Genomic DNA, 144,179 nt, shown 5'->3' with positions numbered 1-144,179 from the left:
CGTCTGATTTTGTCTACTAATGGTTTGATCTCCATTTCAACTTTATTCTAAAATGCTTCTGTTAAACTAAGCAAAGACGCCGTCTTAGGTTTCTTCTCCACATGTTTTAAAACTTTCACTATGTTTGAGTCTGATGAGGTCAGCAGATATACATACAGTCGCTCAAAATTGTAGATCTTTACATGAAGTCAGTTTCATGGTGGCCTATCCTTGTCAAATTTTGATATACATTGTTTTTATATATCATTTGATAAACATAAAGCATTTTATATGCTTTTCTGCCCAATTGAGTCAACACTTTTTGGAGCCTCTCAATCACAACAAAGCTGTAAGTTAGAAATGGAAGACGAACTTGATTTATTGCCTGGATTTTATTCCTGAATGTCAATGCAGCTTTTAATATTAACTTTAGAATTCTGAAGTATTCCTTACCATGCTTTATTCTCATCTGTTCATGTTATATTGCCAACCCTTCATCTATTCCCATATATTTATACACTCCTGCATGCCCAAGTTCCTTTAGATCACATTCCTGTCCTGGGTTAATATTTTCCTGGTGCTGCAACTTTCCTTTATGACATATTGCTTTCTACACATTTATCATGATCAAATGTTAATTTTATATTATCTGGGAAAGTGTTAACTTTGTAGTTGTGCTTTCAACTCCTCATCTGATGAGCTATGCAATGTTTAGTCATCCACAAAAAGCAGATAAGAAGTCTTTAAACAAGGTTGGTTTCTATGAGTTAAACTTGTAACCATAGACCAATCTGTTAATGGGTTAAGAGCATGACAAAACAGCAGTGGTGGCAAAGAATTCCCCTGGTATAATACACCTTTTATTTTTTATTCCTGGGATAAGGGCAGCCACCATGGTGCAGCGGTTAGCATTGCCGCCTCACAGCAAGAGGTTTTCCAGTTCGATTCTTGGCTGGGGTGCCTTCTGTGCAGAGTCTGCATGTCCTCCCTGTGGTTGCGTGGGTTTTCTCCGGGTGCTCTGGTTTCCTCCCAAAGACATGCAGTAGGTGGATTGGACACTCTAAAATGGCCCTAGGTGTGAGTGTGTGAATGTGTGTGCCTTCTGTGGAAGGTTGGGTGCCGAGCTGCCAACTCGACACTGTAAAACTCAACTGCCAATCATGAGCAGGTGATCTGCTATGGCAACCCCTAACCAGGAAAAAGCTGAAAGAAGAAGATTTTTTTATTCCTGGGATAATAATTTTCTCTCACGAATAACTTAGCTGCAAAGTAGTTTGGTACCATTTCATAGTCACTATAATGTAATTGATCAGTATAGGTTGTATTTTATGTATCCATAAGCATTATATTATCCATAAATATGGATGCTGTCAAGTGCTGTTTTTGTACTCTATCCATGCCATACTTGGATTCTTCCCCTTTTTATAATTTCAATTATGGCTTTGTTTAAACAAATAATGCTTTATTCCATATTACTTTCTTTTATTACCTTTTTGTTCTATTGCCACAACTGAATTTTTCTCTAAATGACTATAAACTCATTCAGCATCAATCCCATTTACCCTGGAATATTGGCCTTTGAATTTTTATCCCTAGGATAATAATTTAATTTTTGTAATAACTTAGATATAAAGTGGTTTGCCACTGTTTCAAATTCACTGCAATGTAATTAATTAGTGTGGAGTGTATCTCGTACATCTGTAAGTATTCCATTTTCCATGAATTTGGCAAGCTGTCAAATGCTTTCTGTAATCTACCCATGCCAGAGTTAGATTCTTCCATTTTTATAATGGTCTATTATGGCTTTGTTTAACTACAAATGACAATTTGTTCCATATGACTTTTAATTACCTCTTTGTTCTATTACCACAATTGTTTTTTTTTTTTCTAGATGACAATAAACTTTATCTGCATCAATTCAAGTATATAATTTGTATATTGTCAGAAGACATGTCATTGCACTACTGCTCTTAGGATGGCTTGCAGGTTCATTCTTGTTTTTCCTGCTGTTAACCAGGATGGTGTCTGCTCATGATGTGCATATAAATGATTTTTACTCAGGGCTACTTCTTTGTGTAAAGATGTTAACATCTTTAGCCAGAAGTTAGATACTGTGTCTGGGCATAGGGTTTTCGTTTTGGAGATTTGCTTAATTTTGTTCTCATTTTCTCAAGCAGTTACTTCATCCCATTTCATATCCCCTATATTAGAACTCCTTATGTTTGCTTTCATTCTTCTCTGCATTTGGAATCTTTTTTACATTCAACAGGATCTTCATAAATACTTCTCCAAAATGCACGGATTTCTTCTTCTTTTTTTTTGAAATGTTTCTATTCCTTTTACTTTGTTTTCCAATTGTCTACGAAGCCTTTTCGGATCATCAGTGAATGGCTGATTTGTACTTTTTCTTTATATTTGTCTGCATACCGTCCAAGATTTTCTGCTTTTGCTGTTATTTTTAGTTTATTATTGGGCATAGTGTGTGATAAATCCTGTTTTGTTTTAATACTGTGGATTGGTTTCACCACATCTATCTTTTTAAGCATTTTGATTATCTATTAGTTTTTTTCTATATTCTTCTAACAATATTTCTCATCTTAACTGATTTATAGTTTTCACAGTTTGATGCATCCATGGTGGCAAATTACTTGTTCCCTTTTGTTCCCTTTCATTTGTTACTCTATGTTTTCGTGGTAATACTTTATCCATTATTATGTTAGCTGCATAATATGTAACCTATATATTTCTGTCATCACATCATTTTCTCTTAATATTCCTGATTACTGTGTTCATCTGTTTTACCAGTCTTCTAGGATGTTAAATGTTATTTATTTTCTGTAATCTAGTTCTTTTATCTGTCTTAATGGGTCTATATTATGTTGCCGAAATGGCAAAACAGCGAATGCCACTTCAGCGACACATAAACAGTGAAATACCACTAACGCGAACAGCCAGGTCAGCGATTTTTTCCTAGGGAAAAATTCGGTAGACCAACCAGACACGACACACCATCTAAATCATTACAAAGTGGGAGGGTTTGCCCCCACACTCCTCAACTAAATATACAAACTCCGAGATCGCACTACAGTGGGATAAAGGGTAATTTCATGGTGACGGCCAAGTGATTTTTTTTCCCTAGGAAAAAAATCGGTGGCCTGGCTATTCGCGTTAGTGGTATTTCACTGTTTATGTGTCACTGAAATAGCATTCGCTGTTTTGATGTTGGCAGCATAACATAGACCCGTCTTAATATATCTATCCATTTCTATTAAATCAAGCAAGTCTTCACAAAGATCATTTTTTACTGGTAGGAAAATATCATTATTCTCTGTTTCCTGTGAGTTTTCTATAGAAAGTTCCAGAACACTAGACTATCATGTTGCAAAAGTTTCCATGTGCTGAGGAGTCTACGTTGCCTTTTTTTTTTGCTGGTCCTGACACTGCTGCATACTCCAGCAATGGACATTTGTTTATCTCAGAACCTGATCACCCGGTCTTCTTTTTTTGTTTTTGACCTACCTTTACCCATATAAAATATATTTTACATATATGTGCTGTCTTCATGAGATTTTGTACAAACAGGGTCCACCACATGAAGTCGTTCAACAAGACTTTGCAGATAAATTCACTTTCAGTAATAATACTGTCCTTTTCTTGCTTATTTCATCTCCATTTGGTCCAATTTATCATTTGTAATTTCTCAAAGTGTTTTAGGTTTCTAATACCATGACAGGAATGTACCCTTTTACTAATCAAGGTACAATTAGAGCTCATGAAATTAGTATTTATTTTAGTCTTTGATATTACCCAGGAGTGCTCTTTTCAGCACTCGCAATGCACCCAGAATCCCTTTCTTCTGCAATTCATAGGGAGTTTCATGCATTAGTAGCATATGTAAGTATGATTGTAAAGTATTTTTTTTATTAGTCCTGTTGCACCTATTATTATTGGAACTGTCTGGGTATCCTTCTTCCACATCACTCTTGTTTCTGCCTGCAAATCCTGGTATTTTACACTTTAAAGTTTAGCTCCAATGAAATGTATACAAACATGGGATTTCATAGAGAAATCACATGGATATAAATACATGCATGAGTTTAAAGTGTAGTTATTTTTATTTAGACAGTGCTCATTAATCATGCTGTGAAGTAATTCACAATACCAAACTGTAACTGGGTAATTTAGAAAAACAAGCTTCTTATTATTTCTGTGGCATGCCTTCTGTACCCCTGTACTTCTCAGCTACTTGACCTGAATTATTACTATCCTAATTCTTCAAGAATCTCAATGCATAAAGTCTGTGATAAGATGTAGATGATTCCACAATCTGAAGACACGGCTAAAATATACAGGCAGATGACTGGCAACATGAAGCAGCTTATGCCTAATCAGTGTCTTCATCAATGTTTACTTGCTTCTCCCAACAGGAAGTCAAATGCTTCTCTCAGTCCTGCATTTTCTGAAAATCCACAATTTGTCACAGCGGGTTATGGTCCCAGCACTGTTGCCTTTTTTTGTATTAATTGTGTTGTGAAGCTATATTTGATGGAAGTATGCAACACTGTATATTAATAACTATATGTAATAGTATTTTTTCCAACTTCACAAAAGAAATTAAGATCTTTGCAGATGGTAAGTTATTTATTTAATTTCATAAACTTAGATTAGGCATTGCATGAAAGTGTTACTTTTGACAGTTGTCATTCGTTCCATCATATCATATCACCTTTATCTACGATCACATGCACACTTCTCAGTCCATTTTAGGCCCTTACATTTTTTTCCACAGTGATACTTCTTAATTTATTTATTTATTTATTTGCAGTTGGTTAACCAGGATAGTCCATTGGGCCAGAAGAGCCTGTTTTCAATGGAGTCCTGGGGAGAAAAGCTCCAACATAAAGATTACACAAAAGATAGCAACAATTTACAATTTACTATTCTAGTTCTAAGAGATAACTAAAGTTACTGTGGTTAAATAGACAAAATTTTTTTTTTTTTTTTTTAGAACACTGTACTAGTAAGTCCATGTTTTCAGAAGTTAAAAATAGTAGGATTAGATGAAAGTGGGAGGTTGAATTGATGTAGGTAGGAAGTAGATAGTTGGGAATAGGATGTTGGTTACTAGATGTGAGAAAAAATGGAAGTTGGTGTTTGAAGTAAGTGAAGTGGAAGACAGAAGGGGATGGAAAATAAGTTAAGAGGGGTGGGAGCAGGAACATTAAGGAATAATAACATATGCATATTCTTCTAGCCATGCAGTTTATAGCACAGATATTTCATAGATCTTGAATTAATGGTAAGTGCACATAAATCACCCCAGTACTTATTATTTACCCCAAAGGAATTATCTGGATGCCCTAGTTTGTTAGTATATATATATATATATATATATATATATATATATATATATATATATATATATATATATATATATATATAAAAATGCTTCACTTTTACATTGACAATAAATATGTTTTTTTTAAGGTTCATTTCTGTACGGTTTGGGTAACTTACCTCAGGTATATTTTCATATTATGACTATGACAAAGCAACAGCAAATATATAATGATTTCAAACATGGCCAAGATTCACACACATTTAGCACAATGCATAGCACACATTAGCCTAGGTAGAAACAAAGTACATGCTGTGAGAGATTCAGAGGTACATACTGTATATCATAACTACTCAGACTGAAGAAAAAAACATGGCATATAGTCCATGCAAATGACAACATGGTGATAGGGAAATGAGAATCCCTATACAAGAGGTATATTGATTATGCAAATGCAAAATCAAAGATAAAGGAGAAATTCAGAGATTTATAATGCAGAAGCATTGCAGCACAGTACAGACCTATTCCCAATGCCAGACATTTTTGTGTATGGTATTATAAATATTCTAGTAGTAGCTGTAGCTACTGTTGAACAGCATGTTTTAGTTGGCCAACATCAGAGCCACTGCCCACAATGCTGTGTACCATGGTCATCCAATCCATCACAGAGGGTACTTTCAGCACTGTACATATACTTAACTCGCAGACCAACAGATAGTGGACTGACAACATACGGACAGAGAGACCACAGGAGAGCTAGTCAAACTGTGTCATTCCCCAAACTGAATCTAAAGGGGATATATGGATTGCCCATCATAGCAGACCAAATGGTATGTGTAGTATTAACCATCTGACTTACAGGGACCCTATAGTAAACCAGAGGTCATGTCCCAGGCATTAGCCTCCTATATTCTACACCAGTTCCCTTATATAATGCTGCAGCATGTGCAGCAGCATATTTCCTTCCCCAGGACTGAAGAGGAGAGGCCCCACCAGTATGCAGCTATGTTACAGCATAGTCCATTTTCCTAAGGTCCTGAGAGCCGCAGAATGCATAGACATTTCCATTAAGTCTCCACCTTGTTTATTGTGTTACATTGATAAGAAAAGCTTCAACTTCCTTAATGTCAGGTGGTCTATAATGTCCAGGGCATTATATATAATGTATCTATGTGCTATGCAAACAGATCCCTTGATCCACTCATACTGCACATATCTGGCCTATACAACCAGTTCATGTGGGGAGAACTTCCCACATGGCAATCTAGTTGGTAAGTACTCACAATGATGGGTTACACAGGGCAGTGTACAAACTTGTCATGCAATCAGGAAGCTGGGCCCAGAATATGGTGATATGCTTGTTTGTTGTAGGTGATGCCAGATATACTTTTGGAGTTGGGGATGATGATCATTCTTCAGCAGCCTCCAGAGCATGACACAGATGAAACACTACCCATGTAGAAACAAGTTGCCTTGATACATCAGGTGGGACACTGCAATATGCACAGAACACCATCAGCAACATGTTTATGATTTGCTCCATGTTGCATAACATAGCACCGTGCAGGTAGCTAAGCAGCAAGGAAGCATCCCAACAGGGCTCAGCATAGATCAGTAATGGATGTGCAGGCTGTCGACTCTGGAGATAAAGTGCCACAAGTGGGCACAGTACATTGTGACACTGGCAAAGAGGTAGTGTCCGGTCCACAGTCACGGGATATGATAAAGACAACACAGAATAAAATGAAAGCAGTGCATGGCGTGCTTCAGACAAAACCATAACCATACAGGTTAATGACAGATAGGGCACAGTCATCATCATTTACACAGGTGGGTGGTGGGACACACTGACAGCTGCAACCCACACTATTACATGAGATAGAGCCATGATAAGGAATGTGGTAGCCACATGCTCTATTTGCAGGTTGTAGGCAGTCAGGGGTCATATACTCCAGTGGTGGGGCTGAACTGCTATGTCATAAGCATTATTGATTTCCACTATGGTGGTCTGCTGTTTCAGGAGTTGATGTGGTCTGTGACTGGGATAATGCAGAACTATACAATCAATTGCTTGCACTCTGATAGGGTGCCCTGTGTTAGGATCCTGCAGATATTCATCATCCATGATCTCGCTAAGAGCTACAAATACCCTTGGCACTTTCTTTGTTACTTTGTAGTACAAGCTTTTTTTTTTACTCTTGGTTTGAAGAGCTGAAGGGCTGTGGGTCTACTGTAGGAAGTCATTTTTTTACAAATATACCTATCTGCTTTAAGTTTTTTTTTTTTTTTGAAGAAGAAGGGGGCCATGGATTGGCTGTAGGAAGTGGGATGCTGATTGGTACAAATGTACCACTGTACCAAATGGCTTTTTTTTATCTTAACCAATGAGCTAAGGAGACATAGGTCTGCAGTAGGAGTTGATTGGTCTGAAGGTGCCAATCAGCTTTGTACAGAGTAAAAAGAACTCTGTTTTGGCTATATTGAGAATATTAGGAATGGGCACCAGGTGTTAGATGAGAGAGCTATGCCTCTGGTCACAAGTGAAAACAAAGGAGCAAAACTATGACAGCATTTGTGAATAGCCTGGTAAGCATACCTCTCAACTGTCCAGATTTTTGCGTCTTATTTGTGGTTTTCTGGAAAATTACTGTGGATTGAAGTCAGTAAATAAAGACACACATTTGCATGTCAAACTTTATATCCTTCAGAAAATGCAGGCTAACAAAAAAATGTTTATAATAGCAACTTTCTTATTTTGTAAGAGCAATATGTAATATCTGTCCCTATCTTTGCCCACCCCCCCCCACCCCCATTATTTAGGCTTTGTTCAGATTTCTTGCACTAAAAAGTTGAGTGGTTTGCTGCTAAGGAGTCCCAGGTGTTGAGCCTGAGGAACATCACTGTCCATCATCATGAGACCATTAACAGCTGAGATTAGCATGCCACTTCATATCCATTCCCTCCCATGGCCACATAATGTACAAGCATCTGTATAAGCAGATCAGAGGGCATTTGCCATGTGTCTCAGTGAAATACATATCAATAACCACATTTGCCACCAAAGCCCAGAGCACTAGAATTTGCCCCCCGCCACTATACTTCATGTCACTGTGCAGCTGTTGCATGTCATAACACAAAGCTATGGAGCACACTCACAGTCTCCACAATGGTAGCAGCTGTCTGTGTCTTGATCACAAACCTGCAAATATGTTGATTTTTCTAAATATTGCTCCCAGAGCAGGATTAATCTAGAGTCATGGTTGTGACATGATCCCCTCTTGCCTCTCCCTTATGGGGTGTAACACATTTTAGATGCAGTACAAATGTCAGAGGTTTTGTGGGCTGAGGACTTATGGGGGTTCTGGACAGGACTCACAGTTACAGGAGAGCCACCTTGCAATAGTGATATTATGATTTCAGCCTGTACCTCTAGAGTGACCTGTGATGTTGGGGATGTGGATGAGCCTTCTCTTAGCAGTATTGTAGAGAGTGAAACTGTGTCAACAGACTGTGTCATGTGCATTTTGCAATCACTGCTAGCTAAGGAGACCTGTTGACTAGTGGTAGTCCTTCCATTAACAGATCTTGTGAAAGCCTGACCAAATGATTCCTGTGGTAGCACTCACACATATGCCCCCCACCCCCTTTTGTCAAGCATAATGGTAAATGACTCTATATGTATATAGCATATGTAAACATACATGCCTTCAAATGTGGATTACTGCATCTGCAATCCAAGAGAACCTGAAAGCACAGCTATGCAGAAGGTGTCCTGTGCCATGTCTTTCGCTTGGAGAATCAGACCAGTTATCCATCACCTCACCTGCTGCGGAAATCTATTATAGCTGCCCACAGCATCCAAGTCCTGCACCACTCCCTTTTATACCTGGTCCCAGTACAACTTGTCTGTGGCACCTTTGCCCAAGATATGTACACCATGCGTGCAGAGGACCTACAGTAGCACCTCTGTCTTCTGGATGGTGAACTTTTTTGGCTTTTACCTCCTCCCTTTGTCTCTTCCTGAAATGTTCCTCTCTATTTACTTCACTATGCATCTTTCTTTCTATATTGAAAATGGGTGCCTCTACCCCCCAAAAAGATTGCTTTTCCTCAGCCCCATCTGCTGTATCCTGTGGTACTCTAATATATTTCCTCTGCTTGCTCTGTTCCCATTTCCTATTTCCCCTTTTACCCCATTTCTGTTATGATTTGAATTAGTATTTTGCTTTATTGGCAAGCTGTAGGGTAACTGGAGTGGCCAATATACAATGCTTGAACTGTGCTGTGTTGTGCTAGCCTGCCCTGGTACTGACATCTGGGATCCATTCACTGTATGTTAATGCTATGCTCACCCTATTACAAATCTGATTAGCTCTTTGATGTATGGCACTACCTACTTTACACAATTTGGCACTCCATGAATCCCAGCCAATATCTTTACTAGAGTAGATTCGTGGTTGAACAACTGCTGAAGTCATTAGTTATACTTAAGAATCACGTTAAGAATCATTTGTTGATACTGAAACAAAGATAACACTATAGCTATGAACGGGAAGGGTTCACAAGGCAGGATTTTGTAACAGAAATCTCCTGTGTTTCTGAAGGATAGTAACAGTTTTGGAAACATTAAAACAAATATAGCTGAAATGATGTTAGTCAGAGTGGATACTTAGTCACAAAAAAAACGAACCTGCATCTGATTCTGTGAATTAAAATGCACCAAATGGATGTAGAAATAGTCAATAGCTTCCACAAAAATAAGGACATAACTGGTAATTTTCAGTTTTAAATATTGTATCAGGCTCTGAGAGTTCTCATTTATATTCAATCTCTCTTATCTTCTACATAATAATAAAATTCTGCCTTTTGCTGAAATGTTGAGCCTGTCAGCCTTGTAGGTAAAGGTTACTGTTAAATTACGCTTTCCTCTTTCCATACCCTGGTCATTAAAACAACATGCTTTCTTTTAATCATGCATACACATTTTGCTACAGCTACAAAACCTGGCATTTTCTTCCATTACAAGGTGAAGCTGGAGGAAGATTGCTCTTAACTATTCCATGTCCTAAAAGGTATTGGAGTCAAACTCTTCTCCTTGGTCAATGACTATTCATTCCTCCATTTAGGCAGGGTTACTATTGCATGCAGGATTATAGAGAGTATGTGATACAGCTGCTGCATAGACAAGAGACCCTTTTAACTTACTGAACTCTCAACACAGAATAATATCACAAAGTTTGCAGGATATTATTGCACTGACTATAACATCAGAATTAACAAACATTGTCAAGAACACATCAAACAGAATATACAGTTATTATAAATAATGAGAAAGCAATCATTCTCACTTTGTTATAAAGCTGTTCTTACATCTGGGCCTGTAGGCATTGTTTCTTCCAATCATGATGCAATGTTTATCATTTGTTTTTCCTCTTTTGTTAGAAAAAAACTCATATATGTGATCCCACTAAAAAGTCATTAGCCCTAAAACTTTTAATCCTGTTTAACATCAGAAAAAGCACATCCAAGAACATTATGTTTGTTTATAGACTTTGTGGATTGTTCCACAGGAAAATTCAGTGACTAGCCCAAGAGCATGTTGTGAGAACAGAACATTCTCTTGTTCTTGTCTTTTTGAAGGGGTTTATTGACTGCATAGGACTGTATTTGGAAATCGTTGCCTGTTTAACTATCTGTGCTTATGGCTGCTTTATAGCTATGATCTTATCAGTTAATAACCAGGCAAAAATAAAGACAGATAAGCATCAGTTTAAGAGCATGTTGAACATATCCAGCATTTAAATTTATGCTTACCTCCCTTTTCTCATGGAGGAATGGGAAAAAAAATACAGTACGATTACACAAATGAATTCTCGCACAGTAAAAAGGGCACCATCCTGGCGCCATCCTGAAAGATGTGACTTATCTGTTTTTGATAAATCTGTTTCACCACCCTCTGAAATAGCATTGCATTTTTGTTTTTTTTTTCCTTATGTTATGACAGAAATCTGCCCCTCTTTAAAAATGTTTTTATAATATTTCTTCACTACTATCCATTACTGCATGTGCTATAACATTATTCAGTACTGTTGATGGCTTCAGTGTACTTTTTTATTTTGTAACTAAATGGTAACACAAGTATTGTTAAGTTGGTATGTTCAGTAAATAATTCCACTTCACATTAAAATGAACTTGATTTGCGTCTCCAGTTTGAGACTGAATACCACCAATAATACTGAGTTTACGGCAGTGGTCACTGGATTGTGCATGTAAGAATGAATTACACTTCAGATGATAATGACAGGGAGATGCTAGCTTGTGAAAAAGGCTGATACCATTTCCTTAAAGTATTATGCTTTGTTCTGAAGTTTCAGAAGCACATTTTAAATAGGTAATACATTTACAAAATAGCCTTATTGGATGATTTTAGCACACTTTCCCCAGCACACTAAGCAAAAACACACCTTCCCTGATTTTTTCCTTGGTGCTGTTTAGTTACAAACTATTGTATTCTGCATGGAATTTATGCAAGTCTAGGATTAGGAGAGATCATATAAATTATTAAAGACCAAGCATTTGTCCGATCCTTTTCTACACCTCCTTCTGTATGAAACAGTATACTGTCCTTAGATATATCACAGGTTCATATGTTTATAGGTTCATAGTGTATGCTAGGCTAACAACCACTGGGGCCTTTATAAGCCTACAATCCAAATGTATCCCATGAGTTATTGTGCCTTAGAGGTTATTTTAAGGGGTGTGTATTAGTTATGACATGATTTTAACAGCTGCCTATGTCCACCAGAGACAGGGGTCAGACCGGGGTAAATTTTTGATTTCCAATCCACGGGCCCAGGTTGGCTTGAATAGGGTTAGGGAAAGGTTTTGTTTCACATAGATGGGAACCCTGTTTCAGAGAATGGGGTTTCTCTGAGATAAATACCTGTCCCTCCAGCATGTCCTACGTAAGTTGCAAGCAAAGTTTAAAGTCTTAGATCTAGTAGTTCTGGTGCTGATCAACAGTCTGTAAGAAACAGAATACAGAGATGGGGCTTTGAGGCAATCTTAACAGTACATTATGTTCATGCCCTCTATTCTTTCTGTGAGGAACCTCTGTGGACATTCCAGTTGTTGCATTTGCCTGGTCAGGTGCATACCGAAGGTGGCATTATACTCGGCTCTATATTACGTGATCAAAGCTTTAGTTAGTCGAGTAACTAAAGCTCGATCACTAAATGTCGAAAACACAAAACCATGAATGGCAGTTTCCATGCAGGGAAACAATTTGTTTGGCCATTACGCAGATTTTACCCTTTCTACAATGTGCAGCAATCTTGGGGTTGGTATATTTAGTTAGGGGGGGGGCACAGTTCCCCACATTGGGGGGCATGGGGGTGAACCCCCCACTTAATTTGTGTTCAATGTCTTTGTTTTTTCTGTTGGGACTATGGCATTGTTTCCCTGCATGGAAAATGTCGTTCGCGGTTTTGCATTTTCGATATTTAGTGATAGAGTTTTAGTTACTCTACTAACTAAAGCTCTGATCACATAATATAGACACTTATATTCAATGATGGGTTGATGAAGGCTAAGTACAGTTGCACAATGACTTCCCTGAACCTAGATGCCATGCTCTTACTTATAAGTTGAGTGACTTAGAAAGATTTTTTTACAACCTTAGACACATGTAGGTCTAATGCTAGATTACTACCTACATGAATCCCCAAATTCCTAACTACTGTGTCTACTTCTAGGGGTGTTTTATCAATGTGTTAGCTTCTCTGGGTGGCTGATTTCCAAAAGGTACTAGCATACATTTCTTGGCACTGGTGGGACCAGTCATTTGTCTGTATTAGACCTGCCTGTAAGATGCAAGTATCTTGATGAAGTTTCTGTGTTACTCCTAACCTGCAATCATCTGAAAACTTGGTTAGCCAGAGGACCTTGACATTGGCCTTGACTTTACAAAAAATATATGCCAAAAAGAAACATAATCAGCACAGAGACCTGGTAGACTCTATTGGCAACTGGCCTCTTTGCGGAGGTGGTCTGTTCAATCCTATCTTCCTGGGTCCTTCCTGTGAGCCAGCTGGCTCTCCAGCAAGATTATATAGGGGTTTGTGCCTAATTCTATGAGTTTGTTTACAATGCCTAAGAGGAGTATTGTCTCAAATGCCTTAGCTAGGTCAAGGTAGGCAGCATGCACCATTTATGTCCTCATCCATTGCCTTGGTGACCTTCTCAAAGAAGTCCACCAGGTTCAGTAGACATGACGTTCCTTTGACAAAACCAAAGTGGGTTGGGCCCAATGTCTGAAAGTTTCCTATATCATTGCTAATTATTTCGGCAGTAATTCATAACATGGCTTTGCATATGAGACTAGTTAAACTAATGGATCTGTAATTCCTGGGATCTGTTGATGGTCTGCCTTTATGCAAAGAGATGGCCATTGCAGTCTTCCATTTTCATGGTAAAAAGCCTATGTGGAGGCTATGGTTGAAAAGTGGCTGTAATAAGTCATATTTCAGGCTGTTTAGGAGGTATTCTGGCATACTATCAGGGCCCATAAAATCTGAGTTCTTGGGCTTAGACAGCACGTCTAAAACCTCCTCATACTGATAGTTGGAGAGATGATGTCAGATGGTATTTCACGGGGAGCAGCTGGGGGTGACAGGGGGATAAAGTTTAAGTGAAATTTGTCAGCCACAAGACTTGCTATATCTCATTGTTCTATGAATGTGATTACATTTGCCAACACTTTAGCACAGTATTGTGTGTGTGTTGCTGTTGAGGTTTCAGACATAGCTAAAGAAGGCCTCATGGTTGCCCTAGCCTGGGGTGCTATCTTTACCTCAAAATTTGCTTTTTAGGACTTAATTAGTGCTTTTAGTTGTTTGTTCAGTTTGACGAGAGTTTTTATTTTTCTGGTGTTAAACTTCCTAATTTTTGTTGTGCAACCTGTTTAATTTTGGATTCCACCATGGTGGTTTGTTTTTTGAGTTAGTTTGGGGCTTACTTCTGGTAGGCACAGCAGCTCCTATGCAGTCATTGACATGATACTAAAGAGCTTCTGTGAATAATTCCACATAAGCTGCTGTGTTATCTGGGTTTGGAGGGGCTTGAAATTTGACAGGTTATCACTTAATAAAAGGCAGTTTGCCTTAGAGTAGTTGTTAACTGTTACAGAATTTGCAGTTGTTGCAGATCTGATTCTTATTTTGAAGGAGACTGTTTTGTAGTCTAGAGGGGGTTGAACTCTTTTCCCATATCTGTAAATAACAGGTCCAGTATTTTTGTATCTGTAGTAGATGTATGCAATAACTGCTTCAGGGTGTTTGCGTTTACAAGGGATAGGAATCTCTGTGCCTGAAAAATAAGGGTCATGTATGATTCCTAGTTTATTGAGGGATAAATACAGTTCCCCATGAGTATGTATTTGGTTGAATGGTCATCAATAGGTCTAAAATGAGCTATGTGTTTCATGCGACATAGAGGGTGACCTTTTGCTTGATATGATATGGTATAGGACATTGTCTATGGTATTCTGGACACAGAGGAACTCCAGTGTGTCATCTTGTTTAAACAACTAAGAGGTATGCTTGTTACTGATGTATATCGAGACACCTCCACCTTTAGTCCCTACCTGTGCAGTTGCTAGTCTAAATGTATAGAAGGCACTGAACCCTTGCTCTGCAGGGGTGCTCTCGGTGGCTTTAAAGCATGTCTCAGTAACTGCATAGATGCCCACATTCTCCAAAGTGAGGAGAGCTGGGAGGGAGTGGAGCTTCTTATTTAGACTCATGGCATTGAGCTTTAACACCATTAGATTTCCTTGGGTAGATTTTCCTATGTTGGAAGGTTTGACAATTTGGCATTGAATAAAAAAGGCTCTCTGGGGGAGGGCAACATTTTAGACAATATTTTAAAGTCTAAAGGGGACAGGTGCAGACCATCATTGGCAAAGGAACATGATTTGTTACCCACATCCTCCCAAGCTGACATATATTGTATCCCCCTAGAATGACACTAAAACCTAACCCAGTTATTAAAGTCACTCATGGGAATTCAGTAAAGCTAATATGATTTTTTTTTACTGTGTGCACATTGTGCCACAATGCATACATGGGCATAAACAGTTTTATATTCAGTAAACCCATGTAGTGGTATACAAGCACACGCAAACAGGGGAAACTTCCGTGCAATGCAAATTTTGGCTTAAGTAGCTGAATTTCATGCAAATTAGCCAGGTGGAACAATCCAACAAGATGTAATGCATTTGTGTAGAATCTGTGTCTATGTCAGTAGTGTATGCAGAAATTTTCCATGTACAGGAGTCTACACTGAAGGAACGGGATATAAAAGCCCACAAATAGGGACATAATTCCTCTGAAAAGGTAAGAGAACATACATAAATGTGCAAAACATACATTGTGGATGTCTGAAAACAGTAGGGATTATGTGAAATTAATATATTTTTTTAATAAGTTCCACATGTTTGTGCTATGTGCTGCATTGTGAAAACATGCTTAACATAAAAATAAAAAAAAATTGTAAAATAACACTTATAATGTACTTCAGACAAATTTATTGTAAGACCTTGCACTGGGTCTTTACAATGGTGCATCCGTGCTGGTACTCAGCTTACACAGCTATGAACCATGTAGTTTCCAGTCTGTCAGTATGAATATTATGCAAATGAGGGTAAATGCCCTAGATTTGTTGAACTGCTAAAGGGAGCAACCATCTCCGCATATCCACATTGTGTAGGCTCCTACACGGTATTCATATTCCCAGTGAGTGTGGATGAAATCGGGGGGGGGGGTGTCATGTTACTTTTAGGATTTTTTTTTTTGTGCTCAATGCACGTGTTTGTGCAACACGCCATTTGCTAAAAACAATTTGGGCATAGCTTAGCATGTTTGCGTCACCAGACCACCCACGTCACAGTCATGATGTAGCCAGCTATGAATGAAAAATGGATATATTTAATTGATAATATATAGTTTTGTATAAGCTAAGCTGCATGATGCTGAGCATAGTGCCATGTTGCTCAATAAAGTAGGGCCTTTAAATCACATCAATTATATCTTAAGTAGGGGAAATGCATCATAATTAGCCAATCCCACATAATGGACCTACATCAGAACTGTATAAAGAATGCACCCTGCATTCTGATTTTCCCTCAATACTCTGAATGATTGGAGTATAGACTTAGAAATTTTAACTGAGATAATGCTAGGGGCTGCTGCAGCTATTCTACATCTGCATATGCTAGATGCTGAAGCCAGTGCTACTGGTGCTGCAGACAATAGGCCTAGATCAAGGAGGAGAAGAGTGTTCAGGCCCAGGGTAAACTTTCAGGACATACATGAGCTGAAGATTGTAGAGTGCTACAGGGTGGACAGGGACATATTACAAGAACTCAGCGAGCTCTGTTGCCCTCAACTCAGAGCCAGAGCAAACAGAGGGGCACCCATCCCAGTGGAAACTAAGGTATGTGTATCCCTTGGAATTCTAGCTACAGGTACTTTTCAAAGACCAACTGGGGACATGATGAGGGTGTCACATTCATCTGCATCCAGGATACTCCACCAATGCTCCACCATGCTGCCACATGCCAGTGAGCACATATATTTTCTCCTTTCCCATGAGGTGAGGGCCAGGAATATGCAACCCTTCTACCATATAGCACACTACCCTGAAGTACTGGGTGCCATAGATTGCACTCATGTACACATCAAGACACCACCTAGTGACCAGGGTAGAATTTATGTTAACCACAAGGGATTCCACTCCGACTGCCAAGTTGTGTGCAATGTTCAGGGGATTATCATGAATGTGTGTGCTGGCAACCCTGACAGTTATCACAACTCCCATACCTGGCACACATCACAGCTGTACCAGATGTTTGCTAGAGGGAACATGCCAGAGGGCCATTTACTGGGGAATGCTACTACGCCCTGGAACCATGGCTGATGACACCCATCAGAAATGTACACACATCCACAGACGAATGCTATAATGAGGCACATGCACAAACTAAGAACATCACAGAGCATGGGTTTGGGCTTCTGAAGCCATGGTTCCTGTGCCTCGATATACCTGGTGGAGCCCTGCAGTATACTCCAGCCACATGTGCACAGATATTCTCAGTATGTGCTGTCTACACAATCTGATCCTGCAGAAACAGCTGCAGCAGGATCACAGAAAGGAAGGGATACACAGCCCCCCACCAGTGCCTAGGTTACCACAACCACAGTCACAGGAGGACTCAGAGGAGGAACCCCCTGTTGATGACCCTGTAGGCAGACATATACATGCTCTGTACACCCTGGCTTTGGCTAAGAGAAACCACATAGCACATTCACTGACAACCTAGGGACTAACACCTTATTCCTACTCACATACATTAAAATTGTTGCCAGCCAACTCACACATCCTGTACCTATCCACGCATTAGCTGTGTACTGCTTGGATCAAAGTCAGCCCTGAACTACACTTGTGTCAACTGCTGCATTTGCAAGGTAAGTCTGTTAGCTACACAGTAGTCTAGTGGATTATTATGATATGTCATTGTAGCTATGGACCGGGTACATTATGGAAGTAACTATAGTGGGCTATTGGGACAGAAATTACATCCACATGGGACTAGAGACACCCATTCTACTATCATGCCACCATTTGAAATCCGTAGGCCTCATGCATGGAATATTCATGCAGTCTACTCCAACAGATTACTGACACATCATTCAAGGGAGATGTTAGAAAGTGAGGTTAAATGATACTTAGACTAGTGTGTATCCTAGCAGAATATAGTTTTTTTGTTCCCCCACCCCTCAAAACAGCACTGTCCCCTTGTAACTGCTATAACAGTAACTCATCTATTCTATATGAGCATTTCACACAGTTAGTATGCCACACAGTAAAAGCACAGTAATGTACAATTTGAACTTACATTGTATGTGTTAGGTAACTGAGGAATAGAAATATACATAGTTATGCAGTGATTGCGTGATGAATGATCCCTTTTCTGTCAAGCAGCTTCTGTGGCTCAAAGGACTAAAGCAGTATACTTGTGTGATGGTGTTTTGGCCTCTAATCCTAAGATATCCAGATATTTTACATGTGAAGTAGTAATACGTATTGTTTTACAGACTGTGACTGTGTGTCTTATACTAGTATTAATCTTGTTCACATATTAATTACACATTTGGGTGCTGCGCCTCATATCTACGATTTAAAAAGTCTTGGCCAATTTGCGCAAAGTGCAGCAGTGCAGAAATGGGCTCAGAGGTCACACCATGTAACACACATAATCTCAGTCTGGAGTACAGAGAGGTGTGCTAAATTCAGTTTATGGAACAATAAGCAGTGCTCTCTCATGTGCACACTGCTTAGTAATGTGCAAACAATACAAAAATGCCACCACGCATACCCATACACTTAGTTAAACAGAGCTCAAATCCATTGCTCCTCGTGCAATTTATTTTAAAAAATTATGTGTGTGTGTGTGCGTGTGTGTGTGTGTGTGTGTGTGTGTGTGTGTGTGTGTGTGTGTGTGTGTGTGTGTGTGTGTGTGTGTGTGTGTGCCTACCTCTCTCTCTCTCTCTCTATATATATATATATATATATATATATAGTGCAAGTGTGAGAAGAGGGAGGTACAGGTAAGAATAATAGTTCAAGACTGAAGATAATGGTAGAGAGGTGTGAGGGAGTGTGGGGTTGGGGATGAGGTTTACTGAGTAGAGAGTAAAGTGGAAAAGAGTGTGGTGAGAGTAAACCTGCACTACAACACAAATAATGTTGAACACAGGATCAAAAGTAAGGAGTCAACATTAGATAATGCACTTTCAAAAATGTGGAAGTGCATAGAGTAACACGTGTTGCATTTGGAGGACTATGGCGACATCTGAAGTTCAGATTTCTTGCCGTCTTCTCTCATGTCATGTGTAAATGATAATACATTTGACAGAAAACCACAATTTAGTGTGAAACATACATAAATATGAGTCAAACTTGTGTACTTGCTTCAAACATCTGGACAGTGGTGAGTCACACCATGTCCCCTAAGGCAGCATGTGGAAAGCTTGAAAATGTATGGCACAGTATATGAATATGCACATATATTGTGAAGCCAAATGTTTGTATCTATGGCAGCAACAACACCCACATTCACTACAGCCCCCTGTGTCTGCTGGATTTCACCACACATACATCAGCAACTGAACAAGTTGTGTAATGTATTATGTTGTGCGCTCACTCATTGACAGGTCTAACTGAGTTTGGCCACAGGCTTGCCCATCCAAATGCAAAGAGATGCATATCCCTAAAATGGGTACTGTTGTTACATAGCTAGGCTATAAAACATTTTTCTGACTGCTAGGCTACTACCTGCAGATGAAGGTAAGAAGCAATTTGACTCTGCAAGCCTCCCAAGCTGTTCAACACAGGGCTTGTTTATGTCCTCTAGGATTAGTTCACCTGCAGTCATTTACAAAGCAGACTTGAGCTGTGGTGTGTGTGTTAAGTACTGTGATCTGCAGTGTGTAAAACTAGATGGGTAGGGGTCTTAATCTCATTCCAGACCAGTTTGTGTGTTCGTGTGTTCATGTGTGTGTGTGCTATGCAGTGTTACATAAACATAGATAGGTAGTGGTACTATTGTCACTGCAGCTAACTTGGTGTGTGTGGATGTTAATCAGAGCATTTTACATCAGCCTATGGGATCATGGTATCATAGGATCATAGGATCTTAGGATCATATGAAGTTAATAGGCTAATGGGTCTTACAATCCTAGTCAAGTTCTTAAACTTATTTCCATGATCAGCACCTATTGCCCCTGTCCAGGAGAGAAACAGGTGCAACACACAGGGTGAATTTACAGTCACCCATCCAATCATCCAGATTGCATTTGAAGTGGGCCAATGAGGTGGTCTGTTTGACATGAAGTGGGACTCTGTTCCAAAGGTGTGCTAACCTCTTGGAGACAAATCTGTTCCTCCAGCAGGTTGTATTACCATCACATACCAGGCTAAGGTCTTTAGAGTGAGGTATCTACGTACCATTTGACTTATGGACATGCAGCATTTCCAATAAACCAGGGTCAGAGATTGCCTCTATGCAATGCAAAGATCCCCCCTGGGAGTCTGTATGAAACAGAATAAAGTGACAGTAATTTTAGATGGTCCTCATAGGACAGATGCTGAAGACCTTGAATTTTTCTTGTGAGGAACCTTTGTGGTCTCTCCAATTGCTGCAGGTACTTGGAAAGTTACATACCAAAATATGTGTTGTACTCAATTATTGGCCTGATGAGGGAAGAGTACACAGAGGATATAACTTTGTTTTTTTCTGGAGACAATGCCCTTAACTATGACATGAGCAAGATAGAATGCCCTTCTTACCACTATGGAGACATGGTGGTATAAGGTAAGGTAGCTGTCAACCTCTGTGCCAAGGTCTGTCACCACTGAGTGTGTACTTAAGGTGCTGCAAATGATGTGATAGTTAGCAGTAACATCACTTTTACTGAAAGGAATGATAATAAATTTTTTGCATTGAGTTCAAGGCCATGCCTTTGGCACCAATCATTTGTTTGTGTAAGACCCTCTTGTAGGATGCTGACATTATTTAGAGATTCTATGACAGCTCCCAGTTTGCAGTCATCGGAAAACTTTGTCAGCCACAGACCTTTAGTTTTTGCTAGTACTTCCGAGAAATAGATTCCAAATAGTACAGGTCCCAGGACTGAACCCTGTGCAACACCACTGGTTACAGGTCTGCTGTTGGAGATGTATTCCCCTATTTTGACTATATGAGTTCTGCCAGTGAGCCAGTTAGTAACCCATCTAATTATATAATGGTTGATGCCTAGTTGGGTGAGTTTGTCACTGATGCCTGAGTGAGGGATAGTGTCAAACACCTTGGCTAAGTCCAGGTAAGCTGTATGCACAGATTTCCCCTCATCTAGCGCTTTTGTGACTGTCTCAAAGAAGTCCGCCAGGTTTAACAGGCATAATCCCCCTTTGACAAATCCAAACTGAGTAGGGTCAAGTGTTTTGAGATTACCTATATCTTTGTTGATAAGGTCCATGATGATTCACTCCATGGCCTTGCAGACAAGGCTAGTTAGGCTAATAGATCTATAGTTCCCAGGATCAGTGTGGCTGTTTTCCATTCAGCTGGTACGAAGCTGATGCTTAGACTATGATTGAAAAGAGTACCCAGTGTTACTTTGATTATGGCTACTGGCCAATGCTCTTGCCACCCCCCCCCCACAGTGCCCTTTTTAACCAGTGTCTCAAGGACAAAATTTCAAGTGTAAAAAAACCCATCTGAAAATGACCGCAAGGTTATGCTGCTAAATGCTAGCAGTCTCAGTATGAAACTGCATTCACTGCAAGCTGTCCTCACCCTGGAAGACACAGACATCTGTGCAGTCACAGAGACCTGGTGTGGAGAGCACTCCAGCCATACCAGGTTACACCTCCTTTCACATGTTCAGGCCTTAAACTGAAGGAGTGAAAACTAAAAGAGGCGGTGATTCAATATTTAATAAAGAAAAATACACATCCAGATTGGTTAAACAGTATGATTCCCTGGAGACACTTCAATTAGCTGTTTGTTGGGCACCTATTCAAGTCATTGCCAGCTACAGGACATCCTGCATGAATCAGGATACCCATTCTGCTTATTTGCATCTACTTTATTCTATCAAGATACATATGAAAACCATAGTTTTGGGCAACTTTAACTACCCATCCATTGACTGGATAAATTACTCATGATCAACCTCACTTCTTCAAAGGTTACTCAACTTCATTAATGCAATGGCATGGACCATCTGGTTAACACCCCCACAAGGGGAGCCAGCATCCTGGATCTGGTACTTAACAATACAAGGGACCACTTTAGCACCCCTCACTGTTAGATCTTCCCTGGTGAGATCTGACCACAAATCTGTCTCATTCAAAGTAACTATTATACCTGCACCCCCCCCCCAACAGCAACTAAACTAAAAAACTTCTCAAAAGCAGATTATATACTCTTACGGGATGGTATAAATAGCTTCACTGCACCTTCTCCCTCAGATGGAACTGGCAGCTATGCCAACCTCTACACCAAAGCTTCATACAAACATCTGTTTAACTGCATTGACTCAGCTGTACCTGATAGGACCAAAACAAGCTCCACAAGGAAGAGCAAAACCTGCCTGGTAGATAACTGTCATTAACAAGCTTTACAATAAGAGGAAGAAATTGCTGTCTAAGAGTAAGAGGGAGTGAGCCTTAAACTGGAAACACTCCCTCCTCAGCTTAAATGCGCCAATAAGACTTCTTAGTCCTCAAAGGCAAACTAGGAATCCAAATTGGATTTCTCAACTAAGGGCAACCATAAGGCATCCTTTAGTTACATCTGTTACCTAAAATGACAGGCCCATATTTGTGCCAAACTGGTAGTTAATGATACCACATATACTGAGCCTGTAGACATAGCTAACCTGTTAGCTGACAGGTTCTGTGAAAACTTCAGTCCCATTTCCCTGCCACATGTACCCCATGACAACCCTACCACCTACCCCCTACCTTGTATCTCTAATAGTGCCTTTTTTAGGTAAGGCTCAAAAGACGAACCCACCTCCTTAGAAAACAAAAATGGAAAAAAATTAAGGGTGATGCTGATCAATGCCAGAAGTCTAAATCTCAAGATGCAGACTCTCGAAGCACTCCTCAGTATGGAGAACATCGATGTCTGCGCTGTAACCGAGACATGGTTCAAGGCTCCTGAGAGCACCCCAGCGCTACCAGGCTTTACCTCATATCATGCTTTTTGGCCCCAAAACCCGGGCCGAAACACAAAGGGAGGGGGAGTGTCCATATTCATCAAGGATACCCACACCTCCAGGTTAGTGGCAACTCATGAAACATCGGAGACCATCCAGGTGCAGCTAACCGTAGACAAAACTGCTATACAACTGGTTGCATGTTACAGACCACCCTCCCAATCTCAAGAACCCCACTCAGACTTCCTGAAGACATTAGAAGATATGAATGTCTCACCAAATACCATCATATTGGGAGACTTCAACTACCCTAACATAGACTGGGTGCACTATTCTAGCCCTAACACCTTAGCCTAAAGGTTCCTGGAATTCATAAACTCAAATGCAATGGAACAGCTAGTCACCTCTCCCACAAGGGGGATAATATGCTAGACCTGATCATCACAAACTTGGGGACAAAAATGCTCCACACCGGAAGTATTCCCCTCACCGGTGAGATCTGACCACAAACTAATCACCCTGGATATACATTTACCACCTCCACCCCCAGCACAAAAGACTACAGTGAGAAACTTTTCAAAAGCCAACTTTACACTTCTCAAGACTGAGATGGTATCATTTAAGCCCACAGGGCCAATGGAAACCACATCCCACAATGCTGAATCCTACACAAATGCTTTCTACGGACATCTCCAAGAATGCATGGATCGTGCAATCCCAAATAAAACCAAGACCCTCTCCACCAAAGGAAAGCATCCTGTCTGGTGGACCCCAGCCATAAACAAATTGTATAACAAAAGAAGGAAGCTACTGCAAGACAGAGCAAAATCCCATAAAGGGAAGGCATCTCTGATCAGCACTAGTAGAAAGCTACGTTCTCTCATAAAAACATCCAAGGCCAACTTTGAGAGAAAAATCGCCAAGGACACTAAAGATAACCACAAGGCATTCTTCAGTTATGTTAGAAACCTGGGCAGAAACCCTCAGATATGCTCAGAGTTAGTACACAACAACAAAAATTTTACAGAAACCACAGATATTGCCAACATTCTGGCAGACAGGTTCAGTGCAAATTTCTCCCCTCCCTCACCTCCAAAAGAAGAAATACTCATCCCAGCTGAATGTAAACTCCCTGTCATCTCTGATGTCCAGGTGAGAACTGCCCTCAGCAAAGCAAAAAATACAGCATCTATGGGACACGATGGTATCCCCAGCTGCGTGATACGTAAACTCCAAGAGGAGGTAAACCCGCATATAAAAATGTTATTTAACCTTAGCCTTACTACAGGTTATGTACCTGAACACTGGCGTACAGAAACAGTGGTCCCACTCCACAAGGGAGGCTCAACTACAGACCCTGGGAACTACCGCCCCATAAGCTTGACCAGCCTGGTTTGCAAAGCTATGGAAAGAATTATTATGGAACTCATAAACAACAACATTGGGGACCTACAGACACTTGATCTCACCCAGTTCGGCTTTGTAAAGGGCAGATCCTGCCTTTTGAACCTGGTTGACTTTTTTGAAACAGTCACTAGAGCCATTGATGAGGGCAAGGCAGTCCATACAGCCTACCTGGACTTGGCTAAAGCCTTCTACACAATACCCCACTCGGGGATCATAGATAAGCTAAACAGCTTAAATGTAAATCCATATGTCACAAGATGGGTTGCAAACTTGCTAAAGAACAGAACCCATAAAGTCAAGATTGCGAGAGCCATGTCAGACTCAAAGCCAGTCACAAGTGGTGTCCCACAGGGCTCTGTCCTGGGACCCCTCTTGTTCGGCATTTACTTCTCAGATGTGAAAGTAAACATGGGAGGGTTGTGGCTGACAAAGTTCGCAGATGACTGCAAACTAGGCGCCATAGTCGATACACCAGCTGACACATACATCCTACAGAAAGGCCTCACTGAAACAGACAACTGGTGCCGGAATCATGGCCTTAAACTGAATGCCAAGAAATGTATAGTCATCCCCTTTGGGAAAAACAAAGTACCCACAAATTATCACAAAGACAGTAACCCACTGAGTACTGAAAAAGTAATCAGAGACCTGGGGACCCAAGTTGATAGTAACCTCTCATTTGACACCCACATTGCCAAAGTGGTTAGAAAGACTTTCTACCTTGCCCACCTTATCATGAAGGGGTTCACATCCAGATCAAAGGAGGTCATCATGCCCCTGTACTCCTCCCTTATCAGGCCCATGATTGAGTACAATGCCCCATTTGGTATGTACCTCACCCGGCACTTACAACAGCTGGAGAGACCCCAGAAGTACCTCACCAAGAGGATCGAGGGTCTCCAACATATGTCATATGCTACCAGGCTAAAGAAACTCCAGCTCTATTCAGTAGCATACCGCCTGCTCAGAGGTGATCTGTGCATGACGTACAAGGCCATGTCCAACCAGGAATTGATGGACATGCTCCACCTCAAAAAATCCAAATCCATAAGAACCACGAGAGCCAAAGATTTAAACCTCAGTACAAACATGAATAGAACATGCTGGAGGGACAGATTAATAACTCAGAGGCTTCCCATACTCTGGAACAGAATCCCAGTTCATGTTAGGCAGAGCCCCTCACTGACTCTCTTCAAGAGAAATCTTGACGAGTGGATGGGAGATCGTAGGTTTACCCCGGGGGGTCACCCCTGTGTCGCTACTTGACAGAGGCACAGTAAACTAATTTTAATAAGTAAGGGGGTCTTCAATGTGTCACTACTAGACAAAGGCACAGTATTCTAAATTTATTCTATACACCTTAGTACCACTACATGGGGTGGCAAAAGCCACATCTCTAGGGCTAGGCTTGCAAATGCCCCAGGGCAGATAGCCTAGTACTAAACTATGAAACTATAAAACTATAAAGTCCAAGTAGTAAACACCCTCTCTAAGGCAAAAAACACAGCATCTATGGGACATGATAAAATCCCAGGTTGCATCCTACATGGGCTCCAAAAAGAATTAGCAACACCATTGGGTATTCTTTTCATTCATAGTCTAAGCACTGGCTTCGTACTAGATGAATGGAAAATGGCCACCATTATTCACTTGCACAAAGGTGGTTCTTTCACTGATCCCAGGAACTATATACCTATTAGCATGACTAGCCTTATCTGTAAGGCCATAGGGCAAATCATCATGGACCTTATTAACAAAGATATAGGTAAGCTCCAAACACTTTCCCCTACTCAGTTTGGATTTGTCAAAGGGAGATAATGCCTGTAAAACATTGTGGATTTCTTTGAGGCAGTCACCAAGGCCCTAGATGATGGGACATCTGTGCATACAACCTACCTAGACTTAGCCAAGGCATTTGACACTATCCCCACTCAAGCATCATTAACAAACCCACCCAGCTAGGTATCAGCTCTTATATAGTTAGATGGTTCACTAAGTGACTCACTGATAGAACCCATATAGTTGAAATAGAGGAATCCACCTCCAATAGCAGACTTGTAACCAGTGGTGTTCCACAGGGATCTGTCCTGGCACCTCTACTGTTTGAAACCTAGTTCTCCAAAGTAGAAGCTAAAATTAAAGATATGTGGCTGACAGATTTGCTGATGGCTGCAAACTGGGAGTGGTCATAGAATCTCTAAACTATGCCAACATCCTACAGGAAGGTCTTACACACACAAATGACTGATGCCAAAGTCATGGTGTCAACCTCAATGCAAAAAATGTATTATCATCCCTCTCAGTACGTGCAATGTTCCTGCAAAATATCACATCAATAACAAAACCCTAAGCATGCAGTCACTGGGAAGAGACCTGAACACACAGACTGACAGAAACATTACCTTTGATCACCGTTTCTCTGCACTGGTAAGATGGGCATTCTATATTGCTCATCTCATAAGCAAGGTCATTGCTTCCAGAAAATAAAAGAAGTTATAACCTCTCTGTGCTCTTCCCTCGTCAAGCTAATAATGTAATACAACAGCTCTTTTGGTATGCACCTTTCAAAACACCCACAGCAATTGGAGAGGGCACAAAGGTTCCTCACAAGGATAATTCAAGGTCTTCAGCATCTGTCCTATGTAGATCATCTGAAATCACTATCACTTCATTCTGTTTCCTACAGACTACTCAGAGGCAATCTATGCCTTGCATATGAGGCAATCTTTGACCATGCTTTATTGGAAATGCTGCATATCCAGAAATCGAATGGTCCACAGGCTACTCCTTCTAAAGACATTAACTTGGTATGTGACAGTAATAGAATATTCTGGAGGGTGAGATTTGTCTCCCAGAGGTTACCACACCTTTGGAATGGACTCCCACTTCAAGTCAAACAGTGCACCTCATTGGCCTCTGCAAACGCAGTGTGGGCGATTGGATGTGTAAACATAAGTTCACTTTGGGGTTCCACCTGTGTCCCTCTTGAACTGGGGCAATTGGTGCTAATCATGGAAATAACAGTAGAACTTGGCTAGGCTTGTAAGGGCCCTAGGCCCATTAGCCTTGTAAATTCCCATGATATGACAGTGTCATAGTCCATGTGGGAGTCCATGACATACGACATACCTCCCTGGACTATAATTAGAGATACTTGTTTGAGCACTCGGAACACATCTGTGTGGTCACTGGCACATGACTTAAAGCCATGAAGAGCACACCAACAGTGCAAGGTAATTATGCCTTCCACACATTTAGACCAGCTAATTCATAGGTAGGGAATAAAGGTGGAGGTGTCTCTATGTACATCAAAACTGAAGATACTTCAAGGCTGGTCAAACAGGACAATGCACTTGAGCTGCTCCAGGTTCAATTCACAATAATCAAAATCCAATATAACTTCCATGCAAGCTATTGCCCCCCCCGTATGATCCAGGACATCAATACCATGCATGCAAACTTACTAGAAACCCTAACCATCCAACCCGATACCATATTCATGGGTGACTTTCATTAGCCCACTATTACCTGGGAATCCTATACGACAACAAACATACAGGCACAGAGATTCCTGGCTTTTGTAAACACAAACTTCCTGGACCAGATAGTCAATATACCAACCAGGGATACAGCCATAGTGGATCAGGTCCTCACCAATATGTGAGAGTCATGCACAAACCCATGCTGTAACATTTTCCCTGGTAAGGTTCAAACAGAAATCGGTCCCTTTGAAGTAAAAATAAAACATAGACCCCTGAGGTAGACATGGAATATTCAGGATCTACTCTAAGGCTAACCTCCAGCTATTAGATGATAAACTGGCCAAATCACAAGCCCCCATAAACACTGAGAACACTCCGGCCTGTGCAGAAGTGTTCACAGAAACTCTGCACAAGTATGTTAATAGCTGCATAGAAGCAGCTGTATCCACCAGGGAGAAGTGCAGAACTAACTCAAAATCAAGCCACCCTAGTGGAATCACAGAATCAATAGGCCGCATAATAGAAGGAAGAAACTCATAGCAAAACTTAGGAAGTTCAACACACAGCAGGATAAAAGCACTGTCAAAGTAAATAAAAAAATCAGAGGACAAATGAAGTCTATCAAAGCCAGATTTGAGGTAAGTTCTAGCTCCTAGGCCAAGGACTACCACAAAGCATACTTTAACAATGGCGGCAACCTCAAAGGCAAGACACAATTGTGTGCACATCTCATTGTAAATAGAACCACCTTTAATGAGGCAGAAGATAGAGCAAACTTCCTGGATGATAAATTGAGCCCCAACTTTACCCTTCTCTCCCCCTCAACCTTCCCTCAGGAAATACCATCAAATATAAGTACCTCTACTATCACTAAGGAACGGGTCATTAATGGTCTCTCTAAGACCAAGTAGACTGCATCAATGAGCCCAGACAATATCCCAGCATGCCTTCTAAATAGCATGAAACATGACCTTTCAGGACCTCTGGAATTAATATTTCAATGTAGCCACGAAACAGGCTTTGTGCCTCATGAATGGAGAACAGCAACAGTCATCTTTCTGCACAAAGGTGGGCCATCTACCGACCCTGGAACTATAGTCCCAGAAGTATCACTAGTCTGATATGTAAAACCATGAAAAGAATTATCATGGAAATGATTAGTAGAGATGTAGTACACCTCCAGACACTAGGCCAAGCCCAGTTTGGTTTCATTAAGGGAAGATCATGCCTACCCAACCTGGTGGACCTATTTGAGAAGGTAACCAAAGCAATGGATGAGGGGAAAAATGGTTCATACTGCCTACCATGGCCTGACAAGGCATGTGACACTATCTCCATCAGGCATTGTTGACAAACTCATGATGTTAGGTACAAACTAGTATCAGTTGGTGGATAGCCAAGTGTCTCAAAGACAGGACCCAGGAAGTTAGCAATGGGTAGTCCACCTCTACAAACAGGCTAGTCATAAGTGGACTCCCTCATGAATAATTCCTCGGACCACTCCTTTTAGGCATTCACCTGTATGATGTCAGGGCCATTGCCAGTGGTCTACGGAAGACTAAGTTTGCAGATGATTGCATATTAGGAGCTTTCATTGAATCCCACACTGGCACAAATGTTCTCCAGGAGGGGCTGACACAGAAATACAACTGGTGTCAAAACAATGGAGTAAAACTAAATGACAAAAAATTCACAATACTATGCTTTGGGAAGTCATCCACTCTTGGTAACTATCATATTGACAGCACACCTCTATCAGTTGACCCAGTAGTCAAGGACTTTGGGATACACATAGATAGTAATCTAGCTTTTGACTGTCATGTGTCTACAGTATTGGAGAAATCATTCTCTGCTGCGCAACTTATAAACAAAGGTATGGCATGTAGTCCAAGAAAGTCATTGTTCCACTGTACTTGGCATTCATCAGCCCTACCATTGTGTGCAATGCCACCTTTTGTATGCACCTAACCAGGCATATCCGACAACTGGAACATCCATAGAGGTTCCTCACTAAACCAATACAGGGCATATGTAAAATGTCCTATGCAGACAGCATCAAGGCCCTTCACTGTATTCTGTGCCCTAAAGCCTTTGTAGAACAGATGTATGCCTGCCATACAGGGCATTGTCAGACCCCCTGTGAACCTCCTGCATATCCATGAAACAGCTAGCATCAGAATTCTCTGTTCTACAAACCCACACCTTGCCTGTGGAATAAATAGGAAGTGCTGGAGAGACAGCCATGTGTCCCAGAGACTACACCCTATATGGAAGAGCATCCCCAACCATGTGAAGCAGAGTTCCGCCCCAATTCAAATAAAGTGCAAGTTACACAATTGGATGGGGAACAGGACAATCATCCGTGGTTTTGGACCTATGTCTCTAATGGACACAGGGAAACTGTAAATGGTTCATCTCCCAGACACATGCTTGTAAATATTTCAACTCCCAAAACAATGATTACACTCATCAAGGGCATCAGACCTTATCAGAGATTTGGGATGCATGGCTATGCTTAAAGAAGCTCTGTTCATTGACCTAGTAAACACCTATGAACCTATGAAACAATGAGCCTATATTGTATTACCTTTCTGATGATATTTCTCTCCTCTGCTGATATTCTGTCCTGTGCTCTGACATTGATAGATTAATTGTAGATGTGTACCCATAGGTGTGTCCAACATAATCCTGAAAGTGAAACATAAACATTTTCATGAGACATATTTCATTATGTGACTCCACAGCCCTTACAACAGCATCCATTGTAACGTACACATTATGCTATACACATTATAAATGGCAAAGTACAAGTTCTGTAAATGACCAGTACAAGTAGCATGTCAACAGCAACAATGGATGAAACAAATTCATATTAATGTAGATAGTCACCCTGTGCATCAGACACATAGTTTTATCTCCCTGCATACATGAAAAGGATGATAGGGATGTGGCAGAGTTATCATCACTTGCACAGGGTGGTGTGTAGGGGTGCAGTAGGCCTAGGCTGACCCAATAGGTTGGCAAGTATGTGTGTGAATCAGGAAAGGAAGCAAGCAAGATGGACCATGTAAATGTTGCATTTGTGTCTGTAGGTGCCCTCAATGTGAAAGTGATGTGTGAGTGTCTGCATGAACACAGCCAATCTCAGTGCTAGCTCTTTGTGTCTGTATGTTGGATGGCTGTCAACCGTGCATGGTAGATCTAACAGTTCATTGTCTCCACCCTCAAACATGAGAACTGGCTCTTCCAGGAGTTGCACTGGCATCACCACACCCAAGGTCAGATGGTGTGCTACTACCTAAGGGTGACTGATGTCTGCTGGATCCTGTCCTCCATGGGAGTGCCCAGGACCACTAGTCCATGGCATGCTATATCTTGGTGTGGATGTACTCCCACTATGGGAGCATGATTGTGCACAGCTACATTGACTCTCTGCAGATGTAGTTGCTGATCTACACCCATGAGGCCAACCTCAACTCCAGTCAGATATTCCATCACAGACAACATGCATTCCAGGACAGATAGTATGCAATCTGTCTCAGCCCTTCCTCTTTCAACTGTGTCAAGTCAACAGTTCCAGGGTATCAACAACACAGTAGAGGCAGTCATGGATGTCAGATTGTGCTGCAAGCATAACACTGGGCATTCATCAGGAGTTCCTTTCTAAATGTGTCTGTACCTCCATGATGGCCCTAAACTTATGCCAAGTGGTATGTTATCAGATAGCTGTGACAGGAGGGATAGCAGGCCTCCTACGAGCACCCCTATCAATCTGTCTGTGTGGAACCTCACCAACTGTTTGGCTATGGCCAGTGTCAGTCACTGAAGCCACAGTAGTCACACTTCCCTGTTCAATGTCCCCACCCTCTGACTGTCCAATATCTGTGGCCTCAGGAGACTCTGGCTGGGTACAGTGATAATGAGGGTGGATGAGGGATGTCAACCTCTGTGTCTGTTTCAGCCTCTGCAACCCCCAGTTGTGCCTCAATTTGGCCACCATCCTTATCAGAGTCTGGAGAGACACTGATGATATCAGGTTGTAAAGGGGACAAAGACCAACCATCATGGTCACCTGTGATAAAAAGGAAAAAGCAATGCATTAATACCTGCACTTCTATGCTCTGCAGTACTATTGTGCAGTATATGTTAAGCTGTATAACTGCTGTCACTTTTAGTCTTGTATAACCCCCAGCCTCACATAGGAGGACATGAGGATATTATTTTCTAACACCAATCTGTGATTATTTGGAAATAACTATTCATTAAACAAGAATCTCATGAGCAAAACATAAATTATGTATACAGCTAACATCCTGCAATAATCTGCACACTTGACAGTTATGGTGATCTGTAATGTCCTGACAATACTGTCAAGTCAATCACTATGGTCACACCTACATGGCAGAGGTATGACTCTAAATTGTGGACATTCAGAAAATATCTGTCCATTTGGCAATCATGCAGACAGTACATCAATCCAGCCAGCAGGCCTGGGATGACACTTTAGTGAATACATTGTACTATATCTATATCTCTGACAAAACAGTTTTGTGCTTGCCAGCAGCAGGAGCACAGCCTGTTCCATTTCCTGATGGTCCTGAAAAAATTTGAGGGAGAAGTAATGGCAACAGCACCACATGTTACAGTATAACAGGGGGAATACTTCTAAATATCTCACATTTACAGTAGCAGCTATGTTAACAGGTATGTGGGTCACAATCTCTAAATTAGCTTAAAACTCAGCTAACCCCCCCCCCCAATAAAACACCTGACACCCATGTAAAAACTATATACACCCTTGACACGCTGAATGCAATAGTATGCCAATGCTGATCTAACTAAGCATACCTGGATCCTCCTCTTGAGAGGAATGGGTGGCAGCCACATCTACAACATATTGGCTGATGGATGCCTGGGAGCTGTCCTGTGTTGCAAGGTTTGCTAGGAATTCATCTGTGACTGAGAGAGGTTGTTCTGCTGCAGGCCCACCACCAGTGACCTGACAATTCCTGGCCACGTCAGCTGCTGAATTTATCATATCCATGGTACAGTGTCACACCTGCTTGTAGGTATGATTCTGGTGACCCATAGCATTGAAGTTATCCACCAGTTCATCCCTCAGGGCTGCACGCTCTGGCCTATTTGCCCTCCCTCTGGACAGCAGGACCTGGTAATGTTGGCACAAACTGAAAAAATGCCAGCACAAATCTCAGTATATATCAGCAACAAAACTACAGCAACACTAAGGTAAAACGTAAGTGTTTTAATACATATCGAACAATTGAATAATCCAGACCGGTTTCAGACTAACATGGCTTTCCTCAGTGGAACAAAAAAGTACTTTTTTTGTTCCACTGAGGAAAGCCATGTTAGGCTGAAACTGGTCTGGATTATTGAATTGTTCGATATGTACTAAAACACTTAAGTTTTACGTTAGTGTTGCTGTAGTTTTGTTGATGATATATACTGAGTTTTGTGCTGGCATTTTTTCAGTTACTGATAGTTTGTTTTGCCTTGCACTTGGATCCAACTTGCAGGGCTTTTCTCTTTTTCCAATGTTGGCACAAAGCCTCAATGATGAGGTCATTTTCCACCTCAGTAAATGGTGCCCTGCAACGTGCATGCATGATATTTCCTGAAATACAAATAAATGCAAGCACATGTCAGGATCACATATGTGGGAGTACAGTATGTAGAGATACAGCAATAAAGGAAGGCTATCAATATTCACTTCTTGATTATACATCATATTCAACAGTGTCAGAAACATGCAAAGGGTGTGGATGCAACTAGGATAGCATCAATAGTGATATATTCCTGCTTGTGCCATGACATATACACACATATGATCATACAGCCAGCACAAGAGTCCATTGTGGTGTGCCCCATTGCAGGAAAAAAACACCCACTATAAAATATGAACAGTGTGAACAAAAAAGCAGTGTACTATTACAACTGCTATCAGAGGAAGTAGCCAGGAGACCTGTGTACCTAGTTATCTGACAGTATTATATCCTTGCTGTATTCTACATCCTCTGTATATGTAACATGGCTGGAGATCAATGCCAAGTCATCAGTACAGTTCTAACAAAGACTTAGTGATGTAATCCCCATTCTCCCTAAGTATATTCAAACATATGCATCATGTAGGAAACAAAATGGTTACATGCCTAATGGAGTACAATTCTCCTCTGTTGAAAGATACTACTATATAAGTAATGTGTCAACGAGTTAACCATATGAGCTAATTCTCATACAATGGTTCTCATTAACAGGTGATTGCCTCTGAACCAATCTGTGGTTCAGAAATGCTACATGCAGCCTACACAGCTGACTAGCAGTATAATCAGCTAATCCCATACAACTATCAAGAAGATATAAGGCCTCAATGTAGATTCCATCCCCTTCCTCATATGTGGGGGTGGAAATTACTGGGGTACGGATACATCAGCACAGAGAGAGAATGTTTGTAGCAGCTACTTTTTACATGCAGAAGTGTGTGCTACAGGCTGAAGCTGCTGCTGCTGCAAGCAATAGCCATAGACAGAGAGGCTGAAGACTGTTCAGGATGACAGCACTTAAGAGCATCTGTGGAACCTGTGGCAGCCTTAATGAGCACCCAGAGCCAGACTGAGGGAACTCATCCCACTGGAAATTAAGGTATGTGTTTAAGGTAAGTATGTTAGCCAAAGGTGTCATTAAAAAGAGTAAAAGGCAACATGTTTAGTGTGTCCTAGAACAAGGTAGGGGGTACATCAACCATTATGTCAACCAGCTAGACAACTGCCAAGTCATGTTTTATGTCATGGTAGTCATCTGGAATGTGTGCTGGCAACCCTTGCTTCTAGCATGACCTCCATATATGCATGTATGTTACTCGTGCAACTGTGGATGTCTGTGATATCACTAGAAAATCATTGTGGACAGCAGTTTGATATTACTGGGCCACATTTGAATTACATACTTCAAAATACTTTGGGAATTCATGCTAATGCATAACCTGATATTATATGCACTTTCTAGGGTTGTAATGGGAATAGTCAAAATGTAGTCCTATCTGTAGGCCTTTAACTTCCATTGTTTATAAGCAGACATTCCATCTGTACTGCTTTAGGTGGATAAACAGATGATGAGACAGTCACACATATCACACTTTACAATGGTGATGTACACATACATGTATTTTAAATGCTAGGCAAGCTGTATTTGAACTCAGGACCATGTAGACCAAAAATTTATATTTTTAAAGCATTTAACAGATTGAGCTACAGAGTCACTATTACAGCAGCTGTATTTTTACATGTTGCAGATATAATTGTACACTTAACTGCTGTTACATGACACACTTACATCTATTAGTATGTGTATGGCTTTATAATAATGTATTTTTCTACCAGATTCCCAGTTAAACTCCTATTTTTCCATTATTTTTTTAGCAGATTGCTGCACCACATCGCATAAACACACTTAATGATGACAAAATGACAATTACTATGTTTTGTCATATCTACTTAATTTAAAAAAAAATTGACTGCTAATTGCATACTCCTCCTTGTACTTGTTCTCAAATTATATGTATTTCTATGATATATGTATATATATATATATATATATATATATATATATATATATATATATGTATATATAATATATAAAATTAACAATTAGCATTTTTACTGTACTGTATGTTATCTAATTAATACCCTTACTGTGTTATTCTTGTAGGAATTACTTTTCTCCTTGGGTCTCCACTTCAAATGAGCATGTGCTCAGTTGCACCGACCTGGTTAACAAATGTGAAATAAAATAAATAAATCAATAAATAAATACATTTTGCTTAAAACACCACTGCTAATTGACTGGCTATGTGGTTTGGCAGGTTGATGCACTTTTGTTCAAATAAAATGGTATTGGGTTTGAAGGAGGGTGCACGTATACTTTTTGAATGTGATTAGTATGCCTTCAAATACATGTAGTAATACACTACCATTTAGCATCTCACAATAATTCTTTAAAGAAAAGAAAATGAGGGAGATAGTACAGTGATGAAATGGGGTGCAAGTAGGGGGAAAACATAGTGAAAGGCAGGTAGGGATGTGCAGGAATGGTGTAGGAAAGAGCCATAGCTATCCATTTCTTGTACATCAACAAGAGTGCATTTGCAAAGATTTTACCCGAATTTGGACTGTAACCTCCAGAGAGAGCGGTGCTGACAACGTAAGTGCATTGTCAGGGCAATTAGACATAATTAAGTGTGTCCAGTGGACACATGCAAAATGGAGAGCTATGTATGGGATGCATTTTTTTTGGGTGGACAAGTGCCCTTTTTCTTTAAGGAGAGAGTGGAATGTTGAGGAAGGAACATAGATATGTATGGGAAAGGTATGTTGGGAAGGTCAGGAAGCATTTGCAGACAGAAAAGACAGCAGACAGGGTTGGTGAGGGACACAAGACTGGGGTGAACACCTTGGTTGGGGAAGGTGTTGGAGAATCCAGGTCCAATGGACATCAGACACGGTAGTAGTAGTGTGACTTAAGTCCTCACCCATGGTACTGTCAGCACTGCACCTTCCCTTCTCTTGTGGAGGCAGTGGTTGATGCTAGCACCTGGGGACAGAATACCCCACCAGGATGGACAGCAAGATCTCCATCTGGCATAGGCACACCAACAGTTTGGCGCACAACCCTATGCAGCATGCATTGCAGTTGATTTTGGGCAACAAACACATCCCTTTCACCTCCACACCCAGAGGGGGACACACCCCAGCTTGTGGGGTGGAACTACCTGAAGGAGCAGGTAGTTCAGGAGCAGGAGGGGGTGCCACCAGGTTGCAGCCTAGAAGTGCTGGGAACTGGCCTATCTTGATGTACTGTGATAAATAAAACATAAACATAAAGGAAAAATAAACATAACTCAAACAAATGTAATTAATAACAAGAGAAAACAATAATGAGTAATGGAAACAAACTGAAAAATATAATGAGGAACACAACAATAAATAATGTAAATTAATTTTTTTTAACAGCAAAGCAATATTAAATTATATATAAGACCAACATAAGAGGTAATAAATAATATGATAATATAGGTTCATAGGTTCATAGGTAGGTACTAGGCTATTGGCCCTAGGGCTTATATAAGCCTAGCCAAATGGTACCCTGGCTTTTGCCACCCAAGAAAATTATTTTCCTGTGCCCCTGTCAAGCAGAACCACATAACTGATCCCTGGGGTGAATTTACTATCTCCCATCCAATCATCAAGATTTTTCTTGAAGAGTGCTAATGAGGAGCTTTGTTTGATACAGATAGGTAGTTTGTTCCAAAGTATGGGAAGTCTCTGAGATAGGAATCTATCCCTCCAGCATGTTCTGTTTATTGTGGTGACAAGGTTTAGGTCCCTAGAGCGTGTAGCTCGGAGGGAATGGGATTTCTTTACGTGGAGCATGTCCCAACAGCTCTGGGTTTGACATAGCTTTGTATGTTAGGCAGAGATTGCCTCTGAGTAGGCAATATGCGACAGAGTAAAGCTGGAGTTTTTTGAGACGGCCTGCGTAGGGCATCTGTTTGAGGCCGGTAATCCTATTTGTGAGGTATTTCTGTGGCCTTTCCAGTTGTTGTAGATGTCTTGTGAGGTACATACCAAATGATAATACTAAATATATTGATTAAATAAATAAAAGAAGAGAAGGGGAGAGGTGAGAGAAAAAAGAAGAACATTAGTAAATTAACAGATAATATAACTAAACATTCTACAACTACATACTTCTAGATATGTTAGATTTCACTTATGAGACCACTGACTGCTATGCCATTTATTATTTGAAATGCTATCTTGTTCCTTACACATACTATAGTACAGATCATACTGCATCCAGTAATCATTCAGTGTTGCTTATATTGTATGTACGATGTTCCACGTACATACCCCTCAACCTCTTAGCATGGGAAATAATGAGCCAAGCCATACATTATGTTGGTACAAAGGCACAATGACAGAGAACATTCTTACATAGTGCAGTCTTACAATAGTGGCAAGGTATTCTGTTAACAGATTTGCCATTAATTTGCATTTTGAGTGATGTCATATATCTGTAAATCAGAGGAGTGAGATTTTTTTCTGACAATGATCCCCAGCAATGTGGCAGAGACTGGCTAGTAAAACAAGATCATACACCAAACAGACCAGACATGTGGGGCAATATTCAGTACATTCTGCAAAAACCATGACAGTTGAGAGGTATGTTCATGTACACATGCAAGTATGGTTACATTTTATTTATGACATGCTAAAACAGTATAGAATACTGCACAATTTTTCAGTTGGCTGTTGTGGGATTAGAACCCACAAGCAGTGATTACAGTAATACTGAACATTTTATTTGTAAAAATAAATTATCAGAGCACCATCTCCTTTTATACTTTATTGATTCATGTTGTTTCAAATCTTGCATTTACACACATGGATAGCTGTCTAGGACTTCTGTTAACTTACACATTTATCCTATTCATTTATTGACTGCAATCTACAGCATATTTCAGATAATGTGCAGACCACAACACTGACTATTAATCTAGGTATTCCACAACGTTTATTTATGATATGCTAAAACAGTATTGAATACTGCACAATTTCTCAGTTGGCTGGTGCAGAATTAGAACCCATAAACAGTGAATACAGTAATGCTGAACATTTTATTTGAAAAAATAAATTATCAGAGCACAATCTCTTTTTACATTGTATTGATTCATATTGTTTCACATTTTGCATTTAAACATATAGATACCTGTCTGTCAACTTACACATTTACCATATGCATTTATTGACTGCAGTCTACAACATATTTTAGACAATGATAGATCACAACATTGTCTCTTAATTTGGATAGACTACAACATTAATTAATGGTTGGAAGCTATGCTACACAATACTGCATGCTTACTTGATTTAACTTGATTTACCAGTTCAGATATGTACTGACACATTAATGAAAGTCTATGATGCCTCAGGTCTTTCATACATGACTGTTAAAACTGCAATATCTGTATTTACTTTAGTTTATTTTTTAAGTTATGCATTAATTTATTACTTTATTGATTTACTTATATACCACACGCTTGCCTCATCCTGGCCAAATGCCTTGCATGAGACTGGACATTGCAAGCCCTCTCTTCTGCAGCTGTGGTAAGAGAAGAAAACCATTATGCATACCAGTTTTGAGCAGATTCAGTTTGTATATTTATAAATTACTAGAACACATGCTTACATATCTGTGGGGTGTTCCCATCCCATGCCTCTTGGATCCAGGTATACAAAGTTCCCCTCTTCCTTTGATAGAGGTCATCATAATGGTGAGGACACTGCTCACCAGTGCGGGGGATACCAGCTGCACTGGTCAGGTCCCTGGCCAAGCTATTCCAGGCCTTAGACTTACACTCTGATTAGCTTCCCTGAAGCAACCGGGGTCCATTGCAGTCTACCAGGAGTGCAAGGAAAATCCTAGACTTCTGCACACTCCACTATTGTGTCCTAAAGTGCACACCTTCCCCTAAGAAAGCAGCCATATCCACATTCAAGGTCAGGCTCCAAGGAATAATGTGAAATTCCCTATTGCCCTTTAAATAGGCTGCATTCCCACCATTGCACATCATACGGTAACTTTCAAAAACACACCACATCACCTAGCATCGCACAAGCACAACCCATGTTTAAGTGAAGCTTAGCAACACGCAAACATGAAAAGATGTTTAGCAACCCACACCTTTTTTAAATTTAACAATTGCTGAATTTAAAGTCAACCAATGTTTCAGTCACTTGGCACAGTTTCACAGCAGTATATGCAAAAGGTATTACTGCCCAAGACTGATACACAGGACATACTACACTGTAGGTCATGACTCAACCTATCTAGCCGCTGGGATAGTGAAGGGAACTTATGTATCTTTAGATATACTGCAAAGGTGCCTGTAAGCATAGCGCAGTTTCACTGTGCAAATTTGTGCGGTGCTAAGCACCACAGAACTACAACAATTAAATGCATCCAGTGTTTATTTTTAGATGTCTATTGTATGTTTAATGCATAAGTGTGCAGCACTAAGCATAGCTAAATAATGTGGTGCATTGCATAAACAAGCACATAAAAATAAAAAAAAATAGAAATAGAACACATCCGGTTTCTATTTTTAAATGTCTAGCACATATCTGATGTATGGTTGCACAGAGCTAAACATAGCTAAATAAAAGTGGGCATCATACAAACAAGCACTTAACTGTAAAAAAAAAATTAAAATAAATCCAACTTGGTGAAATAAAATGTCTTGTAGACCTTTCAGTCAAGGTTAATGGGCTGAAAGTTATGTGGGTGTGCCGTCGGTCTTACAGAAATATAATATCCATGTTGTTCTGACTTCCCTTATGCATGCACCACAATTAATATGCATTGCATGCTGCTGAGGGAGAATCATGACCGTGTACACAGATACATTCAATGTAGGCTCTACACAGAGCCTGCATGGACTTTATTGCATTCTGGGGAATCATCTTTTGTTCATACTGTGGCATCATCCTTGGTGAAGGTAGAATGCTGCTCAAATATAAACACATACCAGCCTGTGGCCCATAGTCTGAGAGCTCCATAATGTTTCTCTTCATATAGACTAGGGAGGTACACCTCAGGTCATTTACACCTACATGGGCTATGACTGCTGAATCACACTGGTACCTGTGGTGCAATGACTTGAGTGCATGCATAACTTGGCAGATCCTGGCCCCGGATAGGCAACTGACCATTATTTTCTCCTTGTTCAGCCTGATGAATGAGGCATCAGTATGTAGTCACCCATGGATAGAGTGATCTATTTTCAAAGAAGACAAACTTAAAATCCCGAATTTCATAATACTGAGACCACAATTTCAAATACTTATAATACTAAAACATTAAAATGTCAAGTGTTATAAGACTGAAACTTAAAATGCCAACATACAGAATGCTAGCAACAATGCAGGAAATAGTAATTAAATCTTTGTAAATACAGGTATGCCTCATTAAATTTTTGTACTAAGTATCTGAAAAAATTGGTAGATGCTTCGTAGGATGCTCCCAACAGTATAGGAAGTGTTTACACTACAATAAGGTCATAGAAAGGTATATGCCCTTCCCCCGCTGTAGTACAATCCTAGAGTTGGTATATATAGTTAGGGGGGTGAGGGGGGCACAGCCCTCCACATCTTGGATGTGAGAGATGTAGCTCCCCACCTTTAGTGGGTTTCTGCAGAACTAAGGTAAGTACATAGCTCCTGAATTTGTGCAAGCTATACCAAGTGTTTTGAAAATGTGAATTCTGTAAAGTTGAAGAGGATTTTTTAGATTACTAATCACATTTTTGTTTGAAGAATTTGCAGTTACTTCATGAAGCAATAGTCATTGTTCTCAGAAGTATACAGTTTTGTTTTATTATAATACTGCTCTAGTGAACGGAGTTAAATATTATGTCTGCATGTTTCAATTCAGTATTTTGAACATCAGCATTTTAGTGTTTCAGTCTTGTAACACTCAGCATTGTAATGTTTCAGTGTTATAAGACTTCAGAATTGTGGTCTTGGTATTATAAAATTTGGGATTTTAGGGGGGGGGGTTTGTTTAAAAGTAGATCCGAATAAAGTCTTGGGTAGTGCACTGGCTTACCCTATAGGCTTGGTAGTTAAGGCTCCACTGGGTATCATTGTATGTGCAGTGTTAGGTGTTGTTTCTGTTGAGTGTTTCTGGATTTGTTGAGGATAAATTTTGCAGATGGAATGTTTGCCAGGTCTTTGGGGTTTAGAAATATTGCATTTTACTGTCTCAGCACAAGTAGGTCCTTGTGTGGGGTGCATACTATGTGTGGTAGGTATAGCATGTGTATCTTTGACAACGAGATTGTTATTGTAAGTGTATCCAAGAGTTTTGCTTCCAAAGACATTGTGTAAATACATCTCTTGCATACTGTATTTGTTTCATTTAATGGTTGCCAGTAACATTAGACAATTGTTACATTGTCTCAATATACCCATAGTCACCAAAATGGCTTTGGGAAAGTGCATATCCATGATGTCAGGTATTCTATTGGGTGAGTGACAAGGGTACAGTGCATGAAAGGTTAATGGTGGGAGGACTAATGGTGATTTACCACAAAACAACTTAAAACTAACTACTTGGATAATGCAGTTTCAAGTGTCAGGGACTTCTAAAATTCTTTAAACTACAAAATCAACAAATAAAGCAAACATAAAGCAGTAACACTCTGAAACATCTAACTAAAGTGTAAAATAATAAAACAAATCTCTTATCAGTCAAAGGTGGATTAGGATTGATTCCGGACCTTCTCTGAGTATGGTGAGGGCATTAAATAGATGGGAGCTGTGAGAAAATGAGAAGGACCCAATTTGTAGCAAAAGAGGTTTATTCAAGAGCAATACTGATTTGCTAAGTAGGCATTCAATATTATGGAGCTATGGAAAACAATGGGTTGGTAAAGTACCCAAACAGCTTACATAACGGACAATGGCAATGAAAGGGGGGAGGGGGAGACTTTTGAAGTCAGATTACCATAAGGGGTGGAGGCCAGAGACACCACCTTTTAAAACAACAACAGGAAAAGGATGGGAATTTTGGGGAAACAATCAAGCTATAATATGCAGGCTTGCTAGAGAGAGACCTAATTAAATTAAGCTAATATTGAAATCTAGTCCTATGACTCTGAGCTACAGGTTAATAACCCCAGGTAGGTTAGAATTTCAAAAACTTTAGCTTAATGTCTCAGTGGGGGGTGGGACAGACACAAAGAACATGTTAACAGAATGGCACTGGAATGCCATGTTAAGCAGGTAAATGAATATAAAACTATAGTAGCAAAACTGGAATATATACTGCCATAAAAGCACTGAAGCACCAATCCTGGGGCATTATTTAGAAAACTCCCACTACTGCAGTTCTACCACAGTCTAAGGTACCAGACTATGCAGATATTTACCAGGAACACTGTTTATAATAAATGCAGCAATAAATAACTCATTGAGGCTCAGACTCCAGCCCCTCTTGCCTATTTTCTGAACCACTACTTGTAGTCATCGCTACTGACAAAATCTCCTTTCTTCGTGCCCATGCTGACTTGGTTCTTAATATATGTACTGCTACTTTATGACTATAATATTCTGTATAGTATTTACTATTCTCCTTAAGGATGTGCATCCAAAATCCTACTGTCTCTCTGCTTTATTCCTTAAACCACCCCCCCCCGCTTCATCATCACCCTTTTTCACTTTGAATTATAATCTTCTGCTTGTGTTATGTATATGAGCCTTAAGTGTATAGTTGTAAAATGTTGTTTGTCTTGTCTTTTCGGCTTTTCCCGGTAAGGGATCACCACAGTTGAACTCCGGTCCGCTAATGATTGGCAGTAGGTTTTATGGTGCCGAGTTGCCAGCCCGATGCCCAACCTTCAGCAAAGGCACGCCCATTTACGCATGTCTTTCGGAGGCCACTCGCCCACGGGGAGGACATGCAGACTCCACACAGAAGGCACTCCAGCCGTGAATCAAACAGGAGAACCTCTTGCTGTGAGGCAACAACTCTACCACTGTACCACCGCTGCTTAGTGTATAGCTGTAAAATATTCCTCCAAATAACATAATCTTAAACCATCTTGTTCTATTGAAAGTATCACCTTATTCTTCTTGACCCTTGCCCTCTTCCCCTTCCAGATAAAATCATTCAGCTCTTTATTAATTATTGCCCAAAGCTTCTTCTCTGGTTGATAAAATTTGACTGACCCATATATAAAATTAAAGGGATTGAAAACAGTTTCACTGCTTGTAACTTACTATCCTTATTTTCACTGCTAGTATCTTACTATCCATATGCATAAACAAGAGCTTCCAGTTTCTCTGTTTTTGTATATTCCTTTGTTTAGCCTCTTCCCACATATCCTTAGCTGTCATAACAGAACCCTTTTTAATCCACATAAATATTTAATCTTATCCTGCCACCATAAATATCGGTATTGCTGAACCAATTTGTGTGTGGGTACATAATTTGCAGCTATAGCCTTTTTTCTATCTTTATTAATTGTATACCCCCAAAAGACCTTAAACTGTTTTAAAATTGTTCGCAACACTGAACTATCCTTTTCTGGATTAATTGAGTACAAAATAATATCATCTGCAAATAAAACCAACTTTTATTGATTATCATACCAATTATATCCTTCAATATCTATATATTTTATTTTCTTTGTCAATGGCTCCAAATACAAAGGAAATAACAAAAGGAAAGAAGACACCCCCTGCCTGGTTCCTCTATTCAGGCACAACTTATCAGAGAAGATACCCCAATGTAATTATTGTATCTAATCCTTCTTATATCCTCCACATTAATTATTATTGCATCAAGGAATGCAAAAGCTTGTATTGCTTTAATCATAATATCACAACTTATTCTTTTGAGTGCATTTACTGCATTAAGATCCACCAACCACAGCAGTACTTTATTATATTATGATTCCCTCTGGATCATGATTGCTATATTAATGTTGTCAAATGTTTGCATCCCCATCACAAAGCCACACTGACCCATATCTATCCGTTTTGGCTACATATTTTCCATTATTTAATTAGTATAGATATAAACACTTTATAATCATGGTTTAAAAATTGAAATGGGTCTATATGAAATTGGATCAGATGGATCTTTGCCATGTTTTGGTAATATAGCTACCACAAATTTCTTCCAAGATGTTGGCACTTCACCTCCTTTTACAATGCTGTTAATCAAAATCTTCCAGATCTTTATCACTTTCTTACTTCCTAACTTGCAAACTTCCATCTGTGCCTGGAGACTTTCCTGCAAATTGATATACATCAGTATGTTTATCTCATCTCCTCCTTCTTAACTATTAGTTGTTGAGCCTCATCTAACTCTAACCTTAGCATAATTAAGTCTTCCCTAAATATTTTCTTTTGTGCTCTTTCTTGATTTCTGAAGTTCACTGCTTTATACAAATTTGCATAAAAGTTTCAAAATATCTATAATATCTCTACAGGATTTTCCTTTTTTAGGCTCCCAAAGTTTGGCAACAACTGTTTCTTCTTTCTGCTGCGTTAATTGTTATGCTAAATGTTTTTGTGATCTGGAGTTGTTATCAAAAATAATTGCTCAACAGCAATCTTTCTAAACTCATGCAAATTGTCCAAGTACTCATGTATTTTCCATTTAGCACTCTGCAGTTGTACATCTTCTTGTTCTGTGAGATTCTTCTTATTATGCAATACTTTAAAATTTGTCAGCCCCTCTTAAGTATTACTATTACTTCTTAACCATATCTCTTTGTCTTTCATTTCTACCCTATTGTTAAACTCCATTTTAATTTTATCCCACTCACTAGCTATCACTTCTAAAAAAATTTCTATCTGCAGTAATAACTCTTGAATAAATTTCCAGTGCCCATCCTTAAATTCTCTTTTTAACCAGTAGGCGGGAAAGCACCAATTTCTCATTTTTATTTCATTACCCTGAATTTTTATTTTAGTTTTTAACAGTGCATGGTCTTAATTATTTGGACATGTGTTGAGTTCAATTAAATGCACATGCTCCTGTGAAATATAATTTCTATCCAGTCTAGCCCAGTTATCGTACCTTCAGGAATAATATGGAAATTCTGTCAGAGCTCCTACTACTAAATTCATGTCTCCCATACCAAATATTTCATAAAATCTTCAGAAATCTACACTTTTTGTTATATTTCCCCTTCTTGGTCCCCTTGCTAGATCCACACTATTGTAAATCATGTTCTATTCCCCAGCTATAAGTAATATTCCCTGCTGAAAGCTGATTATTTCTCCTAAAATTTTCTTAAGCTCCATACTAGCAGTTTTTTGGTTGAATATAAATATATACTACTGTAATCCTCCTCCCTTTCCAGTAGCTCTCTATTACCACAAATCTACCATTTTTGTTTTTCCCTGTTCTATCTCTATTGGAGCTCCTCTACCAGTCATTATTTGTATTACTCCCATTTCCATTGTCCCTGATATCCTGCTGAATATTCATTACAAAATCCTTTCTTTGTCAAATTCACATGCATATTTCTTTCTAAATCTGTCTCCTGCAGCATTGCTGTTTGCACCCTGCATTTCCTAATATAATTCAATGCTCGTTTTTTTGTCTATAACTGTATGGCCATTTATGATCCAAGATGTGGACAGCATAGCCATTATGATAAAAAGCTATTGCTCCCATCTACTATACATGACAAAAAAAAAAAAAAAAACTAAAAACAAAAATGGCACTGGGTGTAGCAAAAACCAACCAAGAACCAAAAACACACTGTGCCAACAGAAGGACAACTCAAAGTCCAATAGCGTAAAAACTTCTTCAGAATGAATTCACAGTAAAATCAAAGCTGTTTAAATACACTTCATCTCAATTAAATGAAACCAGTCATTCAGTTAATAAAATTTAACAAGACCTTGTTATAATATTAACTTCCTTTCTTCTAAAACACACTTAATATTAGTACTTTCATTCAGTCCAGGTGGACTGTCAACACCCAGTCTCATTGCCATAAGGTTTCCCTTCTTTCAACCCTATTTTTGATATTCCCCCTTCACAGATCTTTGCAAGTATACTCTAAAATAGCAAAGGAAAACTTTTTAAACATAGTACCCTCCAAAGTGTGCCTATATAAAGCATTATTACTGTCTTTGGTTTTAATGGCATAACAGTGTTCTTTAATACATCTGCTGAGCTGTCTGGTGGTCATACCTATATAAAATGCCATACAACCAGAGCAGAAAGCAATGATGTATACCACATGAGATGTATTACAAGTAAACCTACCGGGCACAGCGATCTAAATGTGAAAACTAATATATGGCCCTTCATAGATAAACCTGCAGGCAGAACAATTTAGACATTTATAAGTACCTTTTGGTTTAGCTGACTGAGGGGGAAGGACGGCAGTACTATCATGTTGTAACAAGTTCTTTAAGCTCCCTAATATTTTATAAACAAAACTAGGAACCTTCCCTAAAATACTTGGCAAATCACTATTACCACTAATAATTTTCCAATTATCAGTGATAATGTTTTTAATCATAATACTATCTACAGACATATCCACAGCACATTTATGCTAAGTGAAAATTTTCTACCTGAATCATCAGTTGCTGTTTTAACTGTTAAACCATGAACCAAAATAGACGGAAAGTCTACAGATCTCCTATTAGAGATCTCAGATACTAAATTATGTAATAAAACTTCTGGATATCCTCTTGCTAAGAATAAACCTGTAATGAATGCTGTTTCAATAAAGAAAGCTTCATCATTACTGGTTAACCTAGAGGCTCTTATGTACTGTCCTTTTGGAATGTTCCGTCTCATAAAAGCAGGGTGATTGCTCTGGTAGTGTTAATAATTATTTACATAAGTCTCTTTCCTATATATCTTGCTGGAAAAACTTTTTTCTACTGTATGCCAAGAGAGGACCACATCTAAATAGTTAACCTGGTGCCCTAAATGGCTTAACGTAAATTTCAAGAAATTACTACTTCTGTTAAGCTATTCTAAAAAGGTGTCTGCCTTATCTTTAGCACCCTTAATAATAAAAAAACAAGTCGCCAATAAAACAACAATAAAACAGAATATCCTTAGCTAAAAGAATATGTGGCAGACATTCCATTTCCCACCAGGCCATAACTAAACCTGCAAAAGCAGGAGCAACTGTGGCCCCCATGGTGACTCCCCTTCATTGCTGAAAGTATTTTCTGTTAAACACAAAAACATTATTTTCTAACATAAGTTCTAACAGCAAAATACAAGTTTTCACTGAACTTTCAGATCATACAGTTTACTTATTTAAAAAATTAGCTACATATTCCAACCCCACTTCAAGAGGTATGGAGGTATACAAGGAGACCACATCTCAAGTTAGTAGAAAAACGTTATCACCAAGATCACCACTATTCTCTTTCAAATTAAATACTCGAATAGATTCTAAAAATGACCAAGAATCCTTTATATATGAAGACAGACCTTGCAATAAAGGATTACGTAACTTGTCCAAATATAGGGAAATCCGCTCAGTGATGCTACCAGCAGAAGAAACAATAGGCCGAAAAGGAGGGTTAGCAACATTTTTGTGTACTTTAGGAATTCCAAATAAAACACCTACCTTAGGATACTCAACTGAAAAATATTCATATAAATCAGAAGCCAGTTCACCATTCATAAACAAATCATATAGAGTGTATTTAATATACTTAGAACTTCGATTAATTATGTCAAAACTGACCTCAAGATATTTTTCAGAATTACTCAAAAGGGTTTCCATAGATTTAACATAATCCCCTGTGTACATCAACACCAAACCACCCCCCTTATCGGCCTTCATGAATCTCAAATCAGTTCTGCTGGTCAGCTCAGCAAGTGCTTGACTTTCTTCTTTTGTTAAATTAAAAAAAGAATGCACAGGTTTATTAACCAATAAAGACCGAATTTCATTAGAACAGTACATCTCAAACATTTTATAGTATTATGTAATGTAGGGTTGAAAGCAGAAGGTTTCCTAATAATGGTATTAGAAACACCTTCAACATCTTTAAGAACAAACATTAAATTCAATTTTCTTGTATATAATTTTAAATTCAACATTGTATTAGCTAAGTCAGCTCATTTACTCGGTATAAAACCTAGTCCAAACCTCAACAGTCGTTCTTGTTCTACATTAAGCTGTATGTCAGTCAAATTAAATATTTTAACTAAAGAATTCACTTCAGTGTCCAAAACAGTACTTATCTTCGAAAGCGGCTCCTGCCTCTGTTCTGATTCTGCCTCGCCACTTTAGAAGCCTTTCTCCCATTTTTGAACCAGTAATATTATTATTATTATTATTATTATTATTATTATTATTATTATTATTACTGCTGTTAGTGTTTTCCAAAGTTTGAACAGACTTATTGGGGTCTGAAGTTGATGATGTTGTTCCTGCAGTCGCCATGTTCAAAACATCTCCTTCCTGTTGTAAAAGAACTTCCATCATCCTAGCTGTAGGCTGGGGTTTATTTCTGCTCTGATTTAAAGGGGTACTAACCTTTCTTACAGCGGAGCTGTAAGAACCCACGGCATGTCTGTTTAGTCCATTATTGCCGTTATGATTTCTTTGATAAAAAGACTTATAATTTGTGTTTTTGAAACTGAAGTTAAAGGCTTGACCATTACTATATGCTGCAATATCATGGTCTATCTTTTTAGATATTCTCTGAGTAATAGCCTCCTCATATTTATCCACAGTTAATAACACAAACTCATATTCTTTGTTAGTCCCATTAACGTGACTGCTTAAAGCATCAGTGATGCTACTGTCCAAAGCCTCTAACTCAGATCTAATTTGATCAAGCAACTGTTCATTGCGCTTGATTAATAATTTCAAAAAAATCAAGTCCAGCTTGATTAAAGAAGTCAGTCAACTCTGCAAAAAAGGGCTCATCACGGTTTACACCATTAGGTATCTTAATAAACCTCAGTCCCTTAGGTACAATTTTAGATGAAATGCAGCAGTCAAAGTACTTGTTCTCAACTATTAATGCTCTATATTTTTCGAGACCCCTTTCCAACTCACCCAGTTGGTCAGATAGAGACTTATTTGACATGCCACCATCATCATCAGGCTGTATAACAGCAGAGAAAGACTCAGGAACATGATTGAAAGCTGATGCCACATCTTTGTCTGGAATTATTCTATTAGGAACACTCACCCCTTTGTTCAACGTTAGTGGTGCACTTCCAGTAGTTAAGGAAGGAGATGAAGATGGATTAATGACTCCAGAATTAGAGTCAAGTTCATTATTACAGAATATCTTAGCCAACACTGCCAAAGATTTCTGAATTTGGTTTAATTCAGAAATAAAAGCCGATACCACAGGCTGCTGACTGTCCATAACAGAATGTAAAGTTAAATCCAAAAGGTTGCCCTCTGGAGCATACGCCATTCACAAAACAACTAAAAGAAAAAATGGCACTGGGTGTAGCAAAATCCAACAAAGAACCAAACACACACTGTGCCCACAGAAGGACAACTCAAACTCCAATAGTGTAGAAAAGTTTAATCACTGCTTTCATAAAAACTTCTTCAGAATGAATTCACAGTAAAATCAAAGCTGTCATTCAATTAAGAAAATTTAACAAGACCTTGTTATAATGTTAACTTCCTTTCTTCTAAAAAACAATTAATATTAGTACTTTCATTCAGTCCAGGTGGACTGTCAGCATCAAGTCTTAGTTGCCATAAGGTTTCCCTTCTTTCAATCCTATTTTTGATATTCCCCCCTCACAGATCTTTGCTAATATACTATAAAATAGCAAAGGAAAACTTTTTAAACATAGTACATGCCAAAGTGTGCCTATATAAAGCATTATTACTGTCTTTGGTATTAATTGCATAACAGTGTTCTTTAATACATCTGCTGAGCTGTCTGGTGGTGATACCTATGTAAAATGCCATACGACCAGAGCACAAAGCAATGTATACCACATGAGATGAAGTGTATTTAAACAGTTTTGATTTTACTGTGAATTCATTCTGAAGAAGTTTTTACAAAAGCAGTGACTAAACCTTTCTACGCTATTTGAGTTTGAGTTGTCCTTCTGTTGGCACAGTGTGTTTTTGGTTCTTAATATTCATAACAGTTTTTGAATGTGTATTTCCATTTTGATCTTACACGTGCACACTACTGTTTGGCAGGTCGATCTGTTTTTCTTCTCATTTCCATTGAACCAATGTCACATTTATCAAAACTTTGTATTTTAATAAAAACCCACAAACAAAAAAACAAATAAACAAACACACAAACAAAAAATAAATACATTTTCAGAACATCCCCACCCCTGTTAACTTAGAACATACCTACAAAACTATGTACATTTTTAAAAATGAACTTTAACCTTCTAGATAGGAACAATTTGCCCAAATCGGTAGCTGCACCCACAGGCATTGCCTATCCTTAAATTAAGGTTGCACATACTAAACCACACATTACAGCCTGTGTTCCCAATGAGGTTGTTTGCTGTTTATTCTTTTCTTTTCACTATTCCCCGATCAGATGTTAAAAAACAGCTAGTATGCATTCAGAAAACATTGAAATTTAGCCCTAAGAAAAAGTGCTTTCTTAAAACAAAACTAAATTGTGCACTGTTCTGTTAAATGCATTAAAATATGAAGGTTGCTTGGCAGGCTAGTTCTTATTCACGTCCCATAATTTCCGACTTTATTTTTCATGGAACTGCTTACCCTTGTACCCTTAAGTTTTGCATTTCCCATGCTCAGAACTCTCTAGATTAATTGCTTGCACCTGCAGACAGCTTGTCTCCATAGAAATGTAGCCAACAATGAGAGAAAAAAAAACAGCTATCATCTCACTAGGTGCTTGAAGAAATCCTTGCAAATTTCATTGAGAATAAAATGTACAATTGCAGATTTCTTGACTCCTACAGAAACTTTTTGCTAATGAAAAAAAACAAGATAATATCATTGTAGACACTATTTTTTTCATGGCTTTCATCATTTTGTCTTATTTTCCAAGCCAACTTTCTTACAAAAACACTTATTTATATGTTTAGCCAAGGGCATTGCCAAATCAAAATAAATTATCTTAATTCTACATATAATATAATCAGTGCACTTTTACACCCCCAACCCTACCACAACAGCCAAAAATCACAGCATATTAACTTAATCTTGCTACAGTCCAGTCTTTCTTCTGTTGTTATACTATAAAACCTATATTTCTTACAACCACCAAAAATACCTGTTTACCTGAATATCTTTAACACACAATTTACTCTATAACATCCACTTCATGAAATGTTTTATACAAACACAAACAAAAAATATTTTACTTACAGTTACTTTTTTCCTTTTAGTCTTCATTAATGATAATGTGGGTATATGCTTTATAATCCACCTACAAGTTTAACAAAGTCAGCAAAACTCCAGTCTTTCTCAGCCACTTTTTCTTGTAAAGAAATATTCCACAGATGTGATCGATGTTTTATAGTCTACCATTTATTAATCGATTTCAGTGTTGATAGTCTTCATCCTTTTGAACTCCATCTCCCAACACCAAACTCTGGTTCAAGTCCAGTGTGCTCCTTATTTGTCTAGTCAGCTCTTAGACATTTTCTTCTGATTCTTAAGCATTTTCCTTTGGAACACTGAAAATGGTTTCACTGGCAAAATGCCTCTATAAGCTACATTTCAGAAGAATGAGAAGCAGAGTCCCCATCTGTTTGATGGCATTTTAATACTTTTCCTTTGTGCCAGAGTTTTGTCAGGATCAACTTTTTCTGCTTGTATGATTGCATCTTTGCTAATATATGCTGTTCATAGACTTCAGCTTGGCCTTCAATATGGTTATTCCACAACAGCTGCTGTTTAAGCTGAGCAAACTGGGCACACAGAATGCAATATGCAACTGGATCCTCAACTGCCTAATTGAAAGGCTACAAAAAGTTTGAGATGGAAAGCATCACTCAAACATCATCCCCCTAAACCTTGTGGTTGCATACTCAGTCCACTTCTATTCACGGTTCTAATACATGACTGCACAATTATGCCTCAGTCAAGTAAAATCATCAGATTTGCAGATGACACCACATTAATTGGTCTTATCAAGAAAGAATATGAGGGGGACTACAGGGAAGAAGTGAACCAACACGTTCATTGCTGCACTGACAATAGCTTAGCACCATACCTCTCAACCTGGAAACATCAAAAATCTGAACAAGACCCATGAAAAATAGGTACAGATTTGTACACTGATTAACATAACATTTGCATACATAATTATGTAACCCAGCCCACTCAAATGAACTGTGGGATACCAACTTTCAAATGCAAACTGAAGGACAACCAAAATATGGCACCTGAGTCCCCCTGCAGCCATTCCAATGTCCTATTTCCTGGCGATTTCACACCGTTTACCATAAACATTAATGTGTGCATACTGCTTTACTTCTACAATGATTATTTGGATTTTATTTTCACATTTTATAGCACAATGCACAAACACTAATAGATATCTGCTAAACAAAGCAATACTGTCTCACAATGAAAATAGACTTGGCATTAAAACTTCTCTGCCCTTGAAACTCAAATTCATTGAAACAACATTGAAACCCACACCACATCCAAAGAAAATGCATCTGGCCAGTGGTGGATAAAGATTACCTTTGGGCTGTTTTCAAATCATAGGCCCCTTGCACACAAAACAAGAAACATACATGTGCTGATGCACCTTTCTGACTTTATTACATTTTATTCCTTGTATAATACAGCACACTTGTTACACTTAAGTTAGAGCACATTTTAAAATGTATTGTTTGAACATTTTTCCAGTAGGCATTAGGCAATGAAACAAAATGCATGAACCAATAATGATAAAACTGCCCAATTCAGAACATTTCCATTATACAAGTCTACTTTCACACACACAATACATTTATATATATATATATATATATATATATATATATATATATATATATATATATATATATATATATAGTGTAAGCCATAGGGATCTTGCACAGCTTCTTGCACTTATTTTCAATTTCAGTTTTTTTTGGGGGGGGCAAAAGAAAAAAAGGACACATTTTAAACATTGCTTGTATAATTTTGGAAAGTTGCTAGAATAAAATGTGTTATCATCATGTATTTCACTGTCACATCTTGAAACAAGGACTCTGTGCACTACAGTCAGAGCAACATAACACTATACCAAATCAGCAGCTTCCTGAAAGACATGAAGACTGAAACTTAAATGGCTATAATTTAGTGGATTCAGTTTTCACTTCTCACCACCATACCTCTCAACCTCTTAGCACAAAAAATCTGGACAAAGCCAATAATGGGAGATTACATCCCCAAAACAGGGACAGATTTCAAATACTGATCTTATGAACTTTGAAAATTGCTAGAATAAAAGGTTTGTGTTACCATTTATTTTCTGAAGAATATGAAGGCTGAAATTCAAATGCTTGTCATTATTTAGTTAATTCAATCCTTTAGTGATTTGCCACACAAATCCTGAAAACCAAAATATAAGGAATACATTCACAAGTGGTGGTGGCTAGGGACTTTAGGCTCTTTTTAGCTGTACCCAAGGTACATGGTTTGAGCTGGAGTACTTGTAGCCACCAGGTGTATTCAATTGGGGGCATTTTCACACACACACACACACACAAAATAGCTGTCTCACAAGTGTAACTGCAGTCACAACCTATAGTCCAGATGAGAAGTCTCTTGAAAACTGAAATACAGAGTGAAAACCACACATAACCATAAACCTCATGAAAATAGTACAGCTATTGAATTCTCATTCCCTGGAGTCCCAAAAAGTATTATCTACTCCCTTGATATAAAATAAAAAAAGAAAATACCACTTGCAGCTATATAATTGTTCCAGTATTAATGTTTCATTTTGAAAGCTTTAGTTAAGCACAGTGCACTTGGTCTGATCCAAAACATACTATATAATATGCAAATCAGTCCTTATATAAACAGAACGTTTCCTTTATTCCCCATGAATCAGACCTGGAACTTCCACTGCAACAATGGCTGCTGGGTCTACACAAATTTTTTAACCATCGAAAACTTTTTTTAGATAAACTGTATACTTGAAATAACCTCTGTTTGGAGAACAGTTTTTAAAAAGCATTTTACAAAAGGCTTTGACTTCTAAAATACACACACACACACACACACACACACACACACACACACACACACACACACACACACACACACACACACACACTCGTACAGTAGATACCGTAGAAGCATACTCCATCTGCCCATGTAGCTCATATATCAGTAAGCAGCATTCGTTCATTCACAGAAAATAAGCGTCACCTAACACATTTCCTTAAGTAAGCAGTATTTGTTTGTTGAACTCCTAATACATTTCCTTCAGTAAGCAGCATAAAGGAAAGTTTCTTCAGTGCAGCAGATGCACACAGAAATAGCCAGGAAACACCTTCACATTGTGCCGCAGACAAATTTCAAACAGCTAGCCAGCTGGGAAAGCCCTTGAGCTCAATTTTGACAGCTGATGGCACTGAAGTTATCGCAGATGTGATGACATCAGCTCCGAAAGTGTAGAAATTTTTAAAACCTGGAAAAAAATCAGAAATGAAGGGGTGCCACTCTGGAATCGTGGCAACCCATTATTTGGGCCCCAAAACTTAGTAAAAAATGAGCAATTTGTTATAGTTGGGAGGTATGCTTAACACTAAATATTGGGAAAACCAAGGAAATCATCACTGACTTTAGAAAGAAAAAAACACACACACACACCCTTATCATTATCAATGGTGTCTCAGTGGAAAGTGTAAATAGCACCAAATTCCTAGGGGTACATATCTTGCAAGATCTAAGTTTGGGCACACACATTTCCTACCTTATAAAGAGAGCCCAACAATGTCTCCACTTCCTTAAGAGACTTCATAGAGCTAACCTCTCCCCACAGGTCCTACTCACCTTCTACCAAGCCATGATTGAAAGTGTATTGACAAACAACATAGTTGTCTGGTATGGAAATTGCTCTCAAGCTGATCAAAAGGCACTGGATAAGATTGTTAAACAGGCCACAAAAATCATTGGCTCCAACCTTCAATCTCTACAGGACATATATTCAAACAGATGCTATGACAGAGTCCAAAAACTATTGAGGGATATAGACCATCTGGCTCATAGACTGTTCAAACTCCTGCCAGCAAGGAAGCGCTAAAGATTCATTAGATGTAGGACACTCTGATTCTATAATAGCTTCTTCCCAGATACAATCAGTTTGCTGAATAACAATCTGATAGCCTAACGCACTACATGGGTAAAACATTTGTGTGCAATATGTCATTGTTGTTTACATAAACTCTCTGACTAGCTCACGTCATACATCTCTTTTTCTCTGCACTAGGAAAACTGTGAACTGTAAGTTTATGGTATATAGTGGTGGTGGGTAAGTTTATATGTGTGCCTGTTATTTATTATAGCACTGTTGTTTTGCATATCCTCATATTTCTACTGAGTTGTATTTGTTGTGTTTCTGATGTAAATAGAGCTTTCAGTTTTGTTTTACTTTATTTAGTTTTTTCTTATTTTTTTCTATTTTTATTTAATTTAAATTTTTTATGAATTTAGTCTATCTTCCTACTGTAAACTGTCATTCATATGATATGAGTCTGAGTATTGAAATTTTGTGCAGTGATACATCCTTTTTCCTCTGTGTTGCTCTGTGTGACAATAAAATTTACTTTGACTTTATAAGTCTTCACTGCTTTATCATGGCCAGGTTTGCAGCATGCATTTGACGTGTTCTTTCCATTGACAAATCCTGCTCTGGAATCATAGATAAACCTACTAAGCTGGGCATTAATCCCTAGGTCACTCGATGGGTCGCCAACTGGCTTACTGACAGAACCCACACTGTAAAAGTAGCTGACTCCAAATGCAGTTCCAGAGAAGTGACAAGTGGAGTACCTCAGGGTTCAGTCCTGGGACCGCTCTTGTTTGGCATGTACGTCTGTGAAGTACAGGCCAACACTAAGGACTCTGGCTAACAAAGTTCGCAGATGACTGCAAACTGGGAGCCATTACTGAATCCCCAAATGATGTGGATATTCTACAAAAGGGCCTTACAGAAACAGATGTTTGATGCTAGAGCGAGGGGCTCAAGCTCATTGCCAAGAAATGTATAGTTTATCCCCTTTGGGAAAAAACATGTACCCATGAATTGCCACATAGGTGGCAGTACACTAAACACTGAAAGTGTGATAAGAGACTTAGGGACACAGGTTGACCGTGGTCTCACCTTTGATAGCCACATTGCCACAACAGTCAGGAAATCTTTCTATGTGGCACACCTCATCACTAAGGGCTTTTCCTCCAGAAAAAAAGAGGTCATTGTCCCACTGTACTCATCCCTCATTAGACCTATTATAGAATACAATGCCCCATTTGGTATGTACCTCTCAAGACATCTGCAACAACTGGAAAGGCCACAGAAATACCTCACTAAAAGAATCACAGGCCTAAAGCAGATACCCTATGGTGACCATCTAGAAAAACTCCACCTATACTCTGTCGCATATCGTCTACTCAGAGGCAATCTCTGCTTAACATACAAGGCCATGTCAAACCCAGAGCTGTTGGATATGCTACACTTAAAGAAATCTCAATTCCTCAGAGAAACACGCTCCAGGGATCTAAACCTTGTCATTACAATGAACAAAACATGCTGGAGGGATAGGTTCCTGACCCAGAGACTCCCCAGACTCTGGAATAGACTGCCCATACATGTCAAGCAGAGCACCTCTTTGGCCGTCTTCAAAAGGAACCTTGATGATTGGATGGGAGATAGGAAATTCACCCCAGGGATTACGTCAGTCACCCTGCTAGACAGGGATCCAGGGAAGTAAATACTGTGGGAAAAAATAGCCAGGGACTTGTTATGGCTAGGCTTGTATAGGCCCTAGGACCGATAGCCTAGTACAAACCTATGAACCTATGAAACACCAGTGCAGTCATTTCTGCCTTCATAAAATTAATGCAGTCTGTTGCTTCCAACTTTTCTGGTACAGCAGAATATTTCAAGTTTCGTTTGCATGCTCTGTCTTCTAACTCTGTCATTTTTGAAACAGCCCTTTTTGAGAAGCATTATACTCAGCCAGCTTTTTCTTCATTTCATCTGTATAGCTAGTTAAAGCTTCTTCTATTTTTTCCCTGCCTTTTGTTATTTGAGTTGATATATTCCTTCAGTGTTTTGTTTATTTTAATCACCTCAGAGTACATTTGATTTATTTTTTAATGTAAATTAGTGGAAACTATCTCTTGTACCAAACTTGAAGGTTGAACTGCTTTTAGCTTAACAGCTGTAGGATTCTTCCTTCTCATAATTTCTTCTTTGCTTGCATTGAGGCAATGTACTTACTGAATTTAAACCAAAATTACAATTTCCCCTGGCTATTATTTCTCAGTTTCTGTTTTTTTACTGGGAGAACAAAAATTAAGCTGTTGATCTATGAGCAGCTATCTTGGAAGTCCTCATCTATTCATGTACTCATTATTATTATATGGCCAATTTCCTGAATCCATGTTCATATTTTTTTTTCTTTAGGTTTTCTTCCCTCACAGCCAATATTTACATTTGGCACTTGTTTCTCATCATGACCCTCTTCTACAGCCTGAATGCACATTCACAACTAATAATCTTCATATTGGCTGCAGGTTACCAATGGTGTCTGACTGCTCCAGGGTTGGTTTTACTTCCTGATCCCAAGTTAGTCATATTACAACTTTTATGTTCTCTCTGTGCTTTGGATCTAGTTTCCTCCACTTCCAAAAGACCTGCTGTTTGCTTGGGTGCTCTAAACTGCCTATGCACATAGCCTTAGCTTGAAGGATCTACTGGAATCAGTCACCCTACCGCAATCAGATGTTAGGTAATTGCAAAAGTATATACCCCGGTGCAGAAGCTGTGCAGGATGAAGTTGGACTGCTTAGAGACTTCAAGGTTAACGTGTGATTTAGAATTTGACCACATTATATATACAGTTCATGAGTCATCTTCTTTCTGCTTTGTTTTTCTCACAAACCAGGCAGCCATACGTACTTAGATATGTTAACATTTCAGCTAGACCTTCACAATATTTATACTTCCTGTATATTCTACATATGTGTCCACAGAAATATCTTATTAAAAAAAACACACCTGCCTAGTGTACAGAAAATAGTACCACAACAAAAGAATTTCTAGCACTCAAGAATGGTAAAACAGTAACATTTATAGCAGCATTCCATGAAGCAAGATATACTGGTTTCATTCATGCTTCCTCGGTATACATATATATATATATATATATATATATATATATATATATATATATATATATATATATATATATATATATATATATATATATATATACACACACACACACACACACACACACACACACACACACAAACACACTATAGATATATATATATATATATATATATATATATATATATATATATATATATCAACATAACTCTTACAAGATCCAATCTATTTCACTAAAAACTCAAATTCTTTCTTTACTGAACTGGATTCTAGTATCTGACCCCAATAACATTCATCAATCAGGTACCTTACCTAACTCTCTCAATGACTACTCCTCAGCCTCTGTTAAACAATTTACAAAAAATATCCCTAAACAACAATCAGTAAAAAATGTATAAGTAAATTTAACCCAGACACATTCAGTGCAATGCTCTTATCATTCAACTGGATATGCTAAAGGTCATACCCTTAGACACAGCCATAATTACATTTAGTACAATATTCCTCAACATGCTTATTACAATAGCACCCCCAAGGAACACAAGAATAAAAGTAATTGATGCTCCCTGGTAACTAAAACTACTAGGAAATTAATGCAGAAAAGAGATAAAGCTTGGGAAAACTGGCAAAATAATGTCTCAAAACTTCCAACAGTAAGTAAAATAGTACACAACCAAGCAAAACAACAAATAACCTCTGACAAAAAAATGTATCATAATAATTTCCAGAATAGTTGTAAAACAGATCCCAAAAAATTCTGTTCAACAGTCAACAGCAATACTAAAACCTGGGCAAAAACATAATCCTAACCCATCTCCAAATAGTATAGCAATGGATCTTGCAACACAATTTAATAACTATTTTATAGATAGTGTAGCATCCATTACAAAGGGTTATAACTCAACTCAGCTTTATTCAGCTTGGGTCAACCTTCGGAGAGTTCCTATAACTACTATCAAACATTTCCTAAACAAGCTAAATGGTTGTTCTACCTCTGCAGATAATCTACATAGTCAATTTCTAAAAAAATAGCAACTAGTAGCACATCCTACCTCAATTCCATCCTTATAAATAGATCTATATAAGAATCATACATCCCATAGCTGTAGAAAAAGTCACTCATCATTCCTCTCCACAAAGGAGGTAATGCAACTGATATCACAAACTTCAGGCCAAAAGCAATGCTATTTCCACATTCAAAATTACTGGAAAATGTGTCCATATGCAACTTTTACAATATCTTACACAGGAACAAATTTTAGCCTCAACCCAACGTGGTTTTTGACCATCTCATAATACTAATACAGCTCTACTCGCTTCATGGAAGCATTCAATAAAGCCTGGGACAGTGACAACCTCATTATTCCTTGAGCCATCAAAAGCCTTTGATATTGCTAACCATAGAAAACTTCTAACAGAAATGTCATCATTAGAACTTACAGCAATACCTTATACTGGTGTCGGAGCTAGCTCACTGATTGCTTCCAATCAGTAAAATGGCAGAACACTCTATCCTCCTTTTTCCCTGTATATACAGGTGTCCCATTAGGCTCAGTCCTTGAACTCTTAGTGTTTAATATGCTTATCAACTCACTCCATAGATGCACACAATATGCCTCCATTATACAATATACTGATGATTCAACACTTACATGCTCATCAAACGATTCAACTCACCTACAGCAAATCACTCAGGAATCCTTCATTGCCACAGAAAAATTGTTATAAAACTATGAAGTTATGTTTAATTCCAACAAAACTAAACTACTATTATTTTTCTCCACATCAAAGTCCCATTTTAAAAAACTACTTAAAAATATATTCCTGTAATAACATCAATATTGAACTAACCCCTCAAACAAAGCTGCTAGGAATGAAAACAGATGGCACTGTCAGATTTTATTACCACATAAAAAATGGGATAAACAACACATAAAAAATTAGATCTCCATTATGCAACTAAAAACTTCCTCACTCCCACCTCTAGAATCACACTAGGAAAGACTTACCTCTTTCCTGCTCTCTTCTACGGTGCTCTTATTCTCAAAAATCTTCAAAAATCAAATATTCAAAAACTGCAACAATATTATAGTAAAATTGCCAGATTTGCTACTAGTGCTCAATACTGCAATAAAAACCCATAACTGGCTAAAACTACCTAACTACCTAAAATATACTCAATTACTCATTGCATATAAGATCACTACCTATCCTGCTATGGTACTGCTCTAAATGCAACCCTACAAAAATACTAGTCCAGTCAACCTCTGCGATTAAATGACCAAAAGCAACTTACTCTCTATAGATCAAACAAATCAACAGGACACTCCCTTTACTCCTACTCTGTCACCAAAGCCTAGAATTCCCTCTCTACTTCCATTAGAACAGCTACCGCTTACTATTCCTTCAAACTCTATGTAAAAGACCACCTAAAGAAAGGAATGCCCCTGCTCCTGCTCTACACCATGTTAACCATCTACTGTCCTACTTAAAGCTCAAATCTACTTTCGACCCATTATCCATAGGTTCATAGATAGGTACTAGGCTATCTGCTCGATGGCATTTATAAGCCTAGCTGGAATTGTGTTGGCTTTTGCCACCCCTTAGATTAGTTCCCTGTGCCTCTGTCCAGCAGAGCCATTGAAGTGATCCCCGGGGTAAACTTTCTGTTTCCCATCCACTCGTCAATGTTTCTCTTGAAGAGTGTTAGCAAGGAGCTCTGCCTAATGTAGATTGAAATCTTGTTCCAGAGCATGGGAAATCTCTGGGACAGGAATCTATCCCTCTAGTACATCCTATGTATTGTTGTGGTGAGGTTTAGATCCCTAGAGTGTGTGGCGTGAGGGGATATGGTTTTCTTTAGGTGGACCATGTACATCAATTCTGGGTTATGCATGGCCTTGTATGTCAGGCAAAGATCACCTCTGAGTAGGCGGTATGCAACCGAGTACAGCTGGAGTTTCTTCAGTTGAGCTGCACAGGGCATCTGTTTGAGGCCAGTGATCCTCTTGGAGGGGTACTTCTGTGGTCTTTCCAGCTGAGGCAGGTGTCTTGTAAGGTACATCCCAAATGGAGCATTGTACTCTATGATGGGTCTGATGAGTGATGCATAGAGGGGCACAATGACCTCTTTTGATCTGGATGCAAACCCTTTTGTAATTTGGTGGGCCACACAGAAGGATTTTCTAACCACTTTGGCAATGTGATTATCAAAGGAGAGATTACTATCTGCTTGGGTCCCCAGATCCCTTATTACGACTTCCATATTTAGGGGGCTACCACCTATGTGGTAGTTTGTGGGTACTTTGTTTTTTCCAAAGGGGATGACTATGCACTTTTTGGCATTTAGCTTGAGGCCATGGTTTTGACACCAGGTATCTATCTCAGTGAGACCCTTTTGGAGGATGTCTGTGTCAGCCAGAAAGTCAATTATAGCCCCTAATTTGCAGTTGTCTGCAGACTTGGTCAGCCATAGACCTCCTGTGCTTGCCTGTACCTCTGAGAAGTATATGCTGAACAGGAAGGGTCCTAAGACTGAGCCCTGGGGAACACCACTTGTAACAGCTTTAGAGTCAGACCTAGCTCCCGCAACTCTTATCATGTGGGTTCCATCTGTGAGCCAGTTGGCAAACCATCTCATGACATAGGGGTTTATGTTCAGACTGGTGAGCTTGTCTATAATACCAGAATGGGGAATGGTGTCAAAGGCTTTTGTGTGGTCTAGGTAGGCTGTGTGGACCACCTTTTCCTTGTCTATAGCCTTAGTAACTGTCTCAAAAAAGTCCACCAGGTTTAGGAGGCATGATCTTCCCTTAACAAAGCCAAACTGGGTAGGGTACAGTGTTTGGAGGTTCCCAATGTCTCTGTTAATGAGATCCATGATGATGCACTCCATAGCATTGCAGACTAAGCTAGTCAGGCTTATAGGGGGATAGTTCCCGGGGTCTGTTGTGGCTCCACCTTTGTGGAGTGGAATAACCATTGCTGTGTGTCACTCTATGAGCACATAGCCTGTGGAAAGACTGAGTTTGAACAGTGTGTTTAGGTGAGGGGTTAGTTCATCTTTGAGCTTGTGTAGGACACAGTCTGGGACACTGTCCGGGACCCATTGATGCTGTATTTTTGGCTTTGGAGAGGGCTGTTTTAAACAGAGTGACTGTGATTTCAGGGGCACTACATTCTTCTGGTATGGTTATGGGCTCTTTTGGGGGTGAGAGGAGGGAGTGAAGTTTGCACTGAACTTGTCTGCCTGGATGTTGGTGATATTGGTTGGCTCAGTGTATTTTGTGCCATTCTGCACTAACTCCGAGCAGATCTGAGAATTGCCACTAGATTCTTGACATAGCTAAGAATGCCTTGTGATTATCTTTGGAGTCGTTGGCAATTTTTCTTTCGAAGCTAGCCTTGGATGATTTTATGAGAAATCGTAGTTTCTTATTGGTACTGATCGGGGATGTCTTACCTTGTTCAGATTTTAGTCTTTTCTGTACTAGTTTCCTCCTTCTATTGTACAGCTTGTTTATGGCAGGGGTCCAAAAGACTGTTTTCCTTTTCTTGGAGGAGTGAGTCTTGGTTTTGCTTTGGATAGCATGATGCATGCATTCTTGTAGGTGTCGGTAGAGTGCATTAGTAAAGGATTTTGCAGTTTGGGCAGCGTTATCCTTTAGCATGGGGGCTTTGAAACTTTCCACCTCGGTCTTAAGTAACATGAAGTTTGCTTTTGAAGAGTTTTCAACGGTGGTTTCTTTGACCAGGGATGGGGGTGGAATGTGGATATCCAGAGTGATTATTTTATGGTCAGATCTAACTAGCGAGGGGTGACCTCTGGTGTAGAACACCGGTTGCCATGTTGGTAATGACTAGGTCCAATATGTTGTCAGCTCTGGTGGGGGTGTTGACCAGTTGATCCAGGACATTTGAGTTTATAAATTCTAGGAAATGTTGGGCAAGGGAGTTAGTACTTGAGTAGTTCTCCCAGTTAATGTTTGGGTAATTGAAATCACCCAATATCAGGGTGTTTCATAGGACCTTTATGTTTCCCAGTGTTTCCAGAAATGCGGAATGGGGGTCCTGGGACATGGTGGGTGATCTGTAGCAAGCTGCAATTTGAATTGCAGTTTTGCCCATTTTTAGTTGCACATGGATGATCTCTAAAGCATCGTGCTGTGCCAAAATCTGGAGGTGTGGGTATGCTTGATGAATATGGATACGCCCCCGCATTTTGTATTTCACTCTGGGTTTTGTGGCCAAAATGTATGGTATGAGTTGTAGCCTGGTAGTGCTGGGGTGCTCTCTGGAGCCTTAAACCAGGTTTCTGTTACTGCACAGATATCGATTTTCTAAACATTCAGTTTTCTTCATAATTCCCCTAACTCTCCTTAAACTCTAATATATCCACATAAAACCTCACCCCTGTGCTTCCTACTTTGATGAAAACTCTATATCACAACCTCCATCTGACTGTAATATGTACTTAAGACAAAGCTAGATAAAATCTGGTTATTGTTTCACTGCATTCAACATAACTCTCTTCTCAAAATGCTTCAGCATCATATCTATCTTCACCAGTGTATCTGAAATTAAATACCCCATAACAGTCTTACACTCCCATGTCAACAGTTTATTTCATTCTATCACACCTAGCATGTTGCCTGTCAATTGCGTGAAAAAATGTTGCATGGGAGCAGCTGGTGCTGGTAGCGCCCAGGTGTGCTGCAGTGCATTATGCAGGAGCCTGTTAAGATGCTAGCCAATTATGCTAACTGAAGTGCAAAATGTAAAAGAACAAGAAAGTTCTGGGAGAAGATTGAAGAGCAGACTTTTTGTCATATTATGTCAGTCATTTTTATCCATTAGTTCATCCACTCCTTGTCTGCTTGGGAAAAATCCTATACTTTACCTCACAGACTTTTCTTAAAAGTGCCATCACTTTTACTTTAAAACTCACCTATATGCTCTCCAGGTACATCTGCCATCCATGTAAGGTTGTGGGTCCTATACACATGGTACTTGAATTAGTTTTTTATTACTAACACTGTAGCACAGTACAAGGGAATTACAAATCCTGAGTGTGTCATCCTTCTGATGAGATGAGATGTTAAAGTGAAGGTCACATCAACCAAAGCTGGTGATATTATGGTGGATGGCAAGAATCTCAAAGCATTTATTAAAAAGAGTGGGGGGATTTCCCTGGTTCCCTGGTAAATGTTACCATACTCACCAATGCACAGTTGTGGTAGGAATCCTAATAACAAGAATTTGTTTTATATTAGCTTGACATGTAGAAAATCATTTTATACAACCATGTTGTAATTGTCTGGTTTCACTGTTCAGCTATAATACTGACCCTTTTTAACGTATACAGTCTGCTATGTGATATAGTCAAATTCCTTCCCCATTACTGCCTCCTATGAATGAAACCTTCTTATTAAATAATAAGAACAGAAGTGCTGAAACCAACTGAGGGTTAAAACAATTGCTAATATACAGTATCACTATCACTGTAAGTGGGTGGTTTTGAGACACTTTGTCCCAGAGACTGCCCCTCCTATGGAACAGGTTTCCCAACCATGTGAAGCCGAGTTCATTTATTATTACCCAGTTTAAGAGCAACCTAGACCAGTGAATGGGGAATGGATTGTTACCCTAGTAATAATCTATGAATCTATGAGAAACTGATCAGCTTAAATTTGACTTGTATGTTAATAACTGTATAAAAAGACTCATTCAAAACTAGGGCTCCTTTACCGTAACAAGAAATTCCTTACCTCTGAAGGCGAGATTATTCTCTCTCTTACCTACCTTCTACCCAGTCTAATGTACAATTCTCAAATTCTCACAAATCTTAACTCAGCACTCCTGACCAAACTCGAATCTGCCTACAACAAGGTAGCTAGATTTGCTGCCCAACAATCCTACAAATCCCATCACAGTCTCTCTCTAAAACACCTAAGCTGACTTGAATTACCCAGTCAGCTTCTTCTCTCTCAGCTCCAGATCATCCATTCTATCCTATACCAGCCTTCCTACTGCCCAGCACTATCCCCTCTCATCTCCCATTATTCTCCCACCAGACCTCTCCGAAGCTCTAACCAAGACCTGCTACAAATCTACAAACCCAAGTCTAAATTTGGATGTAATATGTACAGCTATCACCCCACTATTGCCTGGAATAGGCTCCCACTAAAAATAAGGACCTTTACACATCCTAAGCAATTTAAGACAGCCACCAAAGAGCACATTAAATGTCACTGGTCCTGCCACTGCACTCTCCCTCATTAACATCCCCTACTTCTCATACCTTAATCTACTTCCTGCCCTTAACTCACTCTTCTCACTAGCTCTCCTTAATCTTGACTACTCTTTCTACTGTCTTCTACAATCTATTAAGCAAATCACCTCAGAGAAACATTCTATTGTAACTGTCTTGCCTTCATGCAACTACATTATGATAAAACTGGGTTTTTGTAACCACTTACCGAAAAAACTATAGTCATCTTAATGACATATTTCTTTTTATACATCTTGAAATAGTTTTGCTATACTGCTGATTATTCACACTGTATAACATTGTATTGCTACTTAATGCCTTGTAATGCCTTGTAATAATCCTGTAAAATTGCTGTTTAATGCTAATTTATAATGAAAGTTGTATAATATGTTGGAGCTTTTCTCCCCGGGCCTCCGCTGAAGAAGGGTGCTTCAGCTCAGTCGGACAATCCTGGTCAACAAATGTAAAATAAATAATAATAAATAAATGTGTAAATATTTGACCCTATGTACCCAGTTTCTTGGTACTGTTGTAAATATTTGGCTCTATGTATTAGTGTTTCAAATGCAATTTTATATTTACTGTTACTGTAAATTCTCTATGTATTACAATGTGTAATGTGCTATATACTTGGAGCTTTTCTCCCTGGGCTTCTGCAGAAAATGGGTACATACCCAGACAGACTATCCCAGTAAATGAATGCCAAATTAATTAAATAAATAAATAAATATGCATTATTTATATTATTATTAAAGGTTTTAAAAGAAGCTACTGACTTTCTGGATTGCAAGCAGAAGCTTATTCTATAACCTTGGATGGCACTTTTACCTCTCACATTCTTTTGTGATGTTGATATTAATTTATGTGAAATGTTATTGAATATCCTTGTAAGATTAAAATAAGCAGTATGCAATATCAACCCTTTTTCAAATGCTACTGTAAGAATGCCACAAGATTCAGAAGGCAAGGTCTTTTCTTAACAAGCCATACTTTTTCATATATAGAAGAGGAAGAAAAAGAAGGTCCACTGTGTCATTTTCAATTAGCTCTATTACAACTCTACTCCTGAATTTATACTGAATACCATATCGTTCAAAAGACATGCGTTCAATGGGCATGCCTTCGTTGAAGGGTGGGCATCGGGCTGGCAACTCGACACCATAAAAAACAACTGCCAATCATTAGCGGACCGGAGTTCCGCTGTGGTGACCCCTAACCGGGAAAAGCCGAAAGACAAACAACAACAACCATATCTAAAAGTTCTTGAGTTTACTGTATCCCCCTTCATATAAATTTGACACTTTAGGCTGTTACAATAAGTCAGTGATATGCCCACATGTTAATATTTTGTTTAACAAGATTGATATGGTTTTAGTTGTTTACCTCAGTTTTGTGTAGAAGACTACACTGCACCAGAATATGTTGTCTGGTCCCATGGAACTTGAATTTTACTTCTGGTAACAATTAATCTGTCTGCATTTTAAAAATAGATGTCTCTTCTTGTCTCCATAGCATTTTGCATGACATATGTCTGCATGTTATGAAGTCTGCAAATATTTATCTGAAAGCAAATTTGTTCTGTGCTCTTGGTGGGTGATCACTTCATTGTTGATTAATGACATGTTATATTGACAGCTTGTCACTATTTTCTGATACAACTGAACAATACTTTTTTACTGCCTTTGTGGGCTGAGTTCATTATTACTTCCAGAAGATTTGATAGAAAAAATAGCTTATGTACTTTACGGACTCTGGTCTCTGTTTAAGTTATTTTTTCCTGAGATTCTGTTTCTTTGAAGCTACAGTTATAACTCAGGCCATTTCTACTAATGATCTGCTTAGGCACACAATTATTTTGAGACATTGCAACAGATTAGCGACGAGCTCTCACTTAGGTTGTGAGTTCCGTAAGCAAACAATATTGATCATATTCAAGGTTTTAAAAAAATAAAAGGCATGACTTGATGGGAGAAATGGAGTAATATTTGGTGGAATAGTAGTACACAGAAAAATAATTATATTGTGCTAAATGAGTGATCAAAAGCCAATGCAGAAACATAACTCACCATAAGATGAAGACTATATATATATATATATATATATATATATATATATATATATAGGTGTTGTCTATATTTAGTAAATTATTATATGTACTTTTTGCATATAATATTTTTTTTATTTAGGGTTAATTTCTATAAATTCTGTATTATTTTGTGCTGCCTCATCTATAGTCTGTGCCTCCTCATACTTCTCTATTTTCATGCACTCCATTATTTGCAAAGACTTGTTTCTAAGTACTCAGCAGTCCAACATTTTGTAGCTCTGAATTAATTTCCTTCTTACACTCTCTTCTAAATAATGTAAAGCTTTTTCAATCTTTTCATCATATGATTTTATTGTACCTCTCTCTTAAGCTTTCCATGTGTGTATGTGTGTGTAAGTGCATGTGTGCGTTCTACACGGCACTTCATCTGTATGATCTTACCTTATTACTTCAGTCCACTTGTATTTACTGTATGTTAAAAAGAAGTCCAAGTCCTAAGCTGTCAAAAGCTAAAAATACTGCATTGATGGGTCCTGACAAAATCCCAGGATGCATCTTAAATAATGTGAAGCATGATTTAGCCAAACCCCAAACAACACTGTTCAGTCTCAACCTCCATACACATTTTGTACCAAGTAAATACAGAACAGCTACAGATATTCCCCTGCATAACAAAGCACCTTCTACTGACCCAGGCAATTAGAGCCCGATAAGTCTGACCAGCCTTATATGCAAAGAGATGGAAAGTCTTATCATAGAACTAGTTAATCAGGACATAGGAAACATCCAAACACTTAGACCTATCTTAGCCTGGGATTTGTCAAGGGCAGGTTATGCTTACTCAACTTAGTGGACTTTTTTGAAAAGGTTGTCAAAGCAATGGATGAAGGTAAAATGGAACACACCACATACCCTGACCTGGCCAAAGCTTTTGACCCAGTTCCCCACTCAGGCATAGTAGAAAAGCTAAATAAACTGGGAGTAAACCCTTATGTAACCCATTTGCTTGCCAGCTGTCTTGTGGATAGGATGCAGGAAATCAAAACAAGGGAATTTACCTCCACAGAGAGAGATACTTTTCCTGAAATAAAAGCCAATACCAAAGGGCTGACTAAGTTTTCAGAAGACTGAAAACTAGAAGCAGTCATTCAATCCCCAAATGACTTAGCCATCTTGCTGGAAGGTAAATAACTGGTGCAAAACTAATGGACTGAAACTAAATGCCAAAAATGCATTACTGTATCCTTTGGGAAGTCCTCTACCCCAGAGAATTACCACAGTGACAATACACCCCTAAGAGTTGATCCAGTTCTTCAGGCTTTGGGAACATATGTGGGCAGTGGCCTAACTTTTGACCAACATGTGCTCATTGTTGTACGAAAGTCCTTCTACATTGCACACCTTATAAACAAAGGGATTGTGTCTAGATATAGGGATGTAATTGTCCCCCTTTTCTCAGCCCTCATTAGGCCATTCCTTGAGTTCAATGCTCCCTTATGGATGTATCTGTCCAGACACATGCAACAACTGGAATGCCCACAGAGATAACTTACAAGGATACAAGACCTAAACAACATTTACCACATGGACCACCTTAAAACCTTGTCATTATACTTGGTATCCTACAGACTGCTGAGAGGGGACTTGTGTCCGGCATATAAGACATCCTCCAACACAATACTGATGGATTTACTGCACATCAGCAAGTCAAATGGCATCAGAAATACTTGGTCTAAGGATGTAAACCCCTTCTGCAACATCAACAGAATGGTTTGGAGGGACAGGTATATCTCACAGAGGATGCCGCTGCTCTGAAACAGACTCCCCATCCACATAAAGCAAAGTTCCTCCCTATCCATATTCAAGCTCAACTTAGATCTATAGGTTTGAAACAGAATATTTTCCCCAGGACTGCCTCCTGTACTTCTAATGGACAGAGGGAGCTCTAAATGCTTTATCCCATGCACTGATCCCCTCTAATTATCTATGGTATGATCCCAGTTGTTCTTATAAGGGGTAATATATAACTATTGACCATGAGGTTGGTAAGACCAGTCTTTAAGCAAATGGTATAGGTTAATTCAAACAGAAAAGAGGAAATTGGCAAGGCTTAAAATGGATCGCAAGGGCAGCTAGCGTAGTACTTATCTAAGGACCTATGAACCTATGGCTTCCTTTCTTATAGTCTTAATATTTGTACCTAAATTGTACTTCCACTCTATTTGTTTCTCAAAATGTACTACATATTGCATCTTTATTTTTCTTTTAAAATAATACAGAAACCTTCTACCTATATGAGAATTGCTTCACTCACAAATTCCATTTCAAACTGCTTTGTGCCTAATAATACTTGGATTGCCATTTTTCTGTAAGTGAAACATCACCTGATTGCAATATCAGCTCCTTGAATTCCTTTGTCTTTCCTTGCTTGTCTAGTATAGCACATATGGAGCTGTATCTAGCAGATTTTCACTTCATTATGTCTTTATGATTATTATTTTGCACAGATTACAGCCACTTCAATGGCATAAAGGGATAAAGCCCTGACAATGTCCCAGGGGTCCAAGGTTCACTTAGCAGTTCAGGCAACTGACAGAACAGCAGGGAGGGAGGTTGGGTGGGTGGGCCCATCCAGGGTGGGAAGGTGCTCTTCGATGATGCTCCCTAAGGGGAAGTGTGGTCCAAAGATGGAAGTTGCCCTTAGACATAGTTGACAAGTGTGGGGACAAGGAAAATGTAGCAGGTAGGACATGTAAAAGAAATCCACCAGAGATGTAAGCATAGACAGCCAAGCCCCCCCCCCCCCACCAGGACACCCTGAGGATCCACAAACAGCATCAGCAATACTGGAGTAGTCTGAAGGTTAGTAGGATCGATGGACCTGGGACACTGAGTATGGGACTGGGTTGGTAGGATGAGGTCCATGGGGGCCAAAAAATATATATTATGTTCGGATTTGTGAAAGACAAATGCATCCCATCTGACCCAGTGAATTCATAATACAGCAAAAATGCTAAAAATTAAATTAGCAGCATTTTGTGTAGCCAACAATACCTTCACTCAAATACTGTGTCCATGTAACCCTTACATTATCAGACCGGCACACTTCTCAGAAAAGGGTAGATTTCTCTTGTATGGTAGTCTCTGCAAAAAAAAAAATATGTGCCCATTGAAAGGAGAAATTATTTTTCATCCCACACAACTCCTCCTACAAACTAATAGTTCCATTAACTTCTTCCAATTGGAGTATTTGTTTCTCCATGAGGATGAAAGCTGGCCCATTCCCAGGCCAGGTCAGAAAACTACAGCAAATGTGTTCTAGGCCTGTGATAGAGCCCCCTTCATTTAAACAGAACTCAAGCAGTAGTCTAGAACAACTGTAGATCCAACAACTTTATATTCAGTATTGCGGTACTCCAAGGATCTATTCTAGGACCTTTGCTTTTCACTTTTTCACTAGTGATATATACCCCTAAGCACAAACGATTCTATCATTATACATAGTATACAAAACAAAGCAGCTCTCAGCAACCCACTGTAAACATCAAGCAATGCTCTTCTCCCTTCTCTGAACGAGGGTGAGCTAATATTCAATGAAAAGAAAAGAAAACTTCTGATTTTCATCCATAAGCCTCTAACAACACTATTCCCATAATACCCTTACTGAAATTGTACAAAGTTAGTAATACCTGAGTGTTATCATCAATAGTCAAATAACATACAAAGTGCATATCTACAAAAATGCAAAATATTTAGATAAATCTATTTTCTTACAGAATAGTAAGACACCTATAACCACCTACTACAGTAACCTTAGCTATCACTTTATTTTGCCCAAACTGTACTCTTTTTACACCATTGTTTCCACATCAAATCCAAAAAAGCTTTAAGTTACATACCACAATATTGCCAAACTTCCTTCCCAAACTCACCACTGTAATGCATTAAATATATAAACTTACGTGTTATTCAAAAACAAAGCACAAGCTACTTTTTAATAGTAACTGTAAGGCATTCTTCTCTATTCTCATTTGGAATACAGCCAGCATATCTTTCAGATCTTCCAACAAATATCTTGTTACATAGGTCTAAATTTGCACTGAAACGTGACAGAGTACTCAGTACCTATCTGACCAGCAAGTGTAATTCATTACCACCAGATTGAAGAGCAATCAGATATCCAGTTATTAAAAAATATGCAGTTATCGTCTTAGCCTCATATCATTGTGCCTATTTCTTTAATTGTTCTAATTCTTCTGCTGTCTGTACCCAGCGTTACCTATCCCTTTTCTATCTTAATTATCCTTAGTGTACCTGTTTTTTAGATTTTTTTTTTTGGATTGCCTTTCCCACAGTGCCCAGTATTCAACTATATTCTCTAATCTTAAACTTCACTGCACTACTTTTGATATGCCTGACCCAAAAGCTTTCCCACATCATCCAGTGTTAACTATATTTTCTGTCTAATTTACTTTCCAGTTTTGCTATTACATTTTTTTCTAATTTTAATTCATTAGCACCTAAGTGATATGGAATGCCACACCTCTAGCAGCCTACATACATCTTGCATTCCAGAGCATTTTCTGAAAAATAAACTTAAAAAGGATAAGATAAACAAAAGTGAATATTTTGTGAATAGTAAAAGCTATTAAAACTGTACAAATTGCAATTTGATTCCATTTTAATTTCTCCAAATCTTTTGGGCTTCTAATACCATGACAGGAATGAACTCCTTTATCAAGGCAAGGTATGTTTGACATTCATGAAATTAGTATTGTTTCAATCTTTGATGTTAGCCAAAAGTGCTCTTTGCAGCACCTGCTGTGTGCCCAGAATAATACCTCTCAACCTCTTAAAGCATGAAATCTGGACAAAGCCAAAATAATTGGGGGATGAAGGCACAAAAATAGGGACACTTTTTTAAATATTGCTTTTATAAACTTAGAAAAGGTAATAAATAGCAATGTTTCCATTAGCATGAATTTTCTAAAGGGAATGAAGTCTGAAACTCAAACGCCTGTCATTATTTTCCAACTTCCAACCTCACTCCTCCCTTTCCCCCTTTCATTCTACCTAATAGAGAGAGAACATTTGAGAAGGCCAAGCCACTTAGTTTCCTAACCTTGAATTATCTTATGCTTCTCCTCTCTCCCTTTCCTTTACAAAAAAAAAAAAAACTTTGCTAGAATCTCCCTGTGTTCTGCTTAACTGTAACAAAAAAATTTTCGCTTGTCTCCTGACTTTCCTGTAACTAGAGTAGTCCAGATACAGATTTGCTGTATCCAGAACTGCTTGTAAGCTTCTGAAGCCCCCAAGCCTTTCTATGTTGAAGGGAAGCCTGCTAGCTTATCAGTGGGAGTGGTAAGCACTAGGTAAACTATCTATCACATAAGGTGTGGTTTCTGGTCCAGAAATTGTAGTTATTGGTCGTTTGGGCAGTTTTTCTATCTCTCTCAACTTCCTGATTTAAAAGCCCACATTTGCACTTGTTTTCCACCTTCCTGTAACTAGTCTAGTCCAGATACAGATTTGCTGTATCCAGGACTATTTGTAAGCTCCTGAGGCCCCCGAGCCTTTCTGTGTTGGAGGGAAGCCTGCTAGCTTATCAGTGGGAGTAGTAAGCACTAGGTAACCTATCTATCACATAAGGAGTGTTTTTTGGCCCAGAAATTGTAGTTATTGGCCGTATGAGCAATTTTTCCATCTCTATCAACTTTCTGATTTAAAAGCCCACATTTGCACTTGTTTCTTTCCTGTAACTAGGCTAGTTCAGATACAGATTCTTAGTTTTAGCACTTGAATTTGTTTATTCGTGCTCAACACTTGTTCAGAACTTGTTCTAAGCACTAAATAAGCTACAAATTACTATAGCACTCAACCTTCCTCATTACCTAGAGGAAGACAGTTTTTGTACTTACTTTCCTAACTTGCTTTGAGAAAAACAGTTATTGTACTCACTTTCCTCACTTGTCTAGAGAAAATAGTTTTTTATTCAGGCATGTCCAAGGGTCAGCTCCCAGTGTTCTCTCCTGTCTATCTGATGAATCTGGGCATTTTGGGGCAATGTAGCAATTGCCCCATGTACACATACAACCCCCTCCTCCTACCACCTAACACTACAACCTGTGAGAGATGCACTTATCTAGCCAAACTGGAGGTAAAGCTCTCTCCAACCAAGACTAAACTTGACAGTCAAGAGGAGAAGGTAAACACTTGCACCACACCACACTCATCACATAGTCCCACTAAACCTACACCACCAAAATCCACACATAGAAATACAAAAACATTAATGGAGGCTCTCAATAATAATCTGCTTAAGCACCAGAGACCTCCAAAGCAGAAATGCAAGCAACCTCCACCCCCCACACACAACCGAAATGACACATAGCCCACAGACTCAGTGTGCCACTCAACCACAGCCTATAAGACAAAACAATGTACCCAACATACTAGTCATAGGTGACTCTGTAGTCAGGCACACTGATGTTCCACTCATCAGACTAAACAAGGAGAAGGTTATGGTCAGCTACCTGTCAGGTGCCAGTATCCGCCACATAACCCACACACTCAGGTCACTCCACAACAAGTACAAATATGACCCTGTTATTGTCCATGTTGGTGTGAATGACCTTAGATGTACCTCCCTGGACTACATGAAAAGAGACATGGAAGAGCTTTCTGATCTTGTAGCCCAGGCGTTCGCAGATGACTGCAAACTAGGAGCCATAGTCGAGTCCCCAAATGATGTGGACATCCTACAGAAGGGCCTCACTGAGACAGATGCCTGGTGTCAGAGCCATGGCCTCAAGCTCAATGCCAAAAAGTGCATTGTCATCCCCTTTAGTAAAAACTCTGTACAAATGAACTACCACATAGGCGTCAGTCTACTTAACGCCAAATATGTGATAAGAGACCTTGGGTCCCAGGTGGACAGTAGTCTCTCCTTTGATAATCACATCACCACAGTAGTCAGGAAATCCTTCTACATAGCATACCTCATCACAAAAGGATTCTCATCCAGGAAAAAAATACAATGCCCCTTTTGGAATGTACCTCACAAGACATCTGCAGCAGCTGAAAAGGCCACAGAAGTACCTCACAAAGAGGATTACTGGCCTCAAACAAATGCCCAACACTGATCGTCTCAAAAAACTCCAGCTTTACTCTGTAGCATATCGGGGTCTATATCATATGTTCAAAGCTTTATAACTTTGAACATTAAATAATCGAATTTAAATGTTCAAAGTAATAAACCTTCGAACATATGTAAAAAAAAAAAAACCTAAAACTAACTGTTGTAGCTGTTGTAGCTTTACTGTGTTATAGTGTGGTCTTGGAGTTGGTATATTTAAAGAGCGGGGGTGTGGGGGGAGTAGGGGGGCTTGCCCCCCTGCTTACAACAGTCAGGTAAATTCCCTTTCTTTTTTTTTTTTTAATCATATGTTTCATGTTTGAAACTTCGAACATTTAAATTCAGTTATTTAACATTCAAAGTTTTCAAACTTCGAACATATGATATAGACCCGCATATCGCCTAGTCTGAGGTGATCTCTGCCTAACATATAAACCTATGTCAAACCCAGAGCTGTTGGGCATGCTGCACCTAAAGAAATCCCAATCCCTCTGAGCTACACGCTCAAGGGACCTAAACCTTATCACCACAATAAACAGGACATGCTGGAGGGATAGATTCCTGCCCCAGAGACTTCCCATACTCTGGAACAAGCTACCTATGAAGATGTGTCATAATTTACGTAGAGGTGTCATTACGCTGTATGAAAGTGTTTGAACTTGGAGATGGGAGTGTAGGGATGATTATGAGCACCTGTGGGCATTTTTTTAAACAGTGAGTATTTATGTAATGCATTTCATTGTTTTGTGTCTATGGTCTGAAGAAACCACTTAGATAGTGGTGAAAGCACTAACCAGAGTAAAGCTGTTTGTTCGTTTTATCTTGCTGAGTCATTTGTCTATGACAGAAGGAATTGTGCTTCGTTCCACTGTGATTCTACTGTTTACTGTATGATATAACATTATTTGCTTTTTAACTGTTTATCCTCTATACATGTGTTTTATCTCTATATATACTAAATTACCAGAATGTATTTTTGTGAATCATTTATGTAAGTTTTGTGTTTTTATCATGGGTCCACCCTTAAAAATGAGCTCTGCCAGTTGGGCTATTACAGTCAACAAAATGTAAATAAATATGGTAAAATAAATACATAACCATTCACTTACTTTCCCTCACAAGCTGGCAGAAGAAGAGGGTTAGGTAATTTGTTAAATGCTATTCCCCATTTCATTTGGTGGATAAATACATATCAGTACATGAAATGCCCTGCTTTAATCAAAATAACAAAGATACTTTGTTTTCCGTCTGACAAAACTATAGAATAGTTATTACAGTCATATAGTAATGATAATGGAAAAAAATATTTATAGTGTTTATACTAAATGATGAATTTTTTCTATGCCAAATAAAAAGCTAAAAATTGTCAGCATTCTTTATTTAAATAGATTTATTTTCAAACCTCGGCAGTATTCTTAGGTTTTTGAAAAAAGAGTTTGAGACAGTTGTCTGTCTACTGTTCATTAGTGCTTCATCATAAAAACTGAAATGCTTAAATGTAGTCTTTTGACTAGTACAGCCAGACCATGGCCACAAAACTGGGAATATTATGCTACAGAGACAGCAGTAGTACTATGAGTAAGATGTACTGCAGCAACTAAGCCTGCTTCAGGTGTCAGCAGGTACAGCAAATCAGAACCCTTAATTCATTGTTATTCAGACTCCTAGCCTATGGTTTCTCTTTCTCATTTTTTTCTGTTCTACCTGCTCAACTTTCTTGTAGTCATTCTTTTGAGACTGGTTTACTCTCTTCACAATTTTATGCTTTTCAACTCATTAAGTAATATTATATACAGACTTTTGTTTTTTGTTCCTGTTCTTGCCGTCACACTTACCCGGATTCATGAACTGACAAAAACAACATACCGGCTGAAGTAATGTGAGTCTAATATCCAAATAAGCTTTTCATTCTATATCTTAAAAGCCACCAAAGTCAATTAGGCATCAATGTGAATTTTTTTATAAACTTTAATGCACTAAAGTCCTTTTTCCTCACCAGACTTTTTCAAAACAGGGATTCATGAATGTCTACTTTCACACTAAACATGTGTGTGTGATGTCCAGGGGCATGCACACTACTTGGTGTTCATTAAACAGCTATGCACATCACACTCAACAAGGGTAAGTGGCAGAACCCGCTAATGAAGCCATAAGTAATTGAAACACGTTAATTAAGCAGCTCAACATTGTGGAACAATTTAGGAACATATAAAACTCACACGTAAATGTCAGGCTTCCTTTAGGCCTCATTTCCAATACTCTGTGGAATACAGCCACAAACACAATTAGAAAAAAAAGTTAGGGGTTGCTGCTGCTATCATTAAGCTGTATGTGCAACAGGCTTTAATTCAAGGTGCTGCTGCTGTTGCTGCTGCTGCTGCCAAACCTCAGCCTAGTAGGAGAAGACTGCTCAGACTACATTCGACATACCATGACCTTCATGATACACAAATAGCAGAGTGCTACAGGATGGATGGAAATACCTTGGAGGAAATATGCAACATCTGCCATCCTCACCTGAGGCACAAGGGAAATCATGGAGAATTCATCCCAGTGGAAACCAAGGTATGTGTAACAATACATATACTAGTTTCAAGAACTTCTCAGAAACCCATGGGGGATATATTAGGAGTGTCACAAGTCTCAGGCTCAAGGATGTTACACCAGTTTCTTAATATAATGCTGCAACATGTAAGTGTCATATCTGGCTTCCATTTACCCTGAAGACAGAGCTACCAACATGCAACATTTCTCTCTCACAGAACCCTTCCCTGAGGTTATGGGTGTCATAGACTGCACGCACATTGAAATAGTCTCCCCAACCAGGTGAACAGGTAAGATGATACATCAACAGGAAACAATATCACCCTATCAACATAATCTGTAATGCCCAAGGGATCATCTACAATCTGTGTGCATATAACTCTGGCAACTTTCATGACTCACATATATGGCACAAGTGTGACTTCTATGTAAGGTTTCTAGAGGAGACTTTCCACAAGTGTATCTAGTGGGGGATGTAGGTCATGCACTAGAATCTTGGCTCATGACATCCGTGTGAAACCCACACAACCCCATTGAGCAAGGTTACAATGATGCACAGCCTCAAACCAAGAATATTGTAGAGTTTGTATTTGGCTTTTTGAAATCAAGGTTCTGCTGTCTAGGCACATCTGGTGGTTCCCTGCAGTATAACCCAACCCCCTTGGACAAAATACTCACAATCCGTGCCATGTTGTACAGTACAATTGTCAGGAAACAGATGCAACAAGGACAACATGGCCAAAGACTGCAGTTTCCAGTGCCACAGCCTAGGCCAGCAGGACCAACCAACACAGATGAGGAGTTTAAGGAAGAAACAGCAGTTGGGGGATGATCCTGCCAGATGTAGGCATGTACAATATGCTATGGGGATGGCTAAGAGGCCAAAGAGAGCACCGACATTCATTACCTAAGTGAAAACATAAGAAGCTAAACACATACATACAGTAACAGTAATGCATACAACATTAGCAACCTTTACTTACCCATGTAATGGTTGTGTTTAGTGAGCATCAGACAGAGTCAATCCCAGAAGAAACAGCTTGCAGTAGCAGCATTAAACGAGGTAATTGATGAACCTGTAAAGAGGAGATAGAAATGATTATCCTTATGTGCAAGTATTGCATGTCAGTAAGATAAAACATGGCTTAACCACAAATGAATGCCAGTAGTATCTCATCAGTGATATATACAACATCAATATTAATCTGTCCAGTGCTGTGCATCATGCTTAAAAGTTGCCGAACTTAGACACCACAACAGTGACCAGACCAATCTTATCATCATTTGCACAAGGTGCCTAGCTAGCAATAATTACTACATAGCAGGACTGCATTACTAAGAACACTACTACATATACAATGAGGATCACAAACTATATACCAATCATTTGAACTTGAGCAGAAAAATATAAAACAAATGAGTACAACACTTTTTATTAAAACAAGCATTTGAGTAAGCAAGTATTAGCTATTTAGTCTGTGCATCAGACATAGGCAACCCTAAATCACAAAGAAATGTGCAAAGGGCAGGTTACAGGCAGCAGCACTTGCACAGGGTGATAGTGAGGGTTTCAGGAGAGCAACCTGACACCAAAGATGTGTGGGTGTGTGACTGAGAAATCAAGTAAATAGCAAATATCCATTGTCAGGGCCAATAGCAACATATGTAAATCATTTGATGGTAATGTAAGATGTGTTTTATCATGTGTGGGTTTGCAAAGTAATAAATTGGAGTATTCCTGGAAATGTTGACAGCTCTGTGGTAATGCTAGCCTCTGAGGGCCATGGTGAGCGAAATTAATGCAAAAAATTAATTATATGACCAGGTCTTGCTTATTTAGGTTGAATTGTACACCCACAATTGTGCTCAGTTAATCCACCTAGGATGAGTCCAATAAGAATTAAGACCGCTGTTGCTGATTGCCGGTTAGATTAGTTCCATCCTAACTCTTGGGATCTTATTTGATGAATATGAAAGGCTATAAGCAAACAGTGAAATTGCAAGACAAATCTCAGGAGCCTGTTGTTTTTCTTTGATAATCTTCATTAGTCTTCAAAGCAGATAAGGACAGTTCACATCTAATTTAAGTCTAGGAAAGTAACTCTTTTTATATGCCCTTGGAGGTGGCATGTCTCAGCTCCAGCCATCTCTGGGGTATGCCATGACTCTGAGACAGTATCCTGACTGATGGTGGAGTGGAGAACAAGCCGCACCTCCTAGATTTTTTTTAAATCATTCCCTCCAATGAAGCTCTAGTTTGGACCATAGCTTCCAATGGGTGGAGTCTAAGCTTTTTGATAGACTCAAATTATATTGTCACATTTCAAACAAATATTCATATCTCTGGAGCCATACATTTTGCTAAAGAAGTGCAAATAAATGGCAAACTCCAGCACAAACTATTGTTATAGTGGTAGTATTCTTTAAGTTGTAGGTTTTAAACTGGATTTTATAAGTCACAGTAAACATTGTTAACTGTTAAATTTGTAATATTTTGTAAACAGTTTACAATATCTGTGTTAGCAGTATTCTGTTCATCCAGCTAATGTCTTTCATATGAGCCTAAGTAGTTTTGTTTGTGCTGCTTGGTTGTTAAGACATTCAGAAAAGTATGATATGTATGACAATGGATCTACCTTTAGACAATGAAAGTCTAAAATCCTGAATTTCATAATACCAAGACCTCATTTCTGAAGTCTTATAACACTGAAACATTAAAATGCCGAGTGTTATAAGACTGAAACAGTAAAATGCCAAGTGTTATAAGACTGAAACACTAAAATGCCGAGTGTTATAAGAATGAAACATTAAAATGCCGAGTGTTATAACACTGAAACATTAAAATGCCAAGTGTTATAAAATTGAAACATTAAAATGTCGAGTGTTATAAGACTGAACCATTAAAATGCCGAGTGTTATAAGACGGAAACACTAAAATGCTGATGTTCAAAATACCAATTGAAATGCAGATATTACATGTAACTCCCTTCACCAAAACAGTATTATAATAAAACAAAACTGTATCCTTCCGAAAACGACTATTGCATCATGAAGGAACCACAAATTCATCAAATTAAAACGTGATTTGTAATCTAAATAATCATCTTCAACTTAACATAGTATTCACATTTTCAAAACACTTGCTACAGCTTGCACAAATTCGAAAACTATGTACAGTACTTACCTTAATTCTTTAGACTGTACTATCTGAAACCCACCCAAGGTAGGGGCTATGCCCCACCCCCCTTAACTATATATACCAACTCCAGGATCCACTACAGTAGGAAAAAAGGGCATACATCTTTTTATGTCCATATTGTAGTGTAAACACTTCCTTTACTGCCAGGAGCGTCGTACAAAGCATCCACCATTTTATTAGATACTTAGTACAAAAATTTAAAGAGACATACCTGTATTTACAAAGATTTAAATACTACTTCCTGCATTGTTGTTGCTATTCTGTATGTCGACATTTTATGTTTCAGTCTTATAACACTCAGCATTTTAATGTTTCAGTGTTATAAGAATTCAGAATTGTGGTCTCGGTATTATGAAATTTTGGATTTTAGGTTTTTGTTGTTTGAAAGTAGATCCATGACAATATAAATGAATATTATATGAACAGCAATTAACATCTCTTTACCTGCATTAGACAGCTGTGTTTGGTATTTATAAGCTTTAACATGAAATATTTTAATACTTTGTATGTAGGATGGTTTAAAATTATTAATGCAAGTATGAACATGCAATATTTGACATCTAAAGGCATCAGTAGGATGTAACTACAAAAGCCTCTACAGGCATCACCTGGCTGCAATGAGTTAAATTAAAATGTATTAAGATAATTTTGGAGCAATTTTTCTTAAATCAATGTTGATGGTAAACAAGAATAACAAAATATTCATAGGTTCATAGGTTCATACTAGGCTATCTGCCCTAGGGCATTTATAAGCCTAGCCAGAATGTGTTTGGCTTTCGCCACCCATTTTAAATTTATTTTGCTATGCCCTTTTTCGAGGTTAGTATACTGTGCCTCTGTCTAACAGTGACACAGAAGTGATACCCGGGGTAAACCTATGATCTCTCATCCACGCATCAAGATTCCTCTTGAAGAGAGTCAATGAGGGACTCTGCCTAACCTGGACTGGGATTTTATTCCAGAGTGAAGGGAGCCTCTGGGTTATGAATCTGTCCCTCCAGCATGTCCTATTTATTTCAGTGCTGAGGTTCAAGTCTCTCGAGCATGTAGCTCGATGGGATTTGGATTTTCTGAGGTGCAGCATGTCCATTAATTCCGGGTTGGACATGGCTTTATACGTCAGGCACAGATCGCCTCTGAACAGGTGGTATGCCACTGAGTAGAGCTGGAGTTTCTTTAACCGGGCAGCATATGGCATCTGTTTGAGCCCTTTGATCCTCTTGGTGAGGTACTTTTGGGGTCTTTCCAGTTGCTGCAGGTGTCTGGTAAGGTACATCCCAAAAGGGGCATTGTACTCAATTATGGGCCTGATGAGGGATGAGTAAAGAGGCACCATGACCTCCCCGATCTAGATGTGAATCCCTTCATGATTAGGTGGGCTATATAAAATGTTTTTCTAACCACTTTGGCCACGTGATTGTCAAATGAGAGATTGCTATCAACTTGGGTCCCCAGGTCCCTAATTACTTCTTCTGTACTTAATGGATTACCACCTATGTGGTAATTTGTGGGCACTTTGTTTTTGCCAAAGGGGATGACTATATGCTTTTTGGCATTTAGCTTGAGGCCATGGCTCTGGCACCAGTTGTTTGTTTCTATGAGGCCCTTTTGGAGGATGCTTGTGTCGGTTGGAGAGTCGATTATGGTGCCCAGTTAGCAGTCATCTGCGAACTTGGTCAGCCACAGTCCTTCCGTGTTGGCCTGTACCTCCGAGAAATATATACCGAACAAGAGAGGTTCCAGGACTGAGCCTTGTGGGACACCACTTGTAACTGGTTTGGAGTCTGACATGGCTCCAGCAATTCTAACCATGTGGGTTCTGTCCTTGAGCCACTTTGCAATCCATCTAGTGACATAGGGGTTTATATTTAAGCTGGTGAGCTTATCTATAATGCCCGAGTGGGGTATTGTATCAAAGGCTTTTGTGAGGTCCAGGTAGGCTGTGTGGACCACCTTCCCCTCGTCAATCGCCTTGGTGACTGTTTCAAAGAAATCAACCAGGTTTAAGAGGCAGGATCTGCCCTTAACAAAGCCGAACTGGGTAGGATCCAGTGTCTGTAGGTCCCCAATATCTTTATTTATGAGGTCCATGATGATCCTTTCCATAGCTTTGCAGACCAAGCTAGTCAGGCTTATGGGGCAATAGTTTCCAGGATCCGTTGAGGCACCACCTTTATGGAGAGGGACCACTGTTGCTGTACGCCACTCTTTGGGCACATATCCTGTAGTAAGGCTGAGATTGAACAGTAGTTTTATGTTTGGGTTTAACTCTTCTTGGAGTTCATGTAGGACGCAGCCCAGGACACCGTCTGGTCCCATTGATGCTGTGTTTTTTGCTTTGGAGAGGGCAGCTCTTACCTGAGCATCTGAGATGTCAGGGGGGCAGCACTCTGCTGGGATAGATATTTGCCCTTTTGGTGGGGAGAAGTTTGCGCTGAACCTGCCAGCTAGGATGTTGGCAATGTCTGTGGGTTCAGTGTATTTTTTGTCATTTTGGACTAATTCTGAGCATATCTGGGAATTACCACCCAGGTTCCTAACATAACTAAAGAAAGCCTTGTGATTATCCTTAGTGTCCTGTGCAATTTTTTTCTCGAAGCTGGCCTTAGACAATTTTATGAGTGCCCATAGTTTTTTGCTAATACTGACCAGTGATGCCTTCCCTTTTTGGGATTTTGCTCTATCATTTAGTAGCTTCCTCCTTCTATTGTATAGTTTGTTTATGGCTGGGGTCCACCAGACAGGATGTCTGCCTTTGGAAGATTGGGTCTTGGTTTTATTTGGGATTGCATGATCCATGCATTCCTGAAGGTGTTCATAGAATGCATTTATAAAGGATTCTGCGGTCTGGGCCGTATTTTCCACAGGCCCGGGGGCTTTGAAGGATTCCACCTCGGTTTTGAGGAGTGTGAAATTTGCTTTAGAGAAGTTTTTCACTGTGGTTTTCTGGGCAGGGGGTGGGGTCGGGATGTGAATATCCAGTAAGATTAGTTTATGGTCTGATCTTACCAGTGAGGGATACACTTCTGGTCTGGAGCATAGAGTCCCCATGTTGGTGATGATCAGGTCCAGTATGTTTTCCCCTCTTGTGGGAGTGGTAACAAGTTGTTCCATAGCATTTGAGTTTATAAATTCTAGGAACCTTTGGGCTAGGGTGTTGGAGCTAGAGTAATGCTCCCAGTCTATGTTTGGGTAGTTGAAGTCGCCCAATATAATGGTGTTTGGAGAGACCGTGGGGTTCCTGGGTTTGGGAGGGTGGTCTGTAGCAGGCTATAAACTGGAAGGCAGTTTTACCCACTGTTAGTTGCACATGGATAGTCTCTGATGCTTCGTGCTTTGCCACCAACCTGGAGGTGTGGGTATCTTTGATGAATATCGATACTCCCCCTCCTTTTGTGGTTCGGTCCAAGTTTTGGGGCTGAAAAGCATAGTATGAGGTATAACCTGGTAGTGCTGGGGTGCTCTCAGGAGCCCTGAACCAGGTTTCTGTTACTGCACAGATATCGATGTTCTCCATGCTAAGGAGAGTTACGAGTGCGTGCATCTTGAGGTTTAGACTTCTGGCGTTGAGTAGCATTACTCTTAGTTTCTTATCCCTTGTGATACCTATGGAGGTGGGTTTGTCTTTTGAGCCTTGCCTAAAAAAGGCACTATGGGGGTAGCAATAGCCTTTGCCAATATTCGAAAGCCCAGGGGTGACAGGTGCAAGCCGTCCCTAGTGAAGCATCGTGGCTTGTCGAGCATATCATCCCAAGCTGACAGGCATTGGATCCCCTTTGAATGACACCAGTACTTAGGCCAATTGTTGAAATTGATCATCTTGTCTTCATATTGCGGCATCATTCTTGGTGAGGGTAAAATGCTACTCAAGGTCAGGGTCATACCAGCCTGGGCTACATGCTCAGAGAGCTCCTTTATGTTTCTTTTCATGTAGTCCAGGGAGTTACGTCTCAGGTCATTCACACCAGCATGGACAATGAATGAGTCATATTTGTACTTGCCTTGGGGTGACCTAAGTGCTTGTGTTATGTGGCGGATCCTAGCACCTGACAGGCTGCTCACCATGACCCTCTCCTTGTTCAGCCTGGTGAGTGGGACATCAGTGTGCCCGATGATAGAGTCACCTATTACAAGTGTATCAGGTGTGTTGTTTAGTCTTAAGGGCTGTGACTGTTCGGCACACTGGCTTTGTGAGATATGTGTTGCACGTATTTTGTTTTGGGGTAGCAGTTGCTTGGGTGTCTGCTTTGGAGGTCTCTGCTGCTTAGGCAGATCTTTATTTAGAGCCTCCGAGTATGTTTTTGTGTGATTATGTGTTTGGTTTGCTGTTGTGGTAGGTCTATGTGAAACTGGAATTGTAGTGAGTGTGGTTTCCTTCTCCTCCTGACTGGTTATGCCAGGACTGAGTTGAGAGAGCTTAGCCTCCATTTTGCCTATATGGTTGCATCTCTCACATGTGTTGGAATTTGTTGGGAGGAGGAGAGGGTTGTCTGTGTACATGAGGCAGTTGTAACATTGCCTCAAGATTCCCAGATTCACCAGCTGGACCGGAGAGGAGATTGACAACTGACCTTTGGACATGCTAGAATAATATTGGGAATTCCTTAATAATTGAAAACAAGGGCCAGTGGGGAGTGAGGGTGTAGTGCTTTTAATTTTTAGTGCTGACTTATATAATTGCTTTAGTGAGCAAGTGCCAGGTAATTTAAGTGCAATGTGTTACATGTAACTTAAATGCAAAAATGACAAACAGTAACTTTCTTTCAAGTGAAACAAGGAAATAAGTACAGTAAGCAATGCAGATATCACTATTTTTACCAAGGAAAGAAAAACAAAAGAAAAAAGCAAAACACTTTAAATTTTCCTGGTGTTATCTAGCTTTTTAGAATGGTCCACTTCAAGCAAGGGGCACATTGCCCCACCTCAGATTTGAGGCATTTTCTCAACTTTCACCACCCCTCCATGCATCCATTTTTACTACATTTTGGTTGGACAGCCATTGTAGTGCTATTTGCATTTGCTGTAGCTTACCTGGCTCCCATTGATCCAATTGGGATAAAACATAATCTGTAAGGAATTGCTCTTCCTTTCTTCATTGCCCCAAGCTCATCATCTAGATGCCACTCATTACTGCCAGCCCATTCTATCCCTCCATTAATCCTACAATATACGCTGCTTTAGCTAGCCTTTTCTGTTGACTGCCCCCCTTAGCATATTTATTTCCAATGTTAGTTTGACTTAAGGTACTCCATTTCCATTTCCAGATTGTTTTGTTGAACAACCTACTCTGGCCATAAGAAACTGGAAAATAAACCTTTGAACACACCATCCACCCATAATAGAATTCCTTTGACTGTGCCCCAAAACAGCATCAAAGGATCATTAAGCCCTTTCAGTTAGATTCTGATCCACTCATTAGCTCATCTACCACTACCTCGTTTTCACTATACCATGTTCTCAGCCCAGCTGCATACTGCGAGAACTGATGTTTCCAAAGTACATTGGTTATTGGATAAATAGAAGAATAAATTGTTAGGCTATAGTATACTTTGGTTGAAATATTTGGATAATTACAAAATAGTCTCTTACATAGAGAAATCCTTTTTGTTCTACAGACCACATGGGCATCACCCTGCAGCAGACTTCATGGCTGGCCAGCTGCAACTACTGGGTCCTTGTGGGTACTCAACAGCCAGAGGTAGCTGTTTGGCAAGCTACTTTCTTTGAAGTAAATGGGGACCCACAGAAGCAGAATCACAACACCTTAAGCCAGCACTGTATACCTTACAGCAGTAAGATCAGGAGACACTATAATTGAGACCCTGATATAGGCATCAGTCCCTTCCAGGTAGTTTTGATAGTTAAGTTGTTTATTTATTTTTGGAGTGCCAAAATATAACTCTAACAAGTCTAAGTTTATAGCATGATCCAGTTTTTAAGCATACAACCAGGGCTGTGTACAGAATATATAATCATAATCACATACAGATTTATTCCTGCATGACCCAATAACCACCCTCCCTCAGCTCAGTGAAGAAACATAGGATAAAAACATTGATTAGCCTGGCTGCATAGATCAGGTCCACTTGTGACCATTTGAAATCACCTCAATATCATCTGCCATAAATGAAAAAGATTATATTACGATTCCTGGATACAGTCCTAGACATTTCTTCACTTATTTTAACATTTCTGATATGGGCACACTGCTGGCTTCATGTACAGTGAAAAAAAACCTTTTCACCTAGCAGACCACGTGGCTAGCATCCCCACAGCAGACTCCACTGATTGCCAAAAGTAACTACCTTCATCCCGGTTGGACTCCTCTGGTTAGGGTAGCTGGTGACCTGACCCATCTGGGACACAGTCCCTCAGCCATTCTAACTAACGGGAGGTAACAGTTACAGGGAACCCTTAACTAGGCACCCCTTTGAGCTCAATGGCCCTGCAATGATGTAAATTAACACTTGAAATGTATGAGTTATGAATTCTGTACATTGCAGCTAACTAAACAGAGTCCACTACTGGAACTTTGAATTTTGAGTTTGTATCTTTATTATTACTTATATTTATGGCATTTACAGGATCTTGGTAACTCAGCTCAGTGTAACCACAGGGCTAATTTCCACACCACTCCTTAAGGGTATCAGACCCTTCACTTGGCATTAGACTGCTTAATCCTCTGTAACTCCACCACTAGAGTGGGTTACACCCTTACATTACCTTTAAGATCTTTTCTTGCTAATTTCTTTTGTGTTATGTGTGCTGGGAAAGCTCACACGAAAAGGCCCAGGGCAGATCTGATAAAGCAATGGCAAAAAATACATCATGGTTCCATTAATAAGAAAACCAGGAACCACTCACTACTTCAGGATCCTGACACAATTGTTCTCTCTCTGTCTTTCCTTATAGTATATATAACTTTACATGTTGCATATATGCATTTATTGGTATGTATGAAATTATTTTAAGAGAGAACATGTTGCAAAGTGTTTTGCTTTTTTCTTCTGTTTTTTCCCTTGGTAAAACACAAATGTTTTGATAATTCTTGTTCACCATCAACATTGGTTTAAGAAAATTTGCTACCAAAATTGTCTTAATACATTTTAATTTGAAAAACATCTTGAAGGTGTTGCTTGTTTTCCACTCCCTCATCACCCAGGATTCTCCCCCAGATTCAAGGCACACACCAGGGATGGCTGGAGTTGAGACACCCCCTCCAAGAACATATAAAAAGAGTTACTTTCCCAGACTTAAATTCAACATGAACTGCCCTTATCTGCCATGAAGACTAATAAAGATAATCAAAGAAAAACAACAGGCTCCTTTGATTTGTCTTGCTATTTCATTGATTGCTGATAGCCTTTCATATTCATCAACTAGGATCCCAAAAATTACAATGGAACTAACCTAACCTGCATCAGCAACAGTGGTTTTAATTCTTATCGGACTCATCCTAGATGGATTAACTGAGCACAACTGTGGGTGTACAGCTTGACCTACATAAGCAAGACCAGGTTGTATAATTATTTTGTTTGCATGTGTGGATTTGCAGGAATACAGTCAAATCACTTGTGCTAACACTAGACTCTGGCATTCTGGATAGGTATGAGCTGTGCATGGTAGTGAATACCATTTACCATCACCAACCCAACCATGAGAACTACCTCTGCCAGGAGTTGCACTGCTAGAGCCATGACCCTGGCTAGAAGTCAGGGTGCTACCTGAATGTGAACAGTATCTACTGGATGAGCTCTCATCTTGACTACATCCACAACCATGACCATGTACATGTAATGCAAATGTTACTATGTCTGGGTGTGGACATCTCAATCTCTAAAATCCCAAAGAATAAGGCATCACACCTGGAACAACAAATTAATGTATCCCAGTGCATCTCAATCTCTGATGGAACAGTGAAAATAGTGCTAGTACAGGAGCGGGATCTGGCATGGCTGAATTGGCTAACACCTGATGATGTAGCAATTCACCAGCTAGGTGGATGCTGGCCCTTCCCCATCAGGCATTAAATTACATACACTTCATGATCCAGTGCATCATTCATCTGGTCCTAGGAGTCTTCACATAGTCTTGCAATTTAAAATGCACAACATTCAGTACTCTGTCTCTTCTGAGGCCCTGGTGGACATGCTCATGTCTCTGTGGTGGCCCTATATATTTGTTGCATGGCACCTACTCTCAGACCAACCTCAGGGGGATGACCAAAAGCATCCCTCCACTGAGCACCTCCATACCAACAACCCTGTGTGGTATTTCACCCTCATGATTGCTAGAGGGATACTCTGCAGCTATGCAACTGGAGTAACTACACTACCCTGATCAACTGTGTGACCCCTAACTTGTCCTATCTCAAATGGCTCCATGTCATGGGTATACATAAGGAGGAGATGTGGGAGCCATAACCTTAGTGCAAGAGTGACCATCAGCAACTCCAGACTCTGTGTCTTTATTATTGCCATTGTTATCAGAGGCTACCAATACTCTGACACCAGACAGATGATCCACAGTGCCAGTAGTAGGCTCACCTGTGATTAGAGCAATAAAACACAACAAAAACAGAAATACAAGGGAAAAAATTAGGCTTATGCTACATAACTCAGAGTTAAACAATAATAGATGCAAGTGCAATTAAAAAATGAATTAAGGTAAACATAAAGATACATTCTATCAATTAATACAAGTAAAAAAGGTATGGTCATAGCATTTGCAGCTGGTCTTGGAACTTCAATAACACATGTGCCTAGGCAGACAAAATGGAGATGGAAAGATGGATGATAAGCATTAAGATGATGATACATTAAAGACAGTCCTCATCTACTTATGAATGAATTTAAATAAAGATCTTATACACTTATATCTCTAGCCTATCTTTCTCTCTCTTTCTCTCCACTCTCTCTCTCACCATTCTTTATCTCTCTCTCTGTCTCTCTGTAAAAATTATTATATTAGATACCCTTTGGTCATCCTTCACCTATGCATTGGTTTCCAGTACCGCATTAATAACCTCCATTGAGCTGTATGGATTCCTTGCAGTGGACAGGAACTCCTCCATCTCACTGAGTGGTGGTTTGGTAGTAGGACCACCACCAGTAGCCCTCAATTTCCATCCTATAGCACTGGCTGTTTTCTTGGCCCTGGTGATCATGTCACTGGCTTGATGGCTGATGGTGCCATTGCCATTGTCATGGTCATAGCGATCCATAGCATTGACATCATTGACCACTTGTTGCCAGATACAGTCACAGAAGGGCTTGTCAGCTAATACTTTCTGTAAGAGATATGATCCAGGCTGATGGAGGGCCTGCACTATTACCTACTTTTCAGCATCTGAGAATGTAGATTTATGTGGGCCAGATATGTTGGAGCCATATCCCTGCATGGGATTGAAAAAGCATACAGACAAGTATATGAATCAGAAAAAGAAGCAGTGACTGGTAAGAAAACAAATATGCGTTTAGGCAAGCATCATGAGAATAAATTAACTAACTGAGCTATATGAATTCACGCATGTAATGCATAACTATAACCCCCCCCCCCCAACAAACAGTTCAGTGACAAACCTGACTAAGGATGAAAAATGTGTAACTCCAGAATAGATAACAGCATTAACAATGGATCACATGCATGAAATGAAAATGTTATCATTTAGGCTAACCTATGTTTAGGTCAGGCATATACAACAGGCTCAACACAGTTTATGGTCTAAAATATAATCTTCACATTGCTACTAGTATACGAAAATGTTCTCACATGTGTTCACATCCTCACAGAAATGTCGCTATAGAGACATGTAACATTAGATGAGGATCCTTCAAATAACAACTGCTATACCATCTATACCAACACAAATGGACAAACTGTAGACATCACACAGTGCTATCAGAAATATAGCCATAACAACTGTTTAACAATTAAGCATAAAGAAATAACAAATGCTTTGACAAGATTTGTATGAAAGTTAAAAAAATGTAATGTACTTGCAGCAGTCAAACATTGAATCCTGCCATGATACAAGTCCTTAGTACCCGGTAATACCTACATAGTGCAGATTACCCCATCTGGACATGGATAATAAGTAAATCAGGTGTCACTCATTGTCATTTATAAATCACACAATCTGCTTGAAGTGATGACAGGTAAACATGGTGTGAGGACTTATATTATGCAGTGTACACACCCTAGAAAGATTATTGAGAAGTGAGACTTGCTAAGGGCTTGCAAGTGTGACTCATTAACAGTTTGCACAAATAATTGTTTAACACTCCTGCCACTTCGATGTACACTTACAGAGGGTGTGTCAGAGAGAGTATACTTACAAAAGAAATGTGACATTACATTGACTTCCTTATGACATAAAAATTATAAACATTATAACAAATTTTGAAATGTATGCTTAACAGTTAAACATGCCTATGAGTACAAAGTGTATGTAAGTTATGTGAAATCATAGTGACATTACTTTACCAATGTATCAAAAGAGTTTCTGTTTAGAAAAGAAAAGGAAAAACACACTCTTCTGTTGCTGTGAGTTGACGAAAGGCAGTTTTGATAAAATGGGTATATTGCTCCATAATGTAGTGCTAGAATGGCAATGCTTAAGTATACATCCTTCATTTTCATTGCCACATAAACCCTCTTTGTATTGGCACATGCTGTTAATCTTCCCAGTGTTTCATATTAATGTCATGGTTTGAAGTTTCAAATATAGAGAAAGTGATGTCTGTGTGAAACTAAGGATCCTTAAAGTCTACATTTTCTTGGTATAAAATCATGACTCAGGCACTTTTTTCCTTTTACTGTTTTTTTTTGTTTGTTTGTTTGCTTCATTTTTGTGCAAACCTCAGCTTTGTGCACCTGTTACTGTCAGTGGTCACAAGCAGTGAACAATGGTGGTTCAGTTCCTAAGGCAAAAACTGAGAAATGTAATATGTAATGCTATCAGTATTGCAAAAAGATTGCCACCACTGCACTTCCATCAGCACTCTGGACAGTAATAAGTGAAGAAAACACAGCTGTTAGTTAGTTACCTTTCTCTGTAGCATAAAGCATCGATCCAATACATTTGTAGAAACAGCAGAAGCAATGCAGGGTTTAAATCCAGATTACAGATAGTTTTACTTAGAGGGGCACAATGAGAATACCACACACTTTTTATTATGAATTGAACAACCCAGCTCTGCAGTAACAAATGTAAATATGTTACCTATACTCTGTGTAAGGATGTGTGCATAACACTGATCATAGTTAATTGAAATTGTGGTTGCATATGTACTACACTAACAACACTCAACAGTGTTTGGCAAAAAGACACTTCTGCCACTTTCTCTGTGGCTGAATGTGCTAATATGTTAACATATGTGTAACAGCAATAGTAATGCAGGGTTTGATCACAGATTTTGATAATTTGAATGTACTATTCACAATGGCACAAATGATTTATTACTGGAACCTGAACTATTGTTATGGTAATAACACGTTTTATATACATGAAATACAAATTATGACATTTAATAAAGTGTTAGTATATAAAGTAAGTAACATGATGAATGTGGGGATATTTGTAATGCTCTGGATTACTTATCCATATCTCTGAAGCAGTAATGACAGCAGTAATACAGTTCCTTCAGTTTACCAAAGCTGCTCAGAGGTTGGCGACTAGCTACAGATCTGCAGTGTATCCAGACTAAATCCAAAGCAACCATTGATATCTACTAAGAAATAAGTATCTGTTTATCCTGCATTACATTTTAAATGTTATTTACTGTTTTTTACTTTGTTGCTGCTTATTTTTTAACTGTTTTTGCTGCTTTTGTTGTAGTTTTTACTTTAGCATAGGCTAGATTCAGGCTTGCTGAATCTAGTCTGTTTGGCATTATCTGAGCACTAAATCCAGATATCCTTCATAAAAGAGGGCTTCTCTGCACCCTTGTGGCAGAAGGGTATAGCCAAGGACCCATCTGAGTGGAGATTGTTGTAGTAAGGCTCAGTATTGAGCATTACTATTGGTTAGCTTGTTTAAAAAATGCTTAGCTTCACTTCTATTTAAGCACTTTATTTAGTGCAGCTGTGCACCACATGGAGGGGGGTATTACTGATGGTTATAGATGCAAAGGCTTCAAAAGGCAAATTTTTCCCTAGTTAACTGCTTGTGAACCTTCCAAGACTTCATTGCTTCACTGCACGTAACTCAGTTGCACACCAGTGCTAGGAGAGCAGCTCAGCTGAGCATTCTGTGGGGTTGCTGCAGGTCTCCACCCCTAAGCCTCCCATAGTATAGTTCATTATTAATAGTCCTACAACTGAACCTGATCCATCTAGCTCACTCCCCACCACTTGTCTTAGAATACTCCTAACATTTTGGGCAGACAGTTTCCAAACATTTCTCCAGCCGGCCTGATCAACATGGGCATTCTGAGGCAATGTACCAATTGCCTCATTTATACTGACAACCTATTACTTCTAAAACATTCAAATTCAACATGTGAGAGATGTATCTATACTTTGAATCTAGAATTTCTGCTCTCTCACTTACAAAACATTAAACCAGACACTGACCAGGTTGTCAGCACACATATTTCTCCTCTTACACAAACCAAGCACACAACACACAAACCCACATATGTGGCGGTACTCTCCAGAAGTATACATAAAGAGCACAGACCTCCCAAGAACAAACAGTCTGCACACATTACAGTCCCAGCAGAATCCACATAAAAACACACACATCAGTGTCTCCCCCAAAAAGCCGCTAAGGCAAAACACCTCAAAACCAAATGTCTTCGTCATAACTGGGACCATTGTGAGACACACAGATGTCCCACTCACCAGGCTGGACAAGGAGAAGGTCATAGTTAGCCGCTTGTCCTAGGATCCACCAAATCATACATGCACTCAGGTCTCTCAACAGCAAATACTGATATGCTTTTGTCATTTGTCATAGTCCATGTTGGTTTGAACAATTTGAGATGTACCTCAAAGGACTATATGAAGAGAGACATGACTGAGCTCTCTGATTATGTGTCCTAGGCAGGTATGTCCCTAGCCTTAAGCAGCATTCTACCTTCACCTAGGATGATGCCACAATACAGAAAAAAATGATTGACTTTTAACAATTGTCTTAGCTTCTGGTGTCAATCCAGGAGATCCAGTACCTGTCAACCTGGGATGATATGGTTGCTAGACCATGCTGCTTTGCCAAATATGGTCTTCAACTGTCACCTTTTGGCTTTCGGTTACTGGCAAAGTTACTTGCCTCCCACATAGTGCCTTTTTAAGCAATGTCACTAGAACAAAATTACTGATGTAAAAATATCCTCTAAAGACAAGTTCAAGGTTATGCTGCTTAGCATTAGGAGTCTAAATCAGGAACTGCGCTCACTGGAAGCACTCCTTACTTTGGAAGATGTTGCTGTTTATGCAATCACTGAGACATGGTCCAAGGCCACAGAAAGTACCCCAGCCAGGCAAGGCTACAATGCCTTCCACACATTCACACCGCAAAATGAATGTGAAAGAATCAAAGGAGGAGGAGTATCAATCTAAATCAAAGATAAATACACCTCAAAACTGGTCAAACAGAATGACCCCCTAGAGTGCCTCCAAGTACAAGTAACTGTAGGAAACCCCTCCCTCCATGTCATTGTTAGCTATAGGTCCCCCACTATCAACCATGATGACCACATTGCCTACCTGGACCTATGTGAGTCACTCATAATACAGCCAAACACTCTGGTTATGAGTGACTTCATCTATCTTTCCATCGATTGGGAAACATATACAAGTACAAGCATGCTCACCCAAAGGTTCCTGGACTTTGTTAACACAGATGCCTAGAAAAGATAGTTTGCACCCCCCACCAGGGGCACAAATGTCCTCAATCTAGTACTCACTAACATGGGAGATTGCTGCACCACCCCATGTGGGGTGCCTTCCCTGGTAAAGTCTAATAATAAATCTGTCTCATTTGAAGCAACAATCATACCTGATCCCCCCTCCCCCCAGGAGGAATCAGGTTAAACATTTTCACCAAAGCAAACTATAGCCTCCTAAGTAATGGCATTAATAGTTTCAAACCCCCTGTCCCCGCTGACAGCAAGGACTCCTATACTGAGGTATACACCAATGCCTTGTATAAATACCTATACAAATGTATTGATTCAGCAGCACCTGAAAGGATCAAAATAAGGTCCTCAAAAAAAAAACAAAAAAACAAGCCAGTTTGGTCGACGTCCAGCATGAACAAGTTATGCAATAACAGGAAGAAAATGCTGTCCAAAAGCAAGAGGGAAAGGTCTCAGCAATGGAAGAGCACCCTCCACAACTTGAACAGGCAAATTAGACATCTTGTAAAATCCTCTAAAGCTAACTACAAAACTAAATTAGCATCACTAGCTAATGATAATCATAAGGGATTACTTAGCTACATCCAAAATCTAAATGGAAAGGCTTACATTTGCTCAGAGGTAGTAGTGGACAGTACCACCCATGCTGAACCTGCAGAAATAGCCAACCTGTTAGCAAATAAGTTTGGCAAAAACTTCACCCCCCCCCCCCATCTCTACCAATCATACCCCATGGCTTACTTACCACCAGTCCTCCACCTAATATCTCCAAAGAACATGTCATAATTGTACTCTCCAAGGCCAAATACACAGCCTCTATGGGCCCTGATAACATCCCAGGCTGCAAACTAAATGGTCTAAAACACATGCTAGTGGACCATTGGGTACTTTCTTCAACCACAGTCTAAGCACTGACTTAGTCCCAGCCAAATGGACAACAGCAATTGTTATCCTCTTGTACAAAGGGGGGGTCTATCAACTGACCCTGGGAGCTATAGACCCATAAGCCTAACCAACCTTATCTTCAAGGCCATGGAGAGAATGATCATGGATCTTATGAATAAATATAGAGGAGTCCCTCAAACTCTTGACCTGACCCAGTTTGATTTTGTCAATGGTAGACCATGCCTGTTAAACCTGATGGACTTCTTTGAGAATGTCAGCAAAGCCCTGGATGAAGGCAAATTAGTTCATACTGCCTATCTAGACTTAGCCAAGGCCTTTGACACAATTCCCACCTGAGGCACCATTGAGAAACTCACCCAGCTGGGGATCAACCCATACATCATTAGGTTGGTAGCCAACTGGCTCACAGACAGAATGCACACAGCCAAAGTTGGGGATTCCTCCTCTACCAGCAGACCTGTCACCAGTGGTGTTCTACAGAGATCAGTGCTGGGCTCTCTACTGTTTGGGATCTATTTGTCAGAAGTTCAGGAAAAATTAGATTGCTTGTGGCTGACAAAGTTTGCTGACAACTACAAACTGGGGACAATCATTGAATCCCTGAATTATGTCAACATACTACATAATGAGCTTACGCAGACAAATAACTGGTGCCAAAGCCATGGTCTTAAACTCAATGCAAAAAATGCATTATCATTACCTTCTGCAAGGGGGATGTCCTGCAATCTACAATATTAATAATAACACCCTAAGTTCAAACTCAGTGGTGAGAAAACTGGAAACACAGGTTGATAGTTGCCTTAACTTTGATCAGCATGTATCCACAGTGGTGAGGAAGGCCTTCTACATTGCTCATGTCATAAGTAAAGTCATAGCAACCAGAGCAAAAGGAGGTTATAAGTCCCCTGTGCTCATCCCTCAGCTGACCAATAATAGAGTACTGTGCCCCCTTTTGTATGTACCTCACCAGACACCTACAGCAACTGGAGAGACCACAGAGGTTTCTCATTAAGAAAGTTCAGGGTCTTCAGCACATGTCCTACATGGACAGACTGAAATAAATGTCACTGTACTCTATATCATATAGACTGCTTAGAGGTGACTTGCGCCTGACTTACAGAGCAGTCTTGGACCCTGCCTTAATGGAAATGCTGCACATCTAAAAGTCAAATGGAACAAGGTTCTCTCAATCTAGAAACCTTAACCTGCCTTGCGACATAAACAGGACTTGCTGGAGAGACAGGTATGTCACCCAGAGGTAAACGCTCTTCTGGAATAAACTAACAATTCACATTAAACAGAGCTCCTCCATGACCCTTTTTAATTGTATCTTGGACAATTGAATGGGAAACCACAAATTTACTGTTTTACCTGTGCTCCTCCTTGATAAGCCGCGGTGGTACAGCGGCAGTGTTGTTACCTCACAGCAAGAGGTTCTCCTGTTCAATTCTCAGCTGGAGTGCCTTCTGTGTGGAGTCTGCATGTCCTCAGCGCGGTCGAGTGGCCTCCAAAAGACATGCGTGAATAGGCGTGCCTTCACTGAAGGTTGGGCATCAGGCTGGCAACTCGGTACCATTAAAATCTACTGCCAATCATTAGCGGACCGGAGTCCCGCTGTGGCGACCCCTAACCGGGAAAAAGCTGAAATTGCAAAAAACATGTGTTCCTCCTTGATAGGGCAGTCTGTGCTGATCACACATTTACATACTAATATGGACTATAGCTTCTGGTCTATAAGGAAAAAAAAGAGTATAACATGGCTAAGCTTGTTAGGGCCCCAGGGCCATTAGCCTAATAACTTCCTATGAGCAAAAAGATGTAATTCTTGTTTGTATGTGGTGTGTACAAAATGAGCTTATGTAATCTCTTGTGTGGCCCCATTCTCAGGTAGTGTCATTATGTGAAGGCATGATGATGTGTAACAGAAGTGCAAGTTATCATGGGGCAAATACTGTTAAATGATTGAATGTGTCAAGCTAATGCCATAGGTGCTGGGGTCATTTCTAGATATAGCCTTTTTTGTTTAATTTATTTTATTCTTTTTTGGTTTTGCATTTCCAGGATTCTTGGCATTATGCCTTGTTAAGTGTCAGCAGTCACTTTCAGTCAGCAACAGTTAATGTCTGAATGCAAAAAATCAAAATTTGAACTTGGGCTGCAGTCAGTAGCACAAATGAGACTGGTGCTGTTTTGCTTCAGTCAGTACTCTGGACAATACTGAGTGAATACACTTGCCAATTACCTTTCTCTGTGGCTCAAGGTGTTAATGCAGTAGGTTAGGAGAAACAACAGAGATAATACAGGGTTTGAAACCGATTTATAGATAACTTTAATGAGGGGGTCAGAATAACTAGTGTCACAGAATTTTTATTAGGAATTTGACATGAAGTACAACTGACAATTAAAAAAAATTAATTTACAACAGACTTCTGTGCAATGATTGCTAAATAAGTCAACTGTATTCTGTGTAAGGTATGTTAAACATAATGATGACAAGTCCTTCATCTATATTTGCAAATGTATGATCTTCACAATAGTTACTGTAAAAATATGACTCAACACACACAATTATTAGGTGTGTAGGACACTATCCCCCGGATTCATGAAGCTCGGCACAAGGCCGGTGTAAGGCCTGCGCTGGCTGTGCAGCGTACAAATGGCGTAACAGCGCCACATGCATAGTAATAAGTGTGCGCTGCAACCACAACCACGTGCATAGGGCACGTGCGCGTGTCCAGGGAGCCTAACTAGGTTGCACTCGGAGGCGTGGCCAAGTCGGCAGGCGATGAGCAACCTAATGTGCTGAGTCTCACAGGCTGCCTGCAATAGTAACCGCACCTACCAGTGTCCGTGGACAATGAAACGTATGCAAAGTATGCTACATAGTACCCGTCCACACAAAATGGTGAACCAAAACATAAATGCACAACATACAAAATGTTCCCGTTCATGGAACACATGATACTCAGAATACTGTGTCCATTACGTATTGCCCTGTCAGCAGTCATACCCAGCGGAGGTGTACTGCATCATGTCAGCGTGCCACAAATACACACGACCAGCCCCATGGGCATAGTCACCAGGAGTCCCACAGTGGTAGTGATAGTACACAGCTGGGCAGTCGTGGCCATATAACAACCATAAAGAAACCAGAAATCCCAAACACACACAAACATATGTACAGAAAAATGTGCCATACACAGCAACGTAACTGTCACATACACATAGGATGGCATATGCCGAATCGGAATATCCAGAAGCAGAACCCATGCATGCAAATGTAATACACAACAACCCCGTCATAGCACGTAACCCGCACCCATGTCCGAATGTCCACCCAATCCAGCTAGCAGCCATGCGCAGCTGCACACCTACACAGAGCGGGTATACCCCATATGTAGTAGGAAGTATTGTCCTAGGCAGTGACAGGCTTTCAAATATGTACCCCACATATGTCAACATCCCATCCCAGGTATTGAAATCCAAATGGCTGCATGTGAATGTGCCGGCAGAATGTGCACATCCCACGTGTGGTTACTGACCTGTCAAAACCCCATAGGTGTTCACACACCATGGTGTCCATAACTGTACACATCTGGACAAAGCAGTATGTGCAGCCACGGTACTGATGAGTAGCTATGCAGACATGCCAAACACAATACACAGGGCGGAATAGCCGTCCACCAAGCAGGCCACCCCAGCAGGGTTGCCACATGCACAGATTGTCAAGGTGGGACATCACTCGCAGATGTGTGGATCTGTATGGTAAAACACCCACAGCCAATGCAAAGGATAGAATAACACGTATATGCAAGAATGAACGGTTATTGCATAGCATGTGAATAGCTTAAGCTATCCAATATAATAGTCATGTGTACCAGATACAAAATGCCTGTAACATGCAAGTAGTAATGAAGGTAAGAAATACATGACTGTGTTAATATCACAGGACATATGGCACGTGTCAAGTGTCCACGCAGGACACAAATGTCCATAATGGGGCCTCCCCTGCAAAGAGGAACAAGTGCCAACCCCACCCCCCACCGAAGTATCAGCAGTAGAAATACAACCCAATGACACACCAACACCACCGTCCAACCCATGACAGCAACAAAAGCTGGACAAAGACCAACACGATGCGTGCACAAATAGGGACACATGTAAGCGGTGCTCCCACAACCTTCAACAGGCCACCGAATAATAGTATGTACATACGCATGAAATGCTGCGAAGGATGTGTGGTAGTCCCCAGTATCACAGAGGTACGTACACATATACACTGTAACCAACCGACACATATGTTCACTGTAACACAGCATACCTGCAGGTAATACATAGTTCAGTCATGTGCTACATAAATATACATGTATGAATGATGACAGGGGATAGACAACTGTAAATGGGAACAACGCACAACATGGAATATGCATGATAACCGGCACCACCCACATCATTGTATGCCAACAGCATACGCTATTGTCAGTTGTCCAAACACCCGTGTCTGTAAACACGGATGGAATATCATAGCAATAACCCATGCCTGGGTGTGGGTAATGCTGGATATACCCACGGTTGGTGTGGTGCGGTCCCAAGGGTGAAGCCCGAGGGACCAAACAAAGGCAACCGTGGGTAAATACAGCATTACCCACACCCAGAAGTGGGTTATTGCTATTATACCATGACATCATGTAAGACAATAAACTATTAATTCCCTTACATAATGGCACAGTAGAATGCCTGTCTGCTGCCCATCTGCAGAGGTCTGGCATCTGCGGCGGCGCTGATGTACTGCGTGAGATGTCCGTTGCTAATGTCGAAACTGTCTCGCTATGTTAAACTCAGTTAACATAGCAAAACACTACAAAAAAGCAACGGAGAGCTTGCTGTCCCCGTTGCTTTGTTTCACAACCTGTCTCGCTATGTTAAATGTGTGTAGCATAACGAGACTGCCTCAAAGTAAGCAACGGACATCTCCGTGGCTTATTTAAAGCTGCCATGCTATGTTAAACCCATGTAACATAGCGAGACAGGTATTAAATACTGAGGTATACTAATGGAAATAGGTCCGGGCAACCGGACCGTTCTCCATTACTATAACACGATGTACAACGGGCATGCTGGCCAATCAGCGTGCACGGTTTGGAATAATGGGGGGGGTTATGGTATAATAAACATGGACAAACCGTGCCCATGTGCCTCGTCTGACATTCGTACACGGTCAGGGCAGTTCTGTACACTAGGCGGACAAGACCAAACCCGAGCACCACAGGAACACCCTGACAATCAAAGACCGGTATGCGTTTGGGTTATAAGCCTCTGTGATCTGAATATCCCTGCGGTTACGCCATATGCATCCTGGGTCAAGAGCATTAGGGAATAGGGAATGTGTAACATGTAGTACCACACTTTTCCCAGCAGGCGAATGGATGCCTGTGACGTAAGTGAGTGCGGGGGGGGCAGGAATATGTTAATGTAGCTATGTACCATGGGTATGCATATAAATGAGACAGAACACCAAACGTGTAGTGGTCACAGCAACCGGCCAACATGAATGCAGTCCCGTTTGAATTACGACTACCGAACATATAAATGTGAACGTGTAATTAATGCGTCTGTGCCGCAAAGACAGTTACATATGTAAAGGTGGAAGTGTGTTCCGCATACGTACATTAACCGGATCACAGATATGTCCCTGGAACTGTCACAACTAATACAAGCCACGTAAGCACACAGACTCTGTAAACATATTTAACCCGGAATACGGATATGCATGTGCGCCTGCGTGTAACCCACAATAAGGGAATGCAAGTGCGCCTGTGCGTGTGTGATCCGCTCACAGCAGAGTAACCTAATGCCGTTACCCCCACGTTAGTTATACACGTCTCAGAACTGTCAGCCTCTGAAAGTATGGAACCGGACAATGCCATGCAAAGTACTGGTACAAATAGTGAGAAACATGATATGTGCTAAGACAAACATAGAAAGTGGATAGAATAACGGGTGTGTTAGTAGCAGGGATTGACGAAGGTTATGCATTCGTAACCTGACCTACCTGTCAGAAGGTGCCACCGTAAGTCTCACATGAAATGCAAGCAAATTGCCAGATAGACACAGGTCAATGTAAAACACACCTAAGATAAAGGGTAAACCATCCGTACACTCTGCCAGTATCTGTACAGTGGAAAGGTATGGTATGGTTATAGATGTGTGTACACAGGTAATTTATACATTTATATTATTTTATATTACATTTGCTGACCAGGATAGTCCGACTGGATATATGTCCATTGTCAGCGAAGTCCCGGGGAGAAAAGCTCCAACAGGGTTAACAATGACAGATAGTTACAAAGACATATAGACAATCTACATAGTATACAATGAAAAAGATCTTTACAGTAGACACTACAGTTGGTTACAGTTCGTTATATTCACCATAATTCGCAATCAGTTGAGTAAGACAAAAATGGCCTACTTGAGTAAGACAAAGATGGCCTAATCTTGAGTTAATATGTGTTAGTCTAGATTGATCTTATAGGTGGAATTGCTCATAGGACTGTTATGATTTGGAGAGGGTAGGGTTCATGTAGGACAGTCATATTAGACAGACATTAATAAAGCAAGGTATGAAACGAGGGGTTTACATGTATATATGTACACACAACAGACCTATGTCCCGTATAGATGACACATGGATATAAATATGCCAAGTAATAGACAATATGGGTAGTCAAACAGACATCCACGAATGGGGAATAAACAGCAGCAGACAAAATCACTGGCCAGACAGTGACAGTCCAGCAAGTTCTACACTTAACATGCACACTGGTGTCCATGGTAGGATTCCAAAAATTTATCCATTCGCAGAACCTGCTATGATTGATGCGAAAGAAGTGACAGCTGTAAATATGAATCAGCTAAACATGCACTAAAAGCAGGTTCAAAGGTGATGACACATGTGTCCATGAAATGCAGGACATATGAACAGATATCCCTAGAGTGGGGAGTGCATATAAGTGCGTACACATCCCAGTACCGCACACATTAAGCATGTGTAATGTGTACCGTAGAGGGTTGCAGGCATGGGAACCTGGGTATGCAGAAATGGGCCTAGGTGTTGTTTGGCAGAGAATCCGTAGGCCCGCCCCGTGGGAGGGATGTGGGTATAGCACATGCCTTTATCCCCACTAATGGTGCAAAGCATCCACCGGATAATGCGGAAAGCAGGTTGGAAATATGTACAGCCCTAAATCAGTGTCATGTATGCGAATCCCATGGATGGACATGCGTACGACCAAGATGGTACCCATAACTGGAAAACTGTCAGAATAACACAGCTACAGTAAGGCATAGTACAGGAAATACAGATAGGGACAATATTATAAATACCCCAGACAAAGTCAGACCGTTGTGCGAATACTGGCGTAGCCATGCATATGGATGTTATGAGTGTCACTAATCATGCAATGGAAATAGCAGTCACCATCATCTATCGCACAGTCCGCAATGCCTAGGCAGCAATCAGCGAGGAAGGCACATCACTATGTGAAAAGTAAAAAGGGCAAAGGCCGAACGTCAGGGCGTGTACACATAATGACAACAGGTCAAGGGTATTAAGGAGCTAACCTGTCCAAAATACATGTACTGAACCGGTGATACTAGGCGGACAGGTGAGAAGAAAGACAGCAGGACAAATGTGCAAACATGTATAAGTCATACCCCGGAAGATGTGAATGACAATGTATGCCCCGCGAAGGTCAATGTGGAAGGTAACCAGACACAAAGGTAACTGTCCCCCAGGGTGTCATGACGTGTCAACATAACAATTACCAGACCCCATAGTCGTACGTGGGCCCCGCCACTGACGGAAAGCGCAAATACGACGCACACATATGGTACACGAAAGAACAATTAGTGTGGATAAGCAGATGTAGACCTGTGTGAGGAGTACAACTGTCTGCGTGGGTGTGACGTGCAAATACAAAGTAATGTCATGCGGTCTGTCATGCCGCCATACACTGTGTGTGTATTGTAGTCAGACAGTAGGTATGTTGTATCAGACACATACTCTGCAACTGCACAGATGTACGCAGACTGTGTAGAAGTATGCCTCATATGTTTGCTGTGTTCCACGTAACAGTAACAGTCCAGCACCCTCATGATAACTGATGAGAGGAAACGACAAACATGCGATGAAGACACCAAATCAGACAGAAATGCCATACGCATGCATAACATATCACTGTGCCCACTATCAATGTTTCTAAGAGCAACATGTCATGACTGGCCCTGAGTGTCCCACTATCACATAAGGCCTTGTCCAGATATACGCTCCTTGAGGTGGAGTGTTATGAACAGACACAGATACATGTGTGTGGAAACAGTATTATCTACTGCAAGATGATGAAATGTGCCGCAGTAGGAGGGGCAGTACTGTCCGCAGGTATGTGCTGGAATGCACATCAAACAGCAGTCTACATGGACTACCTATATTGGTGACACCTGCAAAGATGATTATAGTGGGACATACACACGACCATGCACACAGCTCAGATAGACATACACACACCATACACAGGCAATGATACAGTAAGTCTATGGCGTGTACGAGTACAGTGACAGTACAGCAAGGATAGCTGTCTGCCAAGATATACAGCAGATGTCTGTAGGGCGTGTAACACCTCTCGGAACACGGACGTTGCATGGACATGTGGATCTGCATCGTACCACATTGCTATGTGTAAGCTGTGCACATATGCAATACATGGGACTGACAGCTGTCCATGCAAGAGCAGTGCCATGGGCATAAAATATGTATATACATCGAGAGAGATACAGACAGATACATGTGGCAAGACCGGTAGTGGAACCTACACATCAGTACCCTTACACACCACAGCAGGACGCACGTAGAGAACATGCTACAGAGGTCGCTAAGCACAGCAGACACACAGGCAGTCCACTAGCTGCGTCTCAACATCTGCAAACACAGAGATGTCAGCAGGATATATGTGTGTTGCGAAGCGTCTAAAACCATAACCTACGAACCCATGCGGCTGGGAGCATAGACACACACACATATCTGGCAGGCATGGGAATTGACCTTACACCTACCTACCCTATCGCACGACAGTATGACACAATGACAGAATGCGCTACTCGGAGTACTGAACACAGCACTGTCAGAGGCTATCGTCTATGTGGGTGAAATCATCCGCAAAGGAATAGATGCTGATAGCAAATGTATGTGTTGTGAAGCGTCTAAAAGCATTACTGTCCCCAGAGGTGGCTGGAAACACACACACACACACACACCCACACAGTGGGAAGGGCTGGGAGTTGAATCTACACCTAACTACATGAACACACTACAGCATGATGCATTTACAGAACGCGCTACCGAGATTACTAAGCACAGCACTGTCAGAGGCATACTTCTAGGTGGGTGACATCATCCGCAAAGGAATAGACGCTGATAGCAAATGTATGTGTTGTGAAGCGTCTAAAAGCATTACTGTCCCCAGAGGCGGCTGGAAACACACACAGTGGGAAGGGCTGGGAGTTGAACCTACACCTAACTACATGAACACACTACAGCATGATGCATTTACAGAACGCGCTACCGAGATTACTAAGCACAGCACTCTCAGAGGCATACTTCTAGGTGGGTGACATCATCCGCAAAAGAATAGATGCTTATAGCTAGTGTATGTGTTGTGAAGCGTCTAAAAGCATTACTGTCCCCAGAGGCGGCTGGAAACACACACACAGTGGGAAGGGCTGGGAGTCGAACCTACACCTAACTACATGAACACACTACAAAATGATGCATTTACAGAACGTGCTACCAAGATTACTAAGCACAGCACTGTCAGAGGCATACTTCTAGGTGGGTGACATCATCCGCAAAGGAATAGACGGTGATAGCAAATGTATGTGTTGTGAAGCATCTAAAAGCATTACTGTCCCCAGAGGCGGCTGGAAACACACACACACACAGTGGGAAGGGCTGGGAGTTGAACCTACACCTAACTACATGAACACACTACAGCATGATGCATTTACAGAACGTGCTACCAAGATTACTAAGCACAGCACAGTCAGAGGCATACTCCTAGGTGGGTGACATCATCCGCAAAGGAATAGACGCTGATAGCAAATGTATGTGTTGTGAAGCGTCTAAAAGCATTACTGTCCCCAGAGGCAGCTGGAAACACACACACACAGTGGGAAGGGCTGGGAGTTGAACCTACACCTAACTACATGAACACACTACAGCATGATGCATTTACAGAACGTGCTACCAAGATTACTAAGCACAGCACAGTCAGAGGCATACTCCTAGGTGGGTGACATCATCCGCAAAGGAATAGACGCTGATAGCAAATGTATGTGTTGTGAAGCGTCTAAAAGCATTACTGTCCCCAGAGGCGGCTGGAAACACACACACAGTGGGAAGGGCTGGGAGTTGAACCTACACCTAACTACATGAACACACTACAGGAGGATGCATTTACAGAACGCGCTACCGAGATTACTAAGCACAGCATTGTCAAGAGGCATACTCCTAGGTGGGTGATATCATCTGCAAAGGCAAGGATGCCGATAGGGAATGAATACAGAGTGAGCAGTCACACAGCATGTTACTATCCCAAGGCAGACGTACAGCAACATGGCGGTGCTGCACTCGGGAATACTACCTATCTACGGAGCAGTACAGCCAGAAATGGATACGGGATGCACCACAGACAGTACACCCTTTGAGAGAGCAACCAGTGTGTATGATGTAGGCATCCATTGTGGCATAGCAACTACATATAATTCGCATGGACGGCCACCATGGCTATGCAGAATGTCATTGGGCATGGCTACATGCCTAGTATCAGACGTCGGTGCCGAATGTACAGTGTGTCCATGCATGGCGTACTGGGCATGCTCACACACTTAGCATTTGCAAAGTGCAAACATGCATACACATGGAGTGTAATCATGAAAGGGCAGAGTGTGGAATGTACTGTGTGTCCACCTACACAACAGCAAACCGGGCATGCTCACACACGTAGCGGTTGCAAAGGGGAAACATACATGCACACAGGGTATACGCACAGAAGGGCGCAGTGCGCACTGTACTGTGTGTCCATCTACGCAACTGCTTACTGGGCATGCTCACACACTTAGCATTTGCAAAGTGCAAACATGCATTTGCAAAGTGCAAACATGCATACACATGGAGTGTAATCATGAAAGAGCGGATTGTGGAACGTACTGTGTGTCCACCTACACAACAGCAAACCGGGCATGCTCACACACGTAGCGGTTGCAAAGGGGAAACATACATGCACTCGGGGTATACGCACAGAAGGGCGCAGTGTGCACTGTACTGTGTGTCCATCTACGCAACTGCTTACTGGGCATGCTCACACACTTAGCATTTGCAAAGTGCAAACATGCATTTGCAAAGTGCAAACATGCATACACATGGAGTGTAATCATGAAAGGACAGAGTGTGGAATGTACTGTGTGTCCACCTACACAACAGCAAACCGGGCATGCTCACACACGTAGCGGTTGCAAAGGGGAAACATACATGCACACGGGGTATACGCACAGAAGGGCACAGTGTGCACTGTACTGTGTGTCCATCTATGCAACTGCTTACTGGGCATGATCACACAGTTAGCATTTGCAAAGTGCAAACATGCATTTGCAAAGTGCAAACATGCATACACATGGAGTGTAATCATGAAAGGGCGAAGTGTGGAACGTACTGTGTGTCCACCTACACAACAGCAAACCAGGCATGCTCACACACTTAGCGGTTGCAAAGGGGAAACATACATGCACACGGGGTATACGCACAGAAGGGTGCAGTGTGCACTGTATTGTGTGTCCATCTACACAACTGCTTACTGGGCATGCTCACACACATAGCATTTGCTACGCGCCATCCAGCATGCAGACGGAGTGTACACACTGCAGGTCACAGTAAGGTAAACCTGTCCACATGCACAGGGTGGTCACACATGCAGCTACTCGTACACACACAGATGACATCACAGGCGTCACGGGTGCAGGTCAAACATGTACACACTGCAGTGAACACTGTAGCTGCCATGCCAGCACCATGTCATCGGTGCAGCAGTAAGCCTCCCGGTCCAACAACAGCATGTGACATATGTCCACAGGTCTGTATAGCAGTCGTGCAGAGTACACATGTACTAACAATGATCCAACATGTGTGATGTAGTCCACCCATATCTGTATACATGGACAGGTCAGCTCCACACATACCACGGCCCTGACACAGCTGTGACACATGACTGCTGCTGTACCAGGGTGAACCAACGTCCGTATATGTCATACATGTGACTGTCTGGATGTGTGCATGGACTGCACACATGACACATACAAAGCCTGTGATGTACCACATGCATAACACTGGCGTACGCGGTGCTACACACACGAATGGAAGGTGGACCCATGTCTGTGGAATGCTCCCACTACAGGGTGTAGCGGTGTTGACTGGGACACATACCCTTGTATTTTTTGCCTGTGACAGCTGTGATACCATACCACAGTCCATGTTCCATGTATGTCAACACACATGTCATAACGTAGCAATGCATACACACATGGCAACAGGAGACACATGTGACATGTGTACTGTGCACGGAGCAGCCATGCATGAGCAGTGGCCGATGTCCATAACATAGTTGCAACACCCTACCACATGCGTACCCATCATAGGGGCCGTTATATGGTGGCATAGAAACAGCACGTATGGAGGTATGCGTGTACATCATGTGTTTAAACACCTGTCCACATGCATGTGTGCAGGTGGTGGCTCACAGGTGTGTCACACACCATCCTACCCTGCCATGTGCATACAGTATGCTATGTCGCTGTTACATGACAGTGCTGACATAATGCACACCCAGCAGTCAGGTGTCATCGCCTGTATGTCACATGGCAACTGTAACACCTACCACCTACCAAGTGCATATATCGGCACATCTGCCAGATACAGTGTTGGTACACATAATGCACTACATACCGCTGCATGCCTGCACACATATCATATGGCGGGTGTAGTATCCCCAGCACTGACATGTGTGCATGAATGTGTGCCCATGTATGCCACATATCGGGGGGGAATATGTCCCACGTGCTACACATCCCTGTACACCATAGTACAGATCTGTACATACCTCAGTGTGGGGTGCATGGATTTGGATGGTGCAGTACATGCAGCACATTGTCTCTCCATGTATACATGTGTGGTCACCACAATGTGCGTGTGTCGACATGTTGGTATGTCTGCTGCTTGGTGTGAGGGTGTATGCAAATATACTGTTGTGAATGGACACTAACCACAAAGGGTGACCATCCCGTACTGGTGCTACATTGCACAACCCTGTCAATGCCATAGGTGTGAGCCATACTGGCCACCTGTGCAAGTCCGCCCCCTGTGACATGTCGTGTGGGTGCATAGTATTGTGAGGGTGCTGACCACACAGGCAGGTGTCCCCATCTGCACACTATGGGGTGTGCGTCATAGTGGTGTACACACCGTGATTGTGACCATACTCCTGTACTGTTACAGGGTCCAACTGCTGCACAGTGTGCCCCACAGCTGACAGGTGACATGTGCAGTCAGTGGCCAGCACGCTGTGTACGACACCTGCACCATGTCACCATACCTGTAGTGTGTCCTGCTATGTATGTGACGTCTCTGTCCACTGTAGCCTGTGGCACCGACCACATGCGTCAGGTGCAGTATATGTGCGGACTTGTGTGTCATGTAGGTGTCCAGGCAGGTTGCGGGTACATGTAGTATGCTGCTATTGCCAGATGTGCCTGTGGGTAGTCCACAGCTACACGTGGTGGACCGATAACAGTGCTCCCGGTAGGCACATGTGAGTACACCATAGGAGGGATTCAGGTTATCAGAACCAACATGGTGCTACACATGTAACCGTCACACATACCGTGAACACATCACAATGCATGCTGCACCTGCACAACATGGTATGTCTGCTGCATGTTATCAATACACAACCCACGTCACATATGCATCTGTCAGTTTTCATACACAACCACTGCAACATACACATCCCATGCTATGCATACACAGGTATCACATACACCTCTCACTATCCTGTCCACCCTGTGCATCAGAATATATTTGCATAACCCTGCACCGATGGTGGGGATGACAGGGATGCGGCAGAGGCTTCATCATATGCACAGGGTGATATGTTAGCCAGGGGCATAGGCTGCACCAATGGATAACATCATGTGTGTGTGTAAGGGCCGGTGAGTTTACTGGGCAGTTCTGTGCAGAATGCATGTGGATGTGGTGGAGCCCTACAGTTGTGTCTGCTGTGTGTGGGTATGTGTGTGTACACAGTTCAGCCATATGTGATGCCTACATGGGGTATAATTGACAGCCCCAGACTGTACAGTGCAGGTTGTACAGCTCACTGTGCCGTCCGCGGCCACGTGACCTGTGCCTGCCTGGGGTTGCACGGGCACTACCAGGTGGAGGTATAGAGTGACTACTGTCCGATGACACATGTCCGCTGGAACCGTGTCCACGATGGGACCGGCCAGGGCCATGTCCACGTGGCCTGCTGTGTCCTGGTGTGGACAGTGCAGCACCAGCTGCACTGCTACTGCTACCGGCACTATGGGAGTGGGCATGAGAGGTGGCACGCACACGTCAACCTCCACTAGGTGGTGTTGCTGGCCTATGACCACATGTCCTACGCCTCACCCCTACCAGGTGTTCCAGCACAGACAGCTCACGCTCGCGGATTGCCATGCCTCGGTCGAGGATTCCAACCATTTCACCGAATTGCCTATCCAGTACATTAGCAATCTGCTGTTGAGCATTCGCCAATGACTGGATGTTGTCATTTAGGGTATGGATTGCAGCCCTCTGCAGCCTCTGCCCTTCTTGGTTCTGCCGTTCTGCACGTGCCTGTGCCGCCATTACAGTCTGGAACATGCGTCTGGTGATACCAGCTGCTGCGCCCTGTACTGCAGGTGCATGTCTGCCAGAGGTCCTCCTACGAGCAGCACCAGCCACATGCCTGTGTGGCACATCACCAGTCATTACATTGGCAACATGGTGTGTAGTCACACCTTCTGTAGCCACCACACATTCCTGTTCAATGCCAACAGATGCTGACTGTCCTTCCTCTATGGGCAACGGTGATGTGGTATGTGTTGGCATCAGAACCGTGTGCGGGGATGAGGGGGACATAGGTGGGATGGTAACCAATGGCACAGATTCTGCCCCTGACAACCCTGCCTGTACCTCATGCATATGGTCATCACCGCTAGTATCCGTGGGGACACTAACATCAGATGGACCGCAGGAGGGTAACGCACCTACACCACCTGTGAATGCAAAGACATACTGTAAGGTACATTACACACTGACACGCACACACAGACACACACACACAGACGCACACACACAGACAGACAGACACACACACAGACACACACACACAGACACACACACACACACAGACACACAGACACACACACACACACACACACACACACACACACAGACACACACCCACAGACACACACAGACACACACCCACAGACACACACACAGACAGGCACACAGACAGACACACACACACACAGACACACCATGCATGTGATATTACAGATGGCATGCAGCATTCCTGCACTACAGCACAGGGAATGCAGCTCAGACATTAATAGTGTTAGTATGCATACCACCCTGGGGTGCACACTACATCAAGCAGGTGTCATATCAGTAGGCATGCATCACCATGATACACCATGTGGCCACAAACAGGTTAACAGTACACAAGGCTGACGTTACCTTGACATGTACTCCGCTGACATGTGCAGTGACATGTATACATGTGTGACACAATGGTGTCCCGCCACATGCACTGCATCATTATGGGCTTCATAGTGCAGTGTTGTGTGTACAGCCTACAGATAGAATGCATGTTCAGCACATATGTATGTGCAGGTGTGGTTAGTGTGGGCCATGTACATAGCTATACAGTGTGGAGTACTGGCACTGTACCACTGCATGGCAACATGATGCATGTATGTTGCTGTGCAATGCATAACATGGATGCATTGCAATGCCATGACTGCAACACAGTCATGCTGTTCCACAGCACGTATATGGTAGACATCGGTGATGCCTCCGGTGGCTGCAGACAGGCATTCCGGTTGTCCGGTGTAACACATGATATGTACAGGTGGTCCACTATGGCTATGCTTGCACTATGTGTGGACAATGTGCAACGGGGTCTATCCACATCAGGCATACTGTGTGGCAACATGCCTGTGGCTATCACCCATGGCCATGTGTGAACGGGACTTGGACAATTGTGTGTGATGGGCATCTTGTACACATGTCTGTGGTGTCCCATGTGACATACACCCATACATGTCAGAGGTGTCACACTCCACAGGGCTATGCAGACAACAGTGTGGATGTTTGGTATGTCGGGTGTGGGTCATGTGATGGTGTGACAATATTGCAGACAGAACACCGCCAGCTTAGGACATGTCGGGTGGCGTGTCACAATGTGTGCACACAATGCAGGGGCATATGTCACATTGGTGACACCTGTGTGCTGCCCAGATCACTGCTCACTGTGTGGTACTGTGTGCGTACCACGAATGTTGTTCCAATGCATACTACATATGCATCCATTGTAGAACACCTTCACCATGGTATGCATAGCTGACCGCACATATCACATTGACAGGTACTGTGGTTACATGCCGGTGTATAATAACGGTTGTATCTACTGCACACGGGTGGCATGTGTGTGTCTGGTGATGCAACCTGTATAACGTGACTGGAACTAAACCCAGGTGTGCATGTTATACCTGGCCACATGGCAAATAACTCTACACTGTAACATTCCTGATACTGACAACAGTCTCACCTGCGACAGACCCCTGTCCATGTGACACGCCAGAGGTACCTGTATAGGGGCGACACAACAGTATAAACATTAGCCATGACTGTATGACAGCCACAGTTCGCACTGTGCATGTGACATCATGTACCTGTGTGATAGCATATGGTATGCACACGTCTGCATACACAACGTAGCATACTGTAGTATGCAGCTTGTGTGCCCATATACCTAGCATGTGTTACTTTACATGATGTACAGTGACACCTGCAACTACAGTGGATATCATACTCATATGCAAGACCGACTTACCAGGCAACTCCAGGCTCATTGCTTGGGAGACACCCACCTCCACGATGGCGGCTAGTGTTTCAACATGCTGTTCCCTGGGTGTCCCCAGACTGGCCAGGAGCTCCTCTGTGTGTGTGAGTGGGGGCTGGGTTGGTGGCCCACCACCTGTTCCACCTTGTTCTCTGGCGATTGCACTGGCAAGCTGTTTCGCATGCCATATGAGGTCCATGCAGTGTCGGCGTACCTGCTGGTAGGTGCGGGTGTTGGCACGGAAGTCATTCACCCTCCTGTGCATATCCTGCCACAGGTCATCCCGCTGCTGTGCTTGCTGTGGTACATGGCTGAACAGCACATCATAGTTGTCATGGAGCAATGGTATGATTACTTCATCCTCCTGGCGGCTGAAGGCTGGGAGTCGTGAACGTGGCATTATCTGTAAGACAAAATGATGGTGACAGGTCACATTCACACTGATGTACTGGCATACCGCTGAACATACAATGCTATGACATGTACGACATCTGCACAGTAATCTCTGAGACGCAGCATGACACTGACACTGCTGACGTGTTGCTGTCACACCTGTCACACCGTTATGCAGTAGATAGCATATCTCTGTGTCAACTCATCACACTGTACATACTCCATGTAGATGGTAACCTGCTGTGGATATGTGTACCTGCCTGCACCTGTGTTCTTACCAATCTGCACTTGGCCCGATGTGTCCACAGTTCTACTGTTCACCTGGATGCTGTGTATATGTCACATGGCATCACAGACGCAGACGTTATGGACGTCAGCAGTGGCACTGCACACATACACATGGACACCTGTACATGCATGTGTTTTGCCATATACATCTACTCAGCACTGTACGCGTGTTGAACATCCTGCCACGGCTCACCTGTATTGCACATGTGATACACATGGGACAATGTCTAATCATATGACATGTGCAGGGATGGTCAAACATAGCATGTCGCGCCGACGTTGTACACGCTGTCACACAGCACTTGTGACACCACAAGGTGCATCAGTGCCACATTACTGATCCGGTCAGTTGATAGTGCATGTGCCATGTGGCCATCGCACCATGTATGACTGTGATGGCACGTGCAGCCTTGATGGACAGGGTTGCATGGTATGGCAGGGTATATCACATAAATGGCACAGGGATGTGTCCAGCCTGTGGAATACCAGTATTGGGAGGGTGGCTGTCCATTCCATATGTCATTTATATGGGTATATGGACATGTCGCATGTCCATCATCATGGTGTGGACAATGTCCTTCTGCAAGGTAGGCAGCATGCTGCATGGTGGGGGTGTGTATGGTGCATGCTGGTATCGCACACCCATGCATAAACATTACCCTTGACAGGTGCTATGTGCTGTAATATTGTTCAACAGAGTGCTGTATATGCCCGCACGGTGATATCCCGTGCACATGGATGGTACCCCGACCTGACATGGGTTCCTCATATGTCTACATCCAGTGCCTGCTGTCACCACCATGTCGGCGGGTGCACCACACAGCACCATCCCTTCCACAGTGACCATGGTGTTGAGCACAGCCGAGGTATTCATTTATGGGGACGGGGATGTTCCCATAGTGGTGGCAATGCTGGTATCATCCATCAGACCATACACTTATGACACACACCTCACACACACAGCCCATTCAGTATGTCGTTCGCAACACTGACACAGCTATACTGCTAGGCCAGGTCCATTCCCAGCCGTACATACAGATGCATAACATGTCTCTCTGTGGCATGGGCTACAATGACGGTGGGGTTCAACACATACCGTGTTCGACTGTAGCTGGCACTGATGTTCTGTGCACATGTCAACACATTAACCCTGTTCTACTGTAGCCAGCGGTGATGTGCTGTGCACATGTCAGTGCTGCACATTGTGTTGATGTCTGTCTGTCAACAGGCCACTGGTGCAACACGCAAGGGTATTTGTAATCAAATATACATACCGCCCTCTACAGCTGTACTGCTAACATCTCAGGTGCTAATGTGTCATGGACATGCACACCTTACCCGGAAAGGTGTAAGTGCATTGCCACCCATACTCATCACCTCTTGTGGGTTGCTATTATCCAACACCCTATTTGTATTGTATTGTCAAGCTATGCACCTGTGCAGGACATGTGAGCATGTCATGCGCTACTGGGTACCTTTGCACCCATTGCACAACATGTCACACAGGTACACTGGCAGTCATACACTTCACAGCTTGCTGATGGTACGACAGGTGTTGCACACACTTAACACATATCCTGTGGGACATGGCTGTATGTACGGGCATGTCCAACCATCACGTACCAGTGCTACCCCTATATGATGGATATGTTGTACATGTGGCAATACAGCAACTGTCACATGTACTCGTGCAATGCCCCCCTACCACCGTACAGTGGTACTGCCTGTGGGAGATGTGCTTCTGCATCCATGCTGTGCCCATAGCTGTCAGTTGTACATCATTACGTGCAACGTACCTCATTTGGTGTTCTAACGGGTGCATGTTCATCACGGCACCACATTGGAAGGGTCAGTCACACAGTCATTGTTGTACACGGTTTACATGCCAGCCATGGCTTACTAGATGGGAATCATTGTAATTCATTGGGATATCATATTTGTACATTGGGGCAGCGTATTCCAGCCATCATATACCCTTCCTAGTTGACACTGTTAGGCAGCCAGTAGTAGGTGTTCTACGATCTGCACATTAGTCACACAGTACGAGGGCTACTGTTACCCATTCTGGGGACAGGGTGCTGACAGCTGTGGATGGGGGTGATGCTGTCGACAACCATGACTGCACCTGATGGTCACGTCCGGATGGGTAACAGTCACAACACACACCGACCATCACGTAGTAACACATCATATACAACAATGGACATTCCAGCAAGAACAATGTATGCAATATGTCTGTATGACCACTGTAGGTGCCACTGTTGGCCCCCAGCATGGCAGCCAACATCAGTGTATATCCCACAGACTCATGGGTTACACCATTCACAACACAACAGTCATGGATGATGCTGTTGTGAATCACACTGCAGTTCCACACATCATGTTACACAAGGCATCATGCACTGAGATGTTGCAGAGGGGTGAACACCTCTGACACTCAACATATGCACACATGTCTCATCACCTGGTACACTATATCTCTCATACATCATGTTATTGTGACTGCCCTGTGATGGCAATACACAGACTACGTGTACTGGGACATGCAATGGCTCACCGGTGTTATAGCCCTCTGGGTGTGTGTCTAGCCATGGTGTACAGTCGGCAGTGGTCTGGACACGGGGACACTGTACATTGACCTACTGTGTCACTGCAACAGTTGCCTATGCTCCTACTGTTATTGTGCAGGCATGTGGTATCTGACCGCTATGACAGTCCAGGTCAAACACAATGCTGTGGCACTCATGACCTGCAGCCATCGGCCTGGGGTGTAGAGCACACATGTACATCATCACATGCTAGACTGCCTCTCTGGCAGTTTCACATAACTGTCACCGGCAGGGCTGTAACTGGCAGGCACGGCATGGGGTCATGTGGAACATTGCTTGCATCTTCCACTGTGATGCACACAAGCGGGGCACACACACTATTGCACCACTCACATATCTCTGCGGTGGCTGGGACCTGCCTCCATGCTCTGCGCAGCACACCTGCGATTACGGATTGTACACGGACTTCCAGGCCCATACCTGGACCGGAACACCCACAGATGAGGGGTTCACACATCACACAGTGTTTTGCACACATCCTGGATAGTTGCTTAACACACTGCATCATAGGTGCTCCATGTGCAGATAACCATGTTTGTGACCGCTATACACATTGTAACTCGCGACAGAGTCGACAGTGTACACCACAGGTTACATACCGTCTGTGTTGTTATAGTGTACATTGGGCCTCAGACAACTACCACTGCTGTGTGCTGACAGTAACCCACACTTCCCTGGGATAGACACCCATGTACCTACACATGCTTGAGTCATGCACTCCGCTCAGCTGGGTGAAACAATACACAGCACATATCATACCTACACTACCCTTAGCATGAACACTACCTCCATGAGCCTGGTGTGACACACCTGAGTTATCCCCTCATTGGTGGATTCAACACATATGCTACACGGCCTTGCTAGCCACACCCTGGAAACACACCCATCACAGCATGCACGGAACATGTGTACTATAACAACTACTACGGACGTCTGCTGACGGCAGTTGTTAACATCATGATACCCAAGCAGATGGACACTGCACATACATATGCTGACACATACCACAGTGCACTGCAGTAGCATGTACACAATTTCAGGAATCATGCTACTCCACACAGAGACATGGCGGTACTGACCAGTTCACAGACACCACTGTGGTGGTCATGTTCCATGCACATATGTACACCCAAATGTACAGGCTGTTGCACAGTGATGTACATGCACATGTGTGGTGTGCATCACTTTTCAGCCATGGTGGGTCCCCGAGGTCCATCATCACATACTCCAAGGCTAGCTACCTAAACATGACTGCCGCACATTGTGGTGTGGGGCCTCAGGCATTGTGGTGGTATGTCAGTATTCTTTGGCAACATCCACATCTGATGTCACATACACAAGTCACCCAAGCATTGCAGACCGAGCTAATGTTGACAACGTGCCAGGCGATGGCGTACTTACTGTCAATACACCCTCTCACTCACTACAGGGTCGCAATCCATACATGGACATCGTAGTGTCCCTGTGGTCACATACACAGTACTGATATGCACACAATATGTCCTGGGACACTGGCCCAATGTCACCTTCCAATGTCCCTGGCTGTAATGTCCCACCAACCTGTTCGGAATATGCCTCCACACCAGGCCACTATATTCACTGCTAGCCTTTTGTCGGACATTGTGGACCCTGACCGCCGCACAGCGGCATTTATTGCACTACACACGGGTGGCACTGCATTGCACGTGTGGGACTATAGTCATACACCCATTACAGGGCCATTCTGCATGGCAATGGGGCACATCCTCAGGAACGTGAGTCCCACACACACATTGATGGGCTCCAGGCCTTTCCGAGCACCTGTGTTGGGTTTGTGTATGCCACAGCTAGGCACATACACATGCTGGCCACCTGTCATACAGTTGCATGGGCAGTTGAGGATGGTACAGAGGCCGACACATCATACGTTGTCCTCACATTGCCTTTCAGCAACATTCCACATTCTGGTATTGACAACATACACATCCACCTGCACTTCTTACCCTGTGTCTCCGGATGTTCTGCTATGTGGCTCATGGACTGTACACACAGTGGTGCCAGCATACCATAGTACCTACTACATGTCAGGTACATATTGCATTACACAGTCCTCAGTCATAGGGCCACTCATGTTCACTATATGCTTACATACGGAACATGCTGTCACAGAGTACTATCCATGCCTAGATTTCCCACACCTACATACCAGGCGCCATTATTGCTCCACCAGTTCATACCGATACCGACCATACGGGTGTCAGTGTGGTGGATACTTCATATGCATATCATGGCATCAGGATGCATGACAAATGGTGTATGCACATCATCTTTGCATAACTACATTCACCCACTGCCTATCACATGGATAGTGGTCCCGTACATACATATCACATTGTACATGGTTGCAGTACGCACATATGCCACACATAGTCCTGTGGTTACCGTATTCCACTGTGGCATGGATATCCTTCTGCAAGGCCACACCTATCTCTACTGTGTGTGATGCTGGTACATAGGTAGCCATTGTACCTGCGAACTACACACATCTACACACAGACAAGGGTACAATAATGCATGTATGGTGTACCTTCAACAACAGCTACAGCTTTACATGGCACAACAGTGACATGCCACGATGTTTACTGGGCTCAGACAGTTTACATATGTGGCTGACATATGGAGAACACATCTGTACACATCTGCATACCACATACTCAGGGGTGTCTTCTGCTCTGACACGGCCCATGTCCTCCACATTAGTGATGCATATTTATTTTATTTTTATTTTATTTTTATTTTACCTTTGTTGATCGAGCTAGTCTAGCTGGATAGATGTCCATTTTCAGTAGAGGCCTGGGGAGGAAAAGCTCCACACACAAAGGGAAAAAGCCCAATAGAACAATGTAAACATCTTTGTAACAAATGACTACGATAGAAGAATGTCCAAAAAGGACAGGTTACATAACGACTACAGTAAGCAGAGACATATACCAATATATATATATATATATATATATGTGTATATATATATATATATATATATATATATATATATATATATATATATATATATATATATATATATATATATATATATATATATATATATATATATATATATATATATATATATATATATATATATATATATATATATATATATATAACTATACTCCTCATACATGCCATCTGCGGTGCTCAGTGTGAACGGAATGCTCCTGGATATGAGCACACACGCCACACTGCATGGGCTGGGCTTCTGTGTTACTTCCACAAACACAACACACACCATGCTGTGGAACATAGGTCCTGTGTACATCCCGCAGGGACACACGGTAGCACTGTTCATGTTATACCTCCCTTGCTGTTTGAGTGACACATTGTCCTGGTACCACCACAGCAGCGGTACTGTGTAGTGGTGCAGTTGACACCTGCCTCTGCTGTTCACAGGACACTACCATGGAGAGGTGACACTACTGTGTACACTGCCCATGTGCTGACACGTGGACCTGCCAGACTGCATTGCTGCCCACTGTGCACCTGTGCAGCTACATGTCCTTTGGGCATGGTTACTTGGTGTCCCTTCCATTTAAACTAGCTATCATGCTACTACTCTGTCCCATACCTACAGGCCATATGTATCCTGTGATTGTACATTCAATAGGCGATACCTGTGTTATGTATGATATGCCTGTGATACTGTGTATGATATCTGTCATAGCTACCTAGACAACTTTACATTACACATATTTCACATACTATCCCCTAATGCAGGGCATACTTGCACGTCGGCCACACCTTACATATGACATCAACGATATATGCTCATACACATGCGTGCTGGGACAGTATACATACATGTACTATCCCCTGCTATGGTGCTTCCTTGTTGGACATCCACTGCCAGCAACAGCGTGTGGTATGGCATTGTTCTCTTTAATGCCCTCCTGTGGCATCCCTTGTGGTGTCTCCGCTGTGTACATGATGGCCCACTGCTGTACACACGGTGTCTACAAGCGTTGGTATGCTCAGCAGGATATCACTACATAACTACCTTTCACCACTTTCTGCATTACGGACAAGTGTAATTAATTACAACCACCATTCAAATACGGTACAGCTTATTAATAGAGATCATGCGTTACACAACCTTGCATATCGTGTGTTCGACGTACCTTGTTGGTGTGTCGTTCTGTGTATCGTGTATCGTTTTTCCGTTTCCTTTAGTTTTCGGTAGTACAATACTGTTTCGGTATGAACATACGGTTTGATTATCCTGAGAGTCATCCTTATATACGTCGATACCTGCAACATGTGGATTCATCCCACCAATTGCTGTTCCTCAGTGAGTAATTACGTGCATATCACCTGTGCATCTACTCCATTCGGAAATTACGCGTCAATACAGGGGTATAATTGGAGTCTCCACCTGGGCGTTGGCTATTTGCCCTACCTTCGTGGAGATGGTCTGTATTGTGTTATGTTATGTGTAACTGCAACTGCTATGCGTAGCGAAATGTATATTTTGAAGTCATGTCACCCGTGGATTGTGTGTGACAGGTGTAGTATTTGGTTTGACATGTGGGTGTACCTGTCCTGCCAACGACTGATAATGGGGTATTGCATTCAGAACTGTAACATGGCTGTTGTATTCCTTTATACAACGCATGCAAGTATGCATCCGCCTTTAATTGTGTCTCCCACGCGATATGTTGTGGTTATGCAGATGTCATTGACTGACTGTATGTTTGTGCTGCTATTACGGTTTGTATTCCTTTAATATCTACGGTGGGGGATATCAGTGGTTGTACGTGATGGATACGGGTTGTAGGCCTTGCATCTCTACATGGACAGTATAGTTGTCTGTGTGCTCCATCCCTACTTGGAGAGGTAACAGTTAATAGTCTTTTGTTATGGGAGTGTGGGTTGGGCTGTTGTTAATTGTTTCTGATATCGTCTGCACGTGGCCTTGATGCATGTATACCCCCGTAACTTCTGTGGTATATCAGCAGCTATGTGTACGTGAGTAATTACGTGCATATCACCTGTGCATCTACTCCATTCGGTAATTACACGTCGATACTGGGGTATAATTGGATTCTCCACCTGGGCATTGGCTATTTGCCCTACCTTCGTGGAGATGGTCTGTATTGTCTTAAGTTATGTGTAACTGCATCTGCTATGCATAAGGACAAGTATATTCTGCATTCAAGTCACCCGTGGATTGTGTGTGACAGGTGTAGTATTTGGTTCGACATGTGGGTGTACCTGTCCTGCCGACGAATGATAACGGAGTATTGCATTCCAAACTGTAACATGGCTATTGTTTGCATTTATACAATGCATGCAATTATGCATCCGCCTTTAATTGTGTCTCCCACGTGATATGTTGTGGTTATGCAGCTGTCATTGACTGACTGTATGTTTGTGCTGCTATTACGGTTTGTATTCCTTTATTATCTACTGTGGGGGATATCGGTGGTTGTACGTCACGGATACGGTTTGTGGGCCTTGCATCTCTCCATAACCAGTATAGTTGTCTGTGTGCTCCATCCCTACTTGGAGGGTTAACAGTTAATAGTCTTTTGTTATGGGATTGTAGGTTGGGCTGTTGTCATGTGGTGTCGGTATCGCCTGCAGGTGAGCTTGATGCATGTATACCTCTGTAACATCTGTGGTATATCAGCGGTTATGTGTACGTGACAACTATCCCTTGCCAGTCTGTCCCAGATATTTGCAGTCATTGTGGTCCTGTTGTTGGGATAGCCTGTTTGCCAGTGGTTGCCACATATTCAGATGGGAATTGATTGTGTGACACTTGTAGAACACACACCGTTGTTTACGGGCCAACACGTGGCCACGGTCAGTACTGGGGTAGCACATACATATTTCTGCGATACATACCTATTGCTGTGTGGCTTGGCCAACGTATCATATTGCATGTAACATATCAGTGTTGTACATGCATGCATGACTATTACATACGTCCTTTCCATTTCTTATGGGGAATATTCCTGTGCTACCATCTGGGACATATTCACGTTGTATCGTTCTATGTCACGACACACCAAGCCAGGGTGGGGCTGTCACTACTACTGTGGGACTAGTGGTGAACATATGCCTGAGGCTAGTTTACCGTATGCCTACACCTAATATTCTGCTCTGCCTCTAACTTGGCACCAACATACACATGTTGCAGGCACACACACATTACACTCACACAGCGATGCACACGGCACCCTCAGCGCACATGGACACATACTACGGCACTCACGGGGGCGGTTGTACACAGTACCTACGTGGACCGCAACACCGGCGGCGGTGTCTACCTCTCCCTTCATATCATCATACTATTACATGTGCATATACTGTTACAGTACTGTGTTCTGGCGGTCTTTTGGCCTCGTGGTTATGCATATCGGTATGTTACACGCTCCATGGTTGGCGGTATCCTCTTATTTTGAACCTCCTGGATGTTCAGATTGTCGTTGCACTATGTATACTATGTACAGATATCGCGGGATACCTCTCAGTCACCTTATATCCCTCTAATTCCCTGTCTTATCTGTATTATATATATGTATATGTGTACATATTTATCTATATATATATCATATATATATATATATATATATATATATACATATATATATGCATATATATATATATATATCTTTATATGTATACATCTTGCGGCGACCATGGCAGGCACACAGCAACACCATATGCTGTAGGACTCACGTACTGTTCAGGACTTGGCGTCACATGTTCCACTGGCTGTTGGGTTTACAGTGTTTGGGGGCTGCCTATGTTGGAGTTACACATAAGGCCACCCATACATTACACTTTACAGGTGGTCATGTTTGTGTGCCGTCCATTTCACTGTGTGTGCAGGTGGGGAGGTGTCAGTCCATGGGGCCTATGCTGTCAGAGTATGTGCTATACGTTCCCTCTTTGCCAAGGCGTAGGCGTATTGGGTACACCTCCGTCTACCTACTGGGGCTGGCACAGTGTGTTCCTGGTCAGGAACCCTCTGTGCCTGGACTGGCTTTGGCAATTGTGGTGGGCTTTGTGGCCCTTCACCATTATGTCCCTGCAGCAGCTGCTTCCGCAGGATCATATTATGCAGCATGGCACATACTATGAATATGTGGGCACATGTGCCTGGAGAGTACTGCAAGGCTCCACCAGATGTATCCAAGCACCGGAACCGTGATTTCAGCATCCCGAACACACACTCTATGATTATTCTGGTTTGTGCGTGTGCCTCATTATGGCGTTCTTGCATGTGTGTGTGTGCATTTCTGATGGGAGTCATCATCCACAGATCCAGTGCATAGCCAGCATCCCCCAAGAGGTGGCCTTGTGGGATGTCCCCCCTGACAAATACCTGGTACAGCTGTGAGGCATGCCAGATATGGGAGTCGTGGTAACTTCCAGGGCTGCCAGCACACACATCCATGATAATGCCCTGGGCATTACACATGACCTGGCAGTTGATGGAGTGGAATCCCTTGCAGTTTATGTAGCGTCTACCCTGCTCGCCAGGTGGTGACTTGATTTGTATGTGCGTACAGTCTATCACACCCAGTACCTCCGGGTATTGTGCCACACGGTGGAAGTGGCGCATATTGCTAGCCAACTCCTCCTGAGATCTGGGGAAGTATATATGCTCATTGGCATGTGGTAACATGGCATCCAGGAACTGGTGTAGTACCCTGGATGCTGATGCCTGTGAGATGCCCATTATATCTCCAGTTGGCCTTTGAAAGGTACCTGTGGCCAGTATTCGCAAGCTTACACATACCTTTGTGTCCACTGGGATGGGTTCCCCTCTGTTGTTTCTTGTTCTCAGGCGTGGCCGGCACAGCTCCACTATTTGCTGTAACATGTCCCTGTCCACCCTGTAATACTCCACTATCTCCTGGTCATGTAGCCCCTGGTAGATTACCCTTGGTCTGAACACTCTCCTCCTCCTCCGAGGCCTGCGGTGGTTGTCGGCACCCTCATCCACAACACCGTCTATCTCTAACACATGCTGATGGATCACAGCTACGGCAGCACCAAACATGTACATTTTAAAAGTTCCCCGTGTGTTTACACCTATGGTGCAGTGTTTGGGAATACACGGCTGTGTGTTGTGTGCATTCACACTTTATACTATTGTGCTGTGCACACCGATGATGTCATAGGGTGTGTTTGTACGGCCGTATCTAAGGGTTATCTTCCATGTTTTACCGATGGAACTACAACGGTGTTGTCTTTGGTGTTGCATTACTCTTGCCTGCCATGGATTACCTTTCGACATTCCCTTGCTATTTCTGCATGTTGCACCTACCATTTTCTGACATGCATCCTGCAGAGCACTGTCATTTTTACTTTCATGGACATGTCATATCATGCGTTTTGTGTGCTACTGCCGTTGTGCTGCCTGTCTGCTTTGCTCTGCTGTGTCAGGTCTTCTATCTTTGCAGTCTGCTACCTCCCCTACTTTCTTTGCATTCATATGCCTCCCCTATCCCGTTTTGCAGGTTTCTGCATGCAGAGTTATCAGCTGCTGCCAATTGGCCTTCGTGGGTTGATTAGTGTTGATTGCTCATTAGTACTCCAATTACACTTCTTCCACATTTCCTTATATTCTTCACATCACCTTCCTGTTTCCGATATTGTTTGCGGGGCGTGTGTCACATGACTAGGTTCATGGAACGTTGACATCCTCGTACACATGCACTTTTGCACGCATTGTGTGCTCTCAGCTAAACTATTACCCCACACCCCGGTCCTGCAGCTTTGATTTGCGATGTACAGCCCAGGTTTGCTGTGCTCCAATGTGCTTACTGCTATGGTGGCACACCCCTCTGCAGATGTCATGTATTCCCTCTGAGCCACTCCTCAGTGTATTACCACTGCGCCGTTTGGTACAGCCTTACTCCGGCGGGGGATTTGCGATTCAGTATTATCTGCCTCATTTGCATGGCACTGACTACTAATTCATAGTTACCACGCCGAAGACTGCCGCGAGTCCTTGGCAACCCTTGCACCATGGTTGTGGCGTTCCATGCATACCATGGTGTATTATGCTGTGGACCTGATGTCTATTACGATGCTGTTTTATAACATTGTTATATTATTTCATTATGTTGCACCTTCCGCACACATGTCTTGCGGTTCTGATGTGAGTTACTGTGGACATGCCATATAAGTTGTTATTTACGTGTTGTGTATGTTTTCTTTTGCCATTGTCTGTGTATTTTGCCATTGGCATATGGTAACAGTGTGATACCTGGGTCTGACACTCTTCTGTTACTCCAATGTTATGTTTGGGAAAATGTAAACCTTTTTTTTTGGTTTACATTGCCGTGGGCTTATGCTACGCCTGCACCACTTCGTGAATCGCTATATGCCTTCATTTGCATGGTGACACACCGCACATGGTGTGTTTAGCATACCTACACCGGGGGCTGCGCAGATCTGGCACACGCCGGTAGTGCACGTGGAATTGGATCGTACCTGAATCGCTCGGCGGCCATATTTGACATTGTAACACCTACGCTATGCGTGCGCCTGGCGCAAGGTTCATGAATCCCGGGGTCTGTCTTGTAAAGTATGTATGGCACCTATGCCAACATGCTTTACTTAGGTCATGCAACTCAATACATATTAAATTGATTTACAGAAATGATTACAGGCTTTTACACATAACTCTAGTAACATAGTCACACACATAGAGGCATATAATAAGTTTATATCCACTCATTGTTACACCTCATCTTGGAAGTGCAAAACATTAGTTTTCCTGTGGCATAAAAAGTTATCAAACAGCAGTTAGCACCTCAGCTTTCTCTTTAGTCATGGGTTCAATTATCAGGTAGCATTACTCAAAGTTTGTATTTTGCATGTCCAGACAGCTCAGTATGCCCCAAGTCATACCGTTTTACTTTACCATTATAGATTTGATGTCATGTCATATCACTGTGTCAGAAGAGTGTATAAATGGTTAACATCTACCATAACAAGGAGCATGTTTAGAGGTGGCAATATATCTTTTTAAATGTAATTCAGTTGTCATCATCCAAAAGCATTTGAGGATTTCACAGTAGAACACGTATAAATACAGTGAGTATCACACATGGTCAAGTTTCACTGCAATATTTCATACCTCCAGTATATTTTGAAAGAATCATACCCAGTTTCACTGCCAGGCCATTTATGCACTTTCCACTGTGCAAATACACCTGGCAAGGTTGTCCATCATTGTGAACAGGCTGGTATATATAAGATCTGTACTGGGCACCATTTCACTGGCCAATTTCTAGGTGTCCTTCAGAAGACATAGCAGGGGAAGGTAAAGATGGTGCTCCATTTAGAGCCCAAATGAAGTTTGAAGAGGAGTTCAAGATCTTTATGGCATTCCTCACAAAGCAGCACAGCTGTAGGCTTCTGCAGGAGAACTATACCGGATCACAGAACAATGCTGAGGGTTGGAATGGTTTGGCCAAGGCTGTCACCAGTGCAACTGGCATTGCACACAGTGTTGAATAATATCATCACCATTAGGGAGACATAAAGAGGCATAAGTAAGACCTCCTGAGCTAATGCGAGGCAGAATTTAGACCTACAAACACCCCTGAGTTTTTTTTAAGTATAGTGGCCCATCACAAGCCAATACAACACTTATCCATTATGCTTCTTATTCTTCTGTTTTGTGTTCTGCACAGCTGCAAAGGACATTGCTAGAAACAAAGATGTACATCAGAAATGTCTGGCTTGCCTCAGAGAGGCATGGGGTAAGTGTGGCTACGTTATGAATGCAAGCAAGATCGTAATACATCTGAAACTTAGTAAATTGTTCACAATTTCCAGGCATCGGTCCATATGAGCTTGAGACACATACGACTAAGTAGGCATTCCTAACCTATGCATCAAGCATTCATGCCTGCTCCAATTGGTCTTTATCATTGCATTAGGCAATGTGTAAATCAACATATCTTTGCGTGGGTTCAATTGCAGCTATTAGCTTTTATTGCTGGATAATCTGTAAAATTATTTACTGAAGTATTAATAACGTTAACCATTCCATTTTTGTAAATGAATGCATTTACTTGGAATGAATATATCTGATAAGCCATAGTCATGTGTTTCCATATTATTTATAATAGCAGTCAGAACTATGTATTTTATGACATAAATATATTTTATTTTATTTGCCATGAATTTCATGCATAAGGGAGAACCTTCCACAGACCCAGGCAATTGCAGGCCCATAAGTCTGACCAGCCTCATGGAAAGACTAATCATGGAACTAATCAATCAGGACATAGGGAACCTCCAAACACTGGGCCCAGTCCCAGTTTGGATTCCTCAAGGACTGGTCATGCTTACTTAACCTGGTGGATTTTTTTGAAAAGGACACCAAAGCAATAGATGAAGGCAAAACAATACACACCAAATAATTCAACCTGGCCAAAGCTTTTGACACAATTTCTCACTCAGGCATAATAGAAATGCCAAATAAACTAGGACTAAACCACCATGTCACCTGCTGGCATAATGCTCAACTGTACAGATTTTCGCAGAATGTCAAGATTTTTGTCTCATATTTTTGGTCCATTTTTAATAAAATTCTGTTTTTCTGGCAAATCAATGGCAAATCATTAAAGACTGAAGTCAGGAAATAATGACAGACATTTGAGTTTCAGACTTTATATCTTTCAGAAAATTTGCATTAATGTAAAACTTGTTATTCTATCAGCTTTCTAAGTTTGTAAAAGCAATATTTAAAAATTGTCCCTATTTTTGGGCCTTTGTCCCCCCATTATTCATGGCTTTATTCAGATGTTTTGCTCCAGGAGGTTGAGAGATGTGCCTGCTGGATTGCCAACTTGTTCAAAGATAGAATGCAGGAAATCAAAGTAGGAGAAGTTACCTCCACAAAGAGACTGGTCACCAGTGGAGTCCCCAGGGTTCTTTGCTGGGAACTCTCCTGTTTGGCATCTAGTTTTATGAAGTAAAAGTCAATACCAAAGGGCTCTGGCTGAATAAGTTTGCATATAACTGCAAGTTAGTAGCAGTTATTGAATCCCCAAGTGACTTAACCATACTGAAGGAAGGTTTGTGCCAAAATCATAGACTAAAGCTAAATGTCAAAAAATGCATTATTGTATCCCTTGAGAAGGCATCTACCCCAGGTAAATACCACACTGACGATATACCCCTTAAGGGATGACCCATTTGTTGGGGGCTTGTGGACAGTGACCTAACATTTGACCAACATGTGTCCATTGTTCTAAGAAAGTCTTTTTATATTGCACAGCTTATAAACAACAGATAGTGTCTAGATCTAGAGATATCATTGTCTCCCTTTACCCAGCTGTCATTAGGCCAGTCATTGAATATAACGCCTCCTTTGGCATGTATCTGTCCAGACAAATGCAACAACTGGAACACCCACAGAGATAACTTGCTAAAAGAATACAAGGCCTAAACAGCATGTCCTACATGGACCAATTCAAAACCCTTTCACCCTACTCAGTATCCTACAGACTGCTAAGAGGTGACCTAAGTCTGGCATACAAGGTATCCTCTGACCCAGTAATGATGGATTTACTGCACATCAGCAAGTCAAATAGCTTCAGAAATACTTGGTCTAGGGTTCTAATCCTCTTCTGCAACATCAACAAAATGGTTTGGAAGAACAGGTATATCTCACAGAGGATACTGCTGCTCTAGAACAGACTCCCCATTCACATAAAACAAAGTTCATCCCTGTCCATATTTAAGTGCAACTTGGATCTATATATGGAAGACAGAACATTTACCCCAGAATTGCCCCCCATGCTACTAATGGACAGTGACTGCTCCTAAATGCATTATCCCATGCATGGGTTCCCTCAAATTATTTATGGTATGATATAGGTTATTCTTATTGGGGTAATACATAATTATTAACCAGAGGATGGATAAGGCTAATCTTTAACCAAATGGGAAAGATTAATTTAAGCACAAAAAGAGAAAGTGGCTATCCTTAAAATGTTTCTCAAGGGCAGCAGCCAGCTTATTACTTACTTATGAACCTATAACACATTAATGTCTTCAGCTCATATCTGGATGTAGTAGTCTGACATAGCATTGATGATATTAAATATGTTTTCTCTCCCCTAACCCCTTTCTCTACCTTTCTCTCTCTCTCTCTCTCTCTCTCTTTTTATTTTTATTCTTTTTTTTTGTGTATGGAAACATTGCTGTTACAACACAAATGACCATCAGCATGGGGAGCTATACCAACCACTGGGGATCGGACTGTGATACTTCCACAGGTGGGTGTGGTGGCAGCACCACACAGAGCACAAACACCCAGCACATCTGGGTCCCAACTCATCATAGTTGCCTCTACAACTTCTGCACTACCTGTTCCAGCTGCATCAAGTTTCTCTGCCTGTGTGCTGGTGCAGTCTTACCTTCTGAGAGTAGTACTAGTGGAGGTGGCAATTTTGTCACCCATCAGGAGCTGACAGGGATGGTGGAGGACATCATGGAGGGGTGGCCTCGGTGCCTGAATCAGCAGAGTAGAAAACCCCATGTGTCAAGTTGCAAAGCTGATGCTCCATGCAGCACTGACCCAGGAATGTGTGAAAAGAGACAGCAATGACAGGTCTGCGGATGAGTACTAGATTCTTACTATATTCATGCTGGATGTGGCTGTATCTCAGAAGTCTCTACCCAACCAGAATAATAGCATCCCCCGGCATTTTGTGTCTGTCATCATCCCTGTCTGTCTTGCATGTCTGTGCCTGCTACTTAACCTACCCTACCTACCTTAGCCTCTTATTTCTAACTACCTTTCTCAACAGTCTCACAACAACAACAAAAAAGCACTATACCCAACACATAGCTCTCCACTTTGCTGATGTGTCTCCTTGATGCAATGGATTTGGTCTAATTGGCCATACAACAGTATTCAGTTGTTGTAAACTCTAATGTGGTGGCTCTCCATATTCATGAAATTCCTGTTGCAAGTATACACTTATTTTGTGAAGAAGTCGATAGCTATGGTGCTCTCCTACCAGCATCCTCCACCTTCCATTTTCACTACTATCCTATCAATCCCTTTTTCACAAGATTAATCTAGTAAAAAAAGAAGAATCACACACAATACACATGACCAGAGGTGGCACATAAAAGAAAAAAAAAGAACAGCAGTTTTTGCGTGACCTTGGCATTGCGCACCAGGACTCTGTGATAGTAAATGGCATTTCACATTGCATGGCAAAAACAGAAGATTTTTATCTGCAACTGTACTGGTACTGTTACCTTTGTGCAAATGTATTTAGCCCTGCACCAGTATGAAAATACAGACTAATAGCACTGTTGTGAGGTAGTTACTTTAACATATTTATTAGGCTACTGGATATAATGTACGCTGTACAGGATATTAAAATTGTTAGTACTGTGATGAAGTCTGATGCCTACATTTTCCCTTACCTCAATCTTTTCCCACTGTCCCTTCAAATATGTGATTTTACCTTTGTGAAATATGAGTTCCTATGTGGTATGAAACAAACCACACGAGCAGGATAACAGGAAAGAGCTTTATTCCGGTACCTCGGCCCACTGGCCTTCAAAGGAATGAACAAACAATTCACTAGAAACCACATATATACTAGTGCATAGTAATTAAACAATTATATCATTAACTAATTAAATAGTTAATAAAGAGAATCAGCAACAGGACATGAAATGAGTAAACCCACACCATTTTAAATAACCACTAATAATATATATTATAAAGATAACAATATTATTAGATGTTTAAATTCACTTCCAAATTTAAACCTCGAGGTTTTAAAGTATTATATTTCAAAATAAATCTGCTCTCCAATTTTAATAGACTTTGTAAAAAATTGCCTCCTGAAAATACATTTGGTTTAGCCAAGGCACAGAAAAATAATGATTCAACTGACCCATTATGCATCCTATAAAAATGATCAAATATAGGACTGTCTGTTCTAGCATTACGTACATCACCAATATGTTCTAGTACACGAATTTTAAGTTGACGTTTAGTCTGGCCAATATAGTATTTAGGCAAAGGACAATCACAACCTAATATATAAACAACACCACAAGAACAACAATTAAATCTATTCTCAGCAAGATATTTCACCCCATTAATATTGTTTCCTGATAAATTTCTAACTTTTACACATATTTTACATTTTCCACATTGAAACATTCCAGTTTCTTGAATTGAATCAGGTATAGACATAGTGCTAGATAAATGTCTAGGTTTAAGTATTTCTTTTAGATTTTGATATCTACCAAAAGAAAAAGAGACAGACCTTGGGAAGAGGTGCCCAAATTCTTCATTATTACAAATAATTGGCCACAGAAACTTAACAATGTTACACAGAATCTCTGAAAATAAGGAAAACTTTGTAACAAAAAACATCCTATTATCTAAGTCCATTACATTATGATAAATGTTTACATCAGATCTATTTTTAACATAACACTTTTTGCTACTATCAAACTTTGAACGATTCTTTTTAATGGAAGCTTCTGAATAACCTCTCTCCAATAGTCTCTTACAAACAACATGAAATTCCAAACTTAAAAGACTATTGTCTGAAGTGTGTTCAAAAATTCGTTTAAACTCCCCATAGGGGAGTGACTCTATCAAGTGCATAGGATGTGCACTTGATGCATGAAGAAAATTGTTAGAGGCCACCTCCTTCCTGTACGGTTTGAATTGTACAAACCCTTGTCTATCCACATAAAGTAAAATATCCAGAAACTGAATTTCTAGTTTATTAACCTTATATGTGAACTCCAAACCAAACCTGTTGTTATGTACATCTACCATAAATGCATCAAAGTCTGTAATGTCACCTCTACAGATAAAAATAAGATCATCAATATATCTGTAGTAAGAGACCACCTTATTTTGAAAAAATCCCAAAGTATACAAAAATTCAATCTCAAATATGGACATAAATAAAATTGCATAAGTTGGGGCAAAACTTGCTCCCATTGCAGTACCATTGACTTGGAGAAACACTTTACTATCAAAACAGAAATAATTGTGACTAAGTGCAAATTCTAAAAGTAAAATAATAAAGGAAGTCCGTGGTCCTTCACCCAGAATTTTCATTACAGCTTCCAGACCCAATTTGATGCTAATATTCGTATACAGGGATTTAACATCTACAATTGCCCAGTAAAAACTAGAGTCCCACTTGAAATTCTTAACCTTCTCACAATATTGATTTGTATTTGTGATGTGAGAAGCAACATATTTCAACTGCTCCTTTAATATACTGTCCAGAAAAATCCCAACAAACTCCAGATAGCCCCCACAACCAGACACTATAGGACGCCCAGGTGGATCTAATGCATTTTTGTGTATTTTGGGCAAGGAATAAAACACAGGGTCTCTAGGATTAGCCACATACAAACGTTTCACATCTTTGTTGTCCAGAAAACCCAGTCTTTCTCCCCTTTCAAGAATTTCCAACAAATAAGCATTAAAGTCTGTAATAGGATTAGCTGACAATTCAACATAAACTAGGTCATTACACAATAAATCATAGTTCATTTTTAAGTAGTGGCATTTATTCATGATTACCCATTTTCCCCCTTTATCTGCAACACAAAAAGCATAATTTTTAGCAGCTTCCTTCAAACAATTCAAAGCATTCCATTCACATTTGCTTAGGTTGAAAGAAAAATACTGCCTTAAAAAACTAACATATTCAGTTTCTACCTTCTTACTAATCACATTTTCAAAAGCCCTTAATACTGCAGAATTTTTGGGTGGAAAAAATTTACTACGACTAGGTAAAGGGGGTAAAATAAACTTGCCATAACCTGTGTAGAATCTTTCTGACCTAATGTCATTAACAGCACTATCAGCATTATCAACATTACAAATAGAAGAACCAATTCCTCTTTGGCTGGAATTAATTAAAACATTATCTTCCACAATGTCATAAACAGACATATCCAAAAGAGGGTCAAAAAGGAGAGAAAGTTCCTCTAGGTCATCTGCATCTATAGAACTAGCAAAACTATTTTCAACATTAACTAAAGGGACATCAAAGTCATATTCTTTATCCCCCACAGAAGTAGCATTAATACAGCTTTTATTAAAAAACAACTTTAGATGTAATTTTTTACAAAAACGCTTGATGTCCAAAAGAATGTCACACAACGCTGGCACTTTGGTAGGCACAAACTTGCTACCTAGGTTCAGCACTGCAATCATCTCCAAAGATAGAGCAAAGTCACTCAAATTCAGAATATTACTTTCATTCTCATCCAAATGATGCCCATTTTCATTCAGAAGACTGTTCCGTGAAGACTCCACAGGCTCGCTGCCACATTCTTTATCTCTAAGAGCATTACTAACGTGCTCATTCGTATTTTTGATAGCATTAGCATCAACTACTACAGAACCAGCACCCTCATTTTCATAATAAAAATGCGAGGAAACATGTGCATTCAAATTGACATTAGAGTGATGCTCAGTACCTTTTATTTCGGCCCTTTTGGCGCGATTTTCTCTTTGCCCCTTGCCGAAAATTCCACCTTCCTTGTTCTTCTTCCTCCGTCAGCAGCCCATTATCTTCAGCCAAATCCACCCGCTCAAAGGAAACACTCTTTTTGCTTCCACCAGCAGTATCCGACGACGATACTGAGGAGTCGCGCCCACTACGTGAGCTTCCCTCTGACGCTCTGCCACGGACTGTACCATTAGAACGCTTCCTGCGTTCAACACGACGCTGCCACAGATATACAGTATTATTTTTAAAGTCAGCAATGTCTCTATTCAATTTTTTCTTTTTCCTGGCTATAACCTCAAATTCAGCCTTGGAGACAGCAGTGTTTATTTCTTTCATGGCCAATGATAATGAAGAAGAAATAGCTTGGCCATCTGTAAGACTTGCTTCACTTTCAGCTATTTTGGCTTGAAGCAACCCCAGACTTCTCCGATTACGTTTGATAAGTATGTTCAGCCAAGTCAAGGTACAATGTAAAGACGCTGCTTGCCATTCAGCTAAAAATTCAGCTTCATCCTCGGCAAATTTGTATGCAGGAAGCTTGTCTATCCTCAAACCTCTTGGTGTGATAGACAACTCTACGTACTTTTCCAAAAGACAAATATCATAAAAAAGAGATGTCTCTCTGATTCTTAGTCTCTTCAGATCCTCATATTTTTTATCATGACCATAGTTACCAGATATAGTCCAAGGATCACATTGAGCCAGCTTAAGATCCCTCTCTTTAGCTAAGCTGGCGAATAAAATCCCTTCATTCTCATCAATAAAGTTAGCCATCATAATCCAGCTCAAAACGAAACAAATATAGAAAACCAACAGCAGCAGATGGTGAAACAAACCACACGAGCAGGATAACAGGAAAGAGCTTTATTCCGGTACCTCGGCCCACTGGCCTTCAAAGGAATGAACAAACAATTCACTAGAAACCACATATATACTAGTGCATAGTAATTAAACAATTATATCATTAACTAATTAAATGAATTTAAACATCTAATAATATTGTTATCTTTATAATATATATTATTAGTGGTTATTTAAAATGGTGTGGGTTTACTCATTTCATGTCCTGTTGCTGATTCTCTTTATTAACTATATCTGCTGCTGTTGGTTTTCTATATTCCTATGTGGTATGCTCAGATAATGCTCATGTCTGTAGACTGCTTTTTGCATAATATCAAGGGTTCAAATCCAGAACTATGTCAAACATTATTGAATGTTTTTTCATATTAATAGTATGTGGGCAACTGTTGGTTACATATATTATTAATGGACCATTATCCTGCTTATGTCTTAATCATGTTTATAGTCTCCTACACCTGCTGGCTCCATATTGGAAATACTTAAATGCAGACACCATGACAGAAGTATTATTATGGCAAACCTCAGATTAAAACACCACATCTTGGTCTGAAATGTACCATAAATCAAAATAATTCAATGTCTCCCTCCCTCTCGCCTTACTTCTGTCAGCCCCCACACCTTCTGTGTCATCAATCTTTGTCCCCAGTATTTGCATGATGCCTGGCATCAAGCAGAAATTATAACTCATGGTAAATGGCAGTTCACATCTTTTGGCAAAAACTGGTGAGCTTTTGCCTTCAGCCACATTTGTACACTGCACATCTCGCCACTGTGCTTGTCCTCACTGTGCTACAGAAAAACAGACTGATAGCAGTATGAGGCATCAGCTTTTGTCATATTTTGAACAGGCTGCACAGTAAAGTCTACACCATATTGGATATTTTAATTATAACCACTGTTATGAAGTTTACTGTACACAATCTTCCCTGCTTCACAGTGTTTCCATAGTCCCTTCAAAAGTGTGTGTTTGAACACCTAATATTTGCCTTTCTTTGTGGTGTGAATAACTACTGAGTATGTCTATAGTCTGCTAATGCAGATTGGCAAGTGTTATGGCTAGGCTTGTATAGGCCCTAGGGCCGATAGCCTAGTACCAACCTATGAATCTATGAACATATTTCTGATCTGTAGATACATACATTTATCTGTGATTCCACCAGCATTAACATCCCCGGTCCGATATGAAGTTCATAATCAGCTCAAACATGCTTATACCTTCCCAGAAATAAGCTTAAGACATTTGGTACAATCAAGGATTTATGGGTTATCAACATACTTCTCAAATTCTTAGTGCAAGAAAGTTGGGCAAAGCCTGACAAAATGGAGGGAACAAAGGCCCAAAAATAGGAACATATTGCAAATATTGCTCTTATAAACTTAGAAAATTGCTAGAGTAACGAGGTTTGTGTTAACATAAATTTTCTGAAGGATTTGAAATCTGATGCTCAAATGTATATTGTTATTTAGAGACTTCAGTCCTCAGATCATCCCAGTGATTTGCCAGAAAGCCACAAATTTTAAGAGGAATAGACTGAAAATATGAGGCAAAAATCTGGAGAGTCTGTGAAAATCTGGGCAACTAAGAGGTATGATTAACAAGCATATTAATCTAGACACATCTTAAAACTGTTTCCATCTGTGTAGTCCTTATTTGTATGAAGGCTGGCATATAACAATGCAGACCACTGTTAATTATTGTTCTAAGTTCAAAACTTCAACAAATAATTATGCATGTGCTAATAATACTTTGCCATTGATCATTTAAAGACGCTTGTAAGTAGTGCAGTTCAGAAAATTTTAACAAAGGCAAAATAATGTCAGTGATTTCTATTACTTGTGTATGTTGTAATGGACTATTGTATTCAAGATATGCTTGTTTCACTGTGATGCTGCCTAAGCACTTCATTATGTAAACATGTCTGCACTTGAACATATTAGAGTTGTAAATGATGTACAATGGTGTGGGACCTTTGCACACATATTTACTGAGTGGTATTAAGTAGTGCACTTTCACATTTGACCTGTATGTTTGTAATTTGCACTGAAATACTGAAAATGACACACCGAATGATTGCTATTTGCATAAAAATATCCTGAACTGAACAGGCAGAAATGCTTGGTGGTCAATCAACTGTTTCATAAGTGTCATTATCATCAAATTACCATAATAACTACATGTCACTCAAAGTAATATGTACACAAATGACGGAATAGATAACTTATCTAAACTGTATGCAATTACTTATGATCAACACATTTTTGCTTGTTCTGCTTGTTACGATACGTTCCTTTTCACCCAAACCTGTGATGCTCATTGTCTTCTGTGCAACACACTGATGTGGTAGTTCTTAACAAATGTGGATTATCTCACATTTAAAGTCAGACTTCTCCTGTAACACTTGTGGTGGATACAGTTTACTCTAGATTCTGTATTTATGTAGATGTTAGAATAAAGCAGTAACTGACTAGGATGAGTGCGTGTGTCTGTAGTGCTAAGTAAGACTGGCTTCACACACACACACACACACACACACACACACACACACACATACCTGATGTGTACACTTCAACTCAGTAGAAACATTACACTGGGAGATTGCTCCCCCCAAAATGTCTTCCACTTTTACCCAAGACCTCTTCCCTACAACACAATGATGAGGTCATCCTTTCAAATACACTGTCGTAATCAAACTTCACCTGTGGCACTTGCTGTTGATACTGTGTACCATACCCTACATTGTCTAACTAGGTAGTTAGGTGGTTTAAAGCCAACACTGAGGAACTAGTATGAGTGTGTCTTTCTCTAGTGTTAACCAGATATGGCTTCAACAACAGATCTAATGTGTACACTTCCACTCAGGAGTGACATTTACAATTGTAGAAGGCTTGCCCATCAACTTCTTCCCCTTTTAATACAAGCAATTGTTCTGCTACATACTGATGATGTTATCCTGTCTAATGTGCTCTATTTCACACTTAGAGTAAGACTTCTGAGTGATACTTGCAGTTGGTACTATGTTCTCTAGATTGTTTAACTAGATAGGTAAGTGGTTTGAATCGAACAGTGACTGACTATGCTGAATGTATGTCTCTGTAGTGCTAATTACAAATGGCTTCACAGTGGAAGTGGGCTCTCCCACTACTTTTGGTCCCATTTAGCACACACAACACCCTAACAAAACAGTGGTAATGTCATCCTTTCAAATGTGCACTATCTCACAGTTGTAATCCAACTTCTTGTGTGGCTCTTGCAATTCATGTAATGTCCACTACCTTGTGATCTTAGGTAATCTGTTCAAATACAGGCATTAATCCGTAGACTCAGTGTGTGTATGAGGTTGGAACAGTGTCACCCACAGATCTGATGTGTAGATATATAACTGGAGAGGACTGTATCACTACTTTTTGTCCATTTTAGCACAGACTACTACTTTGTTAAACACTTTTGAGACCATTTGTTGAAATATGATTCATCTCACCATTGTTATAAGCCTTTTCCTGAGGAACCAGGAAATGACACAATGTTCTCTAGCTTGTGGACTTTGTAAGGTATTAATTTGAATCTGGCCTTCTCTAAGCATTTTGCATGTATGTGACAATAAAATCACTGGGATGACCAGATTATGTTACTCATGTGATTGGGTACACCTACCATCATGCAAGATTTCCAAACAAAGAGACAAATCACACCACCCTTTCAATCAATTTAAAGGCACACATATTCCTTGTCACACTATAATTATATCATGCCTTCAAATATACCATGTTTCACACTTGTTGTAAGACTTCTCCTGCAGTGCATGCAGTCAATACAATATCCTATAGCTTGTGTATTTATTTAGGTAGGTGTATGAAATCTGCAGTGACTGAGTAGTATGAGTGGGTTTGACTATAGTGCTAGGGATGAATGGCATCCACCACAGTTGTAATGTGTAAAATTACAGTAGGAGAGAGCTCCTCCATTACTTTTAACCCAAACAACTGATTTGCAGCACAGTGATGATGTCATGTCACAGCTGTGGTAAGACTTCACCTGTGGTGTGTGTGGTTACTTTACAGTTCTGTGGACTTACATATGCAGCTGTTCAACTCCAGCAAAGAACAACATAATGTGAGTGTAGTCACATTACAGAGTGACACATACAGCATTGCATCAATTTATTTCTATCCATTTTAGTTCTAATAAAGCCCTTTCCATACATTAAGGATTTCATGCTGGTCAAATAGGTGTTATGTGATGCTTGGAGTGAAAGTTCTCCTGTGGCACATGCAGTTATTACTGACTTCTACTGCATGTGTACCCAGATTGGCCGTGGTTCAAATCTGGGAACTTATATGTGCAAAACAGTATAAATAGGGAAGAGTAGCCTACCTAACCAACAGTGATATGACTAAATCACACTTGTGTGAACAATAGCATCACTGCATCCTTTTGAGCCCTCAGAATAATTTCCATTGGATAAATGACCAGCCAAAAAACTTCTTTAGTTCACACCTTGAAGTGTGTTCTTTGTGACTCTTTCCATTGCTATCCCTTGTGGCAGGTGCAATGACTGCATAGCTCTGTAGAGTGTGGAGGACATAGCTCTCAAATGTCCAGATTTTCACAGAATGCCCAGATTGTTGCCTCATATTTTTGGTCTGTTCCTCATAAAATCTGTGGTGTTCTAGATTTTTGTGGCAAATCAGTGAGGACTGAATTCACTAAATAACAAGTATTTGAGCTTCACACTTCTTATCCTTCAGAAAATGCATGGTAACACAAGACATTTTATTCTAATAGCTTTATAAGTTTATAAGAGCAATATTTTAAAATAAGTCCTTATTTTTGGGGCTTTGCTCCCCCCCCCCATTATTTTTGGCCTTGTCAAGATTTTTTATGCTGAGAGGTTCAGAGCCCTGGTAGAGCATGATAGGCAGGGGTTTGAATCTAGTAAAGTCTGTCTGACAGAGAATTGTGACAGATGACAGTGGCTCAGACAAAGACTGGAGATATAGTAGAGTAAGAGGGCCACTTTTTTTAGATATCAGACTCCATGTTAGGGGAGCCATACCCATGAACAATAGGATATTCATGGAATCCCTTCAAGTATGTTCCTCATGACACATCAGGTATGTTTCTTTCTGTGGCATCAGTGGTTGATACACTCTATCTCTGAGGTCTCATCTTGGTGTGTGTTCAAGTGTGGCAAGATGTAAATGCTTTGTATGTCAGTGAATGCTCACAGGTATTATTTAGTTCCCAAAAAATACTGATCTGTATTACATACCTTAGTGCAAACATTTACACATACATTTTATCATTTTTTTCACACTATAGGACTTCAAAGGAAATTTGGCCTCAATCATCATGTGTGTCATTCTGCAAAATCAGCACAAAGTGTGAGTGGGCCTATGTTATGATACTTTCTTGTGGTTTCTCCCCTTTTTTAATTTCTCCAAGTCTTTTGGGTTTCGAATACCATGAAGGAAATACACCTCATTCCTAAGTCAAAGTATGATTAAAGTTCATGAAATTAGTATTATTTTAATCTTTGATGTTAGCCAGAAGTGTTCTTTGCAGTGCCAGCAATATGCCCAGAACTGACTCATTCTGCATTTCATATGGAGCTGCACATATCTGTAGCATATCTAAGTACGGTTGTAAACTCTTTTTTATAAGACCTGTTGCTCCAGCTACTATTGGAACTGTCTAGGTATCCTTTTTCCACATTTCTCTTGTTTCTGCTTGCAAATCCTTGTATTTTATGACTTTGTATATCTCTGTACATAAGACTCTGTAGTCACGGGGTGTAGCACTTTCAATGATCTATGCTACTTTTGTCTTCTTTTAATGGACTACTTTATCTGGTTTTCTCGCATCTATTTTTTGAACTGTTGGTAATGGGTGATCCTATGTGATATAAACTTGATCATCTTCTGTGATACTTTGTGGCTTGTGTTTCCAGTGTTTCCAGTGTTTTTCAGCCACTTCTGTGCCATAATGTTTGCACAATGCCCAGTGCAACAGTCTTGCCACATTATTATGCCTTTCAGTATATAGTCCTTCTGTCATTAGTACATCACAACCAGTGACAAGATGTATGACTGTTTCCAATTTTGTTTTACAAAACCTACATTTGTCTGTTTGTCCCACATGTTCAACGGACTTTGTAAATCAATGTGTACGTAGTCCACTATCTTGGGACGCCAATATTAACCTTTTGTCTTTTGATTTAAATTCACCTTTCCTTAACCATTCATGTGTTTGGTCTTGATTGACATGAAGTTGTTCCAAGAGCTTAATGTACTTGCAAGTATATTTATGCATTTTCTACATTTCTTCCCTTTCATCTGATCCATCTTATGTTCTTTCTTTCGCTTTTTGGCACATTCAGTTGCTGCCTGATGTTTATGTACTTCTGGTTTGAGTTCCATTCCCACTTGACACCGATTATGTTTCTGCTAAACTAAGTAGGGAAGTCATCTTAGACTTATTCTTCTCATGTTTTAAAACTTTCACTATGTTTGGATTTTGTGAGGTCAGCAGATATGCATGCAGTCCTCCAACTGCAGATCTATACATGTAATCAATTTCAAGGCGGCCCATACCTCCTTCAAAATGGGCAATATATAGTCTTGATAAGCCCTGATTTTTCTAAATCATTTGATAAGCATGAAGCATTTGACTTGTCTTCCTGTCCAACTGATCCATTACCTTTTGGGACCAATTAATCATTCCAAAAGTGTAAGTTAGGACAGGAAGAGCAAATTGGTTTACAGCATAGATTTTGTTCCTATATGTCACAGCTGTTTTCAGTATTAACTTTAGTCTTATAAATATATTCCTTACTAAGTTTTATTCACATTTGTTCATGTTGTATTGTTGATCCTTCATCAATTGCCAAATATTTATGTGCTCCCTCCTGCTCAATGTCTTTTACATCATATTCCTGTCCAGGCTGATGTTTTCTTCTTGGTGCAGCTTTTCTGCTTTAAAGGTTGCTTTTGTACATTTATCAAGACCAAATGACATTTTTTTTATCATCTGTAAAGGTTTTAACCACTTGCAGTTGTGCTTTCAGTTCATCATTGGTAAACCATACAGTTTTAAATCATTCACAAAAAGAAGATGAGAAGTCTTCACACTTTGTTGTTTTCTGGGAACCAAATTGTAACCATGACCAGATCTTTTAAGTAGACAGCTTAATGAGTTAAGGGCAAGATAAAAGAGCATCGCTGACAAAGAATCATCCTAGAATATCTCCCCTTGAATTTTTATCCCTTGAATAATGATTTGTTATTTATCATGGCTTATCTGCAAAGTGGTTCACTGCTGTTTCATCACTGTAATGTAATCATAGGTTCATAGGTTCATAAGTTCATGCTAGGCTATCTGCCCTAGGGCATTTACAAGCCAAGCCAGAGTGTGCTTGGCTTTCGCCACCCATTTTAAATTAATTTTGCTATGCCCTTTTTCGTGGTTAGTATACTGTGCCTCTGTCTAACAGTGACACAGAAGTGATACCCGGGGTAAACCTACGATCTCCCATCCACTCATCAAGATTCCTCTTGAAGAGAGTCAATGAGGGACTCTGCCTAACCTGGACTGGGATTTTATTCCAGAGTGAAGGGAGCCTCTGGGTTATGAATCTGTCCCTCCAGCATGTCCTATTTATTTCAGTGGTGTGGTTCAAGTCTCTCGAGCACGTTGCTCGATGGGATTTGGATTTTCTGAGGTGCAGCATGTCCATTAATTCCGGGTTGGACATGGCTTTATACGTCAGGCACAGATCACCTCTGAGCAGGCGGTATGCCACTGAGTAGAGCTGGAGTTTCTTTAACCAGGCAGCATATGGCATCTGTTTGAGCCCTTTGATCCTCTTGGTGAGGTACTTTTGGGGTCTTTCCAGTTGCTGCAGGTGTCTGGTAAGGTACTTCCCAAAAGGGGCATTGTACTCAATTATGGGCCTGATGAGGGATGAGTAAAGAGGCACGATGACCTCCCCTGATCTAGATGTGAATCCCTTCATGATTAGGTGGGCTATATAAAATGTTTTTCTAACCACTTTGGCCACGTGGTTGTCAAATGAGAGATTGCTATCAACTTGGGTCCCCAGGTCCCTAATTACTTCTTCTGTACTTAATGGATTACCACCTATGTGGTAATTTGTGGGCACTTTGTTTTTGCCAAAGGGGATGACTATACACTTTTTGGCATTTAGCATGAGGCCATGGCTCTGGCACCAGTTGTCTATTTCTATGAGGCCCTTTAGTTTAGGGTGTATCTTACATATTTTAAGCACTCTTATCAGAACAGAGTCAGTGTTTTAACATTTGATAAAGTGTAATTTCGATCATTCAAATGGAACCCATATATATATATATATATATATATATATATATATATATATATATATATATATATAAAATCAGCTAAAAAAATTTGAAAGTGAATAAATGCATTTTTAAAGCAAGGAGTGCAGTTAGAGATTAATATGCAGAATACTTCAATCTGCAAATAGCGAAATATCGTAGCTATTTCTTATAAAACAATACTCAACCTAATTCCTCTAAATTAAAAACATACAAAGGCAGAGCAGTAATCTCCTCTTCACAGGTGTGTCACCAGATTCTTCCAAGCAAAGACAAGAGAGAATAAAAATCAGTCTCGAATATTTATACATTCCAGTTCCACAGACCTGTTTCACAGAGACAATTACATCTGAGTATGTGTCCCAGGCAGGTATGTCCCTTGAGCAGCATACTACCCTCACCTAGAATGACACCGCAGTATAAACAAAAAATTATTGATTTCAATAATTGGCTTAGTATTTGGTGTCATTCAAAGGGGGATCCAGTTTCTGTCAGCCTGGGAAGTCATGGTCGACAAAGCTCGTTGCTTTGCCAGAGATGGTTTGCACTGAGCACCACTAGGCTTTCCGCTGCAGGCAAAGACTCTTGCCTCACCCATTGTGGCTTTTTTAGGCAAGGTCTTGAAAACAAACTTATTGATGTGAAATTTGCCAGTCATAACAAAATAAGGGTCATGCTGCTAAATGCTAAGAGCTTAAACAACAACTGCACACCCTGGAAGCACTTCCATCACTGCAAGATGCAGATGTCTGTGCAGTCACAGAAACCTGATTCAAGGCCTCAGAGAATACCCCAGGCTTGCAAGGCTACAATGCCTTCTACACCTTCAGACTGCAAAACGAACATGTCAGAACCAAAGGAGGCAGCGTTTCTATCTATATTCAAGATAAATTAACCTCCCAGCTAGCTGACTCCATGGAGTTACTCCAAGTTCAGGTTACTGTGTTTGAGACCCCCATTCAAGTCATATTCGGTTATAGATCCCCCTCCATGGGTCATGACATGCACAAAGCCT

The sequence above is a fragment of the Protopterus annectens genome, chromosome 5.part0 (assembly GCF_019279795.1).
Source record: "Protopterus annectens isolate FY-2018-M chromosome 5.part0, PAN1.0, whole genome shotgun sequence".
In the NCBI taxonomy this organism is placed as follows: domain Eukaryota; kingdom Metazoa; phylum Chordata; order Ceratodontiformes; family Protopteridae; genus Protopterus; species Protopterus annectens.
Note: the sequence above shows the minus strand (reverse complement) of the source record.